The 144179-nt window shown below is 40.4% G+C and overlaps 1 long non-coding RNA gene and 2 pseudogenes across 1 annotated transcript; all 3 read right to left on the bottom strand.

The window, feature by feature from the left end:
* Positions 1-8414: 8414 nt before the first annotated feature.
* LOC137212573 (pyridoxal phosphate phosphatase PHOSPHO2-like) lies at positions 8415-16571 on the bottom strand (annotated as a pseudogene).
* Positions 16572-81796: 65225 nt separating this feature from the next.
* LOC137219015 (uncharacterized) lies at positions 81797-139144 on the bottom strand. The gene is made up of 3 exons (XR_010940954.1): positions 139113-139144; positions 130415-130606; positions 81797-82124 (listed from the first exon to the last, which is right to left on the bottom strand). It is a non-coding gene; the product is annotated as an uncharacterized lncRNA (long non-coding RNA).
* On the bottom strand, positions 109052-111728 carry LOC137210964 (phosphorylase b kinase regulatory subunit beta pseudogene; annotated as a pseudogene).
* Positions 139145-144179: the final 5035 nt, after the last annotated feature.

Raw genomic sequence — 144179 nt, 5'->3', positions numbered from 1 at the left:
TGTGAATCTGTCTATCATCAGTTTGATTCGTGAGCCCCAGCCACTGAACCTAGGAATAGAGAGGGGAAAAATATTTCTTCCCCTACACTGTAGCTGGGAAAGAGTAGGGGATAAGAGAAGAGGAAGCAAAGTTGGAACAGGAAAAGGAAAATTCATATCAGTACAAGTCAAGAGTAATAGCATATAATACAATGTCACAATGATGATGAGTAAGAGAACTGACAAAAACAAAAATTACGTATAAGTACCAAAGAATACAAGGAAATTTCCTAATCGAAGTCCAAATACCTAGAAGGAAAATGAGACATTCGATTTTCCAAATATGTATTAAGCATATCCTATATCCTAAAAGAAATTTGCTGGATGCCAAAGGTGAAAAAAGAATTAGCATTGTTGAGCACCCACATGCTAGAATTTATTTGGATTATCTCTTATTTGATATTTCATTTAAAAATAAACAAGACCCTGTCTCTGGATTTAAGAACTCAACAGCTAGTGTAAGAAACAGACCTGGTCACAGGTAGAAGGTAGAAAACAGTTAAGTGTAGCATAGGGAGCACAAGAAGAAAAGAAATCAATTGCAACTTGAAAGTTAGGAAAAGAATTCATGAAGAGAGTACATTTGAGCAGAAATTGAAGATAGAACAAGTGCAGTGGCCACTTGCCCAAACAAAGAGCCAGCAGCACAGATATGAGTTAACATAGACCTGAGGATACAGCAGACCAGGAGAAGTGCACAGAACCCCAGCACAGGAGGGGCCTCAGCTGCCTTCCCAGTTTTACTGTGCTCAGAGCCAGTTCTGGAAGAAACTGCACTGGAGTCTTGGTGGTAACCATAAACTACAGGTTGAGGGATGGACAGGGAAGGGGAGAAAAAATTGCCACCCCAAAATGTGTCTCTTTGGCACGAGGACTCATTTAGGTTGATTATTTTAAAGACCAAAAGACTCAGGAAAAATCTCTGTGACCTTCACCCTAACTACCTAAAGAATGTTGATAGAGGACCTATTCCGGGAAGGGAGTCATCAGCATAGATAAATATAGTTCGAACTAAGCTAGCCAGGAAGAAACCTAGCAAAGTCTGTTTGTTAAAATTCCACTATGTGTCCCATTGTCTCTGCATGACCAGCAAACATTTGTTTACCAAACATTTACTCTTCCTTCTCTGTGTCAATCCCCTTCTTCCTTTTTGAAGTCCCAAGCCACTATCCCAACACCACCTTTTGTCTTTAGCTGAAGATGGTAGTTAAGGTGAGGGTTTCAGCCATTTTGGGTGAGTTACTCAGTTCTCCTGGGTCTCTCCCATGTATGCATGTTTTTAAACTTTTGTGTGAATTTCTCCTGTTAATCTGTCTCACGCCAATTTAATTCTTAGACCAGCCAGAAGAACCTAGTAGGGTAGAGGAAAATTTCTTCCTCCCTGACAACAGTAAATGATGTTCTTTGATTTTCAAAATCTTTTGGAAAATAGAACTGCTTTAAAAACATATTCAGGGCTTCCCTGGTGGCGCAGTGGTTGAGAGTCCGCCTGCCGATTCAGGGGACATGGGTTCGTGCCCCGGTCTGGGAGGATCCCACATGTCAAGGAGCGGCTGGGCCCGTGAGCCATGGCCGCTGAGCCTGCGCGTCCGGAGCCTGTGCTCCGCAGTGGGAGAGGCCACAACAGTGAGAGGCCCACGTACCACAAAAAAAAAAAAAAAAAATTCAAAATCCCAACACATAGAAGAGACAAAAGTGGAGTGGCTCTGAGAGAAGCAGAACAATAGTGCAGGCAATCTTCAATCTCTTCCCATTCTCTCCACCTCCCACTAACTTGGCTCAGCAAAAAAAAAAACCTCTGAAGCCTTTTCATACTTTTTTTTTCTACTTCCATAACAGATTTTAACAAAGTAAAGCAAGACTATATCATCTCAAATTTTGTTTGCCAGGTCTATGATCTCTCATGAAAATGTGTCAGAAGTTGTCAATCACTTTGGAAGTGAAAAGTTCAACCAGATAACATATTGCTGGGTTCTTTTTCTTTTTCCTTTTTTTTTTTTTTTTTAATTCATTGGAATGCTCTAAAAATCATTCTTCTATTTCACAGGCATCTGTGATGGAGCAAAAGTACTGAGTTCTGTCAAGTTCACATGAAAGGGAAATTCACAGAAGTCAACACTTCCAACCCATGCAAATGATCTTGATGGAGAAATTGACAAGATTTACTGAGGGCTGCATCCTGACTCTTACTCTCATCAAGCCATGGAAGCATGAAGCCTGAAGCCCTGCTGTCTGTCATTAAACTAATTGGGAAACTTGGGAAGGTGTACAGCGGCAAGAGCAGGAGCAGAAGTAAAAAAAAAAAAAAGTAAGACAGGATAAAAGATCAATTTTAAAGTCATTACTTCCTAACAAGAAACACAGCTATTACTCTGAACCCCAAATCAGGAATGTGATAGTCAAAAAGACAAAAGAATAGCAGGGTAAATTGTTGAAACAAATCTCTCTGTAGTCGATAGTAAAAATCTCATTGCAATTCAACAGATAAATGGCAATTAAGTAGTTTCTGTTAAATGTTTATTGTTCACCTTTTATGTGGGTGGCCTTTTAAGTGATTTTCTTTTTAAAGGAAAGGGAAAGTTTGATCTCTTCAGCATTTGAACTAAACATGATGCAAATGCATGCAACCATCAATTTTAAAATAATAATCATCTTGATTTTCTAAGCGGATAAACCAACTGCTATACACCACTTCCTTTTCAGGCTATTGTTTGCTTGGCTTATCACAGTTAACTATCGCACTGTGACTCTGCATGAAGACGGTAATGTAATTAAATCCTATTAACACATCAGAAATAAAGCCCTTTAATGGGCACACAAGACTTTGAGAGGCGGCTCGTTCCTGAGCAGATTTAATATCCTTAAATTAAGCAAGTGTGAATGGGAAGATGAATCTTATTAAAACCTTAAATCTGATTATATTTGAAAATTATTGGTTTCTTAATGTAATAAATTATCCAATACAGACTAGAACAAATAATATGTCCTAGCTTCACATAACTCCACTCTATAACAAGTGACAAAAGAAATTATGTGTGACGGTGGGGCAAAAAGAAAGGTCTTTTTATAAAAGTCATTTTGCATAATGAAATACCTAAATCATTTTAATAAACATTTGGGGGGGGAAACGTGCAAATGACACAGTTGGAGAGGGAATCATTTACCCTATTCAGAAAGGGAATGTGGAAATAGTGATGCTAATGTTTTTTTTTAAATTGCCATTCTGGCCAATTTGTTGTAAATTCTGAAAAGAAAAGCTGCGGCTTATGTTGTTGGTAGCGAATTCCTTCTCCAGAAGGCGAGTGCAAATGCAAGCCATCTGCCAGACATTCTGCTGAGAAAGCTGGAGTCTCCAACAATGGGCCAACAGGCTCTGCATACTAACACACACTCTCACTCCGCAGGCAGAAAAGTTTGCATTTTCCCCAAAGGTATACTTTGCGTTGCCTCCTTTCCCATCATCATGGGGACCACCAGGCACCCACCCACTCTCCCCCAATCCAACTGGCACCAGTCAGGCTTCCACATGATTAGTCTGATGATGTGCGCAAGGAGAACCCCCCAGAGAAGCATTTTCTGTTGAAACTGAAGCAGGAACGCAAGAACTGTTAAATTATTTAACCAGACAAATGGTTCACAGTGTGCGTTTCTTAACTTAATCCTATTTTAGCAAAACCTGGTGTTGCCCATTGCACTACACATTGGAACACTGTGTGGGTTTTATCCTTTTATAACTGGACCCTTTGGGAGGGCTGGGGAGCACTGTCCTCAGCTCATCTGAAAGCCGCCGTCTCACCAGCAGATGGGTGTACTCAACAGAATGCACCGGGCAGGCAGGCACTGTGGGAGCCATCATGTCTGAAACCAGGGTCTGCTCCCATACTTGCAAGTAATTCTTCCCGCTCCACTGGAATGCTCAGTTATTTGGTAAGTGTGCCCAAATGGCTCATTCAACAACATTATGAAACATTTAAAATATTGTTTGGTATGCGGTGATGGGGCAGAGGGAGAGATGCTCTCCAGTGAAAAGCCATCATAGGAACTCCAACTTCACTTCACCCCGGATCTGGCCCCTGCCAGCTTTCATATCCAATCTCTTCTTGCTGATTACCATGCTCCCTCGGGCCTCTTGCTGGAGGTTCCTCAGACTTGCCAGACTGTATCTTATCTTCTGGCCTGTGTACAGCTGCTATCACTACCTAGAAAGCCTTCTCCAAAACTCCTCTGCTCACACATCATCTCGGCAGGGGTCTCGTTTATGTTCCAGAGTCAGACTTCCCAGGTTCAAATCCCAGCTTCCTCACCTACTAGTTGTGTGGCTATGGATAAGTTGCTTAACTTCTCCAGGCCTCAGGTGATTCAGTTGTAAGATGAGCATAATAATAATATAAACTACACCAAAGACTAACTAGGATGAGACTATGCTTTTAGCATAGTATGTAGGATAACATGTGTTCAACAGATGTTAATTATGATTATCATCTCTTTTGTAGAACCTCAAGGCTCTTGTTTGCCACTCCCTCTCTCTCACCATCTAATATTATTCTTTTTTTGTATGACCATGTGCTTCTGCACAGGTACATGCTTATGCTGTTGCATTCATCACATGCTTTAACTAGGCGCTTGTATCTGTCTCTTCTACTAGACTATAAGTTCCTTAAGAACTTGTTCTTATCTTTGTATGTACAAGGCTTAATATAGTACCAGGCACATAATAATTGCTTAATAAATATTTATTAACTGAATATAAGAATTAATGAATAAATGAGTTTAGTAAGAGCTGGATTAAGCATATAATCAAAGATAGGGAGGAGGTAAATGTTTTCCACCATAACTAGAGCAAGATGGCTAGAGAAGGCTAGAAAAAGGACTTTCAGGTGTTGAGGAACTAGAACTTTTAGTACATTGCTGGGAGAGGGTAAATTGCCTCAATTTACACTCAAATTAATACTCAATTTAGCAGTATCTAATAAAGCAAAATATATGCCTACCCTATGGCCCAGCAATGCCACTATTTAATATGTAACCATCGGAAATGAATGAATATATTCACAAAAAGACATGTAGAATGCTGTTCACAGCAACTTGATTCACAGTAGCCTCAAATTTGAAATAGCACAAATACCCATCAGCAGGGGAGTGAATTAAAAATGACTATGGCACATTTATACAATGAAATAAATACTATTCTCAAATTTTTAAAAAAGGGATACTGATATAGGCAACAATAAGAATGAATCCCCAAAATATTATGTTGAGCAAAAGAAGCCAAACATATGAAAGTATGCATTACATGATTCCATTTATATTAAGTTCAAGAACAAAGGTAATCCATGGCAGCAAAAGTCAGAATAGCGGTTACCTCAAGGGGGAGCTTCCCGGGGTGACGGATATGTTCTACATCTTGATCTGAATGGTGGTTACACAGGTACATATATTTGTAAAAATTAATTGAGCAATACACGTCAGGTTTGTGCACTTTAGTATGTATAAATTATACCTGCAAAAAAACTGCAGTAATTGGTACAACCTTTCTGCAGTGCTGTCTGGCAATGTATGTCAAAAGCATCCCAAAACCACTGACTCAGAAATCACACTTCTAGGAATTTATCCAAAGAAAATAATTAAACAAATGCACAAAGATACCTGTATGAGGATATCTATCAACTTAATAATTATAATAGCATAACTGAAAATAATATAAGCATTTAATAGTGTGGAAAATCACACAAAAGTTTAATAACATGTATACATGGGAGAGACCCAGGAAAACTCACTAACTTACCCAAAAGGCTGAAAGCCTCACCTTAAATACCATCTTCAGCTAAAGACAAAAGAGGAAGTTGGGAGGAAGTTCAAAGGGGAGGGAGGCAATTAACATAGAGATGGAAAAGCAAATGTTTGCAGGGGCCATGCAGAGACTATGGGACACAGGAGTTTTAACAAACAGACTTTGCTAGGTTCTTCCCTGTCTACAAATCTAGTTCACACAATAGGTATCTATGGTGATGGCTCCCTTCTGGAACAGGTCTTCTATCTACACTCTTTAGCAGCTAGGGGGAAGGTCAAAGTTTCTTCCTGAGTCTTTTGAGTCTTGAATTGTTTTCAGCTCAAAACAATCAGTATACCAAAGAGACATTTTGGGGTGGCAAATTTTGTTCCCCTACAAAATACTAGGCAGACATTAAAAAAGAAGATGTAGGTCTACAATTACTGTCGAGCGAGGATAACCCCAAAATATTATTCAGTGAAAAAAACCAGATTACAGAGTAATATTTTGGTATGATCTTACTTTGGTAACACACACACACACATATATATGTATATATGTATGTATATATTTGCCCAGGAAAACTTAGTATACACAAGAAAGTATATACAAGAAACTCCAAGTATACACAACAAAGTAACACAGTGGTTCTTTCTGGATGGGATTTCAAATAATTTGTTGTTTTGTTTTTGTCTCTTGCTTTTTCATTTTTTTTCTTTTTTTATTTTACTATTGCCATTTGTCAGTTGTGAAATGTAAATAAACACATAGATACATGATAGCTGGATACATACAAATGTGTGTGTGCAGACATCCATTCAGTAGAAATAAGTCAATGAGACCTAAGGCCATATATGATAAAAGAAGGCTGCATTCTCTTTAAATAAAAAGTTCCCCTTCATAAGGAAAAGAGACTACAGGTCCACCCTCTGTAAGACAAAAGTAAGTCCTGCTTGCCTGACAAAAACAGGAACAAACCCTGATAGACACCATTTAAAAGACTTGCTATTCTGGAAAGGCTCAAATAGGAGACTGGCTCTATCTGAGCCCCCTTAGGTACCATGTTTAAGTACCCCATGACCTGCTAGAATCCAAAAAGAAGAGTATCCATTTAGACCCCTAATTTTTACTCAGATAATCAGTCAGATCTCCCCAATTCAAGAATGCCGTTTTTAGGGCTTCCCTGGTGGCGCAGTGGTTGGGAGTCTGCCTGCTAATGCAGGGGACACGGGTTCGAGCCCTGGTCTGGGTAGATTCCACATGCCGCAGAGCAACTGGGCCCGTGAGCCACAACTACTGAGCCTGCGCGTCTGGAGCCTGTGCTCCGCAACAAGAGAGGCCGCGATAGTGAGGGGCCCGCGCACCGCGATGAAGAGTGGCCCCCGCTCACCACAACTGGAGAAAGCCCTCGCACAGAAACAAAGACCCCACACAGCAAAAATAAATAATTAATAAACTCCTATTCCCAACATCTAAAAAAAAAAAAGAATGCGGTTTTTATATACATACTAAATATTTTTTTTAAATTGATATAGTTGATTTAACAGTATTGTTAGTTTCAGGTGTACAGCAAAGTGATTCAGTTATATACTTATATATATATTCTTTTTTTATACTTTTTCACAGGTTGTTACAAGATACTGAATATAGCTCCTGTGCTACAGTAAATCTTTATTGTTTATCTATTTTATATATGGTAATATGTACCTGTTAATCCCAGACTCCTTATTTATCCCTCCCCCGCTCTCTTCCCTTTCAGTAACCATGTTTGTTTTCAATATCTGTGAGTTTGTTTCTGTTTTGTAAATAAACTCATTTGTACTATTTTTTTATATTCCTCATATAAGGGATATCATATAATATTTGTCTTTCTCTGTTTGACTTCACTTAGTATGATAATCTCTAGGTCCATCCATGTTTCTGCAAGTGACATTATTTCATTCTTTCTTTCTTTTATGGCTGAATAATATTCCATTATATATATATATATATATATATATATACACACACACACACATACATACATACCACATCTTCTTTATCCATTTGTCAATGGACACCTAGGTTGTTTCCATGTTTTGGCTATTGTGAATAGCGCTGCTATGAACACTGGGGTGCATGTATCTTGTTTTTTGTTTTGTTTTTTTAATAAATTTATTTATTTATTTTTGGCTGTGTTGGGTCTTCGTTTCTGCGCGAGGGCTTTCTCCAGTTGCGGCAAGCGGGGGCCACTCTTCATCGCGGTGCGCGGGCCTCTCACTATGGCGGCCTCTCTTGTTGCGGAGCACAGGCTCCAGACGCGCAGGCTCAGTAGTTGTGGCTCACGGGCCTAGTTGCTCTGCGTCACATGGGATCTTCCCAGACCAGGGCTCAAACCCGTGTCCTCTGCATTGGCAGGCAGATTCCCAACCACTGCGACACCAGGGAACGCCTGCATGTATCTTTTTGAATTAGAGTTTTCATCTTTTCCAGATATATGCCCCGGAGTGGGATTGGTGGCTCATGTGGTAACTCTATTTTTAGCTTTTTAAGGAACCTCCATACTGTTCTCCATAATGGCTGCACCAATTTACATTCCTGCCAAGTGTAGGAGGGTTCCCTTTTCTTCACACCCTCTATAGCATTTATTATTTGTAGACTAATAATGGCCATTCTGCTCAGTGTGAGGTGATACCTCATTGTACTTTTGATTTGCATTTCTCTAATAATTAACGATGTGGAGCATCTTTTCATGTGCCTATTGGCCATCTGCATGTCTTCTTCGGAGAAATGTCTATTTAGGTTTTCTGCCCATTTTTTGATTGGGTTTGTTTTTATTTTGATATTGAGCTGTATGAGCTGTTTGTATATTTTAGAAATTAAGCCCTTGTCAGTCATATCGCTTGCAAGTATTTTCTCCCAGTGTGTAGGTTGTCTTTTCATTTTGTTTACAGTTTCCTTTGCTGTGCAAAAACTTCTAGGTTTGATTAGGTCCCATTTGTTTATTTCTGCTTTCATTTCTTTTGCCTTGGGAGATTAATCTAAGAAATATTGCTACAATTTATGTCAGAGAATGTTGTACCTATGTTCTCTTCTAGGAGTTTTACGGTGTCAGGTCTTATATTTAAGTCTTTAAGCCATTTTGAGTTTATTTTTGTGTGTGGTGTGAGGGTGTGTTCTAATTTCATTGATTTACATGTGGCTGTCCAGCCTTCCCAACAACACTTGCTGAAGAGACTGTCTTTTCTTCATTATAAATTCTTGCCTCGTTTGTTAAAGATTAACTGACAGTAGGTGTGTGGATTTACTTCTGGGCTCTCTATTCTGTTCTATTGATCCATATGTCTCTTTTTGTGCTAATACCTATTGTTTTGGTGGTAAGTTAGGCTGTTTATTTGGGATTTTTCCTGTTTTTTGAGGAAGGCCTGCATTGCTATGAACTTCCCTCTTAGAATTGCTTTTGCTGCATCCCATAGATTTTGTATGGTTGTACTTTCATTGTCGTTATGTCTTGAGGATTTTTTAATTTCCTCTTTGATTTCATCACTGACCCACTGGTTTTTAATAGCATGTTGTTTAGTCTTCATGAAATCATTTTTTCTCATTTCTCTTTCTGTGGTTGATTTCTAGTTGCATGCCGTGTGGTTAGAAAAGATGCTTGAAATGATTTCTATCCTCTTATATTTTTTGAGGCTTGTTTTGTATCCTTGTATGTGGTCTATCCTAGAGAATATTCCATGTGCACTTGGAAAAAAAAACGTGTATTCTGGGTTTGGGGGTTTTTTTTGGATGTAGTGTCCTGTAGATATCAATTGTCTAACTGTTGTATTGTGTCATTTAGGATCTCTGTTGCCTTATTGATTTTCTGCCTGAAAGATCTGTCCATTGATGTCACTGGGGTGTTAAACTCTTCTACTATTATTGTATTCCCATCAATTTCTCCTTTTATGCCTGTTAGTATTTGCTTTACGTATTTAGGTGATCCTATATTGGGTACATATATTAACAAGTTGATATCTTCTTTTTTTTTTTCTTTTTTTTTTTTTTTTTGCGGTACACGGGCCTCTCACTGTTGTGGCCTCTCCCATTGCGGAGCACAGGCTCCAGACACGCAGGCTCAGCAGCCATGGCTCACAGGCCCAGCCGCTCCGTGGCATGTGGGATCTTCCCAGACCGGGTCACGAACCCGCGTCCCCTGCATTGGCAGGCAGACTCTCAACAACTGCGCCACCAGGGAAGCCCGATATCTTCTTCTTGTATTGATCCTTTTATCATTATACAGTGTCCTTCTTGATCTTTCTTTATGGCTTTTGTTTTGAAGTCTATTTTGTCTGATATGAGTATTGCTACCCCCACTTTCTTGTCATTTCCATTTGCATGAAATATCTTTTTCCATCCCCTCACTTTCAATCTATAAGTGTCTTTCACCCTAAAGCGGGTCTCCTTTAGGCAGCATATTGTAGGTTCTTGTTTTATTATCCAATCTCCCAGTCTTTTGATCACAGCATTTAGTCCACTGACATTAAAGTAATTATCTACAAGTATGTACTTATTGTCTTTTTTTTTTTTTTTGCGGTACGCGGGCCTCTCACTACCGTGGCCTCTCCCGTTGCAGAGCACAGGCTCCAGACGTGCAGGCTCAGCAGCCATGGCTCACGGACCCAGCTGCTCTGCGGCATGTGAGATCCTCCCGGACCAGGGCACGAACCCGTGTCCCCTGCATCAGCAGGCGGATTCCCAACCACTGTGTCACCAGGGAAGCCCCTTATTGCCTTTTTTTTGTTTTGTTTTGTTTTGTTTTATTTTTTGCGGTGCGCGGGCCTCTCACTGCTGTGGCCTCTCCCATTGCGGAGCACAGGCTCTGGACGCACAGGCTCAGCAGCCATGGCTCACGGGCCCAGCCGCTCCATGGCATATGGGATCTTCCCGGACCGGGGCACGAACCCGTGTCCCCTGCATTGGCAGGTGGACTCTCAACCACTGTGCCACCAGGGAAGCCCCCCTTATTGCCTTTTGAAATCTGTTTTCCAGTTGATTTTGTATTTCTTCTTTGCTCCTTTCTTCTTTTTCTTTTTCCTTTTGTGGTTTGATGGTTTTCTTTTGTATTATGCTTGAGTTCCTTTCTTTCTGGTTTTATGAATCTATTGTATGTTTTTGATTTGTGGTTACCCTGATTTTCAAGTATGTTAACCCATAACTATATCTACTTCCTTTAGACTGGTAGTCATATAAGCTCAAACACATTCTAAAAGATCTACAATTTCTTAGTCCTCTTCCCCACATTTTGTGATTTTTTTTAATTGCTGGTATATTACTCCTTTATTAGAAATTGTAAATGAGAAATTATTTCAACACCTGAAGACCAAGATACAACGAAGACTCCATAGGCTCAAGATTTTGAGACATCCTAGAAAGAGTTTTCTGTAAAGTATATCCTTTCTGTGGCTGGGCAACATCATTCTTCTTTAAGAAGGTTACTGGGCAGACATCGTTTCTGCCATCACCTATATAAACAATTCGTGTATAATTCACTCCTCATTGTAACTGTTTACCTACAAATTCTACCAAAACTACATTTTTGCAACGACTTTTGGGGCACCTAGTGCAAGAATGAGCATGATAATTTTCCACAGTGAGATGACCATTGCTATAAAAAGCTGCTGGATTTGTAAAGACTTTATCAAACACGTCATGAAAATTGGTAGCTTCTAAAACCCAATCTATGAAGCCTGAATTTGAATCTGAAATAATGATCCAGTCAAATTTATCCTTGTACTTTCTTATAAAGTTTAAAAGTTCCACCACCCCTGGAGTGAAAGGCATTGATATCATTGCTCTTTTCATTTCATCTTCTCTTACACCTTCATCTCCCAAATACTTAAAGACTCTGCCCATAAATTCTGTCCACAATCCTTTTTCATAAGAATCTTGTAGTTCAATAGGAAGCTCTTTCTCTGGAGCACACTGTACAATCCAGGTGTCACTATTATCATCTATGATTATATTGTCAAAGTCAAAACCAACAAAATTTTCATGGCTCCAGAAACAGACTTAGGTTACCCCAATTTAGTATTTCCAAGACAATTAATCTTACTTCAGCATGGAGCTTCAGTTAAACAGTCATGACAATCTTCAGTTTTAAACACCAGCCAGTTTCTAACCAAAATTACTCCTACTCTATATGCAAGGGAAAAAGTCTTCTGGTTCCAAGCAAAGGAATGGAGACTTCTTAACTCCAGCATTATTACAATGGCTCATCTGATAGAAAACCTGCCGGGTACATCCCGAAACCAGAGACAAGGACCTGGTCGGTTGTCGTTCCCAGGGAGGTGCACGTTGGATGCTGATGGGAGCACCGGGCCGGACCCGGCCAGGTCCCCAGGGCTCATCACTGACCCAGGCCAGAGATCCGCAACCATTCTGGCCTCGGTGCCGCTCCCAAGGACTCTGTCCTCAGGCCTCCTCTGGGTGCCTACGGGTGAGGGCCGCCCCACTCACACTCTGGGCCATGTTTTGTGATTTTGATGTCCTATTTTACATCTTCATGTTTATCCTTTTGCTGTTCATTGTAGTTATAATCACTTTCACAGAATTTTTTGATTATTTTTTAATCTGTGTACTGACTTATTTAAGTGCTCTTCAATCCTTTTATATATTTGCCTTTCCTATTGTAACTTTCCCTTTCCTATAGATTCTTGCTTCTTTTCTATTTAGAGAAGACCTTTCAATATTTCTTTTAGGGTAGGTCTAGCATTGCTGTATTCTTTTAGTTTTTACTTGTCTGAGACATTCTTTATCTCTCCTTCTATTCCAAATGATAATCATTCTGGGTAGAGTATCCTAGGTTGCAGGGTTTTCCCTTTCAGAACTTCGAATATTGCCACTTGCCACTCCCTTCCAGCCTGCAAAGTTTCTGTAAAGAAATCAACTGACAGCCTAAAGGAGATACCCTTGTAACTGACTCATTGTTTTTCTCTTGCTGCCTTTAGAATCCTCTCTTTATCTTCAACTTTTGCCATTTTAATTACGATATGTCTTGGAGTAGGTCTGTTTAGGTTCATCTTGTTTGGGACCCTCTATGCTTCCTATACCTGAATATCTGTTTCCTTCTTTAGGTTTGGGAAGTTTTCAGCCATAATTTCTTCAAATACATTTTTGATCCCCATTTCTCTTTCTTCTCCTTCTGGGATTCCATTATGTGTAGATTGGCACACTTTATACTATCCCATAGATCTTGTAAGTTGCTTTCAGTTTTGTTTTTTTTTTTAATTTGTCTTTCTGTCTGCTGTTCTGATTGGGTGATTTCCATTTTTCTATCTTCCAGATCATTTTATTTGTTCCTCTGCATTATTCAGTTTGATATTTATGGTCTTTAGCTTGATTTTCATCTCAGCAGTTGAGTTGTTGAATTTTGACTGGCTTCTCTTTATAGTTTCTAGTTCCTTGTTACAGTAATCTGCATTTCTATCAATAGCCTTTCTTGATTCCTTCAGCATTTTTATTACCTCCTTTTTAAACTTGGGGTCCTGTAGACTGGAGAGGTCTGCTTCATTGTTTGTTCTTCACAGGACTTCTCTTGTTCTTTTAATTGGGAGTAGTTATTCTGCTTTTTTCATTTTACTTATATTTCTTTGACTCTATGAATTTAGGAGAAAGAGTTATATACTGTGGTCTTAAAGGGCTGTTTTTATATGGCAGTGTCCCTGTGTAGCCTGCATGAGTCCAATATTTTTGGTGCGAGGACTGTTTTTGGCATGGATGCCTGCCACATCTTTCCTCAGGGTGTGCTGGCTGTTATCCCCTTGATAGGGGGTGTGATTGGTGTTGTGGTGACCACAGCCTGCACTAGATGTTGGGCGGGGCCTCCCCTTTGCTCCGTGGTTGTCACAGCCCTGTCAGGGGCAGAGTCTGCTCCCCAATTGTTGGAGTAGAATCCACCAGATCTGGTTCTAAGCTGTGGTATGAGGTAGCCGGGACTGGAGCTCTCCTGCTGGGAAAGAAGCAACTGCATGTTCTTCCCCAGGAGCTGTCCACTGGGACATGTGACTCTGTGATGTCGTCTGCCACCTGGTGTGTACGCCTACAAAGTTTGCTGCTGCTTGTGCCTGGACCCGCCTCTGCTATGGGAGCACCAATAATCAGCTCAGGCATTCCTCAGGCAAGCACGCACCCTCATAAAGCTACAGACACGAAGACCTGCCACACCTATGCCCCCACACCCACTGTGGGAGCACTGGTAATCAGCTCAGATTTCAACCCACCTCTGCATGTGCATCCACAAGGTTCGCAAGACCTGTGGCAGCCAGATCCACGCCCCGCTGTGAGCACGCTGATGATGCGGCTACGGTGGACCCACACCCCTCCCTTCTCATGTTGACAATGGGGATCCTATGGAGGACCCACACTCAGTCCTGCATGCAGTCCCAGTTACAGCCTGGGCCACAATCCAGGCCTTTCGGACTGTTTCCATGCAGCCAAACTGAGTCCTCTCCCTAGGCCTGTCCACTGAAGCCCAAGTTTCAGCACTTAGTTGCTACACACACCAGCAGGCACATATCTCAGGCTGGGAAGCGTGCCAACATGGCCAGGGCCAGATGTGCTGGTCTCACAGAGAACTTTCTTGCAACTTTGGTTGTATGAGATCTTCTGCAAGCTTTCAGTACATATTCTGTGAGAATTGTTCCACATGTAGATGTATTTTTGATATATTTGTGCGAGGAGGTGAGCTCTATATCTCTCTACTCCACCATCTTGATCTCTCCCTCAAAAAAATTTTTTAACATCAGATTTTAGAAAACAAGAAAAAGTTGGAGAGAGGGAATATAGAGATAGACACAGACAGATAGGGATAGAGACAGAGAGGAGACAGAGATAGAGATGTCCATTTCTAGTCATTGCCAGTGAGAAGTAGTCTCACTTCTCACATTTTCATGTGATCATGCTTTGTACTGATTTATTTCTTTTTCTTTCTCTTTGAGTTTAAGTTGATTCTCAATGGTTGGATATAGAGTCACTAAGATTCTTTCTACATTTTTCTCAGTGTGTAATTATTACAACTCGAGGACTTGGAATCTGTCCAAGATTCCAACCCATTTAAGCAGCCTTGCCCTATCTACATGCCCCACACTATACACCAATCTCTTCTACTCTCTTTTCAGACCTAGATGTCCTGATCCAAAGCACAGATTATATTTTTTATATAATTATTTTCCATTTTGGAGAAAAGAAAGCATGAAACTTACAGAAGAATTGCAAATACAAAGAACCTTTTCTTTGAATGATTTTAGAGTAAGTTGCTGACCTGATGCTCTTTCACCCCAGAAAACTTTTATACATGTTTCCTACCAACACGTTCTCTCACATAACCATAATCAGGACATTAACATTAATACATTACTACTATCTAATCCTCAGAACCCCCTTCAAGTTCCACCAATTGTCCCAATAATGTCCTTTAGATCAGAAAGATACAGTTCAGAATCATACATGGCATTTAGCTTTCATGTCTCACCTATCTCCTTCAGTCTGGAAAAGCTATTCAGTCTTTCTTTCACACTTATGACCTCAACATTTGTGACGATCACAAGCCAGTTATTTAGCAAATGTCCCTCCATTTGGTTTTTTCTGTTGTTTTTCATGAAGCAGGTTATGCATCTTTGACAGGAATATCGCAGAAGTGATGCTGTGTTCTTCTCATTGCATCTTATCAGGTAGAACACAATTTTGATTTGTCTCATTAATGATGTTTACTTTGATTACTTGATTGAGTTGGTATCTGCTAGGATTCTCCACTGAAGTTACTCTTTCTCCCTTTGTAATTAATAAATTGCTAAATACACTGATATTGAAAAGCAGTCAAAGGAAGAAACAAAAGGAAAGAGATTAATCAGTAATAAGTAGGTGAATTAGAAGAAAACAGTACCCTGAAATCCAATGCAAAAGATATTTTGAAACTAAGAATACAATCAATCATGTGAAATGTTACAAAATAAAAGATCTAAAGAATAGCTACTGTGTTTTGCAACTATAAGGTCAGTAGTAACAATGGCCAGCCAGTTTCAGTAGAGTGGATGTAGTAGCTTGAGGAGTGAGAGGGAGCAGATCAAGAGGACATGGGGTAGGGTGACCTTAGTCTCTAGCCCAAGTCAAGAAGAAAGATGAGGATGGATGGAGTTAGAACAGAGAAATTATGCGAGTTTATACTTGATGGCTTCTATTTTCTCCATGAAGATGTGTCAACTGTTGATTGAAATGGGGCAGGGATGAGGTAGAGGTTTGGGAAAGATAATCAGGGTGTCAACAGCCAACCATGGAGGCTGACAGAGGGAGCTTCCCAGGAAACTAGGCTGCACATTTGCTCTAAAGAGAACTTTTACTTTTGGTCATTTGCCTTAGGTCTCCAAGCCCACTAAGCAAAGTTTCCCAATTGGAATTTTATTGCCTACTGCTGAATTCTCAGCATTCTATATCTTGAACCTCAGATGAAAAGATGGAGGAAAGAAATGAATTACAACCATAGCCACTGGGAAGATGGTGAGGAGAGAATCATGTAAGAGGTTATTTACTTTAAATAAGCCCTCTAGTATTAAACCAACTTCTAGCTTTAGAAAGCACCATGTTACCTACATCTCCACTGATAAAAGATGCTTTAGGGCCTTACTGACTTCTCTGGTTATTCTTGCCCCTTTGTCACTGTCCAGGCTCACCTCAGGCCAGAGCTGACCTCAGACTGATAGCTGAACCAGGAGTTTGCACTCTCTTCAAGTTCGCATGTGCTGTACATCTCTGGGCGCTGATTTCTCAGCTGTTGATCCTACCCACGTTGTTCTGTGCAGGAAGGAATAGCTTCCAGGCATTGTACCCCTGGAGACTCTATAGTATTTCCTGTATTCAACTTTAAATATTTCTTTTTTTTTGGTTGAATCATAATCTGATGTCCACACGTAATGAAAAGCTATAAACTATTGGTAGCCAGAGAAAATCCTCACAAACTTTAAATCCACTAACATTTTTTCCTCCCACCCTACTTCCATATTTACATACAACATATATAACTGCATGCATACACACATACATACATATGTGTGTATGCATGTTGCATCATTTCTCCCAGAACTGCTAATGGATTTGTGCTGTTTCTGTCATACTGAACAATCTGATTGCCAACCTTGTATATTTGTAAGCAGTTAACTAACCAGGAATTAGAGCAGGATTAACTAGTGTAATTAAAATTTAATATATTATATAGTCTTAAACTAGCTACTCCTGTGCTCTAAACACCTGAGTTCTTGGCCATAGTATCTGAGCACATTCAGCCCTATTAAGGCCAAATTCCCTTGTGGTCTTTAAGTGGTGTCTGAAAATGCTTATTAAACCTTGTCCTTATAGAAATATTTCTATATCCAGTGTCATGATGGGAACTTCTTGGTACGTATTTGTATACACTGGACACCTTTGGCCACCCATAGATTCTGGGACATGGCTACCACTCCCAGCAACACTGGACATTGTGTGAGCCAAAGATCCTTTATTTGTGGCAGAAACTAAAAACCTCTATAGGACAACAACAGGCCAGAAAATGAGCTTTGGAACATAGCAATTTATACATATAACACCAGAGCAGGCCACAAACATAATCTATGGGAACCTTTAGGTATCCAGCCTTCAATAAGACAAGCAACAAGTCAAGTTTTACATGAGAAATATTCAGTTTTAAAGTGTTGATAGGAGATGCTATTCTGAATAGTGAGCACCCCACAGAAATACTATATGCAGAGGTACCCACAGTTTGCCAGCCAGCAGGGCTCTGTCTGAAAGTTTTCTCTTAGCTGTGTAGCACTCTGGGAATTAAAGTCCACTGGCCATAAAACTTGTTCCTGTCACAAGCAACCACAACTGTCACTAATTAGTTATGGTTTGTAGCTTCCAGACACAAGTATCCAAATACACAATCAGTCCAGTTTCCCCATCTGGTTCTGGAAAATGCAATACTATGACCTTCTATGGTGATAAAAGAAGGCAATCGCACAAACACACACACACACACACACACACACACACACTTCCTTTGAAGGAGGAAGATACATTTTTCATATCAGTAAAATCTACTGAAGACTTTACTCCAGTTTTATGACAATCAAACCCTAAGAAAATATTAGCTAAAGCAGAAATTTCAGAAGAATAGAGAAAAGCTACTATTCTCATTATAAACCCCAGTACATTCTAGCTTAGGCCATCTCAGTGAGTCTGGATCATGATGTCATATAGAGGAGTCATTTAGAGAAATTTAAAGAAAGAGAGAATATCTGCTCCCAATATGTATTTCTTAACCACACTTATCCCCTCCAAGACCACAGCCCTGCACTTCTCATATACCCCATTTCACCTTCTTACATTCACTGCCCTACACAGAGCTATCACTGGGAGCTAGTATACTGGCGTGATTCCCCAGGTCCTACATTTTGGAGAGATTCATAGCTGCAGCAGAAAGAGACAGAGATGAAGAACTAGTGTCTGGGGCTTCTCTGGTGGCGCAGTGGTTGAGAGTCCACCTGCCGATGCAGGGGACGTGGGTTCGTGCCCCGGTCCGGGAGGATCCCACATGCCACACAGTGGCTGGGCCCGTGAGCCATGGCCGCTGAGCCTGCGCGTCCGGAGCCTGTGCTCCGCAACGGGAAAGGCCACAACAGTGAGAGGCCCGCGTACCGAAAAAAAAAAAAAAAAAAGAACTAGTGTCTGGTGGCTAAGATCTCAGCATGCAAAAATAACCCCTCTATGTCCTTCAACCTTAAGAAGACCTATTCCTGGACCCTCTGGCACCTACCAAATGCTTTCCTTGATCCTCTTATATTTGTTGATCAAGAATGACCTTTGTGGGACTTCCCTGGGTGGCGCAGTTAAGAATCCGCCTGCCAACGCAGGGGACATGGGTTTGATCACTGGTCCAGGAAGATCCCACATGATGCAGAGCAACTAAGCCCATGTGCCGAACTACTGAGCCTGCGCTCTAGAGCCCACAAGCCACAACTACTGAGCCCACGTGCCAAAACTACTGAAGCCCACGTGCCTAGAGCCCATGCTCCCCAACAAGAGAAGCCACCGCAATGAGAAGCCCGTGCACCACAACGAAGAGTAGCCCCCACTTGCCGTAACTAAAGAAAGCCCGCGTGCAGCAACAAAGACCCAATGCAGCCAAAAATAGATAAATAAATTTTAAAAAGAAAGAAAGAAAGGAGAGAGGGAGGGAGGGAGGGAGGGAAAGAAGGAAGGAAGGAAGGAAGGAAGGAAGGAAGAAAGAAAGAAAGAAAGAAAGAAAGAAAGAAAGAAAGAAAGAAAGAAAGAAAGAAAGAAAGAAAGAAAGAAAAAGAAAGAAATTTTAACCAAATTTCACCTGCATAAAAATATGAGGGTAATGAGAACAAATTTTGCTTTGTCCCAGGCTCCACACCTCCTAAACATGAACATCCTTCTCTTCCCTGTCCTTGCAACCTCCCCTTTGTAGCACTGACAGCTGGGCTCTCTCAAATGTGCCTCCAACACAGTACCTCCTTCCACATTTTTGTTCTATTCAGACTCTCAAAAGATTGGATGATACCACTCACACGGGAAGGGCAACCTACTTTACTGAGTCCACCAAGTCAAATGCTAATCTCATCTGGAACACCCTCACAGACATACCTAGAAATAATGTTCCTTCAGATCTCTGAGCATCCCCTGATCCAGTCAAGGTAACACACAAAGGTAGCTATCACATCATACAATGAAATACTACTCAGCAACAAAATAAGCTATTGATACACTCAAAAACATGAATGGATCAAAATTATTTTGCTGAATGAAAGAAGCCAGACAAAAAGAGTATGTATTGGGCTTCCCTGGTGGCGCAGTGGTTGGGAGTCCGCCTGCCGATGCAGGGGACACGGATTCGTGCCCCGGTCCGGGAAGATCCCACATGCCGCGGAACGGCTAGGCCCGTGAGCCATGGCCGCTGAGCCTGCGCGTCCGGAGCCTGTGCTCCGCAACGGGAGAGGCCACAACAGTGAGAGGCCCGCATACCGCAAAAAAAAAAAAAAAAAAGTGTATGTATTGTATAATTCTATTTATATAGAACTGTAGAAAATGTAAAGTATTCTATAGTGACAGAGAGCACAGCAATAGTTGCTGAGAGATGGTGGGGATGGGGGAGTGAGAGAGATGAATAAGTTCTAGGAATATAATGTGACTATAGGTAGCAATACTGTATTGTATATTTGAAGTTGCTAAAATTTAATTACTCAAGTGATGGATATGTTAACTAACCTCATTGTGGTAATCATTTCATAATATATGTATATATGTATATCAAAGCATCACATTGTGTATCCTTTTTTTTGGGGGGGGGGTGTTGCGGTACGTGGGCCTCTCACTGTTGTGGCCTCTCCCGTTGTGGAGCATAGGCTCCAGACGTGCAGGCTCCGCGGCATGTGGGATCTTCCCGGACCGGGGCACGAATCCGTGTCCCCTGCATCGGAAGGCGGACTCTCAACCACTGCGCCACCAAGGAAGCCCCTCATTGTGTATCTTAAACTTACACAGCGTTATATGTCAATTATATCTCCATAAAGCTGGGGGAAAAAAGTATTGAGAGAAAATAACTGTCAATTTAGAAGATTTCTATCCAGCTAAATTATTATTAAAAATGAAGATCAAGGGAATTCCCTGGCAGTCCAGTGGTTCAGACTTGGTGCTTCCACTGCAGGGGGCACGGATGCGATCCCTGGTCGGGGAACTAAGATCCCGCATGCTGTGCAGCGCAGTAAAAAAAAAAAAAAAAAAAAAAAAAATGAAGATCAAATAAAATGTTTTAGACTAAGATTAAGAAAAAGATTTTGGTGAAAGAACGACTAAAGTGTGTCCTTCAATAGAAGGAAATCAAACTCGAGGGAAATGAATGTGTTGTAAGAAACAATGGTGAGCAAAGAAACTGGCAAATGCATCAGTAATCCTAAATAAGCGTTGATTGAAATAGAGTAAAAATTCAAAACAACGACTAATATTGGACTGTTTACAAATGACAGAATTAAAATACTAGGTAACAATAACATGGAAACTAGGAAGGCAAAGGCCATTAGTACACTGTTCTAAATTCCATATACTATTCAGGAGGATCACAAGATGTTGATTAATTTTACACTTTGTTAAGCATATTAAAATTTAAAGACAACTACCAAAGGAATAAGCAGGCAGAAGCAAAGTCAGTTTTGCACAGAAGCAAAACAAAGAAAGCGTTTGCTAAAAAGGTTAAATAGTTATTATCTGTATTTCACATAGCATGCCTATATGCTCTTAATATAATGTTATATCTATTATTGAGCTTCATAACTACAAGGATTCTCTCCAGAAACAGAACCACTAGAACATGTAACGGATTCCACAGTCTTAAGACTAAATCCATTAGAGGCAATGAGGCAGTATAAGTGCAAAATTAGGAGCTTGACCTCCTGAGTATAAATTCCAGCTCTGTCATTGATTAACTGAATGATCTTGAGCCAGTTAGTTAATCTCTGATTGTCTCAGTTGCCTTACCTATAATGCTATTATACTTTAAGTGTTGCAATCAATTACTGATCTCTTTCATAAGTGAAGTGCTCAATAAGGTATCTGGTACATAGTAAGCATTCAATAAATGGTAGTTTCTATTATTTCTGCATCTGTCTTTCTCAGAATATGTTGATAACTTATGAAAACAACGCTGGATCAGCTGGTGAGAGGTAAGTGTTGGCTTGCCCAAGACCGATCCCCCACTTATTCTGGCCTCCTAGAAAAAATCTAGCTCCTGCCATTCCCATGGACGCTAGCTATGGCCTACTGTTTAAGACAATCGGTCCTGGTCAACCCCAAGCTTGGACCCCACACACAATATGCCAAGGGAAAGGCTGGCATCAAAGAAGCAGATGTGGTGAATCCTTCCCCTAGTTTGCCCTGGTATACAGATCCAACTGCAAGACGTGGAACTCGGCTTCCTGACTCCACAGGGAGAGCCTGGCTCTCCCTCCACTACTAACACTGAGCTGGCAAGATAAGTTTGGAGCCAGGGTTCTGCCATGTCAGAGTACTATTATATCCACACCACTGACTTTGTCAAAGGAGGGCCCAGTGGGGCTGTTTAAGTCTGACAGCCCCCAGTCTCACCTGGCCCTGCTGGATCTCTATGTACCACCCCGGAATGCAATGGACAGTGGCGGACCTGCACAGAGCTGCTGCTCCAGCTCGGAAAGTTTTCCCCAGTAACACTGCTCCAGCAAGCTTTTGTGTGCATACTGCTTGGCCATTTGCCCTCGTCTACATGACAATCAGCTAATCAGACATAAGATACAGCGACAGGTACTGAACTTCAGTTGACCCTTGAACAACACGGGTTTGTACTGCACAGGTCCACCTGTACGCGAATTTTTTTCAATAGTAAATATTACGATCTGTTGGGTGAATCCTAGGATGGAGAAGCGTGTATACAGAGGAAACACAGACACGGAAGGCCCACTATAAATTATACTAGGATTTCTGACTGTTCAGAGGGTCAGTGTCCCTAACCCCCACGTTGTTCAAGGCCCAACTGTACATGGATACTATCCTCCTGGCTCTACCTGACCTCCCCTGACACACTCCTGATCCATAGCCCTGGTGATCTCTTCAGGGATCAGCCCTGATGTCTTCTTTGTTCTACCTTCTTTTAAGCATGAAGTCTTTAACCACTTTTCCCTCATCTATTCTGCAGCTGCCTAGTCTGTCCTACATCTACTGCTTCCTTTCCCTGGCCAGTTTCACTGGGTAACTTTACACCACAATTGAGATTAAGGTCTCATTTAGTATTGAGCAACGAAACGGTGCTCCTGCTTTCTTGTTGGGGAGATTAGGATGCAGTGGTCAAGGTGGGTAAAGAGAGTGAAGTCCCTAGAAGGACTTCCTAACAATGCTGACCTTGGATTGGTTACTGTGTGATCTTTACACAGCTGTTTAATAAGTAAAGAATCATGGAAAGCAGGGATCTATCAACTTCAACCTGCCAGTCTCTAAGTACCCACTATGTCTAGATGGTGAACTAATTACTGAGAGATCAATAAATACAAAGTGGTAGTTGGAAACAATGAAATGGGAAATTGTTAGGAATGCAAGATTCATGTCTGCAACAACCTGTATGATTTAAATAATAGGCTAATCAACCTTTTTTTTAAAACCCTGGATGGCAAAGATTTATTTTTTTAATCAAGAGATCAAACGTATACAGCAGATTGGGGCCTTTTTCTAATGCAGATCAAAGAACCATCAGCGATCATTGCACAGATGTGGGTTTCATTCCTCTGCTTTCTACCTCCATCTTTCCTTCATTCAATAAATATGTGACAGGCACTAGACTTGAGTTACTCATATACATAGGGTGGAAACTCTGGGATACTGTTTGAATCTCTGTGTGCTCCCATATAAGAAACAGCAAACAATATCTGTATCACTGCAAGAGAACCTTGGTCTGGAAATAGTGACTTCAGAGAAGGATTCAGCATAAGGCATGTCTAGGGGGGTTTCATTAGCGAGGTAGCAGAAGGTGCCAAGGTGCAGTGGCCTCAGCCTGAGGCCGCTCAGGGCTGTGGACCCAAAGGCAGAGTTACAGCAGGGCTCTGCTACAGAACTGCCTGGAAGGTCACCTCTCTTCCCACTCGAACCTGAGTGCAAAGAAACCTAGTGGCTATTTCTTCAACTTAAACAACCTTTGACCTGAAGGCGAGGGGGGCTCTCTTCACTCCCAAACAAAATCTGTCAGCTTTCAGGGAAACAAATACAAAAGACAAATATGCTTTTAAAAATCAACTAACTCATATCCCGAGAAAGATCGCACCTTGATTCCTTTGAGGTCTCATCTATTTAACTCCCCGACCCACTCTATGCTCCTTATTAGTTATCAAAACTTACTTATGCACTGGCTATTTAGATAGTCTGCTAAGTTCTTATGGAAACAAGCAAATGCATTTTTTAAATTTGCCAAAATCTGTTGTTCCCTTTCCCTCAGAAGCACAGAGAGTAAGTTCTTGTGGTTTCTTAGATGGATGACAGATTTTGATCTAATTAATCCAGAGCCCTGTGTATAGAAATGACTGTAAAGCAAACATGTCTATTAACAAAAAGCAGTGATTACTGGTTGGCACTGGGCCAGTAACTCTACATAAGCAATGAATGGATGCCTACAACTGTCTCTCTGCCATATGGGTTCTGCTGTAGCGATGAATTTGATCCAATGCAAGGTTAAGAGATGTCAACTTTAACTGGGGTTTAATTGATACTGGTAAGAGGTTCTAAATAAAGAAACAGTGTGTGCACTATCAGAAACAGGCAAGATGGCAGGTTCTAGCCTCCCAGTTTGCCGGCAACTCAGTTACAGCCAGACATTCAAATTACTTTTCAAACTCAACTTTTTCAAATATAACTTTTCTTTGGAAGTTGGGTTAATGGGTTTATTAGCAGTTTACTGAAGCAGAACACTCTATCATTAATCAGGCTATGGTTACTTCTCTCTTCACCACAAAGATATTGAGTATACAAACCATGTAGAAAACTCAAATTCAACATGTCCAACACGAACTCATTATCTTCCCTAAACTCACTCTTGCATCTGCATTTCCTGTTCAGATCATGGCCCCTCTGATTACCAAAGTGAAAGATCTTAAGGTCATCTTGACTCCTCCAACTTTCTCATTCCCAACATCCAATAAGCCGAGTTCCATCAATTCAACTTCTAAATGGCTCTCACATGTATTTACTTCTCTCCCACAGCCAGCTGCTAAGCCCTCCTGTCTCTCACCTGCTTTACAACAGCCTCCCAGCTAGAATGCCTGCCTCTTTCCTCCCAACTGCCGGACACCCTCCTGCTAAAAACTCCCTGATAGCTTGTTTTCTGTATCTCCTAAGACAGAATTCAGACTTTGCTCCAGCCGCACTGGATTCCTTATCCTTCCCCAGGCACGTGCATGCATCTTTGTCTGCACTGTTCCAGTGCAGAGGAAACCTCTGCTTAAAATACCCTCACCTTCTGCCCTAAATTTTTACCTGAAAATTAAGAGGGAAAAGCTCAAATCTTACTTTTCTGAGCCTTTCCCACCCTCAAGCAGAATTCATCTCCTCTTTCTCTGCTCCCACAGATCTTTGTTCATAACTTTATTTAGCACTGAACTGATGCATTAGAGCTGTGTTTATGTCTATCTGTCCACCTCAGTTATGAGTCCCTATGATTCCTACCCATCTCAGTTATGGAAAATCATGCCATATATCTTGATACAGGCGTATCACAGTGTTGCACCTGACTCTCTGGGGCGAGTGAAGAACACACAGAAGAGCATATTCAAGCCATGTGGATAGTCTTACTGAACCCACATTAACAACAACAGTACCCATCATCTCACCCATAATGTGACAGGAGATAGCTCTTCTGCAGCAGATGGACTCAAGTTCAACTAGGTGTGTCTCTTACCAATTAGCAATGACAACAACGAATGTTTATTGAACACTACATTTTGCAAAACACTTTATAATCATTGTTTCATTTATTATTCAGAATAGTCCTATAGGGTAAGGATTTTTCTCTGTTTTTCTTCTCTTGGATTTGGCACTTATTGAATAAACCATAAATATTGTCAATGAATGAATAACAAACTCACTATATTATTACACTGATTTTACTGATAAAGTAACCGAGAAGTAGAGAAGTTAAATAACTTATCCAACTTTATAGAATGAATTATGTCCCTCTAAAATCCATATATTGAAGCCCTAACATCCACTATGACTGAATTTGGAGATATGGCTTTTAATAGGTTAATTAAGGTAAATGACATCATAAGAGTCCTGTAGGACTGGTGGCCTTAAAAGAAGAGGGAGATCTCTTCCCCTCTCTCTCCATGCACATGCACAAGGAAGGGCCATGTGAGGACACAGCAATAAGGCAGCTGTCTGCAAGCCAGGAAGAGGATCCTCACCAAAACCCAACCATTGTTGGCACCCTGATCTCAGATTTCCGTCCTCCAGAATGGTGAGAAAATAAATTTCTGCTGCTTAAGCCATCCAGTTCATGGTATTTTGTTATGAAAGCTCAAACTGACTAACATGTCGTTACTTAGGGCAATTAGAATATGGAAGAATCAAGATTTGAACCTAGATTAACAGATTCCAGAACCTTTACTCAGTTGCCTTGTAGTACTTACCAAACTACGTGTTGTGATCCTTTAGTGGGTCCTGAATTCAATCTAATGGTTCACAATCAGCATTTTTTTAGGAAATTGAATGGGCAAGTATAGAATACAATAGAACTGAATAGAGACTACCAGAGTATATCACATGTAGAAAGGATGCTTTATTTTATAAGGCATTTGTTCCAAGAGAGTGTGGGGAAGTGTGCAGGGGTATAAGAACCGCAATGTAAGACATAATTCTTACTGTGAGTTATAGTCAAAAATATTTTTTAAAACATTGTGGGGGGCTTCCCTGGTGGCGCAGTGGTTCAGAGTCCACCTGCCGATGCAGGGGACAGGGGTTCGTGCCCTGGTCCCGGAAGATCCCACATGCTGCGTGCCCTGGTCCCGGAAGATCCCACATGCCGCGGAGTGGCTGGGCCCGTGAGCCATGGCCGCTGAGCCTGCGCGTCTGGAGCCTGTGCTCCGCAATGGGAGAGGCCACAACAGTGAGAGGTCCACGTACCGCAAAAAAAAAAAAAAAAAAACATTGTGGGGGGCTTCCCTGGTGGCGCTGTGGTTGAGAGTCCGCCTGCCGATGCAGGGGACACGGGTTCGTGCCCCGGTCCGGGAAGATCCCACATGCCACGGAGTGGCTGGGCCCGTGAGCCATGGCCGCTGAGCCTGTGCATCCGGAGCCTGTGCTCCGCAACGGGAGAGGCCACAACAGTGAGAGGCCCGCATACCGCAAAAAAAACAGACAAAAAAAACAAAACAAAACAAAAAAACATTGTGGGTTTCTTCTATTCTGCCTCACAAATAGCTCATTCATCCTACCTCTAGTCAGTCCTCTTCTGATGTAAGTGAAGATCAGCACCATAGGTGAACCCCAATATTCATTTTCTTTATACAGTTTCTTAGTCACAGCTCATCCCAGCATGACATGGTTTGTTACTTAAGCTCTACAAATCACATATGTGTGCGGCCCTATTCATTTTGTGCCATGATTTTTCCTTACAACAGACCATGGAAGTGGGACCACAAGCTTGACTGTTCATCCTTACTCCCTGTTTCCTATGACCCTTACCTCACTCATCTCAGGGATAATCCATTATACGTGCACACTAAATGTACATAAAATAAATTCAATTAATTGCTCCAATCAAGTATGTGATATCCACTGGAGAGTTTTCATGGTGGGTATCAGTGACCCACCTGTGAAAGCCAGGAGATTACTAGCAGGAAATTCAGTCCCTAAAAAGTCCAGACTCAGTTACAAGGAAATAAAGCAGGCACTAGCTCTGTTTCTGGAAAACTTGGGTCTTCAAGCCTAGAATCACACCATCAATGGATTTTTTTTAATGCTGAGACAGCGTAAACATTCATAATTTTCTTTCTGGCTCTCTCTTGATTTCGGCATGGTAGTCAGGCCCCTTCACTGTAATGGGAGGAGGGTCTGGGATGTTCACCCCAGTGGGACAGGCTTGGTAGCACAGGTTATAGTCACCTCAGGGACCGTATCTGAGTATGGGCCAAATGGGTAGCTATCACCACAAAATGATCTGTGTGGATCCTGTGCATCGAGGCCAGACATGCTCCAGAAGACAGGCATAGCATGTGCTGTCCATTGGTCAGCACCATGGACTGCTCTAAAGTGCACCTGACTGTGGAAGAGCAGGAAGCCCTGTGTTCTGGGGTCGGCCCCACCATACTTGGCTTACTGCCTCTCCAATGTGCAGCTGACTCCATAAAGGGAGCCTCACACTGAGAGTATGTGTCCCAGTGGCAGAGGCCAAGCAATTCTCCACCAAGGAGTCCCCTCTACCAATTTCTGGAGATAATGCTTCTTCCTCTGGGTGGATATGGGTCCCTCATGTGGGGGTGGGGAGTAGAAGAGGTGGGTTCAGTTCTCCCCTGACCCCTTGTTTCAGCAGCATCCTTTTCCAAGTTCCTATACCTTCTACGACCCAGCTCAGAAGCTAACACAGGTTGAGTTAGGGAAGAGAGTCTCTGGTCTATCTTATTATAATGTAAAATGCATTTGTTGCTTTTTTTTCCTAACTGCCCAGCATCTACTCCATCATAATTTAGTAATAGATCCCAATTTCTGACAATCTACTCTCCTCTTGTGGTATATTATGTCTATTAACCAAGCAGCCCTATCATCTCCAGCCAAGGGGACAGACATGTGACCCTAACTGGCCAATCAGATACTTCCTTCCTAGAATTTGAATCGTGAGAATAATAGTGAAACAGTTAAAATTCCATTATTACTGAGCTAGCACCTTCATTCTGATAAGGCAGTTGGGTAGTTGTTTCTATCCAGAAATACTGGAGCTGCATGTTTCCTGTCTGATCCAAACCTGGTTCTCTGATCTCATGCGCAACTTGCACATCTTTCTATAAATATTTCTTTTGCTTCAATTAGCTAGCATCAGTTTCTACTGCTTATAACCAAAAATTCCTAACAGTTTCATGTACTAAGGACAAAGATTAGGTTTGGGGTTTGGGGGTTGGGGGATGGAGGGTGGGGAGAGTAATAAACCTACAAATGGCAGAGAACCAAGCCCAACCAAGAGACTATGGAGCCAAGACTCCATAGGACTTATTTCTAAATCCTTACACACCTTAGTACCTGCTTTATACATAGGTGTACTCAAAACATACCTATTGAATTGCATTGTAGATAAAATTTACAATAAAGTCAGTATAGCTAGGAGCGAGGGATACATGGTGGCGAACCTTTATTGTGAATAGTATAAATTTTGAAGGAAAGAAATTGCTCTCAAAAAAAGTTACTGTTACCGCCTAGCCTCCCTCACTCTCCTTCTATCTCTCTCCTACTCATATTCCCCCCACTTTCAACAACAAATAAAAATTTCAAAGCCTCATCTTGGCCCTCTCATTTGTTAGGGCAGAAAATGCAGTGTCTGTTACACCATGGAGTAAAGCATTGAAGCAATGTAAAATAAAACCAATGTAAAATAAAGACTTTTCAAAGAATTCCTAAATTCTGATCCTTTCTGATATTCCCCTGACTCCAGTTAATAAAAATAGCTACAGTTAATAAAACATTCTATCCACTCCTTTTCAACGCTGCCTATTATTCTCGAATGCTCAAAAGCCCCAGGCTCCCAGCCAGGTCAAAAGGTTTCACAAAACATCCACGAATTATTTCGAAGCAGTGAGACTCCCACAGCATGTCTCCCCGGAAGCTGTAAGGCAAGAAAATCCATCCTCTCTTTCTGATCGAAAGTCAGAATTCACTGGAGGAGATACAAAGAAACCACCAGATAAAGGTTTATTCTCATTTTTCACCTTCAACCTGTAATCCCGGGTGCGCTCCTTACCTAAGTATAGGAGCATTCTCTACCAGGAGAAGAACCCCAACATACCTTCTATGACAAGGCATTTTCAGCTTTTTATAACAACTACAAATTTGGTTTAAAAGCAACAACAACAACAATCCCATTCTCCAGTATGCTGGAGAGCACTAGTAGTTTTCTCTCCTAAGCACTGAAGGGAGAAAATGCTCCCACCTTAGCCCTTTCATCTATTCTCTTTCAACCAGACTTTAGCAGGTTCAAGTTGAGCCTGCTGAATAGGAGCCTCTGTTCACTCCCCTGTCAAACCAAACCTGTGTGTACAACCCTTTGGCTTTGCTAGATGCTGTCATAATACTGTGGTCCCTACAAGCAACACAGCATGTACAGTGTGAGCCAGCAACCTTTGATTCCTTATCCAAAACCCTGTTTCTTCAGGTGTGGATTGTGACTTTAGAGTGAGACCCCTAAACCCCAAACTCCTAGAGCTGTTCATTTATATAATTCCACCCTTATTTGGTCCCAACCCTTATATGGTCAGCATTACATTCCCTGCTGACATTGCCAACAGCAAAAAGGCTTTGAAAGTCAATAGGTTCCAGGGAAGGCCAACAGGGACATGCAAATAACTCTGCTTTAATATTCACATTTTTAAAATCAGATCAAACTTTTTGGTAAACAGAATCTACACTCTCCCAATAATTCAAAACCCTAAATTACTAGTTTATCTCCTCCTTTTACTAGGATGCCTTCAACAAGTGTGTGATAGTTTTGTCAGAATCAAGTGTCCAGAATCTATTTGCTTTGTGGATTCTTCAAATTATTCTTCATCCTGGTCTGGAGAATCTCAAAAGTTGGAGGAGATAGTGGGGTATCTTTTTGCTTTGTTTCTACTGCATAATCCTAGTATATGACAATAAAAAAAGCTATTTTAAGCCAATTGCATATTATAAGTACCACTTCCTGAGCCCATAACATTTCATATTCATTCATTCAAGAGACGTTCCTTGAGCACCTATTTTCTGCCAGGCTTTGTACTAGGCACAACACAGGAAACAGTAAAGTGGATGATGGATTTTTATATTTTAGCACTTTGAATGTGCCACTGGCCATCTTCACCTTGTGAAACAATCTCCTTAATTAGCATAAAGTCTTTTTTGTAGAGATTGCTTTGCTGTCCTATTTCTAGGTAAAATTAGAACTTCCGTTAGAGCCTGTATTTCCACTTAGGCTTCTATCAGACTTGGGCTTTTAAAAATTATGATATTTTATTGCAGCAAATTGAGTCCTCAGGCCAGATCCTTCTACAGCAATTACAATTACAACAAAAAGTCTATTATAACAGAAAATATTCCAAAGTCCTGTTGATGGCATATAAAGGGAGTGTTCAGTTGACTTCTAAATGTCCTCCCACTGGCAGTGACTAGGAGCCACATTAGCTGGTGGATCTCTGTGGCAGATTTTGTCGCTATTGTCCCCTCTCCTAACCATTGCAATGTGCAGGTCTCTTCTTGGAGAGATTTTTACTGTAACTAACATCCTCTATAACCCCTGCCCAATTTCTACCTCAGGGTGATCTAAGACATCGGGGAACTGAAAATTAGCTCCTTTTAACCAAAAATAAAGGAGGAAAGTAGTTCTCAACTCTCCAAATACAGCCTAGTCCCCTTCACTGGGTGATCAGAATGCTGCTAAACCAGGCCCTGACCCAAATTTCCCATCTCATCTTCCTTAATGGAGAATTCTGGTCAACTGCTCAGCTCAGTACCGTCCAAAAGGGCCTTATGCTTTCTCATCATGAGTCCTTCACTCTAAACATCCTCACCACATAGAATACCCTTCAAAATTCTAACTATTCTTTAATACTTAATTCAAAAACCACCCCCTTAAAAAAGCCCTCCCTTAACTTCCCCAGACTGACGTCATCATACTCACCTTTTCACAAATTACAGTAATTACACAGCTGAAAGACCCTGAGGGTCTGAGTTAGAACAATGGTAGCAGGAATGCACAAAAGAGAATAGATTCAAAATCCATAATGGTGATCAAATGATCAGGGCTAGATGGCTGATGGTGGATGTAATTACAGATGCTTCTTGCCAGAAATCTGTTTGGGAATGAGGCTGAGGCCATGGAGAGAACCTGAAGCTTTTTCCTTACAATTCCTACTAAGGTACAATATTTAGAATCTGAGGCAGAAATGACAACTGTTCTGACCTAATGGGAAAATTCTCAAGACTCTGTATTTTCCCAAAGGAAGTAGGAAGTAAAGAAACATCTTCATAGCACAGTGATCTGCTGCTGTCTCTAATTACAATAATCTCTCATTCTGAAATTACTTTTGTTCCTCCTCACTGGTTCTTTTATCACAGACACCCAATTTGAAATCAAAGATAACTGACGTCACCTCTGCCTTTTTCATTACTTGAAGTATGGGAAATGGAGGCTATACCTTTCATGGCCCCTGAGCCATACATGTGCATGTCTCAGTCTGTCTTGCCTGAAATAAATTTGCTACAATCACTGTTTTTACAATATGCTGAAGATATATTACCAGAATAAGCTTGCTCCTCCACAGAGAAAGTGAGCCGAAGGCATTGTGTTCCATCTTTACGGTGAAATGCAGATTTCTCATTGAAAGACTAATCTTCAGTTTCAAAAGACTGAACAAAATGGTGCTTAAGAAGAATTATAGTTGGTTAAATATAAGCTGCTAAAAACATCAAGGACGAGAATATTCTTTAAGTATCCAAGCGTTTTCATCTGCTTATGATTTAAACGAAATTTTTTCCAGCAGATCTTGTCCCAGTATTTTCTTCTGAGATCAGCAAACAAAAATCAGTTAAGTATGCTGACCCAGAGCCTTCTTTACCTAAATGGTCTTATTTCTCCATAATTGTGTCTATAAGAGATTGCTTCATAGTGGCAAAATTGGCCCCTCCCTTGGCCTTGACATCTCACTAGCAGAATTGAAGGGCCACTGGTAAAAATTCCCCTCCCCTGGCCTGGACGCACTTACAGCAGAACTGAAGGGAGTCCTGGTGTGACATTCATGCTCACATTCACCCAACAACTCCTCTCAGACCGCTGCTCACAGACAGAGACCAGTTCAAAGAGACTCTGCTTAAAATTAATTATCCATCCCTTCCTTAGAAGACTTAGGGACCAATTTCAATGCCTTTCATCCCTGTCACCCACCCAGCCTCATATAGTTTTCTCTATCCCCCAATCTATCCGATCTCCTTTCCTTTCACCACCCTCCAAACCCTTCCCCTGGGTTCTCTGCCAGGAGTAAAAACAGCTTCTACTCAACTTCTCTGAATATCCTAAATTCTCAATCCAACTGAAATCTCAAGTAGATCTTCACGGCACTGCTTCTGCTGCAGCTCTCCCAAGTGGTGGATGTTTGTTCTCTGATCCCATTTGTCCTCAAGGAGGTGGTCAGTCTCTTCATTTCTCATTGCCACTTCCAGACCAGTATTCTGATTCTGCCCTACAAACTTCAGCTATACCACCCATACTTCTCCTTGCAATGATCTACTCTCTTCTCTGCCACCTACTCTCATTAAATGAAAGGATTTGTCTCTTACTCACTGTCTTTCTCTCCACTTCTATTTCCGTAATAATTTTTGGTGGATTCAATGGCCACACAGATCTGTCGGATCCTTGATCTTTTCACCTGCCATTGACATTATCCTGTATCCCACCTCAGCTACTTACTTTCATAATCAAACCCTCTCTCTTTTCATCACCAATAATTTCACTCCTTCAAATTTTCAGTTTCAAGTATTCCTCTCATTATAAACCATGATCTTTTCAGCTTCTCTTTTACCTCAACTCCAACAATGCTCTGGCTCCCCCAGAATATCCAAATCATTGGTCTCACCACTCTTGTACTGCCTGTCCATCAGATTCTCACTTCCCCGCTTCCCAACTTAAATTCCACTTCTAAAATCACTCCCTCATATACACTCTCAACTCTCCTGCTCATCTCTCCCACCATGTATTCAGCTGATAAAACTGCAGTCCTGGTTAAATTCAGCTACTCTGTGCCTACACCCAAACCAACACTAAATGCTAGAGAAAAACACTCAATCCTTCTGACTAATCCCATTTTAAAATCATGACCACAAACTTCAGCTACATCCTCAACAGTAACCAGGAATTCCAACATATTGTCCTGGCCAATTCATCCTCCTGCCCTCTAAGACAAGTATATCTCACACACTCTTTGCTCAGAACTCCAACATTTCCTATACATTCCTCTCTCAAGTGATAACGTCATTTCTCATTTTATAAATTAAAAAGGAACAGGCAGAAGAGAACTTTCTCATCCTGCAACCAAATCTGGCATCCTATCTGCTGCTGTGCCCACACTTTGGCTCTCCTCCTATCATGGTGACTGAGCTGTGTGTCCTTTCTGAGGCCACCCCCTCCTCTTAGGAGGCGGAACAATCTCCCCTTGCCTGCTCAAGGACTTTGGCACAGCAACAATCTTGTCTCCTGAATAAGCATTTTGAGTTTGATACCAGATCACACATATCAGCGAACAAAATTGTAATATTCTCCTTTTGAAAAACAAAACAAGCCTTCCGTTGACCCCACATCTTCCTCCTCTTCCTGTTAACTCTCCTCTCCATTTCTTGGCTCCCATTCACAACAAAACTATTCAAGTGTCCATGCTCTCTGTATCCAATTTTTCACTCCCATCTTGAACCCCTTCCATTCAGGTTAAGTCTCCTGAATGTTAAGCATGTTACTAAAACTGCTCCTTTCAGGGTCCCTAAAGACCTCCTGAACTGCCAAATTTAAGTCCTTTCTTAGTAATCATCTAATTTGGCTTTTCAGCATCATTTGATAACTTCTCTCTCCCTCTTTCTTGGAACACTTTGTTTTCTTGGACTTGAAATATCAGATGTTTCTGGTTTTCTTCTTACCTCACAGTTACTTCCAATCTCATTTACTGGATTCTTCACTCCATCCAAGACTCAGTCCTCAGACCTCTTCTCTCTCTACTCTCATATCTTAATCCTTCCATTGCTTTTGATACTGTCTACGTGTTGATGGCCCCAAATTCATATCTCCATCCCTTAACTTCTCCCATAAACTTCATATACGTATATCCAACTCCCTACATGACATCTCCACTTGGATGTCCAACAGGAATCTCTGCAGATATACTGCAAAACAATCAAAGATTGTTGGGTCACAGGTTAGTTCTATTTTTACTTTTTTAAGGAAGCTCCGTACTGTTCTCCACAGCGGCTGTACCAATTTACAGTCCCACCAGCAGTGTAGGAGGGTTCCTTTTTCTCCACACCCTCTCCAGCATTTATTGTTTGCAGATTTTTTGATGATGGCCATTCTGACTGGTGTGAGGTGATACCTTGATTTGCATTTCTATAATAATTAATGGTGTTGAGCATCTTTTCATGTGTATGTCTGTATGTCTTTCCATCTGTATGTCTTCTTTAGAACAATGTCTGTTTAGATCTTTGGCCCATTTTTTTGATTGGATTATCTGTTTTTTTGGAAATTGAGCTGCATGAGCTGTTTGTATATTTTGGAGATTAATCCCTTGTCAGTTGCTTCGTTTGCAAATATTTTCTCACATTCTGAGGGTTATATTTTTGTTTTGTTTATGGTTTCCTTTGCTGTGCAAAAGCTTTTAATTAGATCCCGTTTATTTTTATTTTTATTTTCATTACTCTAGGAGGTGGATCAACAAAGATCTTGCTGCAATTTATGTCAGAGTGTTCTGCCTATGTTTTCCTCTAAGAGTTTTATAGTGTCCCAGCAATCCCACTCCTGGGCATATACCCAGAGAAAACCATAATTCAAAAAGATACATGCATCCCAATGTTCACTGCAGCACTATGTACAATAGCCAGGACATGGAAGCAACCTAAATGTCCATCAACAGCGAAATGGATAAAGAAATTGTGGTACATATATACAATGGAATATTACTCAGCCATAAAAAAGAACAAAATAATGCCTTCTGCATCAACATGGATGGACCTAGAGATTGTCATTCTGAGTGAAGTAAGTCAGACACAGAAAGACAAATATCATATTATACGCTCATATGTGGAATCTAAAATAAAGGGGGGGTACAAATGAACTTATTTACAAAACAGAAGTAGAGTCACAGCTGCAGAAAACAAACTTATGGTTACCAGGAGATAAGTGGGGAGGAGGGATAAATTGGGAGATTGATATTGACAAATACATACTACTAAAATAGATAATAGGATCCTTAATAGGATCCTGCTATACAGCACAGGGAACTCTACTCAGTACTCTGTAATGGCCTATATGTGAAAAGAATCTTAAACAAAAAGAGTGGATAAAAGTATATGTAAAACTGAATCACTTTGCTGTACACCTAAAAATAACACAACATTGTAAATCAACTACTCCAATAAAAATTAAAAAAAAAAAAAAAAAGAAATCAAAGAATCCCCTGCCATCAATGACCAATAACGATGAGAAGGTGGTTAACTTCACTAGTAATCAGGTTGTGGCAAACACAAAGCACAATGCATTTTTCCCATCACATCATTATTACCAGTTGGTTGTGCTGCTATGAATATTCATGTGCATGTCATCGGTGCACATGCACACACACTTCTACTGGGAACTGTGGGGTCATAGGGCCCGCAGAAGTTCACCTTGAGAAAATGCCAAACATTTCCAAAGCCTTTATATATTCTCAGCAGTGTTTACAATTCCCTATTTTTAACATCCTTGTCACCACTACCAGTCATATTAATTTTCATCATTTTGCTGTGTGTTTAGTGTTATGATGTCATGTTTTTGATTTGCATTTTCTTGATTAGTGATGAGGTTGAACACTTTTATCATTATTGGTCATGCAAACTAAACTAAAATATTTAGGGATGCAAGCCTAGCTAAGTAGTTAAATTATAAAGAAAACCAATGAAAGGATTACCATAAAAAATTACCATAAAAGTTGAGGGAAATGGAAGATAAAATACTAGGAGACATGCAGAAGGTAAGGGGCTTTCTGAATGCTGGGAATACTGTCTTTTTGCTCTGCGCAGTTTATACAATGTTCACTCTGCGATAAGACATTGGGTTATAAAGTCTTGTTTTGTATACTTCTCTATATTTATTTTACTTTATAGTAAAAATTTCAAATGGAAGGTTAAGTAAACAAAATGAGTATTATCTGAGTACCCACTAAGTGCTAGGCTGTATGACAAACATCAGGAATTCAAAGATTAATGAGGAAAGTTCTTTGCCTCAGGTTACTGTGAATCACACAATGAATTGGTGGCGGCATGAATTGTTCCTGGAGTACCGAGAACCTGTGAAAGATGCCAAGGAGAGGGGGGATTTGTGATGGGCCTTGAAATGTAAGTGGGACTGAATAAGCAAAGAAAAGGAAGAGGCACCGTGGACACCTTTTGATTTGTAACTAGGGCCACCTCCCTAGTTATACACACTGACACTCAGATGCCCACAGTCACACACACACTGTATTAGTTGCCTAGGGCTGCCATAACAGAGTACCACAGATGGGGTGGTATTGTCTCACAGTTCTGGAAGCTAGAACTCTGAAATCAAGGTGTTGCAGGGTTGTTTCTTTCTGAGGTCTCTGAGGGAAAGATCTGCTCTAGGCCTCTCTCCTTAGTTTGTAGATGGCCAGCTTCTTCCTCTGTCTCCTCACATGGTCTCCCTTCTATGAGTGTGTCTGTCAAAATTTTCCCTTTTGATAAGAACACCAGTCATATTTGATGGGGGTCTACCCTGATGACCTCATTTTAACTTGATTACCTCTGTAAAGACCCTATCTCCAAATAAGGTCATATTCTGAGGTACTGGGGGTTAGGACTTCAAAATATGAATTTGAGGGGGGACACATTTCCACCCATAACACTCACATGTACACACTTACAAATTCATACATACATGTATTCCCATGCATATACACAATCACACATTCACACACATATTCACACACAGACTCACTACACATACTCTAACCCACATCCATATATATACACATAAACACTCCCACACTCACACGCATACACACACTCACATATTCTTGAAATACACTTAGATACTTGCACACCCAGATTACCTTTCTTACACACGTTTCACATTTGTAGGGGATCTGTCCTTTCTCCCACTCTGCCTCCCAATCCCACTCTGTCACCTTAGGCAGGAATGTGACCTGAGCCAAGGAAAGCAAAGCCTTCACCTAGGATGAGTCGAACTAGAACTAAGGAGAGATCCCCTTACTCTCTGGTGGAAAATTTGGGAAGATGCATACCACGCCACTGTTAGAAACCCTGCCCCAGGTCATCTGTGGGAAAAGCCTGACTGCCTGAGGAAAATGAAGGAGACCCACGTGACAGAAGAAGAAAGTGAGCCTCAGTGACCCTCACTCCCAGGTTCCAGCCACCATGGGGTCAGCTGCACCCTGCCTGGCTCACAGTTCAGTAGTCCCCTTTCCTGACCACATTAGGTGGGTTGGTTTTCTGTCACTTGTAATTTATAGAAGTCAGATTCCTTAAAAGGGTTTTTTTCCAAAGGAAGCCTAGAAGGCCTGAAAGATACTGTGATGACAGAAGTGACTGACCAAGAGGGAACCATGCCTGGATTTTCTTTTCTTTTTGTTCCTTCTTATTTTTTTTTTTTTTTTTTGCGTTACGCGGGCCTCTCACTGTTGTGGCCTCTCCCGTTGCGGAGCATAGGCTCCGGATGCGCAAGCTCAGCGGCCATGGCTCATGGGCCCAGCCGCTCCGTGGCACGTGGGATCTTCCCTGACCGGGGCATGAACCCGCATCCCCTGCATCGGCAGGCAGACTCTCAACCACTGAGCCACCAGGGAAGCCCTGTTTCTTCTTTTTTAATTGAAGTATAGTTGATGTACAACATTATTGGCTTCAGATGAACACCACAGTGATTCAACACTGAAATTCATTACGAAATGACTGATCACCAAGATAAGTCTAGAAACGATGTCGCCACGCAAAGCTTTGTTCCATTTTGTTTTATTATTCCAGTGCCTGTAACCGCACTGCTTTCTTTCAGCACTTCACCAATCTTGTTTCCCTGTGAAAACTTTGCAGTCCTCCCTTCCCCTTAACACGGAAGGTCTCTATTTGCATGCCAATCTCTTCAAAAGTATATAATGCCCACTCTATGAAAAGTAGTTTACCATCATTTTATCCCCTAACTCAGAACTTTGATTGTTTTTCTCATAGCACATTATCACAATTTAGAATGATTTTATTTGTGTGCGTTTACTTAGGTTTATCTCTCTTTCCTACTAGCCTATAAGGCCCGAAGGACAAAAACTGGTTGTCTGTTGTTCCCCATTTTATCCCTGGAACCCAGCACCTTGGATCACTGTGGTGATCCAAAAAGATCAGTGGAAGAGAAGAGAGAGAAAGGAGGGAGAAGGATGGATTTTCCATTCCTGCATTAACTTGCCAGCTGTGCCCCCAAATCAAGGCCTTCTGAGAAGACTGTTTTCAGTTGGCAATTTCACCGTTGCTACCTATGCCTCTTGCTCACTGAAGGCTGTGCTGTGTTCAGCTCCTCTGTGACTCTTCCCCTTAGTCTCCCAGGCTGCACCCCAGGAACGGCCCTGCTGTGTGACCTGCTTGCTTTAAGGGCATGGTGGCTGGGCCCTTAGTCTTAGCACAGTCACAGGTGGGTCGCTTACCAGGCATTACCTTGTTCTGGTTTGAGCCAAGGAGAAAACATTTTGAAAATTTTTAAGCTACTGAACAAGTTTTAATCACCCCACCCCTCCATTTTTGTGATTTCTTAAGCCTTAAGGCCACAGGCAATGATGGATTTCTTGAGACAGAGCAGTGAAGAGCAATATCTTGCTCATTCAATATCTTGCATGTGAAACATGCACAGTGACCAGTAACAGCCTGGAGAGCCTCTGCGGGGCTGAGGACAGAGGACTGCTTTAACGTCCCTATTCACAAAATCCTGTTGGGGGAGATGGGGGCTGTTTTTCAAAGTAACATATGTGGAAAAATGACTGTGGTTTGTTAACATTCCAGAGTCTTCGATACCAAAGCTCTCATTTACCACGAGGAGTCCTCCAGGGGGAAAAAAATAGTTGGCTGTGGTGTTTCTAACGCACCTGCAAACCACATTCCCTCCTCCCTTTCCTTTCAGATACTCAATCTCTGGAAAACCAAACTGGCAAGTTACCAGCAATTCAGTACCATGTAGTATCGCGTGTCAGAAATTAGTATGGAATGTTACACTCACTTTGCCCGTAACTTTTTACAGCCTTTAAATTGCCATCTCTCTAACTGCATTTCTTCAAACAATATTGCCATTTGAGTGGTATCAATCAGACAGGGTTGCCCTTTGATGTCAAAATTCTCAGAGTCAGCCCATGTGAATAAATTCTGATTACTTCTGTATTCCAAAGAGAAAATGTATTTTTTTAGATCATGGTCATGAGCTGTGAGTGGCATTTAATAAAAGATAATATTGACTTCTCATCTGCAGGTGTCTGGTGCTAAAATTAGTGTATTTTGCTAACAGAACCACCCCAAGACTAGCTCCTTCTTAGCCGTGGCCTTAACACTCTATTGCTTTGCCTAATTCCTAATTCTAAGCAACTCTCATGACCTAGTTTGTTTTGCTGATTAAAAGAATGCACCTGTTTAAACTTCACATTTCAGGTTTGATCGTTGTGGGACAAACTGGCTCATAAATCTTCGCTAGGCTACTAGTAACTAGGGAGAAGTCGCTTTCTTCAGTAAACATCCCCTGCTTCTCAGTAATAGGGTGCCTTCCATCACCCAGAGGTTTTTTCCTTTTAATTGAGTGTTTGTTGAAGCATGACTCTGAGATAGGAGGCCTATTCAGGAATAGAAATTGCAACCCAAAGTGCCCATTACTTACCTGAGACAGGGCCTGAGACCAGCTGTGCTTTCCAGAGCCTGGACACCCTGGCAGGTGGATTCAGACTGCGGGGCTGGCTGGCAACATGGCCGAAAATCATGGGGGTACAGGAGGATGAGGGGAGCCTAGGTCTGGCTAGTCTCTCCACCCCACTGGAAAAGCTGAGGGGAAAAAATAATGCAGCCACTTTGTCTTTGCTCTCTACCTTAAAAAAAGAAAAAAATACAACTTCTCTGCACACCAGAACAACACATCTGTGGTTTTCCAACCCATTTTTCCTCTCTAGGAGCCAGGAGTCCATTTTCAAAGCTTCCCATGTTTGTTGAAAAGAGAGGAGAACTAATAGTTTTTTGAATCTCCATTTTGAGCCTGGCATTATATTAGCTGCTTTCAGTATATCATTGTCTTAATTCTTTCAACAGGGCAATGTGGTTGATCCACATGTTATGAAAAGCTATGAGAAGGACCTTTACTCTGTCTTAGCTCTCCTTGTCCTGACCTCCTGGGCCCCATTTTTCCTAACCCACAGCTCTTCTTACACATCAACATGGATGAGGTTTTACTTTGAATTGTTCATCCTTCCAGGAATGATAGATGCCGGATTAAACTGCAAAATCCCTCAACTTTATATTCACTGCCTTCACCTCCAATCAATAACCGCGTTCTGGTGCTTCTCAGCAGGAAGACTCCTCATTACCACCCTCCTCAGCAATGCTCTCCTCCCGGCCCCTCAGAGCTTACACTGTTTTGCACATACACTTCTCACCCCTGATGTGAAGCAGTATAGTGTCTTCAAACGTGATTTATTTGAATTCTAGCAGAAACATCTGAGGTGCATCTGGGTGGTCCCCTGTCCAGAGCTGAATCTTGCCAGTGCTATAGAAACGGGTTATTACTGATCCCTAGAACACTTAACAGCTTGTCTCTTGCCTGGGATGATTTACGATGACCTCTCTGTGGTATCCAGCATGTTGTGAGCCCTCTGCCTTCAGACAAAATGGCTCCAATGTCACAAATCTCTGCCCACACAAATACTTGAAGGTTGTTCTTCCCTGTATGCTCCAACACAGCAAGACCTCTGCTTTGATCCGTGTCCTCACTGCCTATCCCTATGCCCACCCCTTCTCTGTCACTGGGCTCCTGAAAGTCCCTGTCCTTCTCACCATCGCCTATACACTCTTCAATAACAGCTAAAAACCCTCCTGAGCAGGGCATGGCTGCTGAGCTAGGTTTTCAGAGGATGGGAACACCCAGTGCACTGCCCTCAGGAGAAACATGGGCCCAGGAAGGAAGCATGTCTGTTGACATCCTGATCGGGAATTGTTTCTCGATATGAAGCAGACCCCAACTCTAAGAAACTCTAGTGAAAAGGAAGCTTATTATTAGTATTTAAGGGAATGGTACAGAAACCAATTTCAGGCAGTAATGCCAGAAACTAGTGCCACACTAACTCTCATCTCCAACCCAAATATCTGCCCCATTCTCCTCTCTCGTAATCAGCTCCCTCTGCCTGCTGTTTTATGCCTATTCTCATAATTTTGACAATATGAGCCCATGGGTTGGGCTACCTGGAAGCATTAGCCTTAATTCCACAGGCCTTAAATCTTCAACATCTCACTGTATTGTCAAATTGTATATAGAAAAGTAATCTGATTGGTTCAGCTTGGGTCAAGTGATCACCCCTGGTCCAATCAGCTGTGGCTGGTGTATTCCACTATGGGTGTGGCTACTGAAGTCTACTTCTGCAGCAGCAACTAAGGGTGGAAGGCACCTCCAAACAGAGGAAGCAGGCAAATCAATTGTGTCTAGAACGGGAAACTCTCAGTAGCTCAGTATTCTGGAAGCTTAAAGAGAATGCTGCAAAAGAAGTCTGGTTTCTTGCTGGCTAATTAGTATTCCTAAACATGGCTCTGTAAATTGTTGTCTGGTGTTAAATCATTTTAAAATATTTTTATACTTTCAACCATTTTTAAATTTTACTAAAATTTACCCCCATTATTTAAAAACATTATCAACTGATTGGTGTCTCAGGTGGGGGGAAACAAAGAAATACTCCAGTCAAGGCTTTCTGCTCAAGCATTTCCCAATGACTTTCTCAGGACTTCTCTCCCTACTCAAGGTAGTTATTTTTGTCAGTATTCTCTACACCAAATATCTAACAATTTCATGTAGTCTTTTTCTACTTATCTGTACCATGGAGTCTGCCATAGGTTTATACAGTGTGTACTTAATTCCCAAACTAGTTTGCAAGCTTTTAAATGTCAGAACCTGCTGTTTTTATTTTCTTGCTTCTGTATTTCCTTGACTGTCATATTAGGTATTTAAATAGTTATTGGAGATTGATTTTTTTGGGCATCTATTACGATGGGCTTCAACATTTTATTACAATTCAGTAAATAACCTCCTGTGACATGTATTATCTACTACTCTTTTAGTTACAAATCGTAGAAATCAGCTCAAACTAGCTTAAGGGAAAAATGAGAATTTCTTGGAAAGATGTTAGAGAATGTCGCATCTAAAACATGGGAAGGGCAGAGATATAAGATGGGTAAAAGGTCAAGAGGACTCAGAGACTCAGAGTCTTTCTCTCCATCTCCCCCTCTCCCCTCTCTCCTTCTCCCCCTCTCTCTGACTTTCTCAGTCTTGGTTTTCTCTCACCTTTACTCCCGACGGTTTCTGAGTTTAACAGCTACATCTTCTACTGCTGGAGCAGACCTGAGTGACTTTCTCGGTTTGAGTTTTAAAATGCAGGGATAGGACACCAGCTGGCTCAGTTTGAGTCAGGTGGCCACCCTTGAATCAATAAAGTGTATCTGGGGATCTGGATGAGCTGTGGGCTTTAAGAACATGGCTTTGCCTACATGAACGGAGGAGAAAAGCTGGTCCCAAAATAAAAAGTGCTTAAGTTAGGGTAATACTAACTACTGGAAATTGATAAGCCCCTAAACCTCTGTGGTTTAACATGATAAAAGTTTCTTTCTCACTCATACACAGTTCTGGTCAGATGACCACAGGGCGCCCAGGAGGAACAGGGAACATGTTTCAGTGGACGTATACAATCTCTATCACAAGAGGCATAATGTTTCCTAGGGAGGGGATGGAGGAAAGGGCATTCTTGGTCTCCCAAACAAGGGGTGTTCATTACACTGGACATGATAACGTCAATCCATAACACAATTGCCAGGGAATAATTATCTATGAAAAAATCTACAAACAGGCAAAAAAGATACAGATACACAAAACTGAACATGAAATTATGAAAAAACTCGAGGAAAACACGAAAAATGGGGGTTTCAAGAAAATGTTACAAACATTCATATGGACCATCCTGAGAAATGTTCTCGTTTGATGATCCATGATGTTACAGAGTTACAAAGTAGCATGTTGTTTTCCTCCTCCACTGTTCCAGAAAATGATAAAATCGCTTTATTTGTATACATATTCCCTCCAGAAATCTTAACTGGTGCAAGAGGTTGTAATGAGCTAACACAGTAAGAAGCTGGAATCAAGACCTTTTCTTCTTCCAATTCCTTGATCCCAGGCTTAATTATGGTTCCTCTTAGGACCTTATTTGCCAAAAAGAGACTGCAGCCGGTTCCAGCCCACACCTCATCGTTTCAATTAAGCAGCCTCCTTGAACAAAACGTACCACAATCTTTATCAGTCTCTCTTAGTTAGCTCCAGGTCAAAGGACTGACTCTCACCTGAAGGTTTCTATGATGCCTCTGTGCCCTGCTCCCCTTCATCTTCCTCTTCCCCTCCTTCTGATGGAAGACCAACCAGCTCAACCATTTCACTGTGTTACTGATGAGAATCCATTCCATACCCCATCCAGCCAGTGCCGCTGGTTGCCTTTTTTATCACCTTTTTTTCTTATACCCTACACCAAAGTAATTGTTGGGCCAGTCCTTGGAGAGGGTGGTAAGAGAGTCAGAACAATCACAGAGGAAGCTAAAAACCGCAGGAGAGAAAGAAAATCTACCCATGTACAATGACAGCTCCAAGGAACTTTTCAAGACTGATGAATGGGTACAAACGTGTAATTTAGGGAGAATCCCAAGTTAAACCTTTAAACTCACAAAAGCATCCCAAATCACTGCCTCTAAGTCACAGTTCATCATCAGGACTCTTAGAACTTGAGCCCAAGCTGAAACAGGGCACAGCAAGCGTCATGCAGCATTCCTCCTATAGCCATCTACATTCCCAAAATGCCTTTATGGAAGTACCTGCCAGATATATCATCCACTTGCCTCTCCTTGACTGGAAACACTGAAGCATAGTAAAAGGTGGAGCGAACCACCCTCCATGTGACAGAGTAGCAGAGAGAGTCCAGGGAATAAAACTCAGGATTACATCCCTGGTGCCTGCCTTAGCATGCAGCCATTCTGCTGCACATGTTTTTCATAATGTACCTCAGGGGGTTGAATTATTGCTGGGTTTTGCTTTTTTAGGTGGATACGGAGAACTCAAGTGGAGAACACTAGTAAAATGCAAGAAGTTAAAGCATTACTGGTATAACAAATAGAGAATGTTTTGTTCCAGTTGAAAGAGCTCCAATATTTCATCCCAAAGTCATCTTCTGGGAAAACCGAAATGTAAGGAGTCTGACACACACTGAATAAGATTCAGTAGACACATTTCCAGGGTATGCACAGAGCTTGTGTTTTGCTGATTTTATACTTCCTCTTTAACCACAGGTCTACCTGGTCAAGTATCTACAGTGACTCATTTGAGCAAACTTTCAGGACAATGTAGTCAATAGAACACAACATTTCTATTATATATTAGTTTCTCTTTTCAGATGCTTGTAATCATAGCTTTCTCCTTTAAAATTAAATTATGCAAAAACAGTTTCAAAGGTATTTTTCCCCATAAGAAAAAAGACTGAAAGAAAAAATACCCAGATATTAATAATGATTCCTAGATGAAGGTATTATTATGTGTGATTTTTTTTCTACTTCTGGTTTCTATTCTCTCTGAAATCTCTGCCATGAGTTCAGATTACTTTTTTAATCGAAATGAAAAATTAAGTTAAAACCGAGGCAGGAAACAGACAGTTCTACGTGTGTCTGTGTCACCTCTAGAGGGCAGGTCAAAGCCCTGGAGTGGCAGGTGGGGAGCGGCACCCTGAGGCTGCAGCAGAGAAGCGGTGTGGTGAAATGGCCAACCTGAGCACCTACCTGGGTTTAAACCCGGGACAGCTCCGCACTGGTTATTTGACCTTGAACTGGTTGCTTCATGCCTCAGTGCTTCAGATTTCTCATTTCTTATCTTTAAATTGCGGCAAATGATCCTAATACCTACTCAGAGTTGAATGAGTTGTAAGGACTAAGTGAAGTAAAATTTTAAAAATTGAGATCAATGTCTGGTACATGCTAATAACTTAATAAACACGAGGTACTGCATCAGCCAAGATCCAATTAGAAAGAAGAAACTACTCTAGGTATTTCAATGGAAGGACATATAATACAGGGAATTGATTACATGGAAGACGATGGAAAAGATGAGGAGTCAGAGAGGGCTAGAGAGGCAATTCGGAGATAAGCCACAACAGGAAGCTGCTACCACCTCTAATTTGAAGGGAACAGACAGGACTACGTGGCAGAAGGTAGAACCACGGTGGGTGTGCTGAGTGGGAACCCGAGCCACGGAGGAGACCCAGTTGCCACCAGAGAAGCTGCCCAAAGCAGAAAGGGGAAAAGTACTGGCTTCTCTCTCTCCCTGCCCTCCAGTCTTCTGCTTGTATCTCCCATTGGCCAAACCTCTTCTCAAGCTAAAAGGCACAGGAGCCTGGGAAATGTAGGTCAGGGTTTGGAAGGGCAGGGAATGAAGTTGACGGTAAATGGGCAAATGATTAGCATAGCCTTATCCTTATTTCCCAAGAAATAGCTCTTTAAAAGAGCTTCATATTTGCTTAAAACCATGTTAGGTGGTATTCCATATTATCATCTTTTTTAGCTTCCTCCTAAGCAAATTGTGGGAATATATACCCTGAAGCCCAAATTTTGCTAAGGTACATTACAAACTGTGAAGCATTTTACACAAATGACTTGTCATTACCTTTTGATTCCTGCTCTTTTGCCACTCCACGCCACTCGTCTTACCAAGGACGACTTGGTCATTCTGACATGTTGAAAGACATCATGAACGTGTCCGAAAAAAGTAGTCACCAAGTAGAATAGCTTCTGCTAAATTTCCATGTGGTCCCAAACTAAATCATCCTTAAGGCATGCTGAAATAGAAAACAAATTTGATCACATATTACAGTTCTCAGCCAGGCCCGACCACACAAATGCAGTCATATTGGGAGTCAACTTCTAAAATATGACAACTGATGTGTCTAAAAGCATGCTTTTGTTATTTCAGAAGCATATGTAAGCACATTTTAAAACCCAAGGTATTGAACAAACAAAAAATCTAGTCAACCCTAAAACAGAATCACAAACCGTTTCTCCTTATGGAATATCTGCTCTGTGGCAGGCACAGTACAAGACATCATCTCATTTTGCCCTCACAGCATCCTGCAAGATCAGTGTTATCACCCCCATTTTATGGATAGGAAAATTGAGGTTCAGTGATCCAAAGTATCTTTCTCAAGGCCAAGCAGCCAGTAAACAGCAGAGCTAAAAACCGAATCAGTAGTAAAGCACTGACGTTCTTTCCACCAAGCCCACACTAACCCTAATTCTATGTGGTAGAATGTGTACATCTTCAGAGATCTGTGTTTTTCCCTTCATCCTCCTTTGGCTACTCCAGACATCACTGTAACCCTAGCAGCTCCACTCCCCACCATGTGGCCCACACCCAGAAAGAGCTCCAAGTGGGCTCCACTGACTATAGGAACCACAATGGCCTGACCATGCACCCCTCAGATCTCTGCTGACAAGGTGCATGCCTGAGCGACAGCCCCAATAGCCACTCTCTGAACTTCATCACCACATTCACACAGAGGCCACACTCCCTACCGCCTACTCCCCCATACAAGGGCGTACCACAGCAGGGACACTAAGACGGGGCCATTCCTGGAACATAGGGGACTGACAGGCACCCCTGGCTCCTTATCAACCTAAAACTCTTCCACCCAACTTTCCTTCCTTCTTTCTCTCATTCACTCGGGTCAGACCTGCATTGTGATCTCACAGCTCCCCCAGCTCCCTCCTTGTGTTCTCCCACAGGCGTTTCCTCTAATAAATCTCTAGTTTGTCTAATCCAGCCTGGCATATGCTTCTCAGAGGACCCAGCCTGGACAGCATCCTAGCTCCTGTTCTTTCTCTCACCTTACACCTCCTGAGCTCACGTTGCAGACCTCAGGGTCCCAGTACCCAACTTCACCATCAGTGCACATAACCAGTCAACCTATTCCACCCGCAGTCCTACTCCCAGGCCCAAAACAGGGGTGGGACTAAATGCTTCCCTCATTTTCAACACCCCCACTGCAAGCATCAATTCAACCCCCCTGTGCTGCCTGAAAGGCCCCTCTCATCAGGGAATAAAAAGAAAGTTATAAATCTACTGCCTCTAAGGTGTAAGTACTAACAGCTTAATATGCTCTCTCTCCAGGCAGTCTGCATTTCTTGAGTATCCAAGTCAGAGAGCTCGAGAGAAGCTGGATTCAAATTTAAAGACTACAGCTCTTGGGTGGAATTTAAATAGTCTGCCCCTTTGGTGGGAGATCTTACCTCATCAGAGCAACTTCCCCTGCTCCACAACACTTTGAAGGCAATCCTGGCTAAAACCTCCTCTCCCCCAAACATTACATTCTTTATCAAAGGGTGACCAGACATGCTCTTGTTCATGCAGGGGATAGAGGGGTTTCAGTTCAGCCTGAAGCCACCCAAACTCCAGCAGGTTGGTGGGAGTCTCTAGATAATTCTCTACCCTGTCTTCCCCGGCCTCCTCCAAGTTACAGCCTTTTAGGTACAACAAGCCGGAGAACTCTCATGTGGCATGTTCTATCACAGAGGGTACTCCATCCTGGGTCTTACAAAGCACTGGCCAGTCCCCTCCCTGAACCCCTTGGGCAAGTTGTTTCCTTTACCTGGGGCTCGTTCCCCTATACATAAGAAAATAAGCAACAGCGCGATGGGGATACTCCTTTATCTTCCTAAACACTGAGAGGGGAGAATAAGTTAATACCTTCAGAATACTTTGATATATGACAGTAAATAATTTCCGATTGTTGGCTGGAAGATGTCATGGATGTTCGATATTAAAACAAAATAACAACTTCAAAGCACTTAATAGACAGAGTAATTATGGAGTCATTCAAATGAATGCACTCAGTGTGAAACCCCCAAGTCAAGCATATTACACACAAATGCAGATTTCTTTTTTCACTCAAAAAAAAGAAAAACCAAAAAAAAAAAAAGAAAAAAGAAAACCCTCACACACATGCACACACACACACAAAAGTAACAATAAGATTAACCGTGTAATGCAAAGTTAATGCATCATTACTTTCCTACATTTTAAACACAAAAGTCTAGAAATGTGCAATTACTGTAAATCAAGGTCTTTGGTTCCATGCTAGCTAGCACAGTTTGGCAGACAGTGCCCCCCAAGTTAATAATCTGAAGGTCCACTTCCACTTTGGTCATCAACTTAGCATGTGACACTAACAAAGGCATTTAGGTGTTAACTCCATTTTCACCTATTAAAGTGAAACAATGCATTCAAATAATTTCAAGTTCCCCCGTAGTTTCACAGGAAGGTTGCAAATATTCATGAGAGGTAACTCAAAACTCTTCCTCACCCTCAGAACAAAAATCCCACTGCAATCCCCAAACCAGAGGGATGCCATGTCCCCTGAGATAACTCACCCACCTGAGTCAGACTGCTGAAGAACCAGTTAAATATTGGTTTAACTCTTGGTTTAATAGAAAAGGATATCCCAACCAAGAAGGAAGGAACTAAGCCAAGAAAGGGCTAAGTCTGGTGACCATGTCCCTCCTGGGTGATGGGACCCAGGGCTGCTATAGCCTGGGCTGCTTACAAGGGTCTTCAACAGTTTTTTGTTTGTTTGTTTTTGTTTTCGTTTTGGCTGTGCTGCACGGCATGTGGGATCTTAGTGTCCCAATCGAACCCTCGGCCCTGCAGTGGAATTAACTATACTTCTCTCTGAAGAGCTATGCCAAGGATCCAGCAAACTGCTTCTTCAGTTTTCAGAGCATCAGAATATAGAATTCCTGTCCCCAACCACAGAGTCCCATGTCCCTTCCCAGAGCCATGGGCCTATATCAGCTGATTCTCTGAGTTTGCTCCAAGAAAATAACTTCTGGGAGATAGTAATAACTATTCTGCAAGAAGAGGCAAGGGAAAGAGGCCCTGTGATCAAAATATTTTAGGAAATTTTTTATTAAACAAAATTAAGGGAGGAATATTTTGCTTTTTTTTTTTTCACTGCAACACTTTTCAAGGCCTAGATTATACTGTCATAGTGACTCTCCAGTGTTGTATAATATGCAGGATTTCCAGAACTTATTTGATATTAATTATGAGAATTTCTGAGAAATTCTGTACTGTAGTGGTCTCCTAACTTCCAAGTACTGTGGACTCTTAATCTGAACATGGATATGATAAAAGCTTCAAAGGACAGTTGTGAGAACTAAAAAATATAATCCACAGCAGCACATTGAACAGTACCTGACACACTGTCAACACTCGGTAAATGTTGGCTATTGTCCATGTCCAAAAAATAGAATTTTCCCACAAATTTAATGTAATACCTTATAGTTATGTTTATCACTCTTGTACTCTCATCGACCTAGGGAAATGTCATAAAGTACCAGAATAAACAGGGTTCATCTACTTTAAAGTATCAATTTTGCTTTAAGATTTTGGAATCAAAAAATGAAGTAGTTTAACTTAAAAGTAAATTTAAATATATGTATTTTAAAGAAACTATTTTGGGGGCTTCCCTGACGGTCCAGTGGTTAAGACTCCACACTCTCACTGCAGGGAGCACGGGTTCAATTCCTGGCTGGGGAACAAAGATCCCACGTGCTGCACAGCCAAAAAAAAAAAAAGAAGAAAGAAAAAAGAAAATATTTCAGAATAAAACGCAAACTCTTGTGAAATTCAGAAAACACAAACATTCAAAATATATCCTGCCTGCAGGAGGCAGCTTTGAGCAAAGCCCCAGAGCACCTGAGCCATCCTTCCCCTTCCTCTGACATGAGGGGTCCTTTGACAGAACCTCTGAGAGGCACTGCTCAGGACTGAGCCCTGTGCATAAACTAAGCAAGGAGAAAAGAACATGTGCTATCAAATATGATTCAGGATTCAAATATATTTTAATATCTTATTCTTTTCATACTCTGAGAAACCATCTGATAATGTGATTGTTTTGTAAAATAAAACTCTTCAGATAATATAAGGATTTTATAGCTATTGCACAGATTTAGTAAGCAAAAGACTTGCTAGCATGAACTAGGTTCAACCCAAACCACTGTACAATTTAATTCAACACAATATTCCTCTGTTTAAAGTGTGTGTAATTGCCAATTTATGTAGTCACAAAGACCAAAGATTTGCTAAATAGAGTTCTGCAAACAAACATAGTACGGAAAGCTTTATCCCCAAGTACCATACACCAAGAATGAATGAAACTAATCACTAATCAATCATGTATCTAATTCATTCCAAGAGCTTCTTTCAACTGTACAATTATTCAGTGAGTAAAATCAAATCCACTTCTGTTACTATTTCTCTAGATTTTATCACTATGAAGTTTTTAAAAATCCTTACAAACTCAAAAGAATGTGTAAAATGAAATTGACATTATCTTAAACAGTATTAGATCGTTATTCCCTCCTCTTTTATAAAGATTTCCTTTATGGAGAGTTATTCTTAAATATCACTGATTTTTTCTGAAACTTTCCCCAAGTGCTCTTTTCTACTTAAAGAAGTCTTTATTTAATGGACGAACAATATATAGCACTGCCCTCTGGGGGTGTGTTTCAGTTAAAGACATTGTACGGTAAAAATTCATTCTGCAATCTTTTCTCAAGGTGAGATTTTTAAGATGCACATTGCTACATAGAGATAGATCTATTTCCACTGACCGAAAGAAAACGTTCATGATAGAGGTTGTTTCTGGGAAGCTGGGAAGGGGACTAAGACAGGGCGTGGCAGACAAAAGGCATGTGAGCTTTGTTTGCAGTGGTTTATTCATTGTACTAAGTAAGTACTGAAGTAAATCTGACAAAATGGCAACAATTGTTCATTGTGGATGGTGATTTCCTTGTGCTTTTCTGCAATTTTTAAATTTCTCAAATTTAAGTAAATATACTAAAGATTTTAAAATATATTCTTATTTTCTTACCTAATAAAGACAAATTTTCCCCTTTTTATAAGAAAATCTGGGTTTACAAGATGGCAGAGCCCTTGATTCAGCTCCCTCCTTCCCTCCTTTCCTTCAACAACTATTTTTTGAGTCTGCTCTATGGTTGGCACTGTCCTACGTGCTGGCAAATACAGGAGTGAAAAGGTAGAGACCCATCCTCAGTTTACCCTCCAGAGTGGGTAGACTGACAATGAACAAATTAAATAAGTAATTACCTGGTATTTTAAAAGGTGATAAATACTACTATAGAAAGTAATAGAGACAGAGCGCTAGGGGTGGGGGTGGTCAAGAAGACATCACTGCAAAGGTAACATCTGAGAAGCTGAGAAAGAGAAGGTGTGAGCCATGTGGTTACCTACGAATAAAAACATTCCAGGCAGAAGGGAAAGCACATGCAAAGGCCCTGAGGTGGGAGTGTGCATGGAGTGCTCAAAAAACCAGCAAGGAGGCCAGTGTGGCTGGAGTGGAATAAGCAAGGGGTGTGTAGCAGGAAATGATGTCAGATACGTAATATGAGGGATGGGGCAGGTGGCTAGAGGGAAGACCAATTGCATAGGAAACTCAATGCAAATTTGAGCAGTAAAGTCCACTCGAACCTCTATGTCAGTGCTACTGAACACGTAGCCAGCAGACCAGCAGTGTCAGCATAACCTGGGAGCTTGTCAGAGATACACAGTCTTAGATGTCACCCCACACCTACTGAGTCATAATGTCTGAGGGTATTTGAACTCTTAATGTGATTCTTATTCATGCTACAGTTTGAGAAACTCTCTTTGTAATAAATAGAAGAACCTGTCAGGGACTTCCCTCGTGGTCCAATGATTAAGAATCTGCCTTCCAATGCAAGGGACACGGGTTTTATCCCTGGTCGGGGAACTAAGATCCCACATGTTTCAGCGCTCTGGAACCCGCGCTGCAACTAGAGAAGCCCACACGCTGCAACGAAGCGAAGACCCAGTAGAGCCAAAAAATTAAAAAACAAAAAATTTTTTTAAATAAGAAAAAAGAACCCATCAATCTTAGCTTGAAAACTCCTGAGCTAAAAATTCAATTCTGTTCCTTACGAATAGTCTAACATTAAACTAATTGCACAATCTGTCCAGTCCTCAGCTTTTCTCGTCTGTAAAGCAGACAAATTCATGTCTGTCACCTTTTTAACAAGAGACTTCCTTTGAAATGTTTTAAATCAAATTTTATGGTAAATGTTAAAGAAATGTGGTGACTGTGAATCTCTTGACAAATGTGAGTTTTTGTTATTATGAACCTGAGCCTCCAAGCCCATCCACCCTCAGGGGTTTGCTCTTTTCCTTGGGACCCCCCCAGTGAGGTTGGGTAAGTTAAGACTTGCACATGAAAGGCTTACAGTGAGTCTGCTCTGGTTTTGTTAAACCTGGCACGGAACCTCAGCACTTGAGACTGCAGCTGGTGTGGTGCTATAACGAAATATATGGTACCTGTCCTCATTTTGGCAGGCAAGACCCTCTCATCCAAGCATTTCAGACTAGGATAATGGGACAACAGAGATGCTGGAGGATACTTAGCCCAGAACATTCCATCACTCTTTTTACCCCGAAGTATTTGCTAGGTTTTATGCAAACAACATTTGTTTGCTGCGACTTGGTATAGGTTGTGGGGAGAACATTGAATTTGGAGTCAAAAGAGAAGGGCTCAAGCCCCCAGGTTTACAACTTATAAGCTAGGTGACCCAAAGAGCTCACATCACCATGCCAGCCTGCCTTCCCTGTCTGCCCCCCAAGTTGGTGGGAGGTTAAGCAAGATGATGTACATGAAAGCTCTCTGAAAAAAATAAAGCAGCATAAAAGAGAATAGGACATTGCTATCATATCCAGTCCCTCAGTCAATCAGTCAATAAACATTCAACAAATATGTACAAAGTCCACAACATACCTGGCTCTCTGTTAGGCCCTGGGGCACAGCAATGAATGACAGACTAAAATCACACCCCATGTGGCACTTATATTCTAGTAGGAGAAGAGAGAGAACAAAGGGCAACATAAACAAAAATATAGTTTTTCAAATGGTGATAAGCACATTAAAGAAAAATAATGAAGAAAAAGGGGAAGAGGAAATGTTGCTGGGGAAGGGGTTACGAAGTCAGAAACCGTGGTCTCCTCACTGAGAGGGCAAATTTGACCAAAGACCTGAGGGGATGGGGTCCACCTTGGAAAAAGAGCATGTTCAGACCTATTCTAGACTTAGTTGGTCTTTATACATCTGTGATTCATTCAGAATCCTTGCAGAGTTTTCCTTATTTGTTAATATTTCTTCCCTCTTGTACCATTTGTAGTTAGCTATTATCTGTGCCATGAGTAACGCACACAAAGGCACAAACTCAAGCCAGGTGAACAGCTTATTTGAGAACTTATTTGTTTACTGAGGTGTCTCGGACAGTGCCTGGTTGTTAAGTGAACCCTTCTTTGCAAACCCCAGAAACCTGCAACTTTCCCTCAATGTAAGAATGGGAGTCACATACTCTATAGATCAGAGACAAACTCTATGTCTGCCTTGTTTTTATTGTTAATATGATTGTTTTCATTCTATAATTAGCTCCCAATTTGCTGAACACCTGTTATAGACTTAGTATTTTGCACTCATAACAAGAAGAGGAACAATTATTGTTTTATAAAAGAAATTACTATAGCACTTTTACACAGTAGGGGAGGGACAGAATTTATGTCAGGATAGACTCCTAAGTGCATTTTTAGATTCAACAAAGGTGGACTCCAGAACCTAGTGTGAAATGGAAGTGTTAAATGCAGAACATAATCAATTAAGAGAATGTTTCTGTTTCTAGTGGCAGATGTGCAGACTGGGGTTCAGGGACCAGGAAACATGAGGATCTAAGAGAAGATGGAAGGGACTGTGGGAGTGAATGATCGGAGGGGCTGCCAGAGTTGAAGAAGCAAGAGAGCAAATGAGAATCCCCTGGGGCCAGAATGGGCAGGGAGTTCAAGAACAGTCAAAATAAATATTTCATTTTAAATGTTTTTTAATTCCATGCTATAGCTCTTCTCCATTGTCTGAGTCTGCAGTAAAAGCAACTTTCTGATATTGCCTTTAAAGACTGAAAAATGAGGGGCTACATCTGCAACAGCATCTATGGAAAACAAGATGGCAAACAAGGTCTTAGCAGAAACCACAGTTGAAAGCAAGAGACAACCAGGCAAATGAGAGTCCCCTCCACCACACCCCCAGAGAATCCTTGGGAATCTGAGAAAGGTGTGGGTCTTGCATCAGTCCAAGGGATGGTAGCTCAAGTTGTTTTACATTTACCTTAAAGCTGAGGTAGGTCTCAGATTATTGGAGGGGATAGCGACCAGACTGTCTCATTGCACAACTCCAGGGGCCACCATTCACATAACCGTATCTGTGAGATGGCAGCCTTGTTGGGGACACTCAAGTTACACATACATCATCTCATTTAATCTTCAAAACACTCCTGGAAGAAAGGTATTATTATCCCTGCCTTTCAGATGAGGAAACCGAGACTCCGAGAGATAGTCATTTGTCCAAGTTATCAAGAGTATAGGTGAAATCAATATTGAGATTCAGTTCATCCCAACCACAAAATCCATTCTAATTCCATACATCATCTAGTTCCATGAAGTGGTGAATGGAAGCAGGTCCTCCACACACAGTGCTTTGTTTCCACTTGAGAACTACACTCCTCCACCTAAAGCAAGAACCTACAGAAACTCAAATGGACCCCAAAAATCCACTAAGTTTGAACCATAGCACCCCAGTTAACACAAACTTATGCAAACCTGTACACATCACGTCTGAAAAAAAAAAGGGCAAAGGTAATAGGCAGAAGTGTAGAGGGTTAATAATTGAAGGGAAATCACAGCATAACACCCCACTTGCTTCTGCCTTATTTCCAAATCTAAACATCATTCCACTTTAAATATATAATGCAGTTTCCTAAGGCAACTCCAAAGAATCAAGTGTGCTCTCCTGTTTCTCTTTCGCCTAAGAAAGCCGCAAATGCAGTTCATTTTAAACATCACCAAGGTTTTAGACTGACTGTAGCCAATCAACTCTCAGCACCAAAGTAGTTCTGAAAGCAAGTCAAGTCTTATTTCCCTGGAGCTTTTCCACCTTCTCCATTATCTTCTCACCAATAACAGCCCTGATATCTTCCATTTCACCTCACAGTCAGTGCGTCTGGCTCTGTACACCACAAAACCAAGCCTTCTCTGCATTTCCATTTTCTTGTTTATATCTTCATTTTCATCCAGTCTTTAGACCCTCTCTATGTGACTCAACCCTCAATCAGACAAACTTTGCTCTGCTTTTGATGCTGTGAGTCTAGTGAAAATCAAGTGGCTACAGACAAGGGTTCTATTGTCTGTCACTCTAGTTAACCAGCAAAGAATTTGGGCTTGTGACAAGTTGATTCCTTAGGATAAATGACATCATGCCATGTTCCAGAGCACTCACTCTAATGGACTCCGTGACCCTGGTTCCAGGGAAGCTTGTCCAGACTTTAGTCATGATCTGGGAGATTTTATCAAGGAAAGACAGGAGGCACTATTAGTGATAACTGAAAAGGGGCAACCCTTTTTCCCAGGCTGGTTCTCAGTTATTCCTAGCCCCTCAAAATGAAAGTACCAGATCTTACAGTAACTCTTGCCTGTTGTTTGGTGGGAAAAATCTGTTCGGAGAGTTTGTTTCCCCAGTTAATATCTGCAACATAAAAAAAAAGGAAGGAAGTGGGAAGAAGAGCAAAAGGATGTTTTTCTTTTCTTTCACACAACTGTTGTTGACAATCTAGGTTTTCCTCTGCTATAATAATCCAAGCCATGAAGCTCCTCCCACACTATGGGGACATTTCTGCAGGGGTTCTCACCTTGATCACCCGCACAGATCTTTTCTATTTCAGTTCAAGTTGACAGAGAAGTCATTATATCCCTTTTCTAACTATTCTCCACTAGAGCTGGCTAGTGAAAAACACAAGAAGCACTTTGGAGGCTGAGGGTGTTCCTGTCTCTGAAATTTACTGGCCCTCTATTCTGTGGAGTGCAGTGATCCTGGAGCTAATCAGAACTCGATGGTGGGTAGATCTGTTAGAAACCAAACTGCTTAAGGCAAAAAGGAAATGTATTGGTTTGTGTCAGTGAAAAGCCTGGGGTCCCTCTGGACTGGCAAGGCTGGATTCAGGTGCTTACCTCTCTCTAACCCCATCTCCCCACTGCATGGCAAGAAGGCTGCCAGCAGCTCCACGTCCATTTCTGTTATCTCATAAGACCAATGGAAAGAGAGTCTCTTCCCAAAAATTTCAAAGAAAATCTTAGGACTGTATTTCATTGCCATGACCTGAGGGGGTAAAATGTCTAGACCATGTGCCCACCCAGGAGCTGACAGTGAGATTATAGACTGAACCACATAAACTGTGAATCATGGAGAAACGCTCCCAAATGAAATCAAGTTGTTGTTACCAGAAAAAGAGCGAGCAGGTACTGGACATACAAAGACAACAAACGACTACAGGGAGATGAATGAAGGTGAACAATCAACCCACCAACAAGCATTTGCTCATTTCCAGCTGACCCTAGAAGTTGTCAAGTGCCCCATACTCAGGGTTTTGGACGATGCGCAGAACCAGACGGTAACAAGGGGAAGGGAACAATGTTAGAAGAGAAAGAACATTCTTTGTTGAGGAGCACAATCACACACCCAGCCCGAAGTCTACCACCTTTCGTAGAAAACCAAGTGGAATGACTACTCTCCCTCTTCCAGCCACCCTTGTTCATCCTGAGACTGCAGAATAGAGCTTTTTTATTGCTGTTTTCTTTTCCCTTCCAAGTTGTCCTTGATCATTATCTAACATTCTTTTAAAGTAAATCCCCTCTTTATTGATGGTGGGTCAAGCAACAAGACCACGGGCAAGTTCAGCTATACCAATAACTAACAGAATTTTAAATTCAGAACTATAGAATAAACACCTGAAACCAGTCACATCAAAACAAAGTCAACAGCACCAGAGCAAAGATCAAAAATCAACTGATAGGGCTTCCCTGGTGGCACAGTGGTTGAGAGTCCGCCTGCCAATGCAGGGGACACAGGTTTGTACCCCGGTCCGGGAAGATCCCACATGCCGCGGAGTGGCTGGGCCCGTGAGCCACGGCCGCTGAGCCTGCGCGTCCGGAGCCTGTGCTCCACAACGGGGGAGGCCACAGCAGTGAGAGGCCCGCGTACTGCAAAAAAAAAAAAAAAATCAACTGATAATCCAGATTTCTCACTGTATAAAATTGAAGGAGGCAGAAACAAACACTGCAATTTGCCCCAGATGTTACATCTCCTTAAAGATGACTTTTAGGTCCCACACACTCGGTGGGGGATGGCCCCCATGTCCACAACTGCATTGAATAAAAAAGAACCGAAAGATATGGTTCCAATCATATACGTGGTGAATGGTTATTAAGAGATCCAAAACCTAAACTGATAGAAAAATAGAGTTGACAATTACGGTGACTATTCTAGGAACCTTAGGCAGTCGATGAAGGAAGAGTTATTTTAGGGATCCTCAAAGTGATCCAGGAAGGTCTGTCACACAATATGGGATGAGTGTCAGTGTCATTAGTTACATCTGATAGGATTCTTTCATTATAAACTATTGAAATTCGCTCTGGCTTGCTTAACCAGAAAGAGGATTCATAGAAAAGCTGCTCACAGAATTGAAAGAGTAGCTAAAAAATGGATGCAGAAGGGGCAAGAATAAAGATTGCTCCAGGGATCAAGGCAGCAGCAGCAAATTGATATCCTGACAGGGCACAGCTTGGGTGAATCATCTCCAGCTGCTTTTCAATCCAGGTGCTATTCTGCTCAAGTTTAGTGTCTCAAGAGAAAAACTGATTAGCCCTGATTGGGTCACATGGGTCACCCGGCTACAAGGGGGTGGTAGTATGGGGGGGAGGGGTGGAAGACCTCTAGATTAGCTTTTCCACCAAGGCTGCACCCAATGTGGAAAAGATAATTCCAGAACGCCATCAGAGAACTATTAGCTGAAGAAAAGGGCAGTGGTGCTCAGCAGAAAAAGAGAGAGAAAAGGAAGGGAGGGAGGGGAGAAGGGAGGGAGGGAGGGAGGGAGAGGAGGAGGGGAGGGGGAAAACCCTGCAGCATATGTAGTCCTTTATTCCTACTCCATAACCTCCCTGTTTACTTCTTCCACCTCTGTAACACAGAGATAATCATACTACCAACCTCCCAAAGTACTGGAGAATTAAACGAGATAATATCTTGTATGTAGTAAGAATTCCATAAATTTCAGCTTCCTTTTAATTGTAGCTATCATCATTATCTCTATTCATTAATCACATGAAGTTCAATTCACAAGTGAGCAACACCTTGGAGGAGGAAGGGGACTTTGGGGAGGCAAGTGGAAGGGAGGCATTCCGGAGAGTGTGGAAAATCAGGAGGATGGTGATCTGGCTGCAGGGAAGGGGCAGCCAGGGGACCAAAATCCTTTGCCCTTCAGGGTTCTCTGATGGCTGCTGTTGAACACAGCTGCCTCCACATGAACCCTCCAGGTGATCTTAGGGAATTGATGATGAAAACACTAACTGAATCAGCTTTTGTCTAGAATGGCTACCGTCACATCACAGTCAACAGCATGGGCTTGGGAGTCAGACCTCAGCTTGAACCCCAGCCCCACCTCTAAATGGCTGTGTGTCCTTGGGGAAATTACCAAATCTCTTTAAACTGTAGTTTCCTCAATAGTCAAATGTAAAAACAAGAGTACCTTTCCCATGGGTTATCGTGAGAATTAAATGAGATAATGCAGATGTTGTATTAGCCATATGATTAGTATTATTAATAGACTATCTGTTGTTATGAAGAAGGTAGGAACCCCCAACCAACCCTTAGAATGGAGCATGGATAGAAGAATAACAAACATATCTAACACCCAAGTCTGGGAACTCCAAGTTCTGCTGAATTTGCTCTGCTTTCGTTTGCCCTGGCATATTCTTATTCTTTAGTTTAATTTGCCTTTGGGTGAGTTCAACACACATATATTACCTTCTATAAGGCACACGCGGGCCTGGGCACTGGGGATACAAGGACGAGCACCACACACTCCTTGCTCTCAAGTAGCTCGTGGTCGTTCAGGGTGGCACACAAACGAAAAATTATAAAGGCATGCTAAGTATTCAGACAGGGACCAAGGGAAGTCCAGAGGAGGGGCAAAAATTGGGTCCAAGCAGACAATTTGAGAAGTTCTACCACAGGAAATGACCCCTGAGCTGAGTCTCAAAGGAGGACTAAAAGTTGGCCAGGTACCAATGTTGGGAAAGGATGCTCCAGGCAGGAGAAGCAAAGGCCCAGGCACAGAGGAGTGACACTGCATGGGGTCTGGGGAATCACAAGCAGTTAAGCATCGTGTCAAGTGCAAAGCACCGCATATGGAGGCAGGAGAGATGGGACACTTTCATGTCCTTCCTGAAGACACTTCTATGCCACAAAGCCCTGTGTGATTTGCTCCCACTCATCCCCCAGCTCTCGGCTCTCGTCACTTCCCCTCTACTCCGCACACTGGCACAGTGACCTGCTTTGTGGTCTTTGAACACAGCACACATATCCCCACTCATGGCCTCTGCCTTTGCAGTTAGCTCTTTCTTCCCACAAAATTTCCAGCTCCTTCTTATTAAGGTCCAAGTTCAAACACCATCTCCTGAGAGAGACCTTCTCTAACCACCCGACCTACTCTTTCTGTTTCCCACCAGTCACTAAAGTACGTGATCCTGGTTCTTTATACTTTCTTATTCCTATTTAAAACCATCTTTTTTTTTTTTTTTTTTTTGCTTGTTTGATGATGTCTGACCTCTTCCATATCAATAGAATGAAGGTTCCATGAGATACTTTACCTATTTTAGCTATAACTCTAACACCTAAATGAGAATCTAGTGCATTGGAAGCATTTGAAAAACATTTGTTGTGCCTGATAAGTGCCAAGCCAAGGAACATCGAGTAGAGGATAAGAACTCAGACTCCAGGATCGAAATGCTTGGATTTAAATCCCTCTCTACCACCGGCAGCTGTGTGACCTTAGACAGGTCACTTAGCCTCTCTATACATTAGTTTCCCTTCAATAAAATGGAGATCATTATTGCATCTACTTCATAGGAGTGTCATGAGGACCATGTAAAGTGTTTAGCACAGCACATGAAATATAGTAAATGCTCACTACATTTTAGGTATTCATCCTGTATGGAAAGTCACTTAAGGAACCATTATCAAGAAGAAATAGAAAAACATCTGCTTTTCTGAGGTAATTGCTAAATTCTCTGTTTGTATGGACTTAACTTACTTAAAATAACCAATCAATTATCCAAGATAAACAGTGGATCAATGGAAAGAGACATATAATGCAGAGTGTCCCCAAAATGGAAACCCTCAGGAATGCCAAGGCACGTAAGGAACGTAAGTTGACAGGATGCTATTGAACTATGCACATGCAGTAGTTATTCATAAGGTCTCAAGCTGAGTTTTCAGCAAGCATTTTAACACAATGGTGAATGCTTAGCCCAGGTGAAGGTCCCAGATGACTGACACCCCATCCTGGATACACTCGATGAACAGGTGCACATTTCATCACCATATCTTCTCTGCACTGCCCACTGACATGCTTTCTCTTGGAATTCCCTGGTGGCGCAGTGGTTAAGAATCCGCCTGCCAATGCAGGGGACATGGGTTTGATCCCTGGTCCGGGAAGATCCCACATGCCGCAGAGCAACTAAGCCCGTGTGCCACAACTACTGAGCCCTCATGCCACAACTACTGAAGCCCACGCGCCTAGAGCCCGTGTTCTGCAATAAAGACAAGCCACCACAATGAGAAGCCCGCACACTGCAACGAAGAGTAGCCCCCACTCGCTGCAACTAGAGGAGGTCCACATGCAGCAACGAAGACCCAACTCAGCCAAAATTAAATTAATTAATTAATTAAGAAAAAAAAAAAAACATGCTTTCTCTCAGCTATGCAAGCACAAGTTTCCCAGATCTGTCACACTTGGCTTCTGCCTAAGTCTGCTCGGAATGACAATCAAGGTTCCACACTGCCCAGCAATCCCTTCCGCATAGCTGAGCTAAAGGAAACCCCCAGCAGAGTAGGGGTGTTATCAGAGTCAAACCAGCCCTCGATTTGCTCTGTTCTTAGATGTCAATTACTCACAACCCAGAGTCAATTTTGACCAGGGGGAAAGAGAGATATTTCAGGTAAGAATGCTAAAATAAATATACCCACCAAGGAAGCAAGCTGTCATTCTAGGAACTGTGTTCCTATGCTGGTACATAAGTGACACAGACTGTCGACTAGCCAGTCTATTCTACATACAAACATATGCATGTATACAATAGCAGTGAGTTTCTGATGGGCATTTCTCAGCGAGCAAGTGTATTACTGAAAAAATAGAGATTTGGGTTGAGATGAAATGGGAAAGGGGGAGGCATCCCCATGAGCCTGCTATGTTTTCATCACTAGTATCAGCTGCTCTGTTCCATCCTAAAGGGGAACTACTCTCTTCCCCATCATCATGTCATTTTTATTATGCCAACAAATGATAAGGCAAAAACCCATCACCACAAACCAGCCTGTGAAAAACCAATTAACAATATGAAGTTGAAAATGAAGAAAGTCTTGCATTTCCTTTCACCTGTAGGGGAAAAAATGATGAAACCCAAGGCAAGCCCCCATCACCATTCAGCAGTCCATCTTACTTTAAAATATAGAGCACACAGACTGAACAGGAAGATTTCTGCTATGCATGGCAATTGTTCCATTTTCTGTATTTCATAACCTGCAATTTTGAAGCCATGCTTGGTACACATGCTTGTAAAATGGTCATCAGATAAAAGCAGAGGGATGCTAAACTATTGGAAAATAAATCAAATTCTCAGCAAGCAGTTATATCCATCATGTTGCAGCAAGCACACATATAGTTTAAGCTCTGCGCACACAGTCTATCCATTGTAATGATTTGGGGTCAGGGTCCTGCCACATGCATTTAGCATTCACTAAGAAGTAAGCAGTGCAGCAGGGAAGAGTGCAAAGTTGTAACTCGTGGTCCTGGAAGTTGTCCTCAATGCATTTCTTTGAGTACAGCCATTGTATCTAAGTACAAGGCAGAGAAGAATTAACACATGCATAGAACCTGACTGTTTACAAGGTGCTTACAGGAGCAATATCTCACTTGATCCTTAAAGGAACCTCAGGAGATAAATGGAGAAAAGCATTCCTGTGTTACAGCAGCAAAAGGACATTTGGAAACATCTGTAAAATGTTGAGAAAAAGTCTGAGCACCCATCCACATCCACTCCCTTTCAAAATTAGAGTGGAGTCGTGGGAGGGATGTGTTTCAGCAATATCTTGCCCTAAACCCAACATATATGCATTTGACCACAATAAATATTCCCTGTGTTTGACTTTTTTTCTTTTAATACAAATAGGCTAGTTTATTAAATTAATTAAATTAAGCTAGTTTATTAGATGATTGCACAAGACTCTGTGATGCACCAAACATGAAAACTATGCAGAGAGATGAACCAAAGCTTGTAAATACCATGAAACCAAAGAACAGTGTCCAATTATGAGGTCTTAAAAAATATTTCATAATGTTCTAATGTAAAAAATAAAGAAATTGAAAATCCTTGGGTATTACTTAGAAAAAAAAAACCACATAAAGCTTCAAATTCCATATCTGAATATCACAGTAAAGCAACATTTACTCACAATGCTACACAATAACAGCCTTAACCTGCTCAATACCGTGCTCTCCCAGATATGAACATCCAATAACCAGCCTCCAGTTCTCTCAAAACTCCACGCCCTCCCAAGACGAGCTCTTCTTGACCCTTTCCCTCCCCCGTAGCTTGGACTCCAAATTTGATATCTAAATCATTGTCTCTCTCCTGCCTTCAACTTCATAGTACACTTGTCCTTCCCTTTTACCATATGATGAAAACTCAACCGTGGAGCCATGCCACAATCCACATTTTTCACCTGTGAAAAAGATCACAGAAATGCATAAATTGGCCCCTGTATTAGTCTGCTCATGCTGCTGTAACAAAACAGCACAGATTGAGTGGCTTACACAACAGACATTTATTTCTCACAGATCTGGAAGCTGGGAAGTCCAAGGTCAAGGTGCTGGACAATTCAGTTTCAGGTGAGGGTCCTCTTCCTGGTTTTCAGATAGCTCCCTTCTCACTTTGTCCTCACATGGAGGAGACACCTCTGGAGTCGCTTCATCTTCTTATAATGGCACTAATCCTATCATGAGGGCCCTACCCTCATGACCTCATCTAAATCTAATTATCTCCAAAAGGCCCCATCTCTAAATACCATCACATTGGAGGTTGGGGCTTCAACATACGAATTTGGTGGGGGGGTGGGGGGGCTTTGCACAATTGAGTCCGCAGCAGCCCCATTTCTAACATTTGATGTATATCCTCAGCAGTGCTCAACAGCAATTCTTTCACTCAGTCTTGTCATACCCCCTATGACAAGACAAGACTTTATATATAAAGCCAAAGAATTGCCCTGGTAATAGCTGAGATCATATATATAAGAATAATGTTACCATACACCTGTATAAAAGAACAGAAAGACAAAAGCTGATGTATTAAAGAGCCCATATAACAAACCCTTTTAATGATCCTGAAAACCCCTTCAAGTGTTCCCCTAAAGTTTTAAAAATTCTCTGCTGGGCTTGCCTGGTGGCGCAGTGGTTGGGAGTCCGCCTGCCGATGCAGGGGACATGGGTTCGTGCCCCGGTCCGGGAGGATCCCACATGCTGCGGGGCGGCTGGGCCTGTGAGCCATGGCCACTGAGCCTGCTTGTCCGGAGCCTGTGCTCCGCAACGGGAGAGGCCACAACAGTGAGAGGCCCGCATACCGCAAAAAAAAAATTCTGCTAATTAAAATTGTTTTTCCCAACATCTAGCAATTAATATATTATAAATAAATATTGGCTTATTTTTCAGTCTTCACATATTTAGTCTTATTTGCTATTTTAGCAATTGTTTTTCTCTTTACTTTTCAATATAAATATACAACATTTCAGGCGCATCATGGATGAAAAGAGTTGTGTGGGAAACTAACCATTTCATAATATTTCTTTGGGAAAAGTGCTTTATGAGATCCAAATAAGCAATTTTTTTGAAAAATAAACTTATAGGGAAGAAATTACCTGTAAGTTGGTGACTATCCTGCAAAAGACATCACATTTACCAACATAATATTTAAGATTTGAGGCAATATAATTAAATTTAGAAATTTTTACAAAGGGGGAGAGAGAGATACACAAGGGTCAGATGACAGCAAGTACCAATGTATAATTATTGGATTCTACATGAAAGAGGAAAACTTCATTGTAATGCCAGGGTTTCCAAATATGAATTGAATAAATCTATCCTACTTCTTAGAAAAGTTGACACTCATTCAAAACAACTTTTTAAAAAATATATTCTAGGAACCAACACTATTTCTGTAACATTTAGAACCAAGGAAAACCAACCAAAAGGAAAGATACAAGAAAGCAACCACAGAGATCTAGAGATGACTTTCCCCTAAAGAGAAGATGTGTTCTGCTCAAAAACCCCCAGTTCTTAATCTGAAATGATAAGGCAATTCCAAGGACTCTTGCAGTCCTGGAGCAGACCTTCCCCTGCCCAGAGCTAGCCAAGATATGTCACAGACCACCTGTCACACTAGAAAACTAAAGGACACATCAGGTCCTGCTGAAGAGGATGTTCAAATAAATCTATTACTGTTTATTACCCTACTCCTTCCAACCCCACTTTCAAGTTCTTAAAAACTACTAGCGTATCTAAAGACATCTTTGGAGGAAGTGTCCAGCCCTGATCAACAAATGATACATGATCGCTACTCACCATGCTTTCTATTCCTGCAAATTTCAACTCCAACATCTAGAGAGAAGCAGAACCAGGGTATGGGCACGACGAACTGAATCTTCCCAGGATCCTGACGAATTATCATCACCCACTTTGAAATCATCTTTCCCAAAAGCCTCATATATAAATCAAACAAGGTCACTGAACTGGGAAGAAAACAAATCAAAAGAAAAAGCCTGTGATGCAGGACAAGCAGGAGATGCCCAAACCCTTTCAGCTACTCCATCATTTGTAAGCCCTGCCCCACTGGACTAGCTGCATTGCCACCTTCCTGGAGCTTTTGATCCATTACTCAAGACGGTGAGAATCACTTATCACTGCCCTTTTAAAAAACGACATCAGGGGGTGGTCATGGTAATAACAATAAGAAGTTAATTTATATAGCCACTTTAGTCCAATGAGCTCCAGGATCATACTACAAGTCACTGGATTTTAGAGTTTGGGGATTATTGATTTTACCCTTTGTGTGTTTGGGTTGGGGGTTTGTTTTTTACAAAAATTGTGGTGCATTTTTAATGTTATGCTGAGCATGGCATTAACTCCCGCCCTCCCAGCCCCAATACACCATAATCATGCTGTGACAAGACAACTGCCAAGCGTTCTCAGACTATTACTTCAAGCCGTACACCCGGTGGCGCGGGGGAAGGAGGAGGCGGGAGTTCCCCAGGTGGATCTCAGAAGGGCCAGCTTCTGGAGCCCGGAGAGGACACCCCGGGCCCAAAGCCCACGCCCCTGGGACAACCCCTCTCCACACCCCTCCGGCCCGCAATCCTCCCTCCACCCACCCGCTCACCTGGCTGGGGCTCACCCACCCTCCTAGCGCATCCTCTCCCTAGGAGCCCGGGACCGCCCGCTTACTCGGGCCCGCCTCTCCACCGCCAGCCAGGCCCGTACCCAGGAGCCTTCGCGCGACCAGTTGTCCGGCCCGCAGCGTCCCCTGGGAGCGGAAGTCCGGAAGTGTGATCCGGCGGTGATCACCCCCCCACCCCACCCCACCCCCCACCCCCCCCCCCCCCCCCACACACACACACACAAGTAGCCAGCCCGCCGCCCGCCTGCCCTGACGCTCCTGCAGCGCCGGCTTTGTGGAGGGGGGGTTTGTTTGTTTTGTTTTGTTTTGTTTTTTGCGGTACGCGGGCCTCTCACTGCTGTGGCCTCTCCCGTTGCAGAGCACAGGCTCCGGACGCGCAGGCTCAGCGGCCATGGCTCACGGGCCCAGCTGCTCCGTGGCATGTGGGATCTTCCCGGACCGGGGCACGAACCCGTGTCCCCTGCATCGGCAGGCGGACTCTCAACCACTGCACCACCAGGGAAGCCCGGTTTGTTTGTTTTTAATTCAGTTGTGAAGCATTACGCCTACAGACTTAAAAATATGCCATATAAATTATGTTGAAACTTACAGTAAATATATGTACTGGAAGGAAGAATCCGTTCTCAAAGAAATAAGTGCCTGAAATTTAGGAGGGACTGAATAAATACATTTCAAATGAATGAATGAAGTGTTATTTAGAGAGCGTTAATTAGCGCCAAACCCAATGATGTGCCCATGCGCATTAGCGCATCAGTTTGGAGTCATTCTTACTTTATGAATGAGGAAAAGAGTTACTTGCCCAAGGACGCAAAGCTGATAAATAGTGACACTGGAACTCAGGAAGACACTGGATGTGGTTGGGAAGTCAACAGACTGGTGTCTAGGAAGCTAGGTTCTAGCCCTGGCCATGCCACTAAAGTTCAATGACCTTGACTACGATTCTTAATTCTTTTGGTCCTTGGTTTCCTCGTATAAGGTTCCCTTCTCTAAAATCCTACAGTTCTACAAATGCATGTCATCCCGCACCTGCATTTCAGTTAAACATTCTTTCAGACAAGTGGCTGGATGAAATTCTCCCAGATGTGATGTAAAACCACATAGTTCTATCGTGCAGCACTCTCGTATTAGTCATGCCTTGAGTGCACTACCTCGATTTTCTAATCCATGCAAGTGCTTAATTTGTTGTATGTAATTTGTTCCCTTTCAAGTTAATATCCCTGTATTATAAAAATCAATAAACACACATTGAAAATAATTACAAAGATATAAATCTCTTACTTTGCAAAAATACGTGGTAATGCATGCATTTTTCTACCCAGCAACATTTACTGTGTGTTAAAATGATGTTCTATGCAATCTTAGGCAGAAGAAAATGTTTCCTAGGGAAATTTCAAACATCTACACAAGAAAAGAGAATACACATAATCAACATAACGATCTCAAGAATGGAATCAACAGAAATAAAATTGCCTCTTTTGGTTCTTCTGGGAGAATAGCTAGTTAAAGATAAAAATCAATGCTAGCAAGAGGGGTCGTTTTGTTAGCAAGGATCAACTTATTGCTGTTCAGTGGGTGCATTTGTTTATGGCTTTGCTACTAAAGCATTGCAGGATCAATGAAGTTGCCCCAGATTTCTTAACCTGTACAGCTACTAGTACCAGTCCCACGTGGGCTGCTGAGGTAGACAGCATGGAAATGCAGGCCCTCATGGCAGGAGCTTGTTTCCTGGGCTCTGACCACTGCTTCCAAGGACACCTTAAAGCCAGAGTTCAGTGGATTCAGACATTAGGATTCAGGCATTTTCCAAAGTGTGCTTTATGAGATACTCATTCAGGTCAATTAAATTTTAGAAATATTGCATCTTTATCCCCTTTTTGAAGAGTCACAAGGCATATTAGCATATTAAAGTCTCTAAGAAGTCTTTTGTAAAGATGTATGCTTAAACTGGTTTAAGTCATAATCTCCAGATTTATTTGCCCAGAGGACCCTCCCCATATCTATTAACACCTCACAAAGCATTCTAGGGAACACACTCTCTTTAGCCATTTCTAGGGCTACTGATTCTCTGAAATGAAGGTTAAACAAGAGAGAGGGAAGAGGGACTCCATTCATGGATCACCTGCTGTGGGGCCTAGCTTTGCTCTCTGGGCTTTCATGTACAATTTCATTTAATCTTCACAACAATCCTGTGAAATAATATCTTGTTATCCCCATCTAACAGATAAGGGAACTGAAAAATATATGTAAAATTGACTGAGAAAGAAGCTCACAAATAAGTGAAAAAAATCAGATTATAAATATATGCATATGTTTATTATATATAGTCTAGAATAAAGATTGTTAACTAGCAGGCTATAGGTTTTTTGTGTGTTTTTTTAAGCAAATTTATTTATATTTTATTTATTTATTTTTGGCTGCGTTGGGTCTTTGTTGCTGCGCGCGGGCTTTCTCTAGTTGCAGCGAGCGGGGGCGACTCTTCGTTGCGGTGCGCGGGCTTCTCATTGCAGTGGCTTCTCTTGTTACGGAGCACGGACTCTAGGCATGTGGGCTTCAGGAGTTGCGGCACACAGGCTCAGCAGTTGTGGCTTGTGGGCTCTAGAGTGCAGGCTCGGTAGTTGTGGCACACGGGCCCAGCTGCTCCGCGGCATGTGGGATCTTCCCAGACCGGGGCACGAACCCGTGTCCCCTGCATCGGCAGGTGGACTCTCAACCACTGCGCCACCAGGGAAGCCCCCTATAGGTTTTTTTAATTAAAAAAAAAAGCTTTAGTTGTCAGTATTTAAAACCCAGGAGATTTCAAATTAAAGAAAAAAAAGAAGCTTTAGCAATGAGAGGCCACTTCCTTTGGGTAATGTCCTAGTGAGGCTAAGTAGCAGCTGCCCCCTTATTAAGGCCTGCAATCTCTACTTGCCCAAATCTCAGCTGGCTGGCCCGACTCACCTATGTGACCTGTCTGGTTCATACAAACATTCAGGTGTGTGATGTCTGGCCTAAAATGGCATACTGAAATGCTCTTTTTTAAAAAAGTGCTGTGAATGGTCCTAGGTTACAACCAGTCAGAACAGTTCCTGCCCTCTCAGAGCTCGTACTGTAGCAGGAAAGACAAAAAATTATATAAGAAATTTCATAACTGCTTAGAAAGTATTAAGTTGGAAATATTAAAATGAGAAAACAAAGGAATACCTTAGGCATTCAGGATAGGAGCACACAAGGGAAGTGATTTTTAAGCAGAGAACTGAAAGATTAATAGAAGATGTCCAGGAAAACAAAAAGGGTAAAGTGCATTATAGGCAGACTCCATAAATAAATATTTATTGAGCAACCGCTACAAGCTTATAATCGTTTGCGAAGACAAGACAACAGGCCATCAGTAAGAGCACACGTGATGTTGACTGGTATCAGGGTTAATCATGTGAACTGGGTACTGAGGCAAGGCAGTGCTCTTCCATAACAAAGTCACTCAGATAGGCAAGAAGAAGGCTGAGAAACAATATAATATGATAATAAGAGCAGACTGTTCCCAAATGCACTACAAATTCTGTTCCCATCATGCACAGGATCCCTGTGTCCAAGCCTCACACACATAGGGAGCTTGCGTAGAAAGAATGTCCCAGGTGAGGCTGTGGTGGGGAGGTCACAGGGCCATGGGGACAGGTAGGCCAGGGAGCTTTGATACATCAGTGAATGATGTATCTGTTCCACCACAGCTCCTGAAAAGTTAGATACTCTGATCTTTCAGTTATGCCAGGTCTTATCTTCCCAACCAAAAAAATAAATATATATATATAGAGAGAGTGAAAGCCTTTATATAAATATAAATTAATTTTAGATTAATATTCAATCCAATTATTTTTAATCTCATTATTCAATTACAAAATAGGAAATTAGGTAGGAATTAGTATCCCACTTTATAGAAGAGGTAACAGACTCGGTGATTACACATCTTACTGAATGTTACATAGCAGTAGTAGGTGGAGGAGCCAGGACTAAACTAGGCATTCCAACCCCAAAGCTCACACCCTAAGTTGTGGTTTTGCAAACTGTAGGTTAAGACCCATTATTGAATCATAACATCCAATTAGTGGCTTATAATAATTACTTTTAAGTGAAATAAGATTAAATAGAATAAACGATCATCCTTCACCTACAGTAACACTAAATATTATTTCATGAGGCTTTTCTGATTTATGTGTCTACTGGGTCCCAGTGTAAAATTATTTCTTACTATATATCATGGTTGAAGAGTTTTAAAGCCATTGTTCTGAGATCTTATAAAGGTATATAAAAAAGCAAATCACATTTAGTTTTACATCCAGTAACTGACCCTTTTTTAAATAATAAAATTACCCAAAATCAGTTCTGTCCTGAAAATTTAGTGTTTTTATGATCACTATGTAGAGGAGAGGGCTAGAGATAAGCTTTTAGGAATTATATCAGTTAGAATAGTTGGCGATGGTGTGGTAACAAACACCTAACCTAAAATCACAAAGGTTTATTTCTCAAAACCGTGCAAGTTCAGGTGTTCTGTGTCATACTCACTAGGGCCCCTGGCTCTGCCTGGAAAAGTACTTTCACAATCACTATGACACTGAGGAGGGAACATGGAACATATTTTATTGTCTCTTAAGCTGCCACATTGAAGTTACACATGTCATTTCCCATGTTTCATTAGCAAAGCAAACCATGTGGTCACATCTAACTTCAAAAAGGCAGCAAGGACAATCCTATGATGTGGCTGGGAAGCAGAATCCAAAGTATTGGTTGAACAGCACTAATGATGGCCATAGGAATCACAGTCATGAAGACAATAGTTAAAGCCAAGAAGATGGATGAGGTCTTATTCTATTGTCAATGAGGAAAAAATGCCAAGACACCTTTTAATATTGGGCTGGCCAAAAAGTTCGTTCGGGTTCCCTGTACAATGTTAACGAAAAATCCAAATGAACTTTCGGGCCAAACCAATAATATGGTCCCCATACTCATATTTCCAAATATCCTATTAGTAGCTTAAACTCAAAATGTCCCAAATCAAACTCATTAGCCTCCCTACAACATGAATTCCTTTTACTACATCCTTCGTTTTGATTAATATCATCACCATTCACTCAGTTGCCCAAGTGAGTCACCTTGGAGTCATCTCCAGCTTCTCCCTGGCCTTCATTGGCCTAGCCAATGAATCACAGCCCCACCTCCAATAAGTATCTCACAAATCTCTCCTTACTTCACTCTTCCCATGCTCACTGCACTGGTGACAAGCCACATCATCTCAACCAAGGCTAGCTATCCTAAGTAAGACTATACTTCTTTCGTATAATTGTCAAATTTGTAAATCTATCTTTTTTAAATTAACTGTTCTTGTGCCATATAAAGTTTCTACAATTTTTTTTGTTTCTTATTGGAATTTTGCAAATATCTTTTCTTGAAAATGCCCCCTATAGTGGAAAAACCCAGGTATAGGTATGATTAAAGAAGAAGAAAACATTTCGAGAATCCTTAAGAGAAGTAAAACAGGAAAAGAGGAGCCATAAGAGTCAGGCATACATATATGGCTACTCTACCTCTTTTTTTTTTTTTTTTTTTTTTTTTTTTCGGTACGCAGGCCTCTCACTGCTGTGGCCTCTCCCGTTGAGGAGCACAGGCTCCGGACACACAGGCCCAGCCGCTCCATGGCATGCGGGATCCTCCCAGATCGGGGCACGAACCTGTGTCCCCTGCATCGGCAGGCAGACTCTCAACCACTGTGCCACCAGGGAAGCCCACCATGTGGTCAACTTTGAGAGAGAGAAAGACAGATGGTGTGTGTTTATGTGTGCGTAGTTATTCTCTTCAGAAAAGTTTATGTTTTTATTCCATGAGTTACATCTATAATTAAAACTTTATAAAATACTCTCAGTCTTCTGTTTTTAAATAGTAGCTATTAGTTTCTTCCTCTTTCTCTCTCTCCTCTTCTTCCTCCTCTTCACACCACTCTTTCTCTCCTCCGCCACCCAGTGGTATATTATTATCTTTCTAATTTTTATCTCTGGAGTGCTAAATAAGCATTTCACTTTTATTACTTCATTTGGCAGCTTTATATGAAATCGTTTGTCAGTCACTACCAATGAGGATTCAGCAAACTTATTCCACCTCTTACCTTCTTTTCCCCCTTCTTTTCTGCACTGTAGTTAGTCGTGTCACTCCTGCATAGTCATGCATATAATACTTGCATTCTGTTCTCTCATCCTAATTCCCACAATTGTCTTAGTCTTGGCTCCATTTTTAAATACATTTAAACTCACTACCACAAAAGAATGAAGTAGGACCCTTACATTGTACCACACAGAAAAATTAACTCAAAATGAATCAAGACCTAAATGTAAAAGCTAAAACTATAACACTCTTAAAAGGAAACAGGGGGAAAGCTTAGCAACACTGGGTTTAGCAATAATTTATTGTATTGGATACAACAGATAAATCGGACTATATCAAAATTTAAAACAATGCATCAAAGACATAATAATGTAAGAAGACAACCACTGGAATAAGAGAAAATATTTGCACATCACATATAAGGAGTTGATACCAGATACACAGAGAACTCCTAAACAACAACAACTAAATAAACAACAACAAAAGCTCAATTTTAAAATGGGCAGGGAATTTGGATAGACATTCTCCAAAAAGACATACAGCTGGTCAATTTTCAAGACACACATGAAAAGGTGCTCAACATTACTAATCACTAAGGAAATGCAAATCAAAATCACATGAGAGGGCTTCCCTGGTGGCGCAGTGGTTGAGAGTCTGCCTGCCGATGCAGGGGACACGGGTTCGTGCCCAGGTCCAGGAAGATCCCACATGCCGCGGAGAGGCTGGGCCTGTGAGCCATGGCCGCTGGGCCTGCGCGTCCAGAGCCTGTGCTCCGCAACGGGAGAGGCCGCAACAGTGAGAGGCCCGCGTACCGCAAAAAAAAAAACAAAAACACACGAGATACCACATCACACACATTAGGATGGCTACTAGCAAATAAACAGAAAATAGCAAGTGCTGGTGAGAATACAGAGAATTTGGAACCCTTGTTGCACTGTTGGTGGGAATGTAAAATGGTGAAGCCACTGTGGAAAAAAGTGTGACTGGTCCCCAAAAAATTAAAAAGAGAACTACCACATGATCCAGCAATTTCTCTTCTGGGTATAACCCCAAAGAATTGAAAGCCACATCTCTTAGAGATATTTGTATATCCACGTTCATAGCAGCTTTATTCTCAATAGCCAAAAGGTGGACGTAACCCAAATGCTCATCAATAGATGACTGGGTAAACAAAGTGTGTCATATACATACAATGAAATATAGACATACCTCGGAGACGTTGCAGGTTCGGTTCTAGACCACTGCAATGAAATGAATATCATCACAGTAAGCGAGGCACAAGAAATTTTTGTTTCCCAGTGTATATAAAGTTATGTTTACACCATACTGTAATCTACTAAGTATGCAATAACATACGTCTAAAAAATAATGTACTTACCTTAATTTAAAAATACTGCTAAAAAATGCCAAAACAATTACAATAAGTAATATCAAAAATCACTGATCACAGATCACCATAACAAATATAATAATAATGATGAAAAGTCACACAAAGACATGAAGCGAGCAAATGCTGTTGGGAAAATGGCTCCCATGGACTCACTCAGCCCACGGTTGCCACAAACCTTCAACCTGTAAGAAACGCAGTATCTGTGAAGCAGAATAAGACAATGTATGCCCTTATTATTCAGACTTAAAAAGGAAGGAAATTCTGACACATACTATGACATGGATGAACCTTTGCACAGGTGCAGTCTATGGTCCACGCCTGCGCTATGCTAGGCTAGCTCGTTTTTTTTGTTCCCCGACCTTAATCGGGCATCTTGTTGCTGCACGGGGTTCTTCCCCTGGACATGAAAGCCCTAGGCAAGGAGTATGTGAAGGATGAATTTAAGAGGCATAAGACCTTTGGTTCTGACAAGGCTCAGTGTTTCTTGCAGGAAAGGGAGGTATATGCCACAGTGCTATGGCAACAAGCTAAAGAAAACACAAAATTCAACTGAAAAAGCATGTTTTGGAACCGTCCTCCCAGAAGAAAAACGTAATGACTTTGGTGCTGAACAAATTGGACAGTTGCAGGAGCTGATGCAAGAAGTCACTAAATCCAATAGCCAATTTAGTATCACTGACTCTATGAAATCAAAAATTTAGTCTATTACAATAAAGCTTAACAAAGCATTTAAAGTTCAAAAAAATTACTAGGCTCAGTGAAATAAGCCAGTCACAAAAAGACAAATACTGTACAATTCCACTTAAACAGGATACTTAGAATAGTCAAATTCATACAAAATAGAATGGTAGTTGCCAAGGGATGAGGGAAAAAGAAATGGGGAGCTGTTTAATGGGTATAAAGTTTTAGTTCTGCAAGATGAAAAGAGTTTGAAATTGGTTGTACAACAATGTGAACACACTTAACACTATTGAACTGTACACTTAAAAATTGGTTAAGATTGTACATTTTATGTTACGTGTATTTTACTGCAATTAAAAATAAAATGTTTGAAAATAGAGGAAAAAAACATATATATGAAAAGGAACTCAAAGACATATCAACTGCAATGTATAACCCCTATCTGGAGCTCAATTTGAACAAATCAACTACTTTTAAAATTTATTTCTAAATATCTATGAGATAATCACAAAATATGAACACTAGATATTTGATGGCATTAAAGAATTATTGTCATTTATTTTTTGGTGTGATAGTGGTACTGGGGTTGTATATTTTAAATATTCCTTACATCTCTTTTGTTTACGAGATACTACTAAAATTTTTATGGATGAAATGACATAATGGATTATTTCCCAGCTGGAGGATAGGGAGAAAATGATTAGGGGTATACATGAGACAAGATTGGCCATGATAACTGTTGAAGCTGGGTAGTGGGTACATGGGAGTTCATTATACTATTCTCTCTACTTCTGTTTACTTTGAAATTTTTCCTAATAAAAAATTTCAGTTTCAGAAAGAAAAAAAAAGTTCACTGCCAGTACTTTTGCCCCAGACATGCCAGCCATCGCTTGATTGGCAGAACTTCTCCCATGAGTAGTTTATTCAATAAAGGCTTGTGGCAACGGTCATCCCTGAGATTTTCCGCACGCTGTTGAGGTGGATATAACATCCTTGGCTCACACTTTCTCTCCCTGAGAATCTGAGAGGTACTGCCCCTCCGGCTCCTGGTGCTCAGTGTGGCTGTGGATACGAGTATGAAGTCAGCCTGATATTTTTACCTCTCTAAGTCATTGTACTTCAGCCTTTTACTGCCGGAAGTATTCTTCCTTCATTTTTAGAGTTCACTCTCACCAGGATATTTCTGGTGAGATTTCTGGTTATGATGAGCTGGGTCAATATTCCCTGATACACACAGTTTTTTCAGTTTGTAGAGTCACATTTTATTATCAGCGAGTTTCCCTGAATTATATCATTAAATGTTTGGGTTTTCTTTCATTCTTTATGTTTTTCTCCTAGAACTCAATTGTATGTATCCAGAATGTCCTTTTCTTGTCTTTTATGTCCATTATTTCCATCACTGTTTTTATCGTGGCTCTTTGCCTCACGTTTCTTCCAATTGTGTCTTCATTCTGTAATTATTTATTCCCTGCATTTCAGCTCATCTTTTATATTTTCCACTTACCCCCCCACTTCTCCTCTGTGTTCTTCAATTTTTTCTTTGTGGTCTTCATTCATCAAGGTAATTGCTTCATCGAGTATACTTTTATTTTAATTCATAGCGAATTGTCAGGATGAGATTTTCATCTGCTTGGGAGTGTTCTCCATCTGCCGGGTAGCTTTGCTGCTCTTTCCCACGTTTTTTCCCAATAGGATCTTTCTATCAATGCCTTCTTTTTTCAACTTGTCATCATTCAATGAGTTGCACTGGGCTTCCCTGGTGGCGCAATGGTTGAGAGTCCGCCTGCCGATGCAGGGGACACGGGCTCGTGCCCCGGTCCGGGAAGATCCCACATGCCGCGGAGCGGCTGGGCCCGTGAACCATGGCCGCTGAGCCTGCGCATCCGGAGCCTGTGCTCCGCAACGGGAGAGGCCACAGCAGTTAGAAGCCCGCGTACCGCAAAAAAAAAAAAAAAAAAAAAAAAAAAAAAAATGAGTTGCACTTTCCCAAACCAGCTATTTTCAAGCAGTTCTCTGACTGGGGAGTGGCCAGAGTGGCCTTCCAGGCTACATTCTCCTCTGCTGCCCCACGAATTAGATTGTTCCCTGCAAATACAGCTCATCTTCGGATTCTTGGTTCAGCTGGTTACTGTATTTCTTGGCACCAAACCAGGAAAGGCACACTCCTGCACCAGCCCTGCTAACCTGAATTCCTAGGCAACTGTGTTCACTTTAGCACTTCAAGTGAACCCTTCCCCTTCAGGATGGTATTTTCACGGACACTTGCTGTGATCAGCCATCCCTGACTCTTTGCACTCTCTGTGCTACTTCTTTTTGTTTCGTCCTCTGCAGCTGCTACACAGGTTCAGCTTCTCTTGGCAGTTCTTACAGGTGTTACAGAGCCTATGGTTTATATTTGTCTCCTGGTTTTTCTGAAAATGGCAGAGATTCTTCCTTTTCTTTTTTTCCTTTTGTATGATCCCTAGGACACGAAGAGGGCAAATGCTGTCATGCACAGCCTCATGCATACCAGAAGTCTGACGACGTTATTAGGGAGACACTCTTGAGAAGCTTTATGCCTCCCATTTTATCGTGGTTGACTTTGGTTTTGTTACTCTGATTTTAATGAATTTACCCTCTATAAAAACAGTTCGCTTTCTTCTCACTCAGTGTGTGTATAAAACGTGCTTAGTTTTATACACACACTGAGGCTTTCTGAGCAAGAGTAAACCATCTCATCTGGGAAAGCAGAAAAATAATGTAAAGGGAATGATAAGCCCAGTTGCAACAGAATTCTTCCACTCAGTCAATCCTGAAATGGAAGCAGGATTATTGCAAACCAACTTACGATGCCTTACCAGCTGCTGAACTGGATCCCGCTTTAACTCTGCAAGATGACAGAATGAACTTATTTTCTTTCATGTAATGAAACCAGGATCTTTCATGGTCAGTAAGAGTGAGGAAGCATCTGGATTCATTGACTGCAACAGACCTTAATAGTGTGTAACTCGCTGGGGGAAAATTGTGTGTATCGTATTGTCATTTTGCATCTGTTACTCTGATTAGGATCATTGTAATACATTCAGATTCATTAATGATGACTACTTTGGATCCCTAAATAATTAATGGAATCATAGGTGTCTCCCTCAGCAACAAACTGCTGGCACTGTGTATTAGGCAGTACTGTGAGCTCTGAATAAAAAGCTCTGACACAGCTCCATCTGTTTTTGCCAGGCACCTCCTCTTGCACCAGCTTTCTTAGCCAAGCCCGGAAAAATAGGCAGAGCCAAGAGTAGAAACCAAAGCAGACTCCATGCATCGCGATGGTTTTAAATGCAAGATGCCAGGCTCCAGCTCATCTAGTGAATCAGAATCCCTGGATGGTGGCACCTGGGAATCAGCATTTTGATGGGCATCCCAGTGTTTCCTATGCGCCCTAAAGACTGAGAAGCTCTGGATGGAGACCTCTTGCCCAGAAAAAAAGTCAGCAAGATGGGGAAAATATTATGTTGTGAATCCTAGTCCACTAGAACTCTATCACTTTGTGTGTGGATTTTCCTTACCTCACGTGCCTAATATGCTTCCAAGACTTGAAGGAAAGAATTCCTCCTACTTCTAAATTACAAAACAAATCTCATCCTCCTCCACCTGATTCTGCTGCTTTTGTTGCTCTGCCCAATTCAGCGTGCACTCTGAGGATGAGCAGTTGACCACATGTGAAGCAGAAACGTTAATATTCTGAGATTTTTCTGAGAGCAAATCTAAAGGAATAAAAAAGAAAAGCCAATTTATTAGGCTATGATTAAAAACACACACACAATTAACCGTGGAAGTGCTTGTTTCCCAATATCCCAAGGACAATGATTCTTGGTAGATTTTTCAATTTATCTGCATTTCATCAAAGTAGAAGACTATACAAATAAATGGCGGTGGCATATCCTGAGGCATTGCAGAGGTCACGAAGAGATCTATAATCCACACAAATTGCAAACATTAATAAAGATAATGCCCTAGTCAGGAACTGTGGAGTTAATGTATATTTGTAAATGTCTCAAGACTAGATGGAAAGAGGAGGTAGGGAGGGACCCATGAAAGTAGATAATGAAGGTGGGGGAGGGGACCAGGAGAAAATACCAAGGAACTCTGACTCAATTTACATCCCAGAAACCATTCTGCTGCAGTGGAGGGAAGCCAGCCTGGCCTGGCTTTCTCCCAGGCTGCACCTCAGGTCTTCCTCCAGAAAGTTTCCACAGATAAGCTCAGTAGCCCTACCCATGGTTACCACTAGAAAATCAAACAATTAGCAGCATATCAAAGTAATCACAGGGAGCCGGAGGATTCTTGCAAACTCCAGATGCCTAAATTACTGCTCAAAATGTCATGGGCACACGGGGCTAATACATGGCAGACAAGGGGCGTCACTTGCAAATGGAAACGGGTATTGAGAGAAGAGCAAATTTTAGCAAAGTGTTACTAAAGTAGAGCAAAAGTAGCCACCATGTGCCAGGCTTTATTGTCAAGCATTTATTTATTTAAATTTAACCCTCACTGCAACCTTTCCAGATGACACTCATTTTACTGATGAGGAAACTAAATATGTAATAAGGACACTCATCTAGGGAGTAGTGGAGCCAGGCAGGATACACATCTAACTCCAAGGTCCATGCTTTAAACCACAATCCTACTATGAAAGACGCTGGATCCCTTTAGTGGTATAGACTTGAAAGCTGCCATTCTGGTAAGATACACAGGAGGAAGAGTCTGCATCTGTGAATCTACACTCAATTTGGCTAAATGAGAGACGCTGCGAGGTATAAGGAAACTAACATGGCTTTGGACATGGCAGCACAGTTGACTTTCTGGATGAGGGATGAGATCAGAAGTCAAGAATTCCTGGGACTTCCCTGGTGGTGCAGTGGTTAAGAATCCACCTGCCAATGCAGGGGACATGTGTTCGAGCCCTGGTCTGGGAAGATTCCCACATGCCGCAGAGTAACTAAGTCCATGCACCACAACTACTGAAGCCCGCGCGCCTAGAGCCCGGGCTCTGCAACAAGATAAGCCACCGCAGTGAGAAGCACGCGCACCACAATAAAGAGTAGCCCCAGCTCGCTGCAACTAGAGAAAGCCTGCGTGCAGCAACAAGACCCAATGCAGCCAATAAATTTAAAACAGTAAATTTATAAAAAAAAAAGAATTCCTGGTTCCATCAGACTTATACGTAGACAATGGATATTCATTCAATTAATTATTTAATTTTGACTTTGTCAATCTGTATTCCCAGTGTAAACACAGTATTGCCTGGCATATGGTAAGTGCCCAGTAAATGCCTGATGAATGAGTAAATAAATATATGAACTGGTGAATGGATGAATCAGTGTTCAAAGAAATACGCATCCCCATATTCACTTGTAGAAAATCATTGCACACAGACCAGCACAGCAACCCCACCATCATCAATCCTTTTTGCCAGACATTTGTCCCCAAGCTTCTGTACAAGTAAAGAGGGTATAGTCATAGTCACAGCTGCTTATGTAACAGACTGTGGCAAAAGCAGTAAATAAATGAGACTCAGGCCATGAGCATTTCCAGGCTGACGACTCACACAGCACCAGGGTTTCTGTCCATGGCCATTATTTTTTAGCATTTCTTTGCACTGCCCTTTTACTACAAGAATCAATCTGAACTTTTAATCACTTGCTCTTTGACCTAAAGTATATGGATTTACAGCACACTTTTCAGAGCTATGGGATCTTTGTCTCGGATTTTCCATTGTTTAAAGTTTAATCTTAACTAACTGGAGCTAATTTGAGATCAACAAAACCTTCCAACCTCTATCCAGGGGCCATGAAAGTATTAAAAAAAAAAAAAAACCGTACAGTTTTCCAGCTGAGTTGAAGTTCATTTCATGGGCAAACATAGGAAGGACTCACATTTAATAAACAGAGTCTTTCTATTTATTGCAGCTTTCAATCGACAGATGCCTTCATGATGGAAAAAACAAAAAGGACAAGAAGTTAGACCTCCTAGGTTTGAAACATGTTTTCACCACTATTAGATGTGTGAACTTGAGTAAATCACTGTCACACTGGATCTGTTTGTCCCATTGAAAAATGAAGTGTTGAACTCTCTGCTAGATCTATAAACACACACATGACATTTATTATAGTCTATCTTATTCCATAAGTTCACCTTGTTTATCATTGAGGTTGTGAGTTACTTGAGGATGTGTCATAAACTTTCTTCTTTCATCTCTTCCATTGCTTCCAGACACTGTTAAACACAAAAAGCTAATCAGCCGTCAACTGGATTGAAGTAAATCAAGGTTCCCCACGTTTGCCTTCCAAAAACTATCAACATGAAAACCTTTCCAAATGTATGTAAAGAAACACTTCAATAATCAAAACAACATGCTGTATTTGGTGTTTTTTTCCTTCTCTTTTATTTCTCACGTATGTGTGCTCCCTTGTGTGTGTGTATGTGTATGTGTGTGTATTTAAAATAATCCATGCTTCTTTCACTCTTGATTAAAAATTGTAATGGTTTTGTACATGATTTCCCCAAGTGAAATTTTTATTGAAAATGGAAAATACTCAATTTCTGTTTTCACTAAGTGGTTTAAAACACATGACAATTAACAAATGAGTCACAGGCAGCCTCTTCCTGTAACTAATGCACTGCAAGCTGGATTCATCAATTACAGCAAGGATAGAATATCCACTTTACCAAACACCCAGGTTTCCTAGACTTTGTGCCTTTTTCGTTTGTTTGCATTTCTCTTTTCTTTCTACCTGTTTTATTCATCAATTGTCTCCAGCAAATTATAGCAAAGGTGTCTCCCTTCTCTATTGCCACTCTGCGATCTATACTTAACTGCAGAGTAACAGCAACAGAAGCCATAACTAACAGCCCCAGCCTTCTAAATCTGCAAGCTTGGGAAGAATCTCGTATCAGGGCATTACGTGCTAGATTTAATGTGGATGTTGTAGTCTGAAGCGAAAATTATTTGTACAGCTGGAATATAACATTTGCATAAGTTACAATTAAAAGAGAAAATATAATTACAAATTTTCAACTTAATTTGAATGGTTTTTAAAATACTCATTTGGCATAGGCAACAGCTTGCAGGGAAACAGAACACGCTCTCGGAGTTGCATCCCTTTGTCTGAGTATCAGTAGTGAACTCATTTTGAATGGTTTCCTTTAACCCCTGAATCCCAACACTAACCAGCATTGAGAATCTAAGGTACAAGGCACTGTTTGTTTTGAATAGGATTACAACATACACAGCAATTCATAAATATTTGCATCTTTTAATTGTTTCTAAAAATGAAGTGGCAAGTGACATCCAACAGTAATGTTATTTCTCCCATGGAGCGAATGAGCAGTGGAATTTTAACTAGTTTCATTCCCTTTCAGCTCTCAGATCTGAGATCTTTGGTCACATCTCCTGTATAATGTTTTCCTCATATCACAGTCTCTTTAATGGCTCCAGCTTCTGATTTTTTTTCCCCCGTTAATTACATGTCTTTTTCTTGTAGCGACTTCATGCTGAAGGCATGTCATTCTTCTCAGACACAGGCTCGGCTAGGTGTCCATGCACCAAGTCCATTTGTTCATTTGTTTTCAGGATTTCTTTTCTAAGAAACAAAGGAATCCTTTTATTATCCTCAAACACGAGAATCAAACTTTTCATAAAATATTTTGTACAGCATGTTTACTTGAAACCCTGCTTCCCCAAAGTCATGATAAATGTGATTATTATGTAACGTGCATTGTGTGGCATCAATGAGTTTTGAAAAAGAGACAAAAAAGAGAAAATGACTCCATTCAATCTTTCTCAGAAAAAAAAAATGGATCGAAAAAGACACATAAATGAAAAAAATTGCTATTATTTTGAATTACACAATTAACTGTGCCTTTCTATTTTCCTGATCCTTCTTTCCACAGCTATCTCCAAATAATGAGACATCAGAACATACTCTTGGGAAAAAACTCAATTGTAAAAACTGATCCTTTGTTCTATTTGCCCTGGAATCTGAAAAGGAAATTCTGTGGGAAACAGAAAAATATAAAGTAATAATATAACCTCATTTCACCTTTTTCCTGAGAAACCACAAAGGTGGTCATCTGATTGAGAGTGTTATTACGTAGCATCATTTTTTTAAATCACAGAAACCCTGTTTATTTATGGAATAAAAATACAGGACAATGACAGCAGCACCACACCACCTTCAGGAAAATGCACTGCTGCTTAGAATGACTTGCTGAAACTAACAAGGAAACTACTTAAATGATGGCCCTGTGGATAGTCATCTTTTGTGCAACAAGCCTACAATAACTTCATCATTCAAAACTGGGATATAAATTGAATACATATATATGATAAATACATATACATTTTATTTTTATTGAAAAACTTCCAAGATTTTAATAAGCTTTATCCTGGGGCCTATAGGTACCTGTCAACCTCCTGGCCCACCAGCGTGCTCATTTCTTTTCTCTTTGATGCACTGTGGATAACTGTATCAGACCCTAAGTTTACATTCAGAGTCATAAGCCAGAAGCAGACCATTTCCTAGAATAAATGGTATTTCCCAAACGGTGGAACATTTTTACCACTGGTGAGATAATTTTAGTTGCCATATTCCAAATATTTTCATTGCTATCTATTTATTTTAAAAAATAGAATATTACATCAAACTTGCGTTCTCACCAATTTTATTACTTAGAATTATATTGAGGAAAAATATCACAGATGGTATGCAGGCATAGCAAAGTCATGAAAGAGGTACAGAAATGACTAAAGTTTAGGAAACAGTATCCTAAAAAAAATCACTTCTCTATATTAACATATCCTCACAGTAGCGGTGTGAGATTTTTTTTTTAAATGTTTATAGGATTATAGTTGCTCTACAATGTTGTGTTAGTTTCTGCTGTACAGCAAAGTGAATCAGTTATACATATACATATGTATAACTCTTTTTTAGATTTCCTTCCCATTTAGGTCACCACGGAGCACTGAGTAGAGTTCCCTGTGCTATACAATAGGTTCTCATTAGTTATCTACCTTATACATAGTAGTGTATATATGTCAATCCCAATCTCCCAATTCATCCCACCCCCCTTCCCCGCTTGGTATCCATAAGTTTGTTCTCTACATCTGTGACTCTATTTCTGCTTTGCAAATAAGTTCATCTGTACCATTTTTCTAGATTCCACATATAAGCACTATTATATGATATTTGTTTTCTCTTTCTGACTTATTTCACCCTGCATGACAGTCTCTAGGTCTATCCATGTCTCTGCAAATGGAACTATTTGATTCCTTTTTATGGCTGAGTAATATTCCATTGTATATATATGTACCACATCTTTTTCCATTCGTCTGTTGATGGACATTTAGGTTGCTTCTATGTCCTGGCTGTTGTAAATAGTGCTGCAATGAACACTGGGGTGCATGTATCTTTTTGAATTATGGTTTTCTCTGGGTATATATGCCCAGGAGTGGGATTGCTGGGTCATATGGTAGCTCTATTTTTAGTTTTTTGAGGAACCTCCGTACTGTTCTCCATAGTGGCTGTATCAATTTACATTCCCACCAACAGTGCAAGAGGGTTCCCTTTTCTCCACACCCTCTCCAGCATTTACTGTTTGTAGATTTTTTGATGATTGCCATTCTGACTGGTGTGAGGTAATACCTCATTGTAGTTAATATAGGTGAAACATTTAGACAGGTGTCTAACACTTAGTAAGTACTATACAAATGTTTCCTATTATATGATCACTGTAGATCTGAATAAGTGTGACTGGAAATCATGAATAATTTAGTTCCTTCAATTATGAAGTTATTTTAAATGGGAATATTACTTTAATGCCTTAGATATCTTACCAATTAAACAGGATAGTAACTAAAGAGGTTCAAAAACTGGTAGGGGGCTTCCCTGGTGGCTCAGTGGTTGGGAGTCCGCCTGCCGATGCAGGGGACACGGGTTCGTGCCCGGGTCCGGGAAGATCCCACATGCCGCGGAACGGCTGGGCCCGTGAGCCATGGCCGCTGGGCCTGCGCGTCCGGAGCCTGTGCTCCTCAACGGGAGAGGCCACAACAGTGAGAGGCCCGCGTACCGCAAAAAAAAAAAAAAAAAAAAAAAAAAAACTGGTAGGGATGATATAAACAAAGATCAAAATAAACATGAAATAATATATTATCATCTGTCTCATTCCTTATATTGGTGTTTAAACATATTTTAGGTATTGAAGTAAAAATCTTAAGAAACAAGTTTTTCTACTCTTTGCGACTACAGTTGTTAACCATTTGCAGTAGAGAATAACACTCCTTGGCTCATGTTTTCAGTTACAGAACCACTAAACCTTTGAACTGGAAAAACCTTTAAGATGAAAGGCCAATCCTATCATGGCTTATATAAGCAAACAGGTGGATTTGTAATGGGCTTTTAGGGTCTTAATGAGCAACTCTGTGGAGGATGGGAATTGCAAGCAGTGAGAACAACTGGTTCAAAAGAACTTGGGCTTCCCTGGTGGCGCAGTGGTTGAGCGTCCGCCTGTCGATACAGGGGACACGGGTTCGTGCCCCGGTCCGGGATGATCCCACATGCCGTGGAGCAGCTGAGCCCGTGAGCCATGGCCGCTGATCCTGCGCGTCCGGAGCCTGTGCTCCGCAGTGGGAGAGGCCACAACAGTGAGAGGCCCACATAGCGCAAAAAAAAAAAGTACTAAAGCAGGGGTTCATGACTTATTCTAGGTGTCCAAGGTACGTAGTAGGAACCAGTATTAGGAAATAACACTGGAAAATGCTTTTTAATCATCCAACCTTTAAGGTTAGTAATTTCTGAAGTCGGTACAAGTAACCTGACCTGTAACTTTGAAGTGAGACAGATCTAGGTATGACTCTCCACTTGTTACATAAGCCAAGTCTTTGAGCCTCAGATTATGCAACAGGGTTATTATAGTGATTAAGTGACTGTACACAGAACTCATAGCTGAGATGCCTGGCTGATTGAAATTCTACTCAAATGTTTGTCTTTCTGACCCCTGTCATCATATGAATAAAAATCTGGGAAAAAAAAATCACCTTTCTATCAGGGACTGAGTTCTTAATTTTTTTAAGAAAAAAAAAAAAGAATTTCCCAAAAAAATTTTTGGAAGGAAATTAAAACCCCAAGGAAGAGAGAATTATTTTTAATTTTTACTCTTCTCCTTGATTTATGGAAGACATTTCTCAAATAGAGTAAAAACACCCCAGCACAGTGGCTTTCCTTGAATGCAGAGAGTAAATTCAGAACAGGCACTCTCAGGAAAATGTGGGAATTTTCCCGAAGGGACCTCACCACAAGCCAAGACCTGACGGGATAAAGAAGAGCCTATGCCGAGCTGCGGACATGGTGCGGGTTGCTCCTCGAGGCTCAGGCCACAGCAGGGCAGGAACGCAGTGATGCTCACCAGCAGGTGAGGGCTGCCCCAGAAAGAGACCCTGAACGGAGCTCCCAGAGGTGGAGGCAAACACTGGAGCCTCGGAGCCCCCCTTCCCTCCCCAGCTCTGGCCGCTCCACATCTCTTGCTCTCCCCTCCCTTCCCCCTGCACCTTCCCTGCCCTTCTTTCTTCCTCTTCTCTCTTTCACCAACTGAACTAACTATTAACAGCATGGAAATCTGTTTTTTCATTATTGAATGTCTTTATATACACCTTTTTGGTTTCTCTTGAGTTTTAAATGTGTGTGATTTCAAAGTTTTATATTTCCAGTTCCCCAAAAAGCCTAGAATCAGACTTAAAAAAATAGCCCTAGGTTGGTTTTCACTTGTATGTGGTTCTAAGATAGATAGTTTGTATGATTCAGTGCCCACTCCCACCACCAAGATTGAAAGTAGAGCGATAATCAGAGCTGAAGCAAAGGGACCAATTTTCCCCTCTTGGTAGGAAGAGTAATACATGTAACTTAAGAATAACTAATGGGGTGGAAGAACCATTGTGTTTTGTTGCTCTTTGTAGTATCCTGAAGAAGTCATGCCATTTTGAACAGTAATCAAGGGAAGTCTAGTGTAATTCACTATTAAGAGAAAATAGATCATGCTTTAAAAATGTTTCTTTATACCCTTTTTCATGTAAACTATACCTCTTAGAGCAAATGTCAGAATGAATAAGTGGGATGGAGCAGGGGTTTTCACACTAAATTCCTCAGAGCCCTGCAGGGCTGGGGTGCAGGGTGAGGAGCTGAGGGGGAAGGGAAGGAACATTATGTGGAAAGTTCTCCAGGCTCCTCCACCCCCTTCACCTACAGCAGCTCTGCTGTTACCTGTTTTATATATGGGAATCATTGAAGATTTCACCTAAAAAAAACATAAAAAGGATTCCACTGTTCTTAAAATTTGGGAAGTCATGGGAATAAAAAAATTCATGTGCCTGCATCGACCCTGGGAAAATGGAAAAGGGTATAAAGATGGTGAGCGCTTCTTCAGACTAACAGTTTCTTTTTAATTCTTCAAAAGACTCATTAAGTTATATCCTGCTCTTCTGTGACCTTGGAAAGTACTCCCTACTCCTCCTACCTCCTACTCCTTGTGGTGGGGAGGGGGTCACAAAGAGCAGATTGATTGGGTTACTCTCCCTCTACAGTTTTATGTAAATTTGTCAAATAACTAAGATCTCTGTCCTGACAAGAGCCAGGTAAGTCTAAACACTTCTCACAGACAGAGCTGACAAAATTCAAAAGTAGTTTGGGTGAAAGAGACTCATTAATTTCAAACAGGCGTTTGAGTCCCAAAGGGAAGACATACATCATCAGTCGGAGCATTGTGATGTCACAGAGGAACTTCATCAGTCTGCCAATTAGAAAGGAGTCATGAGAGTTAAGTAAAATGAAATGTAAATAACTGCTTAATTAGGTGTGCATGGAAACTGGAGAGTCTCCAAAGTCGTTAGATATGAGCATGCTTGGCTGGCAGCTCCTTAGACTGAGGGTTAGTGCTGTCATAACCTTCCATAACAGCTGGAAGGTGGCTGGGAGACTCCACATAGGTCCCCAGAAGACAGGTTGACCTGGATGAAGCATTCAAGACAATTAGGTGTAACTTCGTCCACATGGTTGGGGTCCTCTAGAGCAGTAGTTCCAGAACTTCTTGAGGCCACTCCGGTAGAACAAAATATTTAGGAATCACCTCTACTGCTGAGGCAAGGGGTGGGAGCAGGCATAGAGAGAGAAAACTTTATCAGAAGGAGTGAGGAAACTGGACAGCTACATATACAACAATGAGATTAGAACATTCCCTCACACCATATACCAAAATAAACTCAGAGTGGATGTAAGACCTGAAACCATAAAAGTAGAAGAGAACATAAGCAGAACACTGTTTGACATAAATCGCAGCAATATTTTTTGGATCTGTCTCCAAAGGCAAAAGAAATAAAAATAAACAAATGGAACTTAATTAAACTTTAAAGCTTTTGCACAGCAAAAGAAACCATCACCGAAACAAAAAGGCAACCTACAGAATGAAAGAAAACACTATGACCTACAAGGTCTTATAAATAAACAGCTCATGCAACCCAATATCAAAAAAACCCAAACAACCCAATCAAAAAATGGGCAGAAGACCTGAACAGATGTTTTTCCAAAGAAGACATACAGATGGCTAAGAAGCACATGAAAAGATGCTCAACATCGTTAATGACTAAAGAAATGCAAACCAAAACAATGAAATACCTCCTCACACCTGTCAGAGTGGCTATCAACCAAAAGTCTGCAAATAACAAATGTTGAAGAGGATGCGGAGAAAATGGACCCTTCCTGTACTGTTGGTGGGAATGTAAATTGGTGCAACCACTATGAAAAACAGTATGGAGGTTCCCCAAAACACTAAAAATAGAACTCCATATGACCTAGCAATTCCACTTCTAGGGATATATCCCCAAAAAACCCCACTAATTCGAAAAGATACATGCATCCCAATGTTCATAGCAGCACTATTTACAATAGCCAAGATATGGAAGCAACCCAAGTGTAATATATATATATATAAATGGAATGTTACTCAGCTGTAAGAAGGAATGAAATTCTGCCATTTGCAGCAATGTGGATGGACCTAGAAAATATTATGCTTATTGTAAAATGTCAGACTGAGAAAAACGAATACTGTATATCACTTATATGTGAAATCTAAAAAATAATACAAATGAATGTATATACAACACAGAAACAGGCTCACAGATGTATAAAACAAGCTACTCGTTACGGAAGGGGGAGGGGCAAATTAGGTGTATGGGATTAAGAGATACAAACTACTATGTATAAAATAGATATGCAACAAAGATATATTGTATAGCAGAGGGAATTATAGCCATTATCTTGTAAGAACTTTCAGTAGAGTATCTGTAAAAATACTGGATCACTATGCTATATATCTGAAATTAATATTGTAAATCAACTATACTTCAATTTCAAAAAAAGGAATGAAGGGGCTTCCCTGGTGGCACAGTGGTTGAGAGTCCGCCTGCCGATGCAGGGGACACGGGTTCATGCCCCGGTCCGGGAAGATCCCACATGCCGCGGAGCGGCTGGGCCCGTGAGCCATGGCCGCTGAGCCCGCGCGTCCGGAGCCTGTGCTCCGCAACGGGAGAGGCCACGACAGTGAGAGGCCCGCGCACCGCAAAAAAAAAAAAAAGGAATGAGGAAAATGAAACATTTTAATATAGGGCATTATAGGTATTTAGTTCATATTAGAACCATGAAGACTGAGTCCTGTCCCCATCAATATTATAAGAAGTTAGTCAGCAAAATACCCAGAGGCTAAGCAGACATCAAGTAGACTTTGAACCACAGGTTGCAAATCTCCACTTGACAGGAATATTAGAATGCTCTTTGCTGTCTAGCACTCACATGTTTAAGCTGCTGCTAGTTTCCCCTACACTTTCACCCCTACCCTTGCCTACAAAAAACATCCAAATTCCTTAACATGCATCAAGGCCCTTCAAGATCCAACCCATTCTCCTTTCCCAGCCTTACCTCTCCCCACAACTTAGCCTGTTGCATCTTACAGGCCAGTCTGTACTGGCCCGTTGGTTTAGGTATGTCCTTTTTTCCAAATTCTCTGAATGGCAAAATCACATTCATCTTTCAGAATCCAGTTCAAATCTCACCTCCTTCCCTGATGAATTCATGACTCCTTTGTGTTACAGACACTGTTCGGGCATCTACTTTAGCATCTTACTTGGGGAAAGCAGTTCTCCCCTGAGTCTGAGGTCAGACATATATGCACAGATCTAGAAAACCAATGGTGTGCATCCAGGAATCTCTGCACATAGGGCACTGAGGGGGTAGCTGACTGGGTAACAAGCCCCCCGATGACAGGGGAAGGGAGATTTGGAGTACCATGTGGTATTGGTCTCTTGCATTTGTCCCCAGTCTAACCCCATGGACACATGTCCAGATGTTTATAGACTGATGATTAAGAGCATGAATTCTAAAATTCAGTGCCTGGATTCAAATCACAGTTCTGTCACCTACTAGTTGCCTTGAACGAGTTAGTTAACCTCTCCAGCCTCGGTGGAGATGATAATAACAGAGTTCCTACCTCATGTGTCATAGGGATTATACAAGTAAGTGTCACACAATAAAGCATCATATAACAAGCGTCAGCTATTATACTTAGGAAGCGAGATGGCAGTTAAGTAAAAACTGAAAATGCTGTAAGGCCTTGGGGCACATGCAGCACAAATTCAGAACCTCTGAGTTGAGAGAAAACAAAAAGAGGGTGTTCTTCCCAACTCCACCATGGACCAGAGGCAGTGTGGTGGCATCTAGAGGGACTAGAAGCAACTGTAGCCCCAGCAGAAGGCTTGGGTGCTTGACTGAGGCAGCAACGCTCAGAGAGGTCCATCCTCTGCAGAGATGGCAGCAGGGCCAGGCATGAGCAATGGCTGTCGCCGTGTGGTCTCTGTGGTACCCAGAAGTGGTGTTACAAGACATCCAAGGTGTCTGGAGGGTGCAGAGCAATGCAGTAGATGTGACAGAGGAGCCTGGTTGAAGTGAGGACATCCAGTGGACACGGTAACAGTGTCAGCAGAGGCAGTGATGATAGCATAAGAGGAGTCATATTCAGTGGACGCCTTGAGCTGATGTCTGTGGAACACATTCCCTGAGGTTGACCAGGAATATGGGGGCAGAGGGGTGCTTTGCCAGGGTGCAGAGACCCTCTAGGAGTCCAATGTAATGAGGCAAATTGTCATTGGCATGACCACTTTTTTTCAGAAGGGGAATACTGAGACAACATGAAAAGCACAAGCTTTGGTTTCAGACAGGCTTTTGCTCCATGCAACTGAAGATATTTACTGAGCATCTATTTGTGCCTCAGGCTCTGCTCTCGTTGGTGGAAGTACCACAGTGAGCGAGGCCAAAAAATTCCTCCTCACGCACAGTCTACCTTATAGAGGGAATGTAGACAGTAAACAAGTAAGAAATCAAGTTAATGAGATCTTTCCTGTTTGGGAGCTGCGAAGGCAGTGAAACAGATGATCTGGCGTACAGGTGGGGTAGAGGGAGCTCCTTAAATATGGCAGTCAAGTAAAACCTCTCGTTCAGAGTGAGGGCTGATGGCAGTTCAGGGGAGATATGGAGACAGAGAGTGGGACCCTAAGGTTTGGAGACTTGGCATATTGGAGGAAGAAAAAGTAGCAGAGTAAGTCCCAAACGGGGGTCAGCGAACTCTGGTCTGTGGGCCAAATCCAGCCTGCTGCCTGTTTATATAAATAAAGTTTTATTGGAACATTTGTTCATCTATTATCTGCAGCTGCGTTTGTGCTGTAATAGCAAAGTTGAGTAGTTACAACACAAACTGTATGGCCTGAAAAACCTATAATATTTACTATCTGGTCCTTTCCAGAAAAAGTGTGCTGATTGCCGGTCTACAGCCTAGCCAATGAGCTTGAGAGAGAGCAGTGGGAACTAAAGTTAAGGGGTGCTGAGGGGTAGCAAACTGTAGGACACTACAAACCATGGCAAAGAACTTGGGTTATATTCGACGTGTAATGGAAAGCCATTGTCCAAGCAAGGGAGACACGCGATCTGATTTATATTCTCCACTCTGGGAGCTGTGCGGAGATGGACCATAGGGTTGACGTGGCAGCAGGGAAACCAACTAGACAGATGCCATAGAGCCCAGGGAGAGAGGAAGGTGCCGTGGCTGAGGATGGCAGCGGTGCAGATGGGGACAAGTAGTCAAGATGTATTATCTCAGGTATAACAGGTTCAAGGATCCCAACTCAACTGTATAACCTTAGGCAAGTTACTACTCAAATTCTTTAAGCCTCAGTTCCTTGTGAGTAAAACCCTCAGAGCACTATTGTGTGGATTAAATTACAAAATGCACCCGAGGTACCTGTCAAAAAATGTGTTCAATAAATGTTGGCTGTTATTGTTGCTGCTGTTGGTTGTTGTTGACAGGTGAGGCCCACGGAGAACTAGGTCACAGCACATGCTGCACTGGGTCGGTGGTGCCCTTCTCTCTCTGACCAGATTGGCGCATTCCCTGGAGACAGGGAAGTATTTATTCATCTTTACATCCCCAAAACTGTGCCTGGCACATGGTAGATGTTTAATAAATTTGTATTGATTTAACTATTAAGGTTTTTTTGAAGAAAGGAAAGGCATTATTCATTCTGCTATTTTTCACCAGAAGTGTTTTGCTTTTAGGATTGATATGGAACATTTTTATGACACATTATTCTGAAGATACAGAGGTAGTTGTAGCTAAGGAGAGCTAGTACCCTGCATCCTGTCTGTTGCAAAGGGAAACTCAGATGCTGCTCCCCAGGAAACCTCTAACCTGATAAAATATGTCAGTGATCGCGATTATATATTAAAGCTAGACTAAAAAGTCACCACGCACAAGAAATTCAATCATGTCAGATGCTTCTACATATAAAAAAAATCTCTGGATTGTTTGAAAGTGTTAAGCTGTTTTTAGACATTTATTTCTAACTAGTTGGACATTCTGATCCCTTGTCCAGCCATATTGAAGGGTACCCTATTTTTTATTATTACCTTGTTTCTTTTATTGATTCACTATTCTACCTATAATTGAGATTTCAGAAATTTTTGCAACTCTCTTATTCTTCGACACTACCACTTAACAAGAAAGACTGGAAACCTCTCCTTCATAAAGGAGTTCAATTTTCTCATCATAAAATGATCAATACTGTCTAAACAATTATTTCAAATGAAATTAAATATGACATGCAAATTTTCAAATGAAATATGACATCCATAAGTAGGTACATATTTTGTGACATTTTTATTTTTTTAAAAGAGATTAAATACCATAATGGTTTTGCAATACAAAATTATAAAACCCTAAATGGGTCAACTCAAACTAAATGTTACATTACCTGTTGTATTCACAGTAGCTACATGTGTCTTTAATATGCACTTGTTGCTATATCTAAAAAATTAACCAGAATTTCTTTAAAATTAAAATAAGACTAGATGACAAAATATCTCAGTGGTGGTCACCAAATCATAGCAGTACTCTGCAAACTTATCAATTTAGCTGACAAACTCTAAAAGTATGGGAAACTGAAAATAACAAAAATATTTAAAATAACAGGACATGAAAGAAGAGAATCCCTTGTAATGGTAAAGAAAAGGTAGAAACCCCTGAAACATCAGAGAGCAGCCATGAGGAGGGAGATTTCTTTTTTTTTGCAACACGAAGCCTGGTATCTCACAAATAACGTATGTTCCATATTATGTGGAGTTGCTATGGTAACAACCTTTATTTTCTGAAACAGTACACAGATGTGTACAACATACTAACTTGCTGGTTATAAATTACAGCTTTTCCCATAGTTCAGTAACTTAAGAATTCTACATTTTCGAAATCTCCGAAGTTCTGTTGTTATTAAATTTCTTTATGAGATAATTCTCCTTTTATGAGATAATTTTTTATGAGATAATTTTATGAGATAATTTTCCTTGTACTTTCAAAATGAGAGTGTTCCCAAACAGGCCAAGAGAATGGAAGCATGAGAAAACGGGGCATATCAGAAAGTAGCAGCAGACTGAGTACAGTTTTCTACAAAGAGTCTGGATGAAACCCACTGAAAGGAGGAGAAAATTATTTGAATTAATTAGGCGTCACGTACAACAGCAATGAGAAATAAGTCACTAGTAAAATGATGTTACAAATAAAGTTATGAACTGATTTCTTATTACAAGGTGCCATATTTGCAGTTTTAAAATAAATGAAGATCGGGCTTCCCTGGTGGCGCAGTGGTTGGGAGTCCGCCTGCCGATGCAGGGGATGCGGGTTCCTGCCCCAGTCCGCGAGGATCCCACGTGCCGCGGAGCGGCTGGGCCCGTGAGCCATGGCCGCTGGGCCTGCGCGTCCGGAGCCTGTGCTCCGCAACGGGAGAGGCCACAACAGTGAGAGGCCCGCGTACCGCAAAAAAAAAAAAAAAAAGAAGATTATTTCTTAGAAATATAACAAGCATTAATATAATTTTACAAGCTACAATGGTGTGGGGAGTGAATTCACCTGGTTACTTGACTTCAAATGAAGTTTTCTGAATCTCGAAAAGGCCTGAGTCTGGGAGAAATTTTATATTGCTATATTTAACAAGGAATTAGCATCCCTTTGTCAGGTTACAAAATAAAAGACATACTTAATGACTGGAATTTTTTCTCTTTAAATTTTAACCTTAATCAACAAATATTTATCAAGTGCCTTCCACGTGCAAGGAGCTGCCTGTCCATAATTAGGTGCGTATAGGTATGTATCTAAACAGAAATCATAGAAAAACTGAGTTCTTCAGATGATTTTTTTTTTTTTTTTTTTTTTTTGCGGTACTAGGGCCTCTCACTACTGTGGCCTCTCCCGTTGCGGAGCACAGGCTCCAGACGCGCAAGCTCAGCAGCCATGGCTCACGGGCCCAGCCGCTCCGCGGCATGTGGGATCCTCCCGGACCGGGGCACGAACCCGTGTCCCCTGCATCGGCAGGCGGACTCTCAACCACTGTGCTACCGGGGAAGCCCTCTGTAGATGATTTTTTTCTACTCTGAAAGCTTATGTAATGTTTTCTGTATGCTGGATCTATTTTTTTGAATAGTTCATTTTGAAGATTCTTAAACCTTATCAAAAAGAGTCATCTCTGCAGCACTTATCAGGCTAAAGTTTATTACCTTAGAAACACGTTTGAAAACAAGGTTATATGTTTAGCGCTTACAGTTAAAAATCCATCTATCTAAAGTAAGAAAAATATTTCTAATTATAAGAAAAGATGTAAGCACCCTTATATAAAAGGTAACAAAGCACCCCTAATTTAGAAAGTCCAGAAATTAGTCTGCTAAAGGATTTTTCTAACAAACATAAAACACTTGGGAATGCTATTTCAAGTCACGATAGCATTACGTTCAAATGCAAAATTGTCTTATAGCAGCAAAGACAGAATGAGAAACAACTGAACACCATGCAGATAAGAACAAATCATTTTGAAAAGCCTGCATCATTAAGTAGTTGTTAAAATTTTTTCTAACCCTTTCCACACACGCTCTTTTCTGTATCTTCCCAAGATATATTAAAAACAGGACCATGACTAATCTATTCCAATTCTTACGTTATCAGAGAGAGTTAAGTTATCACCTAACGGGGCCTCAGAGGCTAGAACTCGGAACCAGTAGAAAAAGAGTACTTCACTGCTAGTTGCATTTTAAAAGTATTACTTAAATTACATTTAAGTCATCTAATAACTATGAACTTTCTTCTCTCTTATATTTATATTGCATATTTATTGAATTGCACAGTATGCTTTTACAATAAAGTGCTTTTTACGTTGCCGCCTTTGTTCATCCAAAATAAAATTGACAGTTATCCTTTTATAAGCTATTCCGAGAACATTTGCTCTTCTTTGAAGCTGATTGATGCACTACTTTAAATGTTCCTACAAATATCTTTTCAATTCAAGTTTTTGCATAATGTAATAAGAAGATAAAAGAATTCCATACTTCAACAAGAGACATTACAATGCAAGTAGAGACATTATCAAGAGCATTAACATGCTCCTAATAGCAATAAAACCTTTTAACTGTCTGATGTAGAACATGCTCCCACCAAACCACCACATATTATGGTAATTGGCTCCAATTTCTGACTCTTACATTGTAAAGTTACAAAGAGTTAGGTAGAACTAAAAAACAAATCTAGAATACTCATCTTGTTAGCGTTCCCATTATCAAATGTTTGCTTTCTATCTCGGAAGAGGACTGGTCTGGTCTGTTGCACGGCTCTTCCCTGCACTCTCATATTTTTGCATCTTGTCTCATTTCATTCCTACTGACTGATATGAATATATATCTTTTCCCAAATAACCCTTTTCTAACTCCAAAACATCAACAGTAACACAAATAGCATTTTCCTCAGAATTTCAGTGTAACAAATGTGCTCTCCGTGCACGCCTGTGTCACATCTCATTCACTTTATGTGTTCTCTCGTCACAGGAGATACGATGGGGGAAAATATTCCATGAGGACACTTTGATTTTTCTTTACAACACACTACTAAATTACGTGAGTAGCCTTTCCATCCTGGATGAAAATATAATATCAAACTAAAGTTGAGCCCAGATTCTGTTAAATTAAATAGCAAAGAAAAAATAGTTCTTGGCTTTATTCCTCTTAGACGGGGAGCAGGGCAATGGGGAATTGACACAAGTTGGTCCTTAGTGATTAACCTGCAGTTTATGGTTGTGTTTCCAGGTGACGTGCCCATCATGCAGGAATCTTCTCGGAGGCTGTCGAGAGCAGCCTGTCTGCTTTGAGAAGTGCAGATCTATCAGGATCCAGAATCGGGCTCTGAAAAAGCTGTCATTTCATGTCTCTAAAACAGCCTCTGATTTAATGTACAAGATGTCAAGTAGTAAAGGACAATAAAATAAAAGCCAAAAAGGAGAACTATTTCAATTAAGAAGCATTTCTATAACAATTCTTGGAAATCAAGTAAAATAAAAGCTGTCAGAATCAATCTGTGTTTAAAGGTTGATTTTTGTGGTGCTTAAAGACAACTTGCAAGACAGGAAAAAAATACAGATTATTAACAGAACAATTGAACCTTAAAAATTCCATTCTCACTACATAGATATTTGGTTATTAAATGTTCCTAATGGATCTAGGAAAAGCATTTATATAGTGGATGCTGGGATTTGGAGAGAGAAGGCAAGAAACACATCCAAATACATTAAAAAAAAAAGTCACAAATGTAAGCTCCAGTCCTATAAGGAGTTTCATGCATTTCCAAGGATTTAATATTCTGATTGCCAATAATTAAAAGTCTTATATAATACTGTAGGAATTTACCTTTTATTGCCATGATTTTCCAATGGTGTTTGAATGTCCTTTCCAGAGAAAGATAAATATTTCTTCAAGAACTGCCCTATCACCCCAGTAATCAAATATCTTAAAGGTGAATTGAGAAAAAAATTGTTATGAAATTTGAGGCAACCTTTAATCTAAGAGTATAATAATATTGAATAAAGATATAGGCATCGCCAAAAATAAATAAAATTCTTCCCAACATGACTTCTTATTATGGAAGACATAACTTTCATTTCCATTTGTTTAAAAAATATGCTATTTAAGAAACATGCATCATAACTTCATCTTACTCCTATCCTTAGAATTTTTATGATGGCATGCTTTTTATTCCACATTTTCTATTAAGAGGGATATTGGACAAGGAAAGAAGAGATTTATTCACTTGCTGTCCCCATCTGATTTGTATATTTCAGGGATATGCCCCTTTCAATGGTCTATTTCTGGTTCCTTTATATAAAAAAGAAATTAAGTTTCTCTGATGGGAATACTTTAAAGAAGAAAATTCACTCCTCATCATCAAATTGAGAAGTTTTCTTAAAGTAAGTCTTCCACACGCAATAAGAGAAACAGCCTAAGTACTGCCTCCAATCAAAAGAAGAAAAATTACAAAATCAGCTCACTCGTGATTTCCTTAATATACTTAAAAGAGATAAAATCCCACTGATGCCTCTAAAAATAAAAATGAGGGAAAGGGCAACTTTATTGATTCCCTACAAACCAATGTACATGTAGCTTATTGATAACACTAAACCTTTAGTGATTTTCAACTGAAAGTCTGCCTCTGAATGAAGGTTTAAATCATCATATTAATATAGTAGGGGGGGAAATTATCACGGGACACACTGGAAATTAATTAAAAACGCTGCACTCAGTTTGTTTGTGAGAGAAGATAAATATCACTCATGGGAAAAGATGCCTGACAACCGCCATAGTTTTCAGATCCAAAATTAGACCCTGACAGCTATGTCTTTGTATGACTCTCCTTGGGGTATGATATGCAGAGATTTAGAATATGAAGATTTCTGAGAGAAGTATTTATTACTGACACTTCCGAAACATTCCATGTGTGGCACCAGCAAAGCATGCTCCACCTCAGACAGAAATGTCAGGTTTTCTTCCAAGACTTTTTTTTTTTTTTTTTCCTATTCCTCTTCCCCCATTCCTATCCCTCCCTCCCCATCCACTACCACCCCCCTTCTCCTCCAAAATATGGGGTTTTTTTAGAAGTTCAACAGCAGCCCCTGGTGGAACTCAGCAGTTGTTTCAGCCTGAGCACAGTTGTTAAAGAAACTCCATCCATTCTGTCAATAAAAAGAAAAGTATATCCATGTGTATATTACCACATCTGCATGCTGTTCCCACGGGTCAGAGATCAGAAAAGACCCTGAATGTACAAATGCTGTGTTTTATGATGGTAATTTAGGCCAATTTCAGTAGCTGGAGTTTTGAAAAATATATATATGTCACAAACAATAAACATCTGTCTCAAATGTCACATTCATTTTATGCAAGAAGACCAATAATTAACTGCTCGTGAAGAATGCTTACCACACAGTGCGTGCGTGAAACGAGGAGGCTCCACACACGCAAGCCGGCGATCACCATTTTGTTTGGCTCCTGTTGTGACAGATTCAGCCTTGTCACTTAGCAAAATGAGCTATACAAAGTGACAATTGTGTGCAAAGGAAGGAGTTCTCTTGGTAGGAGCTCATAAAGCCACTGTCTGGCCCCATCAAAATGCAAGCTGGACTTAACAAGAGAGCCCAGAAAATGCCCTTCAGAGAGACCGTGATATTCCTTTTCCTGCTTAGTTGGCAGCCACAGATTATCACTTGGGGGCCAAGGGGAGCCAGGTGGCTCCTTGCATAGGCAGGGTAAGTCTTTGCTTCACAAAGGTACCTGATAGAGGGGCCCAAATCCGGCTCCCCTTCCTATGGGGCCCTCTGCCTAGAACACAGTCACCTTTTCTTAGCGCAAAGGCATGGCTCTGTTGCTAAAGCCCTGTGCCTTTGGGGCTGCATCACTGCAGAGAGGTTGCTTTTTCCTAATTCACACAAAGATGCCGTAACGGCTCCAGGTGGCCCTGGTGCTAGGCAAGCAGAGGGAGAATGATATCCTGAAGAAGTTTGTATTCCTGGCTGAGATTCTCAAGTGTGCCAGGGCTGGGGGACCTGGTGAGCATTCACCCTGCATGAGGCTCATGTTAGGACAAAGGAACAATTGGAAATTAACTCAAAAGACCCAAAAGTTTACTTGAGTAAATTTAGTCAACATCTGTCACTTGTGTATTTTGACTTTTCTTAAATGATGCCGTTTATTAAAAGGAAAAGCAAATGGTATTATTAAAGCTTAAAATAGCTCTATGATAAATACTGGAATAGATAAATATGAATTTATATGAAAAGTGGTTTTTAAATATTGAAAGTATTGTGCTTCACAGTAGCCTGTCACTTGTCCCCGAGGTCACTTGGATCTCTTGGGTGATCTCAGGTGAAACTGAATGAGTGAGCTAATGTGTTAAGACCGTAGATCATCCCATGTAGGTCACTTAATGACTACCTAATGGACTCCAAGCACTGTATTTGACACTGGGGAATAAGAGGTATAAGAAGAAATAATACTTGGTCTCCAATGAGTTACAATCTAGTGACGGAGACAGATCTGCCTAGATAATTTTAACAGATTGTGGTAGCAGCGTGCAGAGTCCTAAAAGACACAGTGGGGCACTTAGCTGGCTTTCTATAGGAGTGACCCTTGCATGAAATCTTACAGAAATATTAGAAATTAGCTACAGAAAAGAGGGTTAGAGGGCAATGTTGGAGGAGAAGCACTGACCCAAGGGTGAAAGTGTAAAACTCCGAGGTGTATTCAAAGAACTACAGGCAGCTTGATACTGCCAGAGCATAAAGTACAAGGTGGTGAATGACATGGTAGAATGGTAGAGGCTGGAGAGGAGGGTAAGGACAGCCATGGAGAGCCTTGTCTGCCCTCCTAAGGAGACTGGAATGGTCCTATAGGCCACGGGGAACAATGAAAAGACTTATTTAAGGACTGACACAGCTGGGGAAGAATGAGACTGGTCAGGGATTTGTTGTGATTGTCCAAGAGAAAGAGGATAAGGACCTGGATCCTGGTGGTGGAAATGGGGTTGAAGAAGAAAGGGTCAGAAATAGTCAGAGGCACCAACAGAGAGCAATTAGTGACATTGGATATGGGCAGTGAGGGGGGGGCTTGCTTCACTCCCAGGGTTCAGGTGTAGGAGACAACGTAGACTGAGGCCACCAAGGGAGTTACAGACACCGGGGCCAGGATAAGTTTGAGGGTCGAAGACGACACGCTAAAGAAGTACTTCTCAAAATATGCCCTCAAATACCCTCCACTGGCCTCCAGACGTTATTTGTAACCCTGATTATTAACACACAAATGTCCCAGCTGGAGAGGACAGGTCTTTAAGCCCAATCGCTTTCAAACTGTGTGTGGTGGGGGTCTTGGTGGGATGGGGGGCAGAGCAGGCAGGGCTCCAGGCTGACTCCCCTGATTCAACCCAGGACAGTCTGCTTTTACCTACTGTGTATATTAGAATTCTTCAGAAGACGTAATTTGAAAAAAGAAAACCACAGGTTGAAAACCAGACAACCTCTTCCTTTTACAGAGAGGAAAATGAAACCCACGGAGGTGAAATAACTTGTCTACAGACACACGTCTGTAGCAGAGGCTGAGCTAATCTATGACACTTAGTTCAAGTCCACATGTTCTCTACACTGTGGTTTCCTAAACAAGTATTTGTCTACTTTTTGCTGTGCTTTACAGAGTTAGCATCACAAACCTTATCCCCAGCACGCAGTTATCAGTTTCTTCAGTTTTATTCTGTCAGTAAATATTTATTGACCATCTTCCACATGCCAAGACTTCTTTTACTGAGATCACCTGTGCATTTTTATTGGATCCCCAGTTATAGTTTTTGATTCTTTAGTAGAGTTCTAATGGTGTCCCCAATTGGTATTCGACTGTGACTGGATGTCTTATGACCCAAGAAGTAGATAGGTATACTAGGCTTTATTTTAGTCCCAAGTAAACAGTATTATCAGAGGCATGGGTTTCCTAATTTACTGGAGGTTATAGCTAATTTACATTTTTAATCTAATTTTTAAAAATCCACTTTTTAAAATCCATGAAGCTCCTAAAGTACAGTAAGGTGCTAGTCATAATTTTTAAAGAATTAGTTTTCAGATGTACACTAATTTTTCCATACACATTCCAGTGTTCACTGGAAATAATGATGCAAAAAACTCACTGATATATGAAATAATTACAGGATAGATTGCTTTCAAAAAGTGAGAATTCAAGCCAATATACTCAATAACCCCTCCTCCCTGTCATACTAACTCGGAACCAATAGCGTAATTCGTAAAATAAGGAAAAGCAAATCTTTGTTTAACCTAGAGGAATAAATAAATAGAGGCAAATGTTAGCTGAGGGGTTACAGCAGCCTACTGTTCCCTTTCTCAAAGATCATCCCACCTTAAAAAATTTGTCCCAGGCCTCCTAGAAGAGAGCAGTGGGCGGCCCCTTTGTCAAGTGTGTGAGTCCAGGTGGGGAACAGGAACCAGCTGGGGAATGCCCTCCCGCTCAAGGGCTGCCAGAGATGAGAGGCACACAGGCCTTTCCAGAAACATTATGTAAGATCCTGGAGGCAGAAAGGAAACCATTGCTCTGTCTTTCTTGTTGGGAAATCTATTCTCCACTTTATTAAACTCCTTAAAATAAGGGAACAGGGAATCAGTCTTCCTTCAACTGCCCCTTTATACTTCACCACCTAACCCAAATCGATCTCTCATTTTCTTTCTCTACTCCTTCCATTTGCAGATCATTTTAAAATCAGAAACTCGGGGGCTTCCCTGATGGCACAGTGGTTGAGAGTCCGCCTGCCGATGCAGGGGACGCGGGTTCGTGCCCCGGTCCGGGAAGATCCCACATGCCGCGGAGCGGCTGGGCCTGTGAGCCATGGCCGCTGAGCCTGCGCGTCCGGAGCCTGTGCTCCGCAAGAAGAGAGGCCACAGCGGTGAGAGGCCCGCGTACCGCAAAAAAAAAAAAAAATCAGAAGCTCTGTATACACCAATATACACAAAACCCAGTTAGTGGAGGTGGGTTGCAAGCAACAGAAAAGGGGAAAGAAAGGAGAAAATCCAAGATTATAGCTCAAAAAGATTTCAAGGCTCACCTGTTACAACCCCATTTCTTTCCAGGTGAAAAATCCAAGTCAAGTGACTTGTCTAAGATTATGCCACGTGACTGTTCCCATATAGTGGTATTACTGGGTATAGGACAAACAAAACAGTTTTAAGGATCAAACAAAAGCCTAATTGGCTCTACAGGCACCTATTTATACCAGCCTCCTTCATGTTGTAAAGTATGCTAGTGGGTGTACACACTGAATCCAGACAGAGCAAACATTCGGTTATCACTTATCCCCTTTGACCTCTCACTTCTCATTTGCACAAGTAAATCCAGAGTTAATGGTCTTCTGAGATAATCGTGTTTATGGTATTTTGGTCTAGTGTCCTAAAACGTCTCCCTTCATAGAAATTGCTTTCATTCACTCAACAAAAGTTACTGGAAGCTCACTGTGCACCAGCCCTAGATAGTATGAAGAAAGAGCATTCTTTTGCTCTCTTGCTTATCTGCTCACCACTTTGTCACTGTGCAGTCATGATGCAGGAACCATATTTCTTCCCCAAATCCAATAAATTTGTCTATCAGCTTTTTCATACAAAGAGGTTTAAAATGGTTTAAATATCCCTTTAAGTCCATCCTCTCTGGTAAATTAACAATACTGGTTTAGTTACCCCTCTATGTTCCTCTGTGTTTGGGTGTTCTAGCTTCTTTCTTTCTGTGAATTCCTCTGACTGCCCTCTGAGCTGGCCCTGTTTGAATGGCATGACATTGAGTTCCAAATTAATGGAATTCCACAGAGCACATGAAGGCTCACTGGGAACATTTAACAAAATGAAGTGTCTTGATGAGCTCTTCAGATTCCTCAGAGTCCAATGACTGAAGAGGTTCTGGAATGGAGAACTGAATGTGGCTTAGAAACATAAGGTAGATGCTAATATGACTATGAAAATTAGCATAGGCCCACATACCTAGGACTGAAAGAGATTAAGCTGGGCCTAAAACATAGTTGGTCACTTTATGAGAAAGCAAACTGTTGAATAAAAAATGGAAAATGTGAACAAGTTTTAAAAGGTAATATTTCCAGTGGCTAAGATATGGCTCATCTAAATAGTCAATAAGTATTAGCTGTTATTACTATTTCTCTTCTGAACATTTCAACTTACTGCTTATTAGTGTGATTAAAGATATTATACAATGACTCTAATAAGTCTGTAAAAATTTGCTTTAATTACCATGTTAGATATAATTTTACTTTTAGAAATAATAATGCATTTTATGTTAAAAAAAATTTTTTTAAATCTATTCTTGCCTCCCCTGCTTCTCAGACCTTATATTAAATTTAGTTAGGATAGGGTCAGAAACCAAAGCAAACAGTCTGTTAGCTAGCTGCATTCTACTGACACTAGGAAAGTCCTACTGTTATGAGAAGTCAACTACAAGTCGATCAGCCTAAAGATTGCGTGAAACAATCCATCTTTTTCAAAATCATCAGAACGCTCTGGAATACCTGAGAAGTATTTCTCTAAGAAATATAAATCAGTAGATTTAATCACACATTCAATGAACATTAATTTTGCACAAAATATCATGCATGTTGCTCTGAGAGAAGTTAGGAAGTACCATGCGGGTGCCTGTCCTCATGGAGCTTGCTGTCATAAAGAGTTCACTTCTTCAGAAGGTTTTGATTACACACTTCTTCCAGACTATTCTGAATAAAGATGAGGAGAGCCTTTTTTTTTTTTTCTAAACTGTAAGAAACCTTTGGTTGAATCACTGTCGTATACCGTAGCTTAAAGAATATATTTTCCTTCGTGCATTTTGATATTTGAGAACAATGAATTCAAAAATTATTGGGGGGGCTTCCCTGGTGGCGCAGTGGTTGAGAGTCCACCTGCCGACGCAGGGGACAGGAGTTCGTGCCCCGGTCCGGGAGGATCCCACATGCCGCGGAGCGGCTGGGCCCGTGAGCCATGGCTGCTGAGCCTGCGCATCCGGAGCATGTGCTCCGCAACGGGAGAGGCCACAACAGTGAGAGACAGGCCCGCGTACCGGAAAAAAAAAAATTATTGGGTAAGGTAGGTCTGTAACTGACCACCTAGGGAAACTATGCAAAATCCCTTCAAAATTCCCATCAGGAGTAGAAGAGAAGTGGATTCAGATACAGCACTCTGAAACCTTCCCAAGTTTCTCTACTGGAATTCTAATTAGTAAGACCCCTTTAAGCAATTTTAAAGTTGCTTAATTTAAATATAGGAAATGTTTCCTTGGGCTCTATAATAACTTTGGCAGAACTGATCCTATTTCCTGAGATTAAACAGAAGAAAATTCTTTCCTCAGGAAATTGAACCACACACAATAAGATCATTCATTAGAATGTTCATATAAATTCAAAATATGCCACAGGAAGAGTGTCTTCTTCATAAAAAGTAACACCCTAGAAATGCTAAGGAGGGCCATGACTGGTTTTTAGTCTTGAGTTTTGGCCTTTGTGTGTTACAAGTTCTCCAGGAAGAATTACTGAGGTGATAACTCATTTTGACAATGAAACCAAGTACAGGATAACTAAAAAAAATGAAATCCTTTTTCCTAAATAAAAAATATCTTTCAGTATTATTTGCTTCGTCAAAGTTTTGCTTCTATTCATGCAATAAAGCTGTACCTTCTGTAACCTCATCTACTCCACTTTGTACCACTTAAGACTTAGCAAAAGGAAAATCTCAGAAACTTTGTACCAAAACCTGCTACTCAAAAGTCCGACTGGTAAGGGGACTGCGGAGGCTATGCTTCTAAAATTTTTTTACTGTCCAAGAGCACAAAGAGGAACACTCTTCAGTTTCTTGCCACCCTTCTGTATATTTACGTCACCTCACTAAATTTTTTTTTTTTTTTTTTTTTTTTTTTTGCGGTACACGGGCCTCTCACCGTTGTGGCCTCTCCCGTTGCGGAGCACAGGCTACGGACGCGCAGGCTCAGTGGCCATGGCTCACGGGACCAGCCGCTCCGCGGCATGTGGGATCTTCCCGGACCGGGGCACGAACCCGTGTCCCCTGCATCGGCAGGCGGACTCTCAACCACTGCGCCACCAGGGAAGCCCACCTCACTAAATCTGAGAGCTAACTAGCGTTCTGACAGTGTTGTTGAGACTTGCGTGTCAGACTTAGAAATGTTATTGTGGAGGCTTACTTGGATGGTGAGATTTCAGAAGCCTATTTCCCTGCTAAACACATGTATTATAGAGTGATGGATAACAGAGATTCAAAGGATTGCAGTGAGAGATCAAGTAGTTCACCTGTAACATCTATCGCATTGACAGCCGACTTTATTGAAGTTTCACCATATTAACTGCCTCTCTGGACTGGCTTAGCCGGCTAGGTGATTAACAATTTATCGCCAGTCAAAACACAAATTGAAAAAAAAAACAAAAACAACACAGATTGCTTCAGGTACAGTGTCTGTGGCATAATCATGTACCTTGAATCCGATCAAACTGGAATGATCCTACTAGGACGATTCTTGTAAGAGCAAGGACGAAACATCAGTTAGGAACTTCTCTGATGAAACTGTGTCTAATTTGTGGTTTGATAGAACATTTTTCCTAGTTCCTAGATCAAGAATGCACCACTCCAAAAGGAAATGAAGTCAAAGCCTGAGAGGTAGAATGGGGAGAATATTAGAGGCTATTCACTCCCTCTTCCTGAGCTTTGCTGACTCTAACCACCCCTCAAGTCCACTCCAGAGACAGCAAGTAAAAAACTGACCAGTTCTTGAAATAGACTTGCACCTTGAAACTTCACCTAGCACTGTGGGAACTGACTGAATTACATGTAGGAAATGATCTGAGCTAACCATAGACCAACACTGAGATGCTTACATTACCTCTTTGACTCTGTTTTCAATATAGCAAGAGCTTTTAATTCTACCCTATTTCCTGATCCTATCCTCTAACAAGGTCTAATCTTTCTCCACATTTTGAGTTCTACCAGTAGCCACTCCAATTAATATTTATTAAATGCAGTAACAGAAGGAGATGATTTTGGCCTTAGGCAAAAATTAATACCTACACTAGCAAACACTTAATGGACACTTTCTATGTGTTGGGTACTAGTTTAAGTACTTTTTATATATTAACTCATTTAATCTTCTTAACTATGCTGTGAGGAAAGTACTATTATTTACCCTGTGCTATCAATGAGAAAATTGATGAACAGAAATATTATAAAACTTGCCCAAGATTATCCAGCCTGCAAGTTGAACCCAGGCAGATGACTCTAGAACCTTAAGAATTCTGAAACCCAGACTTTTCAGTCATATACTGATTGGACTGAGTTGTTCTGTTCCTATTCTAGCTGCCTACCATTTTATAAAATGTATTTTCCTCTAGAGAAAAATAGCGTCATCCAGAGCCTCTACAATTTTTCATGCAAAATGTCTGGCATTCAATAAAAAAATTACCAGATATACCAAGAAATCAGATCAAAAAGAAAAGAAAGAAAGAAAGTAAAAATAGGCCAGGGACTTCCCTGGTGGCGCAGTGGTTGGGAGTCCGCCTGCCGATGCAGGGGATACGGGTTCGAGCCCTGGTCCGGGAAGATCCCACATGCCACGGAGCAACTGAGCCCGTGCGCCACAGCTGCTGAGCCTGCGCTCTATAGCCGGTGCTCTACAGCAAGAGAAACCACTGCAATGAGGGGCCCGCGCACCGCAAAAAAGAGTAGCCCCCACTCTGGCAACTGGAGAAAGCCCGCGTGCAGCGGCGAAGACCCAACGCAGCCAAAAATAAATAAATAAATTTATTAAAAAAAAAAAAATAGGCCATAGATGATCCAGAAACATGGATTAATATGTTTTTAAAAAATAGATGAAAAGATACCCTTACCAGAGAAATAGAATCCATAAGAAGAGAATCAAGTGGAAATTCTAAAACTGAAAAATACAGTAATTAAAACTAAGAACTCAACAGATGAGCTTACTAGCAGATTAAACACAAATAAGAACAGGATTAGTACTGTAAGATACTAAATACTAGTATTCTCTGTTGGCAGAGAATGTTCAGACCAAAGGACAAAAAAAAAAAAAAAAAAGAAGGAAATATAGAAAAAAGTGAAAGAGACACATGGGAGACGGCAAAGTTCTAAGTGTAACTGGAGCTCCAGAAGTACAGAAATAGATTAGAGGAGAAATGGAGGCAAAAGCATTGTTCGAATAGGTAATGTCTGAGAAATTTCCAAACAGATGAACAATATCAAATCCCAAGAAGGATACAGACATTACTAGTCTCATCATAGTAAAACTGCCAAATGACAAAGACAAAGAATAAGCCATAAGAACAGCCAGACAAAAAAGCATAGTACCTTCAAAGAAACTACAACAATGATAACTAAGTTCTCAACAGAAACCATAGGAGCCAGAAGAAAACAGAATGATATCATGAAGTGCTGGAAGAAATTATTGACGACTTAGAAGTCTATACACAATGAAAATATCCTTCAAACATAAAGGCATCAAAAAAAGTTTGTTGTCAGCAGATCCCTATTAAAAGAAATGCTGAAGGAGTTTAGACAAGATGAAAATGATCCCAGATGGAAAGACAGAAATGCAGGAAAGAATGAAGAGCAACAGGAGTCAAATATATAAATGACAATAATAACATGTGGTGAAGTTTATATACATATAAAATTAAAATAAATGTATGACAGCAGTATAAATCTGCTGTCAGATTTATGCTGTCAGTATAAATAAATCAAACAGCAGAAAGGGATAAATGGATTTAATGTGTTCTTAAATCCTAGCATTGTCTGGGAAGTGGTAAAACTATAATTTACATTAGACTTTATTAGGTTAAGGCTGTTGTTATATCCAGTAAATAGAATTCCAAATATATCAGTAATTATATTAAATGTACATGGACTAAATATTTCGATTGAAAGACAAAGTTTGTCCAACTAGATGAAAAAATAAAAATTTAATTATATGTTGCCTAAATAAGGACATCTTAAATATAAGGATACAGAAAGGTTGACAGTAAAAGAATGGAGATATATCATGTAAATACCATGATTAAACATAAAAAAGGACATTTAAAACTGATGCTTAAAAGTTAATCTACTAGATATGGAGATGAAAACTGGTAAAACTAAACAATAATTTAGCGATGCTTATATTAATGAAAAAGTTATTAAAAGTAAGGGCGAGTAACAAAAAATTCAGGATAGAAGTATGAGAGTGTACTAGGTAGCAACACAAATGAGGAGATTAAGGGGCTTCTGTATCTTTAAGTTGTACAGTGCTTGTTTTTCTATTATTCTTTTTTTTTTATTATTGTTGAAGCTGAGTAATAGTATGGGCTTTATTATACTATTTTCTATACTTTTGTAGATGTTTGAAATTAAAAATAATTTTTTAAAAATAATTCAATTACAAAATAAATGACATAAGGAAAGATATATTGTTAAAACATGGTAACATGGACAGAAACAAAGCTTTAAAATATATAAAGCAAAATGGATAAAAATGCAAGGAGAAACTGACAAATTCATAATCAGGAGAACATTTTACAATTTATCAGCAATCGAAGGTCAAGTAGGACAGAAATAGTAAAGATACCGATGATCTAATTATACAATTAGCAAGCTAAACACTTATTCACACTCACACACATTCACATGTATTTGCACCTGACAGGCTACATATTCTTTTCAAACACTTGAACATCCCCCAAATTGGCCACATATTAGGTTACTCTATATGCTCAATTATTGTTTTTTGTTGACTTTTTTACAATTAGAACATATTTACGTGATACCTGTATTCAATACAATCAAAAATATGTTTAAAAAAATGAAAAGAAGCACTTATACTTTACTCAGTTGTGGCAGGCCTTTTAAACATATTATCTTGTTTCATCTCACACAAAACAATGAAGCTGGTATGAAAGCAGAAGGGAGGTTCAGCCACTGGCCTCAGGCCACTGAGATGATGAGTGGCGGTCAGGACTTGCACTCAGTTCTGCTGGATGCTAGAGCCTGGTCATGTGCCTTACTGCACTGCCTCACACAATGCCAATTCGTATTTTCAGCATGCCACGGAATAACTCCGGGTTATTGGAGATGATCCAGCCAATATGAATGACCAGTTCTTGCTGAATGACCACCTCCCTCTCATCATGGGTATTACACTTGTAATAGATGATGTTCTTAATCACTCTTGGAGACAAAGGATTAGAGATAACCTCTTCTTCGTGTCCAAAGGCACCCAGAGTTACCTGTTGGCACTGCACTAAAGCATTAGTAATGGATGGGGCCAGGCTGTCCACTAGTTTACTTAAAAGGCTTGCTGTATGGCACACCACCAACTGACATTTTTTGCTGCCAGCTCTTCTATAGACTCTCTCAATGTGATCAGAAACAGTACCTTCCTTTGTGTTAAAGTTGGGTCCTTCTCTTTTGAGCAGTATACCCAGCAGGATGACTTGGCTAAGCAGACAACTATAGTCATTCAGTTTTTGAAGAATTTCATGGGTGGGTTTGTTTTTCCATTCAGTAATGGTAACATCTGGCTGCTGTTCTTGTTCAGGAGCACTGGAGGTGCTGCTTTGTCATTTGACTTTTGAATGTTTGGGAACTTCTAGTTCCTCAAAACTCTTAAATTCTGGAAGCTCTTCTGTGTCACTGATTCGTAAGAAGTTGTTCTACCACAGCTCCAGATATTAGTGTCTGTAGATGATCAACGTGAACTTTAACTCCTCCAACCACTCCTTTCTTAAAAGCTGCCAGCATATCTAATATGGGATTGAATTGGCTACCTCTTATACTGTCTTCCTGGATGAGAACAAGGAAAAGTGGATGCCCATGCATTTTCCAGTATTGCTTAATAAACTGTAGTGCATTCTTTATGTCATCTACCAGCAGTAAAACATCTTGAGACATTTAGAAATCACTTAGGTCAAAGATGATAGGGTAACAAACCACAGTCTTTCCTAGAATGCAATAAATCTTTGATGTATGGAGGCAGCCAATGGGCCTATCTGGCCTTCCGCAGAGTCCTGATTTTTCATTGACCCTCAGATGGAAATAAGCTTTCACAAGCTCCTGCTGGGCCCAGATCTGAATGGGTTCTACCTGTTGAGGAGTTTGAGTCTGAATACCATATGTGTTGAGGAAAACTGGAAGGCATTGGCTTTCTGCTATAAGCGCTACATAAACAACCAAATCATTTTCCAGTGGGCCCTGATTGGAAAACCTCATGCTTACATTACATTGATTCTGTAGTGGGACATAACACTGAACAGGATCAATGTCTTTAGGACTAATTAATTCATCAGCCAGGAGTTTTGTGATGACATAAAGGGCTTGTCCCCCAAGTAATAGTTTTCCATCACGGCCACAGCTGCTAGGAAATCCCTTCTGACTACCAGGGTTTCTTCTTTCATATTCTACAAAATCAGCTGGAACACAGTAGTACTTTGGTATGACAGGATAACCTTCTGTGGTCTGATGAAGTACTGGAGTCAGAAGATCCTGATATTCTTTTACTTGCTTGGGATTGCCTCTAAAAACACCATCAATCATCATGTAAAGGAAAAATATGGGAAATTCACATTCAATGCCATCAAACAGCTTAATTTCAGCTGGTCTGCAGTAGCGTCTATTAGGATCTTCCAATGATGTTCTATACCCATCTCTCAAGAAATGCTTAAATCCATATCTCCCTTTTAATTTTCTAACCACTTTATTGAGTGTCTGGCTAAACAGAACCTCATCGTCCAAGGCAAACGTAGGATAACTGATGCAGGGGAGCAGGGCAACATCTGTGTTATGAGATCTTGATTCTCTGGGTAACAGTGAGCACAAAGTTTGCCAGTTGCGATTGTGAGCATCGAGATCCACAAATATAACCGACCAAGAACAGGCCTGGTTGCCAAAGAGGTTGACTCCATTAATTGCTTCTACAGCTGCTTTTGCTAAGACAACAGAGCTCGAATGCAGCTCCGTGCTGCCATTATTATACTCGCTTCCTCTCTCCCAGACACCAAAGTCAGGCACACAGTAAACTCTTTCCACACAAAATACAAGGTTCTGAATGAAAGAGACCTCATCAGTGTTATAGATAATCTGGAGCCCTGAGGAAATCATTTCCACAAGGTAAAGGAGATAGAGTGATGCTGCATTTATCTGAAGATGACCATAATCCTGATAGGAGAGAATCTCATCCCTGTATGTACATTGAGAACAGAGTGAAGACAACGTGTTGGGCACGGATCCTGCTTAAACTGCTGGACCTTATCGGCCTGACGCATATAGCAGTAGACAATTCCTCTCATACATTTTATAGCCAAGTGCTCCAACTCACGGGTCCTTCCCTTGTCATCATCAATGCGACTGATACAAGAGCCAAAGCCCAGGGCACAGCAGGGCAGTATAGACTGTCATGGATCTTGGCCTCCTGATCATCACCACATGTTTTTGTGGGAAAGAGACCTGCAGTTGGGCTTCGATACAGCAGCAGTGTTGACTTGACAATTCTGTACTAGTGACCCAATTTATCCCACAGTTTCATTATCAGGTCTTGGAACATTAATGCTTTTAAGAGGTTCATAAACTGAGCCAGACCTTAAGAAAGCTGGTAGAGAAGAGACAACTGCATCACGTGAGCTGGCCATTTCAAATTGTTGACTCTAATCATAAGCATCACAGGCTAAACTATAGCAATTGGTCTGGGCTCTTCGCTCCAAGCCCTTCCAGCTCACTTCGGCCATGCACCCTGCCATTGCACTCGGGCCAACGCCTTGGCCTCCCCGGGGCCGCCTGTCAGCTCCTCCCAGCCGGCTGCTATTATTCTTTAAACTGTACACATATGTGATACATTATCTCTCTTTGGAGTGTATGCTTTATGTTATAATAAAATCACTTTTTAAATAGTAAAAACAACAAGCCTCTTAGATAGCCTCATCCACCAGAGGGCAGACAACAGAAGCAAGAACTACAATCCTGCAGCCTGTGGAACAAGAATCACATTCACAGAAAGATAGACAAGATGAAAAGGCAGAGGGCTATGCACCAGATGAAGGAACAAGATAAAACCCAAGAAAAACAACTAAATGAAGTGGATATAGGCAAACTTCCAGAAAAAGAATTCAGAATAATGATAGTGAAGATGATCCAGGAACTCGGAAAAAGAATGGAGGCAAAGATCGAGAAGATGCAAGAAACATTTAACAAAGACCTAGAAGACTTAAAGAACAAACAAACAGAGATGAACGATAAAATAACTGAAATGAAAACTACACTAGAAGGAATAAATAGCAGAATAACTGAGGCAGAAGAACAGATAAGTGACCTGGAAGACAGAAAGCTGGAATTCACTGCTGTGGAACAGAATAAAGAAAAAAGAATGAAAAGAAATGAAGACAGCCTAGGAGACCTCTGGGACAACATTAAATGCAACAACATTCGCATTATAGGGGTCCAGAAGGAGAAGAGAGAGAGAAAGGACCAGAGAAAATATTTGAAGAGATTATAGTCAAAAACTTCCCTAACATGGGAAAGGAAATAGCCACCCAAGTCCAGGAAGTGCAGAGAGTCCCATACAGGATAAACCCAAGGAGAACCATGCCGAGACACATAGTAATCAAATTGGCAAAAATTAAAGACAAAGAAAAATTATTGAAAGCAGCAAGGGAAAAACAACAAACAACATACAAGGGAACTCCCATAAGGTTAACAGCTGATTTCTCAGCAGAAACTCTACAAGCCAGAAGGGAGTGGCATGACATACTTAAAGTGATGAAAGGGAAGAACCTACAACCAAGATTACTCTACCCAGCAAGGATCTCATTCATGGAGATTCGATGGAGAAATCAAAAGCTTTACAGACAAGCAAAAGCTAAGAGAATTCAGCACCACCAAACCAACTCTACAACAAATGCTAAAGGAACTTCTCTAAGTGGGAAACACAAGAGCAGAAAAGGACTTACAAAAACAAACCCAAAACAATTAAGAAAATGGTCATAGGAACATACATATCGATAGTTACCTTAAACGTGAATGGATTAAATGTTCCAACCAAAAGACACAGGCTTGCTGAATGGATACAAAAACAAGACCCATATATATGCTGTCTACAAAAGACCAACTTCAGACCTAGGGACACATACAGACTGAAAGTGAGGGGCTGGAAAAAGATATTCCATGCAAATGGAAATCAAAAGAAAGCTGGAGTAGCAATACTCGTATCAGGTAAAATAGACTTTAAAATAAAGAATGTTGGTCTTCCCTGGTGGCGAGCAGTTGGGAGTCCACCTGCCGATGCAGGGGACACGGGTCCGTGCCCCGGTCCAGGAAGATCCCACATGCCACGGAGCAGCTGGGCCCATGAGCCATGGCCGCTGAGCCTGTGAGCCCAGAGCCTGTGCTCCACGATGGGAGAGGCCACAACAGTGAAAGGCCCGCGTACCACAATAAATAAATAAATAAATAAATAAAGAATGTTACAAGAGACAAGGAAGGACACTATATAATGATCAAGGGATCAATCCAAAAAGAAGATATAACAATTATAAATATATATGCACCCAACATAGGAGCACCTCAATACATAAGGCAACTGCTAACAGCTATAAAAGAGGAAATCAACAGTAACACAATAATAGTGGGGGACTTTAATACCTCACTTACAGCAATGGACAGATCATCCAAAATGAAAATAAATAAGGAAACAGAAGCTTTAAATGACACAATAGACCAGAGATTTAATAGATATTTATAGGACATTCCATCCAAAAACAGCAGATTACACTTTCTTCTCAAGTGCACACGGAACATTCTCCAGGATAGATCACATCTTGGGTCACAAATCAAGCCTCAGTAAATTTAAGAAAATTGAAATCATATCAAGCATCTTTTCTGACCACGACGCTATGAGATTAGAAATGAATTACAAGGAAAAAATGTAAAAAACACAAACACATGGAGGCTAAACAATACGCTACAAAATAACCAAGAGATCACTAAAGAAATCAAAGAGAAAATCAAAAAATACCTAGAGACAAATGACAATGAAAACACGATGATCCAAAACCTATGGGATGGGGTTTCCCTGGTGGCGCAGTGGTTGGGAGTCCGCCTGCCGATGCAGGGGACGCGGGTTCGTGCCCCGGTCCGGGAAGATCCCACATGCCGCGGAGCGGCTGCGCGCGTGAGCCATGGCCGCTGAGCCTGCGCGTCCAGAGCCTGTGCTCCGCAACGGGAGAGGCCACAGCAGTGAGAGGCCCGCGTACCGCAAAAAAAAAAAAAAAAAAACCTATGCGATGCAGCAAAAGCAGTTCTAAGAGGGAAGTTTATAGCTATACAAGCCTACCTCAAGAAATAAGAAAAGTCTCAAATAAACAATCTAACCTTACACTTAAAGGAACTAGAGCAAGAAGAACAAACAAAACCCAAAGTTAGCAGAAGGAAAGAAATCATAAAGATCAGAGCAGAAATAAATGAAATAGGAACAAAGGAAACAATAGCACAAATCAATAAAACTAAAAGCTGGTTCTTTGAGAAGATAAACAAAATTGATAAACCATTAGCCAAACTCATCAAGAAAAAGAGAGGACTCAAATCAATAAAATTAGAAATGAAAAAGGAGAAGTTACAACAGACACCACAGAAATACAAAGCATTATATATTAATAAACTTGCCTTAATTGACATATATAAAATTCTGCCTCTAGGGGCTTCCCTGGTGGCGCAGTGGTTGAGAGTCCGCCTGCCGATGCAGGGGACATGGGTTCGTGCCCCGGTCCGGGAATATCCCACATGCCGCAGAGCGGCTGGGCCCGTGAGCCATGGTCACTGAGCCTGCACGTCCGGAACCTGTGCTCCGCAACGGGATAGGCCACAACAGTTAGAGGCCCGTGTACCGGGAAAAAAAAAAAAAAAATTCTGCCTCTAATGTATTAAAGGGACATAAGACATTTACCAAAACTGACTATATGCTGGGCCATAAAACAAGTCTCCACATTCCCCAAAATTTCAAAATATTGAAAGCATTAATGTATTCTCTGACCCCAGTGGAATTAAGCTAGAAATCAGTAACAAAATAACTAGAACATCTACCAAATATTTGGAAATTGGTTAAAGAAGAAATCAAAATGGAAATTAGAAAATATTTTGAACTAAATAATAATGAAAATATGATCTATCAAAACTTGTGAATACAGGTTCAGTGGGAAAACTCAATGACAGTGGTTACACTGAGAATGAGGGAAAATGACTGAGAAGCAGCCTAGTAGGGGCCTCTTGGGGGCTGGTAATGTTCTAGGTCTTACTGGAGAAGGTGACTACTTGAGTCTTGTCCCTCTGTGAAAAATTCACCAAGCTGTACATTTATGATTTGGGCATTTTTCTACATGCCTGTTATATTGTAAAAAAATTTTACTTAAAAATTAAACAGAAACTATTCCTGGCTCCTCTTTTTCTCACACCTCACATCTAGATCATCAGCATGTCCTGTTGGCTTTAATTCAAAATTAATACAAAATCTGGCCATTTCTCACTACCTCCCAGCTGCTAATCTTGTGTAAACCAACAGCATCTCTTTCTTGATTTATTTCAGAGTTTTATGTCAGTCTTCCTGCTTCTGCCCTCGCTCCCTATAGTCTATTGTCAATTCAGTCACCACAGTGAACTGTTCAAGCTGAATCAGATCATCTTACTACTCCACAAAATTGTCCAACTGCCTTCTCATTTCATTCACAATAAAAACCAAATAATTGTCATGACCTTCATCTCTGAATGATCTGCACTACCATCCCCTTACTTCATCTCCTACCCACCCCCACCCCACCGCTGATTCACTCTACTCCAGTCTTAACCACCTCTTTACTCTTCACAGAACACACCAGGGACATTCCTGCCCCATGACATTTGCACTCGCTGTGTCCTCTGCCTGGATGTTTCTCCCCCTAGATTCACAAAGCTCATTTACTCAGGTCTCTGCATAAAAATCACCTTTGTCCCTGACCATTATCATTGCAATTCCCTCCACCAACAACTTCCAATTCCTCTTCAGTTCAATTCACCAAACGTGAATCCAGTGTCAATATGAGCAGGTACTGGTCTAGTGCCGAGGACAAATTAGTAAACAAAAGAGGCATGATTCCTGCCCTCATGGGACTTACATTCTAGCAGGAGGAGACAATAACAGATTGAACGAGTGTAAGAGAAAGACGAAGGATGACTTCCAGGGTTTTGATTCAAACAGCTAGAAGAATGGAGTTGCCATCTGCTAGGATAAGAGAGACTGAACATACAGCAAGTTCAAAGAAGAAAAAAAATCAGTTCCGCATTAGGCATTTTCTGCTTAATTTTCCTCCATAGCTCTTATCAACATTGACATACTATACATTGTACATATTTACTTGTTTATTATCTATGTTTACCCACTGGAATGTAACCTCCAAGAGGGCAAAGACTTGTTTATTTTGTTCACCGCTATATCGCAGGTATCTAGAATCAATTTATCTGTTCCATAAGCATTTATGGAGTGCCTTCTAGATGACTGGAACCGTGCTAGGCTAGACCCTGTATGTTTTCTACCTGTAAGGAGCTTAGAGTATAATGGGATATACAGACAAATAAACAGTCTGCATACAATAACTCTAGGAATCCAGGACACCATGGGAGTGTGCAGGAGGGGTATCACACATAGACTCTGAAGGGGAATTCGAGAAGCTTCCTGAAAGAAGTGGTATTGTAATATTGTAACCAAGAGTCAAGTTATCTACTTGAAAGGGAGAAGGGCATTTCAGGAAGATGGAACAGCATGACCCAAGCTTGGAGGCCAGAGGGACCATGCACTACCCAGGAAGTTGCAAATTCACCTGGTATCTTAGCTGTACCCTAGAGAACATATCTGTGTCAGATGGGAATTGAAGGAGTTATGTCACCAAAAAACACACTTGGCTGAGCAATGACTCTACCAGAGATCCCAGCCAAGGCCAGCAAACACAGGCACCTGCAGCCAGCAGCAAGAGCAGCGATGGCCACCATCCTCCCCACCCACCAGACAGCTGCGGTGGCAGCAACAGCAGAGGGTTCCGAGATTCACTACCCACCAATAGCACTTCGTCAGGCTTGACCATCAAGACCAAGGGCAAAATGGAGGTCAGTTCCTCTACAGTTCATCCTTGAAGGTAGTGTCTGTGTTCCCAGTTCGCCTGCAGGCAGAAACAGGAAGACGGGACAAAGACTAATTTCATAAAAACAGGTAAACACTCCTGAGGAGTTTGAGGAGGGAAGAAACTGCATAGAAAAGACTGGAATTTCTGTTCACAGAATGGGAGGTTGGTGCCATTTGTAACTTTGTTTGAACCCACAGAAGACAGGGAGAGTCTGGTGACATTCAAGTTCTACAAGAGCATGCATTCTCAACAGGGGTGATCTTACCCCCAGGGAGGTGAAATTGGTTCTTGGGGTGAAAATATCTTAGGTATTATAATGGTTTGTTGCCCTCCAAAGGCTGTAATACATAAACAGATGTACAGTCTATCTATGGTACTAAAAGTACACCAGAGGATGGAGAGTGGGCACGGGGAACAGCCAGGAGAGTTTTAAAAGTGTCTAAAAAGGCTACTTAGGGGGCTTCCCTGGTGGCGCAGTGGTTGAGAGTCCGCCTGCTGATGCAGGGGACATGGGTTCATGCCCCGGTCCGGGAAGATCCCACATGCCGCGGAGCGGCTGGGCCCGTGAGCCGTGGCCGCTGAGCCTGCGCGTCCGGAGCCTGTGCTCCACGGCAGGAAAGGCTACTTAGGAAGGTTGGAATTTTTTTTTTTTTAAGGATAAGCACTTAACTAGAACGAAGCTCTACTTGAGAGATGGAGACCAGGAAGGTTTAAACGATGTGTTCTTCTGGAATAAGAAAGAGTAGGGGGCAGGGATAGAAAGGAGCAAAAAGGAAAGCATTCTGGGTTGGTGGAAACAGCATATGCACAGGCTTCGAGTAAAAGGAAAAGGTGAGCAACACAAAATGCAATAGAGTGGCCGAGTAAGATAAGGTCCGGGCAGGCTTTATTGGATTTAGCAATTAGGAGGTCACTGATCATTTAACCTCTTTGCACTTCAGTTTCAATACTTGTTAAATTAAATTGAAAAATAATCTCCAAGGCAACTTACAGCTCTAAAGACTCTCTCACCTGGGCTGGGTCTCTTTACACACAGAAACACACATAAAACATATCCATACACTTCTTCATACTCCCAACACACATGTTAATCTATTTCGATAATCTAATTTTCCTATCTCTCTGCAGCTATATTCGCCTTTGGAGATTAACAGTTCTCTTTGTTTAATTATAACAATCCTTTTAAAAATCGGCTACAAGAGTGTACAGTTCCCTGATAAGCTGAGCTGCTGGACAATAAACTGGTCAATATCAGTTCCTATAAACATTCCTAATGCCTTGTAAATACCTTTTATAATGCCATAAACTCTTTAGAATGTGGATACTAGATTTTATTTCATGTGGAAAAAAAAAGATTTTAAAACACAGATTCATTCAAATGGGGCAAAAAACTATCTCCTTTTGAACTATCATTCGTTCATTAGGCAGTTACTAAGTGCCTACTGTGTGTCAAAAAGTACCATATGTGCTTGGGAAATTATCAGTGAATAAGACAAACAGTTCACAGCTTCCAGGAGTCTAGGGTAGAAAAGCAGGGGAGTAACTGAGAAGTTGATAATGTTAGCACACCTCAGTCACTGCTAGCATCTGGCCATGTGGGTAACATGTTTGAACCTTAGACCTATTCCTGACAACAGAGTCTGAGGAATAGAAGGATGGACTTACCAGGGGGAAAGATGGCAGCACAGACACAGTCACTCAAAAAAGGGGGTTTTCTTAACCGTTTGGGGGCCATAGACCCCTTCTCTGAATCATGTCTAAAATAAGATTATAAATGAAACCAATTATATTAAAATACAGTTATCAATTGTAAAATTTGTGATATAGTAATGTATGCCTGCTTCTTTACTAACACAGTAAATAACCAGATGGAGTGGCTGTCATAATAACGACTGGTAACTTTGAAGCAGCGGGGAGCATAAATGACATGTTGAGGTACTTACAACCTTATAATGTGTTATGAAAATACCTGTGGTTTCTATTGATGACAAAGTCACAGCTACTATTAATAATACTGTGGTCTGTTGCCTATGTTTATAATTGAACAGAATGTTAAATTTCAGTAGCGGTTAATGAAAGTACAGAATTTTTTTACTATCTAAATTCACAGACTCCCCTGAATTCCATCCAGAGACCCCTTGCAGACTGCAGCCCCCTGTTCTGGAACATAAAGCTAAATCAGGATTTCTGCTTTCAATCACATGGCTCCACAGTCACTTCTAGAGCTTCGGCTCCATCACTGGGATTTCCCAAAGAAGTAGCTAGTCCATTATTTGGAGCACACTGCCATCCCATGGCTCCTCCTGAAGAGTTTAGCATTAATAACATCCACAACAAAGCAGCCTTTTAGGGCATTAGACCAAACCTGCAAATTAATGCACCGGCTCATCACAATTCATTAATCAAACTCAGACTGGATTTAACAACAGATTATTAAAGATCAAAATTATACCCACAGAAAAAAAAGGCAGCTCCCAGAGGGTCAAATGTAATGTGAATGGTTTTGCATAAAACCATAAACTTGCTATTAAATTAAAAACAGGAAAAATTATGTCCACTGCTTATCTTCAGTCGTTTTTTTTTTTTTTTTTTTAGGGAATGTTACGCTAATTTATTTCTTTGCTGTTCCTGGTTACACAGTAAAAGACTAAAAGGTTAAAATGCAATGGTTCTTTTGATGTTTGGTTGAGTAACTTACACTAACATCTACTGACTGAGGTAAAGAAATTAATGAAATTACTCCCATAATTCATTACTAATGGAACACTGTCAATGCTTTCAACTGACAGTTCACACAAATCCGCCTCAGTCACCGAGACACCTCATGGTGACTGACAGTAGGGCTCACTTCTGATAATGCTCCACAAAGCAGAACTCAGCTGCCTTGTCCTACAATTTCCTGATCCCTCACCTCTGTGCTCTTGCTTTTCATGAGCAGGTCCGTTCTGTGAACAAAAGCAAGAAGGGGGAAACAATGATTTGAATTTTTCTCTCTCTTCAGGGAATTTAGGCAGACCTGCTGGGGATTCCCAAAGACATAAACATTCAGAATGCTCTAATTTGGCAGATCACAGTGCTGCAACCAACTGTGCAATGAATTTTTTTTAAAGGTTAATATTTTAGAGCAGCAAACAGAGATAAAGAGCATAACAATAATAAGAAGGATGGGGAAAACTCATTTAAAGAACTGTATGATTTTGTGACATCTATTCTCGTTCCCCATTAGGACCGAACCATTAGTTCTTTCTGTTTTTGCAGAAACAGAAGCAAAAATTACTAGCACACATGCTGATTAAGGTAGGTAAGTAACATTTCTGGAAATACAAAATGTTTTATTCAATGTAGGTACCCGTTTGATATTTATAGGGTGTTTTGGTCTTAGTAGTGTCTATTTTAAACTGTAAATTCCTAAAGGGAAGGGACTATGTCTTTGTTGTATATCTGAAGATAATGAATAACTTCTCTTTGAAGTTATACCAAGATGGTACAGAATGATGTTATGGGTGAGACAAAATATACCAAATGATCATACATGTATAATACATTATTATACGCATATATAATAAAGTCCAAAAGAGTCAACATATTCAAAACACTTTATAAATACAGGGAGTGTCTAACGCAGCGACTCAAGTGTGGATTTTGCTTGTGTTGTTGTAGTTACATCCTAAGCAGCACGTACACGTTCCAATTTTGTCGTCCCCCTCTCTCAATCCCTGGCAATCTTTTCTGCCAGCTCAAGATCACAATCCATCTTAACACAGCATTACAAACGGCCTCCATCAATCACTCAGTGATCACTTAAAATGAAATCTATTCCCTCTACCCAGGTACAGTACCTGGCACATAGTAAGGACTCCGTAAGTATTTGCTGAAATGAAAAAATGAAACTCCCTCTCCTCTTTCCAAATGAAAACATGCTATGTTAGGGCTGTTTTTCCAAAATCAATTTAACCACCACTAATCCCCACGAAGTGTTATCATAGAGATTAACTACAAATAAGTGCCTGATCAAAATATTTTTTATTTTTGCAGTGAGCCTCCAATGTCATGCAGATGCTTATTACTCTCTCACGTGGGAAAATGGATACACCTGCAGAGAAAGCGATATTTATTTGAAAACACAATTGTAAAACTCATATCATAGAAACTAGGGACATTGTAGGCCACCAAGATTAACAAAAATGGAGCAGAGCTTAACTTCTGAGTGGAAGCACTTTGGGCAGAAGAGTTCTGCTGAGACACCATACTTCTCTAAGGTGAAGTAAGTGGGAAAATTGTAATAATAACTACAGTGTAGAAAGCCCGTGCTCGGGAACAGGCATCTGCTTTGTGGGTGGAATGAAACAACAATCCCATCATGTAGACATTAGCATCACCACTTTACTGAGCAGGAAATTCAAAGCACTTCAGCAGCTCACCTGAGGTCACGCCAGGGAGTCACTGAGCCAACGCGAAAAATCATGTCTGGCTCCAAAGCCCCTGGGACATGACTATGCTCTGTGCTGCCGCTCTTCTCTCAGACATTTTCCCTTGTGTGCCCTCCACTAGCACCATCTCAAACCTAAAAATTAATCACTGAAGAAAAGATCTGAGTCCCATACATATCCTTGTACCAATTCTCCTTAGACAGGCCACAAAATGTTAAGTGGCAGAATAGCAAAGAAGTTAACAGTGTAGGCCATGGCATGGATGGCTTAGATTAGCTTCCCTGTTCTATACCTTCCTTGCACAGGCCATTTTCTTACCTTCTTTGTGCCTTGGTTTTCTTCTAAATAAAACGGAAGTGGTAATAATGCCAATATTGTGAGGTTATAGTGATAATTAAATGAGTTAATACATGTGAAGTGCTTGCTGCCTGGCACACATAAAGTGCTGAATAAAGTTGGCTGTTATTTTTAGTTCTTTTGGCCATAATGCAATGGACATTTGGACATTGCATATCCACAATTCAGCAAGTTAGTTGACCAGCTTCCAAACACCAAGTTTTATTGAGCATCTAATACATTGCAACCTAAACAACAAAAGAGCCTGAAAGTAGTTCTCATCCAAGACATTAGGTTGTAAATTCTTTGACATAATGGACAATTTGGCAAGTCCTCCCTAAGTCCCTGTGGTATAACGCTGTGTTCCATACCACACAGATGAGCAAGTGGTAGTGAAAACAGAATAAGAGGGAATAGTTTTCATAAATTTTGTCTATAAAATCACTAAAGCTTTCAAATTAATCTATTCTTTTAACATTGAGGAAATAGGGACCTCATACTTAACCTTGCAACCCAGATCACCCAGGCAGTCATTACAATTTTGAGATTTGAGCCCACAACAGATGCCTGCTATTTCTATAGCTTTAACCTGCCCTTCTAATAAAAGAATTCAAACATCCTCTTTCATTGCTATTATTTCTTAGATACAACTCGTTTTAACACATTATAACTATTTGACTCTTTTAGCCGATTATATAATAATAATAAAAAATATTGACAGCATAGAAATATCTAAATTCTGAGACTAGCTTGAAACGCCACCTTCCATATGGGCTCCAATATGATAAAACTAAGTACCCAAGTATTTTATAGTTTTTATTAGAACTGATGCAATGCTGAATTAAAAATCATGAGTCGTTCAGTGCCCACACCCATATAACCTGAAGTAGTCCTTTGAAACATGATATTCATTGAATGAACGTTGAATAAACACTTGCATTCCCTGCCAAGGGGAAACTTTAAAATTACTACAAGCTAGAGGAACCCATGAACTCTGTAGATAACTGCTGGCGATCACTCTCTTGATTCTTTCCTCTTGGTTGGAAAAAGCAAGGGGACTTAGTTTATGGAAGAAGATAATAAGGATACACAGCAATCTAACGTAAACTGAATAAAGTATACATTCATTCTTTCCTGAGAAGCCCAGCTCTTCATATCCTACGTCACCCCCAGGTGAAAATGTCTAAGTGACACTCTGACCACAAGTCAAAAAGCCATATGACCACAGGTGAACTGGGTTTGTTGAGCCTTATCCTAAGCTATATTTCATAAAAATACTCTCTCTGGATCAATGAAATGCAAATGCTAAAATTATCTTGTAGTACCATCAAAATAAAAAGAAACTTGAGAATTAAGTTGTCATTCTTAATTAAAATGAGCTTTTTAATTTCTTTACTCTAAATAACTAAAGTAGATATTAATACTATAAACACTTAACTGACTAAAGAAGGATTCTACCCACACCCCCAGTTAGAGAACACTTAATTTATACATGAGGCAGCTTATAAGTATTTAGCAGTGTGGCTGGGGTTAGCTCTTTGGTCTACTTTTTAAATGATTAAATACTCTCCATCCAAGTGAATAGATGACTTCGGAGTTGCATTTTGCATGCTAAAACCTTCTTTAAACACATAAGCCTTGCTCAAGATTTAAGAGGGAAAAAAAATCTTAGTGACGGTACATTCATTATGTCTTTATTAAAGATGGACTTTTCCATAGGGTTATGTGCAGCTGAAAATGAGCCTCAGTTTAATAACAAAGCAAGCTTTCCTAGTACTACAAATATTATACAATTTTAATGTTTGATGTGTTCCTTAATTATAGAAAACTCTGCAAAGAATAACATCCTTGAAATTTACTATGCAAATGCTCTTAATTTATGACAAATTGCTCCTTAAAACACAAGTATTAAATCTCTATTAGATTTGTCGAGGTAAGGTACTAATATGCATCACTAAGATCTTAAATTTATAAGTAGCAATGCTGTTTGTTAGATGCAAATAAGGATTTCCTTAATTAAAATACACTATCCCCAGCCTCTCAGCAGATTTAGCTCAGTCTTTATATAGGACAGGTTCATTATCTACCTCAAGTTAATAGAAGTATGACCTACTGTGGTTATTTCCTTTAAAATTTAATTTTAATTACTATTTTGTTAATGGAAATAAAGCACTAAAGAATTGTGAAGATGATCCAAAAGCAATTTTGAAAACTTAATTAAAATACCTCTTGAAATCTTCAAAAGGAATTTAGCACCTACATGGTTTGATAACTGATGGCCTTACAAATATAGCATTAGATAACCAACTCTATAAAAAAATAAATCTTTGGATGAAGCATACTTTACAACTATAGTGCTTCCTTAGTCTGCATCTTGAACTAATGGTCCAACTAAATAGGTATAAACGTAAAACTTGTAATTCAAAATTTTAACATTAGGCAAGTGTTCTTAACAAAGAAATGAAATGAATAACCATTACACAATGCCTTCACAATACATAAACCTTAAATGCATTCAGAGTTTTTGCATAAAACCATCATGGTTTAATCCAGATAATTGCAGATGTGTTCAGTTTGTCTTTTGGTCCTTTGGGACCTGAATATAAAATTAAAAGGCTGGTAAGATGTTGTATAAAATTCAATAGCAGAGTTTTATTAGGCAGCTTCCTCTCCAATCTAAATTTCAAAGATTTACACATATATTATTGATCTTATCTGTGAAAATATTGGTTCAGTGAGTAGCCTTTAAACATAACACAATCCATAGACTTTATTGAGATTCACTACTCCTCATGAAAAAGATAAGAATATGAGATGCAGAGTATAACAAAGAGCAAGCTCCATGCAAGAAACACAGCCTTTGTGATGTTCAAAATATATTTAGCAGCTCTTATATTACAAACCTTGCAGTGTTATGGTTCATAATGCAATGTGCATTTTTGTACCAGACTACTTGACTACTTCCAGTAAGTAAAATCCCTGAATTCATTAGCAATAATGACTTTTTTTCCTTATAGATCTATTTAATGGAAAAGGCATTTTGCCAGACACCACCCCCTACCCTGTCAAAACAAAAAACAAAAAAGCAAAAACCAGTATGCCATTCCATTGGCATAAAATCATGGATCTATTCTCTTAAACATTGGAATTCCAACTTCAGAAATTAAAGAAATTTTATTAAAAATGAAAAACAAACATATGACTAAAATGATGGGAGAGCAATTAAGTTGAAGTACCACTGAATTTCTCTAATTCTGTATTAACCTAGAAACATGATTTAGATTCACACCCCCAAAATTTGACCTTACTGAACTAACAAAAGAAATTCTGTAAAAATAGGAGAGTCCATCTTTTGGTTTTGTTCTTTTTTTTTTTTTTAATTCACCACACAGGAATTGCCAATTTGTAAGTGAGTTATTTTCTAAGACTTTATTTACATGTCAGTATTTTTAAAACTAAGGATGAATATTACCCTAGAAGCAATAAATAGGGATTAGGTTTAGCCTAAAAAAATCTATAAAAGCTTAATTTAGCCTTATAGCATAGCTGAAAGACTTACAATGAAATATAGCAGGAAGCAATACTGTTTCAATACTCGTAATTAAAGAAAATGGAAAGTTAAATTGAATTAAAGATAGTTTATTATTCTTAAATGCTCTGAGAATAATAGATTTAATTTGAAGAGAAAGCAAATGTAGATGAGACATTTATCAGAATTCTGAAGGCGACTTCTGAGCTTTTTCAAGGTCTTTGGAGGTTGTTGTCATCAATTCTGTTTCAGGGCTTAATTTCATGTGAACACATAACAACATGTATTACTTGGGCAGTTAAGATAAGTTTAATAACAAGTGCCTTTCCCTTCTCTTGTTGCAGGTATTCTTTAATATTAACTTGATTTTCATCAACAGTAAGAGTAATTTTTAATTAATAATCGGAATGGAAAAAGAGCAATGATGGAGAAAGATTTTTCTGGAGATAACTAAACATACATTGGAAGAAAGGAAAGGAGGGAGTAAGGAACAATGAAAAAGTATTGGGGAAAAAAAAAAAAAAGAATTGGAGGGAAGGGGTAAGGGGCCAATAAAGAAGCATGGACATTGTAAGAAAATAGTAACTTGAGGTCTGTTGGTTCTTGGAATTTTTTATTTGTTTGGTTGTTTGTGTATATGTGTATGTGTGTATAAAACACATACACAGAGAAGAAAGAGAGGGAGAAAGAACAGTATGATTTCCTGATATCCGTCCTTCCATTTAAGTTAGGTTTTTAAATCTCAATTGTTTCTTCTGAGAGCAAAACATGCCAAAGTGGAGGATGAGTCATATGACCCCTTAAATACAAAATACAGTGGCTTAAGTATCTAGACTAATAAGCATTGAGCCTTAGAATAATTCAGAATTTTTACATAAAACCACAGTGGTTTAACTATATTGTTACAAAATATTTTGTTTGTGTTTTGGCTCTCCAGGACCTATGCAAATTATTGAGCTGATAATGAACTGCATAAAATTCAGTACCAGAGCTATATTAAGCAAGAACCAAAAACAAAAAGACGCAGAGCCCTTAACACACTCACATGCACTGGGACTCTCTAAGAGCGTACAATGCTTCCCGCATGAGTCTGAACTTTCCTCAAGGGGTATCCCTCAGTGTTAGAGTTCTGTGAAACACACTCTGGATTAGAGTCAGGAATCAGACAAAGATTAGCACCACCGCCACTATTGTTCAATAGTGATTTGGAGGATCTAGCCAATGTAGTAAAACAGGGTAAAGAAATGCGGCATAAATCAGAAAGGAAGATATGGCATTATCATTCTTTGCAAATGTTATTGGAAAATCCAAGAGAATCAGCTAAAATCCATTAAAACAAAAGAGTTCAGAGGAATGGCAAAATACGAAAGCAATAATTTTCACTTACACTAACAACAATCAGTTGGAAAATATAATAGAAAAAATATTCCACTCAAAATAAGAATTTAAAAGGGAGGGAGGAGATCACCCAAAAGAAAAATGGGCAAAGAATGTTAACAAGCAATTAAGACAAATATGCAAATAGCCAATTAACATGTGAACAGATGTTCAAACTCAATAATAATCAAAAATATATAAATTAAAACAAGATATCATTTTCCCCTTATGAGGACTGAAATGATTAAAAACACGGGTAATACCCTATCTTGACATGAAATGTGGAAGGAAGAGCCACGCTTATACAAGTAATATTACCCAGAATCCACACAGGAAATAAACAGCACGCTCAAATTGGGAAATTTGAAGAAAATTTAATAAAAGGATTATTCATAAGGGTGTGGGCAGGGTGGAGGGAACCCAAAAGGGATAAGGCAGTCCCCAAGGCTGGAGCAACGAAGTTGAGCAGAGAGGCTCACCTACCAGAACTGTGACCTTGGGTCTAGGGAGGCAGCCATCCCTCAGCAATCCCACAGGGAGGACCAGGAGAAGCAGTATCTCAGCTGAATTCTCCTTCCCTCTCACCTCCTGCCACGGCCCCACCCTGCAACCCTTCCATCAGTCGACCCAGCCCTACCAAAAGCCAGAAACCAAGGGACCCGTACTCCCAGGTCAGCCTCATTCTCTAACACCATATACAAAAATAAATTCGAAGTGGATTAAAGACCTAAATGTAAGGCTGGAAACCATAAAACTGCTAGAGGAAAACATAGAACACTCTTTGACATAAATCATAGCAATATTTTTTTTGGATCTGTCTCCCAAAGCAAAGGAAATAAACGCAAAAATAAACAAATTGGACCTAATTAAACTAAAGAGCTTTTGCACAGCAAAGGAAACCATCGACAAAACCAACAGACAACCTACTGAATGGGAGAAAATACTTGCAAATAATATGACCGATAAGGGGTTAATATCCAAAATACATAAACAGTTCATGCAACTTAACATCAAAAAAAAACCTGATTTAAAAAATGGGCAGAAGACCTAAATAGACATTTGTCCCGAGAGGACATGCACATGACCAACAGACACATAAAAAGATTCAACATTGCTAATCACCAGGGAAATACAAATCAAAACCACAATGAGATATCACCTTACACCTGTCAGAATGGCTGTCATCAAAAAGAACACAAATAACAAATTTTGGTGAGGATGTGGAGAAAAGGGAATCCTCGTACTCTCTTGGTGGGAATGTAAGTTGGTGCAGCCACTGTGGAAAACCAGTATGGAAGTTTCTCAAAAAACTACAAATGGAACCACCACATGACCCAGCAATTCTACTCCTGGGGATATATCCAAAAAAAACAAAAACACTAATGCACCCCAATGTTCATAGTAGCTTTATTTACAATTGCCAAGATAGGGAAGCAACCTAAGTGTTTATCCAACAGATGAATGGATAACGAAGATGTGGTATATATATATACGATGGAATATTACTCAGCCATTACAAAGAATGAAATTTTGCCATTTGCAACAACATGGATGGACTTGGAGGGTATTATGCTAAGTGAAATAAGACAGAGAAAGGCAAACACTGTACAGTATCACTTATATGTGGAATCTAAAAAATACAACAAACTAGTGAATATAACAAAAAAAGAAACAGACTCACAGATATAGAGAACAAAACTAGTGGTTACCAGTGGGGGGATGAGGGGGAGCAAGATAGGGGTAGGGGATTAAGAGGTACAAACTGTTACGTATAAAATAAGCTACATGGATATATTGTACAACACAGGGAATATAGCCAATATTTTATAATACCTAAAAATGAAGTAAAACCTTTAAAAATTGTGAATCACTATATTGTACACCTATAACATATAATATTGTACATTCACTACACTTCAATTAAAAAAATTAATATATATATAAATATTCACATATACTATAATATTGGTTTAGTCGTTTAAAAAAAGAAAAGAAGTTGGTACGAAAAGTTCAAACTATTAGCTGTGTTTCTCTATGAGGAGGATTGGGAAGAAAGCTCAGGGCTCCAGGGTCAGCCAGGTCTGGGTTTGTATCCCATTGACTTGCTCAGTCAGTGTTCTTTTGACTGCAAAAAACAGAAAGAAAATCAAACTGACCTGAGAAAAATGTTTTGGTCAAGACTCACACCACCAAACCATGAGTAAGCCTTCAGAAACACCTGGATCCAGAGAATGGAACCTCATCAGGTTCTTTCTTTCTCTTCCCCCCACCTACTGACTGTCCCCTCCCAGAGTCTACCAGCTCTGCTCCTTAGAGTTGGTTTCATTCTCTCAGGCCCTCTGTTCCCACAAGTTCAATCCATGGTCACTGGCAATACTAAAAATATATTCTTCAAGTTTCATGGCCAGAGAAAAAAGAGCTTCCTGGTGCTTCAATTGAAACTGTCTCAGGAAATGGCACTGGTCAGACAAGCCTGGATCACATGGCCAACCAAGAATGAATCATCAGGGCTTCCCTCCCTGGTGGCGCAGTGGTTGAGAATCCGCCTGCCAATGCAGTAGACACGGGTTCGATCCCTGGTCCGGGAAGATCCCACATACCACGGAGCTGCTAAGCCTGTGCGCGACAACTACTGAGCCTGCGCTCTAGAGCCCGTGAGCCACAACTACTGAGCCCGCATGCCGCAACTACTGAAGCCCACATGCCGCAACTACTGAAGCCTGCACGCCTAGAGCCCGTGCTCCACAACGAGGGAAGCCACCGCAATGAGAAGCCCGCGCATCACAACAAAGAGTAGCCCCTGCTCACCGCGACTAGAGAAAGCCCGTGCGCAGCCACCAAGACCCAATGCAGCCAAAAATAAATAAATAAATGTTAAAAAGAAAAGAATGAATCATACGGCAAGCCAGGGCAACAAGGCATGACGAGTGGCCCTGTCTGGCACAATGTCAACTCTGTGGCCAAAGGACGGAAGCATTCTGTTTGGCCCTCACCGCAACTACAGGTATCAGATAGAGAAAACACGATCTCCCCAAAAGAGAAATATTCTTCTGGACAATAAAAAGGTAAATAAACACTACATATATAGTAACCTTGGACAAATTACTTAACATCTCTGAACCTCAGTTTCCTCATATGTATGGATAAAATGAAGGAGGTGATGGTACCTATATCATAGGTTTGTTGTGGGATTAACATTGTGGGTTAATTTTATTCTTATTACTTTATCATTCTCTTTATCTTTGTATTTCCATATTATTTTATTTTTTAAAAGAACATGTAGTACTTTTATTTACGAATAAGAAAGCTATTTCCATTTTGAGAAGAGAGTTCAACAGTATAATTAAGGAAAAGCCAACAGGCAAGTTAATCATTAATTATTTAAAATTTGCGTTTTATATCTACCATTTACAATGTAACTGTCATTACAGTTACCACATTCTGTGTTTTACATTATCAAGTTTAATTCTCACAATCACTCCATGAAGTAGGTACAATTCCCATTTTAGTGACCAAACTGAAACTCAAAGAAGTAACTTACCCAAGTGTTGGGCTGCACCCCTCCGGCCTACAAGGCTTGTACTTGCCCAGCTTCAAGATGGAAGAAAGAGTGGGGAGTCAGCGACAGAGATATCAGTGGTTTAAAGGATGGGGGAGCTTACACGTCTGAAGCAAGGTCCTGGAGCAACACCCCATCGTGTGCGGCAGACTGTTGTCAGGATATGGTGGCAGTCTTTGGGGAAGGAGAGGTTACCAGTTATAGGGGCAGTTGATGTCAGGTTGGCTCATCAGTTACCAGGGAAACCAGCAGAGGGGCACGCCCCTCACCCCCACTTTGATAAGAACAATCACTCACTGGGGCCTGGGGCAAGTACTCAGGAAGGTCAGTCAGGTGCATAGGGTGTAGGCGCAGCAGGCACTCGTCAGGCAGGGGATGCACAGAAAGCAAGAGGACTGCCATCTTGAGTGGTCTGACCATACACCAAGGACACAGACCAGTAATTAACAGAGCTGCTGGGTAAACTCAGGATTGTCTAAAGGGGTCTGCAAACTACAACCTGTGGGCCAAATCCCACCTGCCACCTGTTTTTCTATGGCCCATGAACTAAGAATGGCTTTTCCACTTTTTAACTGTCAAAACAAATGAAATAAATACTTTGTGACATATGAACATTAAATGAACCTCAAATTTCAGTGTCCATAAGTAATGTTTTGGTGGAACACAGTCACACCCATTTGTTCTCATCTCTCTATGGCTGCTCTAGTGCTGCAGTGGCAGAAGGAAGTAGCTGGGACAGATATCACACGGCCCACAAAGCCTAAAATATTTACTATCTGGTCCTTTACAAAAAAAGTGTGCCAACCCTGGTCGAAATCCAAAATCCACTGTCTTTCAAGTACATCTCACTGCCTCTCCTTGATAGTGCCTAAAAATTATCTGTTGGATGCTGTCATTAGGAATCTCCGGTGGCCCAAACAAGAGAATTTCAGTGCAAGAAAACAGAAGAGCATGAGCAATTCATCTTGTGGGGAATGCAGAGAGAAAAAGGAGGCAAAAGAGCGTCTGCAGCCATACCACCCTAAATGCACCAGTTCTCAAAAGCTAAGCAAGGGGGGCCTCCCTGGTAGCGCAGTGGTTAAGAATCTGCCTGCCAATGCAGGGGACACAGGTTCGATCCCTGGTCCGGGAAGACCCCACACACCAAGGAGCAACTAAGCACGTGCGGCACAACTACTGAGCCCGCGTGCTGCAACTACCAAAGTCCGCGTGCCTAGAGCTCATGCTCCGCAACAAGAGAAGCCACCACAATGAGAAGCCCGCACACCGCAATGAAGAGTAGCCCCCGCTCGCTGCAAGTAGAGAAAGCCCGTATGCAGGAACGAAGACCCAATGCAGCCATAAATCAATCAATCAATCAATAAATAAATAAAATTAAAAAAAAAAAAACTAAGCAAGGTCGGGGCCTGTTAGTACTTGTACAGGAGGTAAAAACTGCACCAAATGATGACATCTGCTCAGGACAGAGTAGGGGAAAGAAACAAGGTTACCGGTTCCCACATGGAGCGACCATCCACTGACAGCACGCTGTCAAGTTGAATGCCTGAACTCAATATCACATATTATTCACAACACCTAGTGGGGTAGGAAACTTTTTGTAATAAAAAATTTAGACGTAAACCCTGCACTATTATACATTTACACCACCCAAAAGCGACAAAAATAAAAGGGATGGGGGTAAGAAGTGACCTATTAAAATTCTTATAATCAAAGCTAAAAAACTTTGAATCAGTTTGTAAATATCAGAAGATAGTCTGCTTTTCACTATACATAAAAAATATGGACTTCCAGATTCAAAGCGATCCTAGGGGGGTTTCTAATATACTCCCTGCTTCATTATACCATTGCTACATTACACCATCCTTGGAAAATAATTGTCTACTATTTTCTCAAAAATCTCTTAAGGCTGTACGACCACATGTGTTCACACAATCTTTTCTCATAACCTTTATACATAAGCGATGTTTCTGATATAATCAAAACATCACCATTGAGAATAATTTTTCAGAGATGGAATAGTAAATCCATGACTTCCTTTTACTTCTTCACTGATCTACTGTGCAGCTTAGATATACATGACTCTTACCCAGGCTCTAAGTTCTTTACTTGAATCTAAGCTAATATGGAATATTTAAAGACTTAGGCTTACAAATTTTATGAATTCCCTTGCAGTTTCTGACAACAGATGTCAAGTAAATACAAGGCATTCTCATCATGGTATCACTAGACGCTATTTCTCAAGGTTAAAAACCTGAGTTCCCCTAAAAGAACTAAGGAGCCACTGAGCCACTAGCGAAGGAGGACTAGACTGAAGACACAATGAGAGGGGTGACCACCACTTGTTAGCTGCACGCTTAGGCAAATTACTTAATCTCTTAGCCTCCACTTTCTTTACTGTTGAGTGGTTGTGTGTATTAATGTCTCTTAAAGCCCTCTGCACACTACTAAGTGCTGTAAGAAATGTGAGTTTGTATTATTGTCCTAAATAATTGTCCCTAGGATCTCAAAGACCACTGATTTAGAAACACAGTACATTTCATACGTAGAGCCAGATCATTTCTAAGCTTCTGAGGACTGCTTAGGGCTAAGAAAGCATAGCATATATTTCATGAACAGCATTACAGGTAGGAATTAAACAGGAAAAGGTTGATGGTTTGAGAGAAATAGAGAACATTTTGTTCTCACTCACTCATATGTTCTTTGTCTCATTGGGCTTCATAAAGCTACAGTGAAGTCTTGATTGGAGATTGCATATTACCTGGCAGGTTAACCTTTCTCTTCTACAGGATTTGGGTTCAAAAGATGATGACAAAACCACCATGTGTCTAAAAACTGATCTTTTCAATTCTACTGTGTAAGCAGGTTGAGACTGCTATGCCTGTTAATTAACCCCTCAATCCCCTCAAGGTAATTGAAGCATAAATTTAAGATAAGATTTATACGTAGATAAAGTAAAGAACCCAGAGCATGCTTCTCCCACCCTATGCCCCTTCCTATCTCAGTATGACAAAAAGCAGATTCCGCAGCCTGAGCCCAGATCCACTGAGAGGAGTGAGGTGTGCACTTTGAAATAAAATAAAGCATAACACTTCACACAATATTGTCAAATGTATACTTTATAAATGTCTGGTCTTACAGAATTTTCCTGTTCTCCTTATGTATATTTTTGTGTAGAGAAAGGATAAACAGATCCCATTGTCTTTTCTCATTTTGTTAAACGTTGTAGTATTAGGCCAATTCTAACATATCAACTACTTTAACTTAGAAATTATTTTAGTTACAGACAATGATCTGTTTGGCTTTGTTCAAAATCAGCTCCAGGATGATCCTTCTTATATTTCCATTAACTATGAAATTAAATAGAGGAGGCAATTTTTAAAAGAGAAATATTACTTTTAGCCTGAAACCCTAAGTATTGAGTTTTGCCTGCAGTGGGTTTTTTTCAGTTAAATTATAAACCATGGGTAATAGAGATTTATAATGGGAGTGCTGATACAATCTTAACTATAGGAAAAACATCCTACGTGCTCTGTGCAGTATATGGATGGATTATTTGCATTAAATTATCTTTAGGAAATGCAAACAAAAAAAAGAAAAATGTAAAGCTTGTTGCATTATTAGCATAAAATTAAAGTCCTTGAATGCATAATTGTTCCATACCCAAAGCACTGACAGATTTTATTCTTAGAGTTCAAAGACCTCCTGATTAATATGCAAAATAGCCTCATTTCATAAGCAGGGTGTTTTTTCCCCCTCTCAGAAAAGAGACAGTTCTTTCCTGGAGGAAAATACTATGAAGTTTAGAAAACACTAACTAATATTGATATAAAAGCCCACACATCTATATAGCCAAAAACAATAACAACTAGGTGCTATTAGAATATTTATATTTCTTCAGTCTGCGCATGACTATAAAGTGTATGTTTAACCAAATAATATCTAGCTTAAGAAGATTAAGTGTACAAAATAAAAAGGGAAAACACTGTCTTTCTCTAGAAAGGTTTACCTATTTGTATAGTAACTTTTTAAAACTATTTAAAAGAAAGAAAATCCAATAAAAAGAGAAATTCTGGATCTAGTAGTATAAATTTAAATTATCTGACTCCAAATCTAAATTTACAAAGCAGGCTCCCTCCAATTTACATGGCCCCAGTCACCAAAGACTTGTAACAAGAAAACGATAATAAAGTTTAAATAAAGTTAAAAAGTACGTCAACAAATAAATGATTCTCCAGAATTCTAATTTTTTCTTATTTTTCTCTAAATAAATATCAGAATACTTTAATCCTTGGAAGTGATTTACTGGGTTATCTTCTTTAATAAATTTCTTTCCAGTGTGGACAGTACAGAACAACTGATTTTTATTCTGAATATTTAAATAATTTAAAATAATTTATGTTCTTTAGAGTATCTGACCCATGTTGCAAATCAAACTATAACCACCACAACACATTGTCAAGTTCGAGAAAATGTAGTAATTTCTTTCGACCAAGAAATCTTTCTTAAAAAGAGATATGAGGTCTTAAAATTCAGTGCAGTCCCAAATGTGTCTCATTCATTTGAACAATGGCACGTCAGTATATGGAACTCAACCTCCAGCTGTAACACCAGGTTCACTACCTGATTAGGAGTAATACTCTCTTAATATGCAGTATTCATATGGCAAGTACTGATTAAGAATCTAGTATGTGCCAGGGAGTGTGTTGGGCTTCCCAGCATTACCATTATCCCATTTGGGCCTCATATGTATATTTCACATTCATATTCACCAACTATAACCTGATACAGCTAGTTTTGAGATTATTCTATCTAGCAGTGTGTTAAATTCTTAGTCAGAATGTTCAGACTATAAACTCATGCCAAACACACTAGGTAAAAAGTTACCCTTTTCAAAAACTCTTCTAGAGTTAGTGAAGAAAGAAGGATACACAATTCATCAATGTCTTTTTCAAGTCCTTAACCTGTAATTGATACTCAATAAGCAATTGAGAATAAGTGAATGGTTAGATGACAATATTAAACCATATTCCCATTCTACTCAAAATTCATAAAATTCAGAAATGTTTAAAAGTATACTTTGAAATGGAAGGAATACAGATTACATATTTAAAACTCTACTTTGAATGTGAAAATGGTTTTACTTATTAAGTTGTCTTGTCAATAGGAGACTCTGCTATTGCCTCATTAAATAAGTATGTACAGACATTTATTATATGATAAAATGTCATTACATTTATCATGAGTCAACAAAAAGCATGTTCCAAAAATGACTAGATGATTTAAAACTCGTTCAACTCAGAAAGGGCCCAGTACTCCAACATAATGGCTGAGATTAAAACTGTTTTTATATTTTTGCCACAAGGAAAAAACATCAGCCTTTTTGCTCACTCTACTGATTTTGCTAACGTAAACGTTGAAATCAGCATTGTTACTGGCAAGAAAAAAACACATATTCTTTCATTATTTTTTATATTTTTAAAGTTTTTAAATAGAATATAACAAAGTATTTCACTTATAAAGTACTTTACAGTTTACCAAGTGTTTCATACAAGCCACCTTCTTTTAAGGGATTTAAAAGAGGCTTCCCTGAGAAATTACTACCCACAGATCACCACCTGTGACAGTTCTATTGTATTTCTAGCTGGTTAAACCACATCTGTAATATAGAATTCAATTCTAGGTGCCACATTTTCAGAGGGACATTGACCAATTAGAGTGTAATGAAAAGCAAAGGTCCAGGGGCATCCCTGGTGGCTCAGTGGTTAAGAATCCACCTGTCAATGTAGGGGAGACGAGTTCGAGCCCTGGTCTTGTAAGATCCCACATGCCGCGGAGCAACTACGCCTGTGTGCCACAACTACTGAGCCTGCACTCTAGAGCCCGCGAGCCACAACTACTGAGCCCGCACGCCAAAACTACTGAAACCCGTGCGCCTAGAGCCTGTGCTCCGCAACAAGGGAAGCCATCGTAATGAGAAGCCCGCGCACCACAACAAAGAGTAGCCCCCACTCGCTGCAACTAGAGAAAGCCCACACGCAGCAACCAAGACCCAACGCAGTCAAGAATAAATAATTTTTTTAAAAAAAGCAAATGTCCAGGTGGATAGGGGAAGCTATAATTTTTTTTTTTTTTTTTTTTTTTTGCGGTACGCGGGCTTCTCAACGTTGTGGCCTCTCCCGCCGCAGAGCACAGGCTCCAGACCCGCAGGCCCAGCAGCCACGGCTCACGGGCCCAGCCGCTCCGCGGCATGTGGGATCTTCCCGGACCGAGGCACGAACCCACGTCCCCTGCATCGTCAGGTGGACCCCCAACCACTGCGCCACCAGGGAAGCCCGGAAGCTATAATTTTTGAGAAATTATTCAAGCAAATTGGGAAGTGAAGAATAAGGAAAGGCATAATATCAGCTTTCAAATATTCAAAGGGCTGTCATGGAGAGATGAGTATACTAATTCTGTGTTGCTCCAGAGGCTAGAATTAGGATAAAAAGCTGGAAGTAAAGGAAGGCAGATTCCGACTGAATGCAAGAAAGAACTTTTAATCTGCTTGTACCGTCCAATAAAAATAACACCAGTCTCATGAGGGCAGTACAAATCTCTGGAGGTTTTCAAGCAGAAGTGGATGCCTGTCAGAGTTATAATTTTTAAAAACTACTATACCAGGTGGAGAATTAGGCTAAAAATCTCTAAGTTTCTTTCTAAATCTCAGATTCTAATTTTCTTGATAAAATGAAATACATAAACACAGTACAAAATGAGATTTTTATTATATGCTCATTTCTCTAACAGCTAAATATCTTCAATTACATTTTAAAAAATAAATATAAGATTCTGTGATACACAGAATGTTTACTTCCAACCAAAAAGAATCACTTGGTCTTTAAAACATCCAATGTATGAAACAAGAAGTATAACAAGTTTCAGGCAACAGGCCCTGTATGTCCTATTCACACATAAATTAATGCAATCATAAGAAAATATCTTTTATTTGTGAGGAAGCCATATAAAATTGACTATGAGTAAGTGTAAACTTAAGTATAATTTTACGAATCAAGAATAAAGGAAATCCTCTCTCCTCTCTAACATGCCAGAACAGAATGGAGCAGATGTTTTCCTAGGAGACTGTAACAATTGGACAACAATTGTTCACTTGGCTCCCTGAGTCCTCTTTGATCATATATAAGATGAAAGAGCTAATACAATTCTCTTTCAAAGTAGATTTATAGACTTAGGTCCTAGTCCCAGTTTTGCTACCAGATACATGGCCTTGGGTAAGTAACTTAGTTCAGTATCACACTTTAAAAAAAAAAAAAAAAAAAGCAGCTGGATTAAAATCATTTTAGCTCTTTCTGGTTCTAAGGTCTATTACTTCTGCATATATGACGCCCCACTTACGCAGTCAAGCACTATCGACCTTCAGGAACAAACTATAAACCTAATAACAATGTTTAAAGCCTGAAATTCCGAGTACCAATGGAAATAACATAAAGGAAAAAGAGATAAAGTCTAAGAGGACACATTGTGATCAGTTGGCATACTGATGGAAAGAAAATGCACTCTCACTGGGTGATGATGGCTATAAAAGCTAAGCCCTGTGACCCTAAAGTCATAAAATTTGGAAGAAGTGGCAAGAAAGGGAGAGAAGAGACCACGAAGAAGAAAAAAAGCAAAACAAAGGGAAGAAAGGAGAGGAAAGAAATCAATAAGCAGCCAATCTCTTCAATGGCAGGACTTAAAAAAAGCATCAGAAATGGTGAGCAAGAAAAAGAGAGAGAGAGAGAAGAGAAACAGAGCAGAGAGAGCAAAAAGAAAGGAACAAACACGTGCTGGAGCATGAAACAACAGGGTTCCCTTAGTAGAGGTGGAAGCTGAGGCTCATTCACCTCCACAGACCAGGAGAGGGCTTCCTTCCACCGCAGCAGAGTGAAGTCGTGGTGTTGATGACAACCCTGACACACCGAGCTTAGTATGTGTTCAATCCGGTCTGCTTATCAGATGAGTGTACAACAACTTTAAAATGTTTTCATCTCTAGAATGTTTCCAAAAGAGTCTTGTTAATTAAGGAACTGACTTTGGATTGTGAGGAACCTCATCCATCCAAAGTTAACTGAGATGCTCCCTGGTACATGGAGTGAATTTATGGATATATATACATGGATGATTTATAAATAGATATAAATAACTTCATACTTGAGGGCTTAGAACAAAGCTCTAGCCATAAAGAACTCAAATACACTTTGCCCTTCTCTCTCTCCTCTTTCTACTTGGATTTCTTGGGAATTCATATTTGTGTGGGCTGAGGATGTAAATCCAGCAATGGGCTTAATGAAAACCATGAAGTGCACATAAATTAAACTCACAGCAGATTTCTCCATTTTTTCCCCTGTGTGTTATTTTCATAGGAATCTGTGTTTTCAGGAGAACTCTAAGCAAAAAGCTTAAAGTCATCCTAGCTCTACTGGCTATCTTAGCACCATGCAGATTTCCAATAATTATTAGTAATAATTCTGGGAAACAGAAAGATTATAACAAAAATAAAAGCATGCCAAATTAGCTCGTACTTAATTAGAAACACTGGAACATAAACTAAGAATGTGATAAGTTGCTATTCCCCTACAAAGAGTCAAAGGAATATTTATCTATAGGATATGATGTGAGATGGTATTTAGAAATACTAACTTACATGTCTTCTCCCCTGGAATTTTCTTGTATCCTTTCCTCAGCCCCAAAATTAGAGTGTCCCACTTTCTCTGCAATAGAGAATGGCTGTTGAAGCTGGACACAGGTAAACAAAATAATTCAATTCTTAGACAACATGTTTCGAAAGCTTACTTTGAATTAAGAAAATCTAGAATTCTAAGAGCTCCAAGCAAAAGTTTAAGCCTTAAATAACAGAGTTCAAGTAATTCATAATCAGTCACATTTTAGCTTCTATTATTTATACTAGGTATCAAACTTCATATCCATCAGGACGGGATTTGATGACATACGATAGAAAACTTGCAATGTGGCTTAAAGCCACAAAGGTATATTCTTTCACATAAAACACGTTCAGAAGGTAGCTCCTATTCTCTGCTCCACCTTCACCCTCATGCTCACCTTATAACCCAAGATTGCCATTGGAGTTTCAGCCCTCCTGTCCACATTCCAGGCAGTAGAAGGGAGGAAAAGGCAGCAGCTCCCAGTGAGTCAACGCCTTCAAGAAGCCCTTCTGGAAACCACATATGGTACACCTCCATTTACCCAGAATTTAGTCTTATGGTCATACCGAGCTTCAAGGAAAGCTGTAAAATATAGTTTTTATTCTAGATAGCAATGCACCCAGGTAAGAAATTACTTGGAAAATTACTAACGAAAAACTACTAAGAAAGCAAGCTAGAATAGAAATTAGGTAAACACTTAGTGATCTCTAACACCACTAGCTTTTCTCTCTCTGGAGGACATAATATTCTCTGGGCTAGGGGTTAAAGGGGCTTTAGAGGAGATGTTTTGAGTGAGGGAGAGAGAGCAGAGCCTAGAGATAAATGGAACCAACCTGAAAGGACCAAGTGGGCGAAAGCAAAAGTGGTGTTCAGAGACCCCCCCGAGAGTGAGCCCAGGAACAGACCAGTGAGCCCCAGGGAACAATGTGGGAGCATGGTCAGTGCTTTCTCACTATCCAGGTTCCATGCACGTGAGCGCCAAACTCATGAGTGCAGAGGAGCTGTGTTAGTCATCCTGCCCACTGGTTTCTGGCAAGAGCTTCCCAAGAGCTCAATGGCCTATTAATGCACCAAAAATAAATGTGCTCCTCTAGGCTCTGAGACTTGCTATGGTCTGGGTGAGCAATCTCCCTTACAATGGCTTAGGACAGCCAGAGGACCACTGAAGCAGAAATTATGCTATTTAGCATCAAGATGGGTCCTGTGATCATAGTTTTTTTTCATTTTGTTTTGTTTTAAGTTTTTAAATATATATTCCTATGTACACAAACCAGTCTTTCCAGAATCCAGAGGGGGAGTTGAAATTCCTCCAGTAACACCATTTGTATTCATTTAGCATAACTGAATATTTACTGAGCTTCCAATAAGCAAGGTTCTATCCTCAAAAACCTTTTATCTAGAAGTGTGGACAATAAAAGTACTTTAAAAACTGTAACATAAAGTACAGTATATACTAAGGAAAAGGACGGGAGGAGGAGGAGAGGAAAAGGAAAGAACTAACCTCAATTAAGCTCCTATTATGTATCTTACACCGTGCTAGGTGCATTTGTACATTATTTAATCCAGTGACAAGTCTAAGAGGTAAGAAAGTGGTATTATTCTTACTTTACATATGGGACAACTGAAGCTTGCTACAAGAATTTAGACCAGAAAACAACTACTGATCCCAAAATGGGGATCAGAGGAAAAAGTTCTGGAAACAGAAAAAAATGTCAACAGATAGCTGACAGAAAAATGGACAAGAGGAAAGGACCTTTCAGCAAGAAGGATGAACCTGAGCATATGCAGGAAAAAAAAAAAAAAAAAAAGAGTATTTATCCAGTTTAGCTAGGGCAAAAGGATATATAGAGGATGAGTGGAAGATAAATCTAGAAATAATGGATTGTAATCAAATTGAGAAGGCATATGAAAATAGCAGAGTGAAGAGTTTGCAACTAATCCAGTAGGAAACAGGATACGGTTATTTGAGGAAGATTTATCTAGTTCAGGTCTACCAATCCTTATCCACAATTCCAAAGTCCAAAAGTTCTAAAAATCAAAAATATGTGGTTTTTTAATAAGGTATGTGGAGACAAAAGCCAATCTGATCTGAACACATTAGGTATTAAAGTTTAACATGAACAATGAGACACCATTTATTTATACCAATTATATCATTATTTATACTACTTAATGTGAGTATTCATACATTTCACTGAAGAAATAACAGTGTTTGATTACAGGATGCTGCCTCAGTCTCCATTAGGGGGATTTTATAATATACAGTATTTTCTCCATATTACCTTTCTAAAACTCCAAGAATTAACAAGAAAAGTCTGTATTCTAAAATATATCTAAAATAAATTAATTAATTAAAATAAAGTAGATCTGACCCCGATTTTTTAATATTAGATATTAGGAACTGTAGCTGTGTATAAGATGGGACAGGGGGGAACTGAGGTGAGAAGACTAGTTTGGGCACTTCCAATAGTCCTGGCTAGGAAAAACAAGTAAAGTATGGTGGCCGTGAGAATGGAAAAGATGGGTGAATGTAAGAATCACTGAGAATTAGATCTGGCAGCTAATTGGATGCAAGGAAATAGTCAAAGGAAAATCCTGGGAGTCAGTATCAACAACAATGAAAATGGAATCGTTAATGAGTTTGTTCTAATCATATTGGATTTAAGGCGTTGGCGGAACATCTAAGTTGTCATCTAAGTTGTGATATTACACACAGTTAGAAATGAGTGTTTCAGAGTTCAGGAGAGAGATCAGTACCTGAGGTGTAAATCTGAGACAACCACATAGAGGGGATAATGAAAGCTATAGAAATGGATGAAATTCCCAAGAAACATAGAAGTGAAAAAACACATGCACAGAATTTTGGGAAATCACTAGCACTTTACTACATAGTTCTCTTAGTTGCACGAAAGGTCTACTGCTGAACATTAGCAGAGGTTAATCATCTCTTAATGATGGAGAAGCAGCATTGTCAGACGTATCAGAAATATACCAGATTCTTATAGGAAGGAGCACAATTCCAGAATTCCCTCCTAATAACACTTCAGGGTATCTGCTGCCAACAAAGAACAGAGCAAACATCATTTTGAGATGCCCCAAAGCAGATGAGTTCACTTTTTTCTAAAATCAATATATGTCACTGAGTCTACATTTTTTTATACTCCCAGGCTAGTAGAAATGTAGCTTTCTGTGGAGTGTATTATTGGGGCCAGTCCTGTCTCAAGAGGGTCATTCAAGCCAAGGTAAACTACAATTTGTCGAGTTGTTAACTTATGTGAAAATGGTATCTTTCTTACCAATGCTGCTACAGATTCATATCAGTATTTAATGTTTTGTAGCAGTGAAAACATGGTAGGAATATACTGCAATGAGTTAAGCAGATACGAATGGAAAGCCACATTCCTCACCTCTAAAAGCAAAGCTACAGATGGGATAGTTCTCTAGAGGTGTGATGGCTAATTTTAGGTGTCAGCGTGGCTGGACCACATTGCCCAGAGATGTGGTCAGACATTATTCTGGATGTTTCTGTGAGGGTGTTTTTAGGTGAGATTTACATTTAAATTTGTAGACTTTATGGTAGATTGCCCTCCATAATGTGGGTGGACCTCATGTAATCAGTTGAAAACGTGAATTGAACAAAAGACTGACCTCCCCCGACCAAGAGTGCATTCTTCCAGCCTCAGCCTCCAGACCTGAACTGCAGCATTGACTCTTTCCTGGCTCTCCTGTCTGACGGCTCTGGGACTTTAACTACAACATGGACTCTTCCTGAGCCTGCTGGCCCACTGCAAAGTTTGGATTTGCCAATCTCCATAATCGCTTGAGCCAATTCCTTAAAATAAATAAATATATATCCTATCAGTTCTGTTTCTCTGGAGAATCCTAATACAAGAAGGATAGAAGGAATAAAGCTACATAACATCAGGTGATCTGAAGAAACTGGAGAAACTGAAATCTGTGATCCGGGTTGTCTGGAAAAAAGCAATGTAGTCAAAAACCAAATGGTGAAAAGCAAACTGATTGGGGCATTAGATTCGTTAAAATGGCAAACTGATCAAAAATAAAGATGCCACTCCCCAACTTTTTTATTTCTTGATAATTTTTATACATCACTGGCAGTTTTGCAACCTTTAGACATTTTTGTCTTTTTCACAAGATGAGGGATTTGCTCCTATTTTTTTAAATTTTAAATTCATTTTCCTGACCAATCAAATTCAGACTTTTGCGCATCAAGTGACAAAGAAGTCAGCTATCCTATGACAATTCCAAGATTTCAACAGCACCTTTTTATATAGCTGGATTTGTACAATCATATAAATGTTACATTTTCCCTTTTGTTTAAAAATAAATGGAAAACAGCAAATTAAAGGGCCAAAAATAATGCTAGCAAGCAAAGGTCTCATAAAGTTAGCACAATTGTGACAAGATGGAGATCACTTGGCATGCAAAGAAAGGTGGACGTACAGCTTCTGTCATACAATTGTTAATCTTTACTCAACTGCATGTTAATTATGAGACAGAGAACAAAATTAAGAATATGTAAGAAATGCCACATTTATATGATCAAATATTGTTTGATAGACAGAGGTAATTAGGAATTTTATAATATTTTTAGCTTTCCAGGACTGGAATGCCCCTTACAACATGTATGTCTATTATTCAACTTTTCACATATGACCCCCTCACATATTTTAAGAACATAGATATGTTGACAGGATAGTGCTTCTCAAACTTCAATGTGCATACAAAACACTTGGGGTCTTGATAAATTGTAGATTCTAGTTCCGTAGGTCTGAGGTAGTGCATGAGATTGTGTCTGTGAACCACACCATGAGCGGCATGGTTACAGGAGACTCACACTCAAAGGTGCATACAAACATTGCAAAAATTACTCCGCCCATGGTTCACCAAAAGTACCACTAGATGAAAAACCAGTAACTGATATTACTCAGTCGAAACAATTGATTTTAAACCAATTTTTTTAACCAATCTGCTTTTGGAAAAATTATTTTAAATTATTTCATTTGCTGCCAAAACTTCCATTTGTT

Source organism: Pseudorca crassidens, chromosome 2 (genome assembly GCF_039906515.1).
Source record: "Pseudorca crassidens isolate mPseCra1 chromosome 2, mPseCra1.hap1, whole genome shotgun sequence".
Lineage (NCBI taxonomy): Eukaryota > Metazoa > Chordata > Mammalia > Artiodactyla > Delphinidae > Pseudorca > Pseudorca crassidens.
The sequence above is the reverse complement of the archived record's forward strand: the minus strand, read 5'-3'. Positions and strand labels throughout refer to the sequence as shown.